The sequence below is a fragment of the Ranitomeya imitator genome, chromosome 1 (genome assembly GCF_032444005.1).
Source record: "Ranitomeya imitator isolate aRanImi1 chromosome 1, aRanImi1.pri, whole genome shotgun sequence".
NCBI classification, from domain to species: Eukaryota; Metazoa; Chordata; class Amphibia; order Anura; family Dendrobatidae; genus Ranitomeya; species Ranitomeya imitator.
The window spans coordinates 1,008,869,672-1,009,013,850 of record NC_091282.1 but is presented as its reverse complement, the minus strand read 5'-3'; positions in this window follow the sequence as shown (position 1 = coordinate 1,009,013,850).

Below are 144,179 nucleotides of genomic sequence, written 5' to 3'. Positions count from 1 at the left end.
AACATTAGTGTTTCTTACACCTGTTAGGAGGAGCATTTCAGGAATAAGCACACTAACGCCTTAGTACTTTTCTGCTTATCTTTATCTGTCAACCAAGATGAAGAGGGCAGGGAGTAAGGCACGTGGGCGTGGGCGCGGAGCAGGGAGAGGAGCAGGGAGAGGACGTGGTGATTCTGTGCCTGCTGCGGGCGCCGGTGACTCGTCGTCACTCAGTTTCAGCAGGGAACAGTCCTTCATGCGCAGCTTTGTCGGAGAGCGCCGTGCACCGCTGCTGCGTGAAGACCAAATTGAAGCCGTTGTCGGGTGGATGGCAGCTAACGCCTCGGCATCGACTTCAGTTAGTGCCACATCCTCACAGGCACAGACCACTGGAGAGCAGCCATCTGTCTCTTCACCACCTGCCAAATTGGCCAGGCAGTCAGAGAGCCCAGGACAGGAGCCGTCTCTACTTCTGTTCTCTGAATCTCTTGGCTTGGAAACAGGGGGCCAGTCAAGCAGCATTAGAGAAATGGAAGAAGAGGCAGTGTGCAGTGATGCCCAACAGCTTTGTCTCTCTGACTCTGAAGAGGCGGGTGGGCCAGTGCCTCCGGTGACCACAGCGCAGTACGCATCTGATGATGAAACTCAGGTGCCGCTTTCTGGTGCGTACTGTGCTGCCGAGACTACCCAGGAGGAGCAGTTGGTGGCAGAGGGTAGTGGAGATGATGAGGTCGTTGACCCATCGTGGCGTGAGGAACAGGAAGGTGGTGGGAGCAGCTCTGAGGAAGAGATTCCCCTTACAGGCCAAAGAGGGACAGGAGGTGGAAGACTGCGGAGCCTGTAGCCTCCACTTTGGCACCCGTTAGGAGCCTGTCTCTTTCCAAAGCCAAAAAGGGCGCTCCCAAGACTTGCAGTGCCTGGTCCTTTTTTGACACAGTTGCAGATGACATTTGTTTTGTCAAATGCAAGCTGTGTCATCAGAAAGTAAAAAGAGGGAAAAATGTCAGCAACCTCAATACCACAAATATGTGGAAACATGTGCGGACCAGGCACGCGGTGGAGTTACAGAAACAGACTGAAGATGTAGGCCAACCAACAGCGGCAGCTACCCCCTCTTCAGCTCGTGTTGCCTCTTCCTCCAGCTCACGCACAGCTGGTTTGGCTTCCTCCCAGGATCGCCATGGAAGAACCTCTGGCACTGTTGTCCAGAGACCTTGTGTAATTCCACCCACAGCACCACCTTCCCAGTCATCCTCACACTCCCAGTCTACTCTACAGCCATCGGTAGTACAGGCATGGGAGAAAAGGCGGGCATTCTCGGCCAACCACCCCCGAGCACAGGCTCTGAATGCAGGCATTGCCAAACTGTTGTCCCTGAAAATGCTCTCGTTCAGGCTGGTGGAGACTGACAGCTTCCGTGACTTGATGGCATTGGCAGTCCCACAGTACAAGGTGCTTCAGCAGGCAAGCTGGCCCTGCCATGCACAGGCATGTTGAGGGAAACATAAAACATGCGCTACTGAACGCCGTCAGTAGCAAGGTCCACCTCACCACCGATGCGTGGACCAGTCAGCATGGACAGGGGCGATACGTTTCCCTCACTGCCCATTGGGTTAATGTTGTTAAGTCAGGTACAGATCGTACGAGTGGCGCAGGACGTGTCCTGCCCACTCCAAGGATTGCAGGAATCCAGTCTGTACGCATTGACTCCTCCTCTTACACAGAATCAACTCTGCAGGAGCCGTCACAGTCCACCTCCACATGGACCCGTGAACGTTTACCTATGACCGACATGAGCACAGCCGTGGCCAAACGTCAGCAGGCCGTCTTGAAACTTGTTTCATTGGGGTATCGAAGCCACACAGCGCAGGAGCTCTGGAATGCCATCAAGCAGGAGAGCGATGTGTGGTTGCTGCCAGCGAATCTCCAGCCAGGCATGGTAGTGTGTGACAATGGCCGAAATCTGGTGGCAGCTTTGGCCCTTGGCAACCTCACTCACATCCCATGTCTGGCACATGTGCTCAATTTGGTTGTGCAGAGTTTTCTGAGGGACTATCCGGATCTTGATGCCCTGCTGCACAAGGTCCGCCTAGAGTGTGCTCACTTGCGGCGTTCCAGCTTGGCCAGATCCCACATTGCTGCTCTGCAGCGCCTATTCCGCCTTCCGGAACACCGCATCATATGTGACCTACCTACCCGGTGGAATTCCACGTTACATATGTTGGAGCGGTTGTGTGAGCAGCAGCAAGCAGTTATGGAGTACCAGCTGCATCAGGCGCAAAGAAGTCGCAGTCAGCGCCGATCAGACTTCACAACCACAGAGAGGGCCACTATGAAGGACGTCTGCCAGGTTTTGCGTCCTTTTGATTATTCCACGCGGATGGCAAGTGCAGATGATGCACTAGTCAGCATGACTGTCCCCCTTTTCTGCCTGCTTCAGCAAACTTTGCAAGGGTTAAGGGATGATGTTGTGGAAGAGGTGGAGGATATCTTCCCCTCGGGCTCTCGCTCATTTCCCTCCGCCTTCTTTAGACTGTGCGCCGTCAGCTGATCCCTAATAGCATGCCACGGCCGTGACACCGCACAGTCTGAAGAAGAGGGAAGGAGGGGAGTGAGAGTCGAGTATATGCACTGTGCATGCCCATGGATCCAAGGCCCGCAGTGGGATTACGTTAGACGAGACTGCGAGGTGGGATCTGGAGCAGCGTGGACGCACAGGCACTGACAGCCTGACACCAAATTATGTCAGAAGACAGGCAGCGCTAATTGGGCATGGCCAAGGGCTAACAGAACAGCGCAGGCTCCGTGACAGCTTAAAACAAAGCTGAGGAGGCAGCGCACGGCACCAAGGGGATAGGAATGACAGCTGTGCTGTGTCCCATTACGAAGGAAATTCGCGCCTCCGGGACGGTTGAACGGTATAAGGGGACACATTTTTAGTGTTTACTTCAGTGTTTGCAAGGAGCATAATTAAAAGAGCAACCTTTTCCTTTTGCATCCTTAGTGCTGCACAAGATGGCTCTTTCAGCTACAAACGTCTTGGGGGGGGTTAAAGGTTCCCTTTCAACTTGCTCCAATCAGGCTTCGGCCTACACTCTGTTCCTCTGCTCCTCCTGCTGACCCTGGGCTCTAACACCGCCAGTTGGTGCCTGGAAGTGCTGTGTGCACAGTTAACAGTCGCTCCTCTGTTATTGGGGTTCAGTAACGTCAGCTGATCCCCAGCTGTGTGTGCGGCAATACCTCCAATCTGCTCCTCCTGCTGTCCCTGGGCTCTAACACCGCCAGTTGGTGCCTGGAAGTGCTGTGTGCACAGTTATCAGTCGCTCCTCTGTTATTGGGGTTCAGTAACGTCAGCTGATCCCCAGCTGTGTGTGCGGCAATACCTCCAATCTGCTCCTCCTGCTGTCCCTGGGCTCTAACACCGCCAGTTGGTGCCTGGAAGTGCTGTCTGCACAGTCAACAGTCGCTCCTCTGTTATTGGGGTTCAGTAACGTCAGCTGATCCCCAGCTGTGTATCCGGCAACGTGTCATGCGACCGCCACGCTGGCACAACTAAAATGTAAGGGGACCTGTCCCCCCCCCCTATGCGTTTGTTACTGAAAGAGCCACCATGTGCAGCACTAATACTGCACAAGGGAAAGGTCGCTCTTGAAATTATGCTCCTTGCAAACACTGAACTACACACTCATGTAATGTGTCCCCTCACACCGTCCAACCGTCCCGGAGGTGGGACTTTCCTTTGTAATGTGACGCAGCACAGCCGTCATTGCTACCCCCTTGCCACCGTGCGCTGGCTCCTTAGCGTTGTTTGATTCCGTCATGGACCCTGCGCTGTTATGTTATCCCTTGGCCATGCACAGTTTGCGCTGCCCGTCCTCTGACATCATTTGTTGTCGTCCTGGCTGCGCCTGTGCGTCCACGCTGCCCGAAATCCCACCTCGCAGTGTCGTCTAATGTGATCCCACAGTGGGCCTGGTATCCATGGCCATGCGCAGTGCATATACTAGCCTCTCACTCCCCTTCTTCACGCTTCTTCAGACTAGGCGGCGTCAGCTGATCCCTAATAGCATGCCACGGCCGTGACGCCGCACAGTCTGAAGAAGCAGGAAGGAGGTGAGTGAGAGGCGATGATATGCACTGCGCATGCCCATGGATCCCTGGCCCGCAGTGGGACTACATTAGATGACACTGCAAGGTTGGATCTCGGGCAGCTTGGACGCACAGGCACTGCCAGCCTGACACCTACATGATGTCAGAAGACGGGCACCGCTAACTGTGCATGGCCAAGGGATAACATTACAGCGCGGGCTCCGTGACAGAACCAAACAACGTTGAGGAGGTGGCGCACGGCACCAAGGGGGTTGGAATGACGGCTTTGCTGTGTCACATTCCAAAGGAAAGTTCCACTTCTGGGACGGTTTGACAGTGTGAGGGGACACATTATATGAGTGTGTACTTCAGCGTTTGCAAGGAGCATAATTTTCGGAGCCACCATTTTCCATGTGCAGTATTACTGCTGTACAAGATGGCTCTTTCAGCAACAAATGCCTGGGGGGGGGGTTAAAGGTTCCCTTTCAACTTGCTCCACTGCAGGCTTCGGCCTACACTCTGCTCTTCTTTGATTCCCTGGGTTTCAACACTGTCAGTTGCCACCTGGAGGTGTTGTCTACACAGAAAAAACACTAGGTGATGTGTCAGTGGGGTTCAGCACCGCCAGCTGTTCCCCTGCTGTGTAGTCGGCAACGTGTCCAGCACAAGCCACGCTGGCACAACAGAACAAAAGCTGCCACCAGTGCAGGCTTCGGCCTACACTCTGCTCCTCTTCTCCTCCTGCTGACCCTGGGCTTAAACACCGCTAGTTTTTGCCCGGAAGTGCTAGCTGCACAGAGAAAAACACCAGCCAATGTGTTAGTGGGGTTCAGCAATGCCAGCTGTTCCCCTGCTGTGTAGCCGGCAACGTGACCTGCAAACGCCACGCAGGCACATGAACTGAAATTAAAGGGAACCTGGCCCCACCCCCCCAGGTGTTTCTATGTATAACAGCCACCTAGTACAGCAGTACTGCTGCATTTGTACAAGGTGGCTGATTTTTTACCCTTGCCCACGTCGAATTAAACACGTAAAATATGTGTCTCATTACAGACCATTACAATGTCCCTGAGGTGTGACTTTCCTTTTTAATGACACGCACCACCCCCCTTGGCAGCGCTGCCTGTCTTCTGACATCATTGGTTGGCTGCCTGTGCCTGTGCGTCCGCCCTGCCCGACAGAACCCCCCTCGTTTCATATATTTTGGCTGCGAGGGTGTGATTGATGGGCAAGTGCAGTGCATATGTTCGCCTGTCTTAACTCATCTCCTTCCGCCTTCTTCAGACTGTGCGGCCTCCTGGCCGTGGTAGGCGATAAGGGATCAGCTGAGGCCGCCCAGTCTGAAGCAGGTGTAAGGACATGTGTGAGCGGCAAACATATTTACTGCACAAGGCCACGAATCCCAGCCACGCAGTGTTATTTTTTGAAAACACACTGCGGGCCTGGGATTCATATCCATTGCTAACCGCAACGGCCAACATGAAATGAGGTGAGAAGACAGGCAGCGCTCACAGCGCATGGCCAAGGGATCACAATAGCGCAGACTCCTGTACAGCTAATAACAACGCTCAGGAATCTGCACCCAGCACCTAGGTGTAAATTTTGACACCTGTGCTGCGTCTCCTTAAAAAGACAAGTCACGCCTCCACTACTGTTTGACAGTTTAATGGGCTAAATAGTGTACGTGTTTTATTCAGCGTGTACAAGGAGCAAACTAAATAGAGCAACCTTTTACTTGTGCAGCATTAATGCTGCACAAGGTGTGGCTCTTGTACCTTGCAACACCTGAGGGGGGGTTAAAGGTTACCTTTGAAATTGGTTCAACTAGGCTTCGGCCTACACTCTGCTCCTCTCCTCATCCTGTTGACCCTTGGCTCTAACACCGCTAGTTTTTGCCCGGAAATGCGAGCTTCACAGAGAAAAACAACAGCCAATGTGTTAGTGGGGTTCAGCACCACCAGCTGTTCCCCTGCTGTGTAGCCGGCATCGTGTCCAGCACAAGCCACGCTGGCACAACTGACCAAAAGCTGCCACCAGTGCAGGCTTCGGCCTACACTTTGCTCCTCTCCTCCTCCTCCTGACCCTGGGCTCTAACACCGCCAGTTTTTGCCCTGACATGCGAGCTGCACAGAGAAAAACACCAGTCAATGTGTCAGTGGGGTTCAGCAACGCCAGCTGTTCCCCTGCTGTGTAGCTGGCAACGTGTCCTGCAAACGCCACGCAGGCACATGAACTGAAATTGAAGGAAACCTGCCCCCCCACCCCCAGGTGTTTCTATGTATAACAGCCACCTTGTACAGCAGTACTGCTGCATTTGTACAAGGTGGCTGACTTTTTCTCCTTGCCCACGTTTAATTAAACACGTACTAAATGTGTCTCATTGAGACCATTCCACTGTCCCTGAGGTATGACTTTCCTTTCTAATGATACGCAGCACCACCCTTGTTAGCGCTGCCCGTCTTTTGACATCATTGGTTAGCTGGCTGCGCCTGTGCGTCTGCCCTGCTCGAAACAACGCCCCTCGGTGTCTTATTTTTTTGGACAGCGAGGGTGTGATTGATGGGCATATGCAGTGCATGTGTTTGCCTGTGTTCACTCATCTCCTTCCGCCTTCTTCAGACTGGGTGGCCTCATGACCGCGGCATGCGATAAGGGATCAGATGAGGCCGCCCAGTCTGAAGCAGGTGTAAGGACATGTGTGAGCGGCAAACATATTTACTGCACAAGGCCACGAATCCCAGCCACGCAGTGTGATTTTTTGAAAACACACTGTGGGTCTGGGATTCATGTCCATCGCTAACCGCAACGGCCGACATGAAATGAGGTCAGAAGACAGGAAGCGCTCACAGCGCATGGCCAAGGGATAACTAGAGCGCAGACTCCTGTACAGCAAATAACAACGCTCAGGAAGCTGCGCCCATGCACCAAGGTGTTATTTTCGACACCTGGGCTGCTTTTCTTTAAAAAGACAAGTCACGCCTCCACTACTGTTTTACAGTAGAATGGGCTAAATAGTGTACGTGTTTTATTCAGCGTGTGCAAGGAGAAAAATTAAGAGAGCAACCTTTTACTTGTGCAGCATTAATGCTGCACGAGGTGTGGCTCTTGTACCTTGCAACACCTGAGGGGGGTTAAAGGTTACCTTTGAAATTGGTTCAACTAGGCTTCGGCCTACACTCTGCTCCTCTCCTCCTCCTGCTGACCCTGGGCTCTAACACCGCCAGTTTTTGCCCGGACGTGCTAGCTGCACAGAGAAAAACACCAGCCAATGTGTTAGTGGGGTTCAGCACCGCCAGCTGTTCCCCAGCTGTGTAGCCGGCAACGTGACCTGCAAACGCCACGCAGGCACAACAGAACAAAAGCTGCCACCAGTGCAGGCTTCGGCCTACACTCTGCTCCTCTCCTCCTCCTGCTGACCCTGGGCTCATAACACCGCCAGTTTTAGCCTGGAAGTGATAGCTGCACAGAGAAAAACACCAGCCAATGTGTTAGTGGGGTTCAGCAATGCCAGCTGTTCCCCTGCTGTGTAGCCGGCAACGTGACCTGCAAACGCCACGCAGGCACATGAACTGAAATTAAAGGGACCCTGCCACCCACCCCAAGCTGTTTCTATGTATAACAGCCACCTTGTACAGCAGTACTGCTGCATTTGTACAAGGTGGCTGACTTTGTCTACTTGCCCACGTTTAATTAAACACGTAAAAAATGTGTCTCATTACAGACCATTTCAATGTCCCTGAGGTGTGACTTTCCTTTTTAATGACACGCAGCACCCCCTTGTTAGCGCTGCCCGTCTTCTGACATCTTTGGTTGGCTGGCTGCGGCTGTGCGTCCGCCCTGCCTGAAACCACGCTCCTCGTTGTCTTACTTATTTTGACTGCGAGGGTGTGATTGATGGGCACGAGCAGTGGATATCTTCGCCTGTCTTTACTCATCTCCTTCCGCCTTCTTCAGAATGTGCGGCCTCATGGCAGCAGCATGCGAGAAGGGATCAGATGAGGCCGCCCAGTCTGATGCAGGTGTAAGGACATGAGGGACAGGCGACAAAATTTACTGCGCAAGGTCACGAATCCCAGCTCTGCAGTGTGACTTTATTAAAAGACACTGCGGGTCTGGGTTTCATGGCCATCGCTAACCGCACCGGCCAACATGAAATGAGGTGAGAAGACAGGCATCGCTCACAGCGCATGGCCAAGGGATAACAAGAGCGCAGACTCCTGTACAGCAAATAACAACGCTCAGGAATCTGCGCCCAGCACCTAGGTGTAAATTTGGACACCTGTGTTGCATCTCCTTAAAAAGACAAGTCACGCCTCCACTACTGTTTGACAGTATAATGGGCTAAATAGTGTACGTGTTTTATTCAGCGTGTACAAGGAGCAAACTAAATAGAGCAACCTTTTACTTGTGCAGCATAAATGCTGCACAAGGTGTGGCTCTTGTACCTTGCAACACCTGAGGGGGGGTTAAAGGTTACCTTTGAAATTGGTTCAACTAGGCTTCGGCCTACACTCTGCTCCTCTCCTCCTCCTGCTGACCCTGGGCTATAACACCGCCAGTTGTAGCCTGGAAGTGCTAGGTGCACAGAGAAAAACACCCGCCAATGTGTTAGTGGGGTTCAGCAACGCCAGCTGTTCCCCTGCTGTGTAGCCGGCAACGTGACCTGCAAACGCCACGCAGGCACAACAGAACAAAAGCTGCCACCAGTGCAGGCTTCGGCCTACACTCTGCTCCTCTCCTCCTCCTGCTGACCCTGGGCTCATAACACCGCCAGTTTTAGCCTGGAAGTGCTAGCTGCACAGAGAAAAACACCAGCCAATGTGTCAGTGGGGTTCAGCACCGCCAGCTGTTCCCCAGCTGTGTAGCCGGCAACGTGACCTGCAAACACCATGCAGGCACATGAACTGAAATTGAAGGGAGCCTGCCCCCCACCCCCAGGCGTTTCTATGTATAACAGCCACCTTGTTCAGCAGTACTGCTGCATTTGTACAAGGTGGCTGACTTTTTCTCCTTGCCCACGTGGAACTCAACACGTACAAAATGTGTCTCATTGAGACCATTCCACTGTCCCTGAGGTGTGACTTTCCTTTCTAATGATACGCAGCACCCCCCTTGGTAGCGCTTCCCGAATTTTGACATCATGGTTAGCTGGCTGCGCCTGTGCATCTGCCCTGCGTGAAACAACGCCCCTCGTTGTCTTATTTATTTTGTCAGCGAGGGTGTGGTTTATGGGCACGAGCAGTGCATATGTTCGCCTGTCGTCACTCATCTCCTTCCGCCTTCTTCAGACTGTGCGGCCTCATGGCCGCGGCATGCGAAAAGGGATTAGCAGAGGCCGCCCAGTCTGAAGCAGGTGTAAGGACGTGTGTGAGCGTCGAAAATATTTACTGCTCAAGGCCACGAATCCCAGCACCGCAGTGTGACTTTATGAAAAGGCACTGTGGGTCTGGGATTTATGGCCATCGTTAACCGCAGCGGCCAACATGAAATGAGGTCATAAGACGGGCAGCGCTAACAGGGCATTGCCAAGGGATAACACAAGAGCGCAGACTCCTGTACAGCAAAAAACAACGCTCAGGAAGCTGCGCCAAGCAAAAAGGCGTTATTTGGGACACCTATGCTGCGTCTCCTTAAAAATACAAGTCACGCCTCAACTACAGTTTGACTGTAGAATTGGCTAAATTGTGTACGTGTTGCATTCAGCGTGTGCAAGTAGAAAAATTAATAGAGCAACCTTTCACTTGTGCAGCATTAATGCTGCACAAGGTATGGCTCTTGTACTTTGTAACACCTGAGGGGGGGTTAAAGGTTACCTTTGAAATTGGTTCAACTAGGCTTCGGCCTACACTCTGCTCCTCTCCTCCTCCTGCGGCCCCTGGGCTATAACACCGCTAGTTTTTGCCCGGAAGTGCTAGCTGCACAGAGAAAAACACCAGCCAATGTGTTAGTGGGGTTCAGCACCGCCTGCTGTTCCCCCACTGTGTAGCCGGCAAAGTGTCCTGCAAACGCAACGCAGACACAAAGCTGACTCCAGTGCAGGCTTCGGCCTACACTCTGCTCCCCCTGCTTACCCTTTGCTCCAACACCGCTAGTTGGGGCTGAAGGAAGACAATCTTTGATAGGCAACGCATCCGGGTTCCAGCACCGCCAGCTGGTTCTCGGCAGTGTTTTTGTCACAGGTACTCCCTCGTGCCAAACCTGGTTTCAGCACCGTCAGCTGTTTCCGGGTTGTGTCAAGCTCACTGAGACGCCTCTGCTTGCCCCGTCGTGGTGCGGTCGGGTTAGCCAACTCCAGGGTGCCTCCAGTTTAGGAGCTTCCTATGTGGGCTGCGTGAACTGATAGTCAAGGCTGGTTCTGTAGTGCCAGTAGGCCCAGCTCCCCCTGTAGGACTGTTGGGGTTCGGTAACTGCGGCTGCCTCGCGGCCTAGCTGTTCTCTCCTCTCCTGTGGGCCTTGGGGTCCACCACCTGGTTCCAGCACCGTCAGCTGGTTCCGGGCCGAGCCTTTGGCTTAGGTGCCTCCTCCTGGGTATCCGAGTTCCGCCAACGTCAGGCGGTCCTTGGTAGTGCTTTTAAGCGCGGGCACCTACAGCTTAGTAACCGGGTTCCAGCACCGTCAGCTGGTCCTCGGTCGTGCCATTGGCTCTTGCACACTGGGGCAACGCATCTGGGTTCCAGCACCGCCAGCTGGTTCTCGGCAGTGTTTTTGTCACAGGTACTCCCTCGTGCCAAACCTGGTTCCAGCACCGTCAGCTGTTTCCAGGTAGTGTCAAGCTCACTGAGACACCTATGCTTGCCCCGTCGTGGTTCGGTCGGGTTAGCCAACTCCAGGGTGCCTCCAGTTAAGGAGCTTCCTATGTGGGCTGCGTGAACTGGTAGTCAAGGCTGGTTCTGTAGTGCCAGTAGGCCCAGCTCCCCCTGTAGGACTGTTGGGGTTCGGTAACTGCGGCTGCCTCGCGGCCTAGCTGTTCTCTCCTCTCCTGTGGGCCTTGGGGTCCACCACCTGGTTCCAGCACCGTCAGCTGGTTCCGGGCCGAGCCTTTGGCTTAGGTGCCTCCTCCTCCTTTGTATCCGAGTTCCGCCAACGTCAGGCGGTCCTTGGTAGTGCTTTTAAGCGCGGGCACCTACAGCTTAGTAACCGGGTTCCAGCACCGTCAGCTGGTCCTCGGTCGTGCCATTGGCTCTTGCACACTGGGGCAACGCATCTGGGTTCCAGCACCGCCAGCTGGTTCTCGGCAGTGTTTTTGTCACAGGTACTCCCTCGTGCCAAACCTGGTTCCAGCACCGTCAGCTGTTTTCGGGTAGTGTCAAGCTCACTGAGACGCCTATGCTTGCCCCGTCGTGGTGCGGTCGGGTTAGCCAACTCCAGGGTGCCTCCAGTTTAGGAGCTTCCTATGTGGGCTGCGTGAACTGGTAGTCAAGGCTGGTTCTGTAGTGCCAGTAGGCCCAGCTCCCCCTGTAGGACTGTTGGGGTTCGGTAACTGCGGCTGCCTCACGGCCTAGCTGTTCTCTCCTCTCCTGTGGGCCTTGGGGTCCACCACCTGGTTCCAGCACCGTCAGCTGGTTCTGGGCCGAGCCTTTGGCTTAGGTGCCTCCTCCTGGGTATCCGAGTTCCGCCAACGTCAGGCGGTCCTTGGTAGTGCTTTTAAGCGCGGGCACCTACAGCTTAGTAACCGGGTTCCAGCACCGTCAGCTGGTCCTCGGTCGTGCCATTGGCTCTTGCACACTGGGGCAACGCATCTGGGTTCCAGCACCGCCAGCTGGTTCTCGGCAGTGTTTTTGTCACAGGTACTCCCTCGTGCCAAACCTGGTTCCAGCACCGTCAGCTGTTTCCGGGTTGTGTCAAGCTTGCTGAGACGCCTATGCTTGCCCCGTCGTGGTGCGGTCGGGTTAGCCAACTCCAGGGTGCCTCCAGTTTAGGAGCTTCCTATGTGGGCTGCGTGAACTGGTAGTCAAGGCTGGTTCTGTAGTGCCAGTAGGCCCAGCTCCCCCTGTAGGACTGTTGGGGTTCGGTAACTGCAGCTGCCTCGCGGCCTAGCTGTTCTCTCCTCTCCTGTGGGCCTTCGGGTCCACCACCTGGTTCCAGCACCGTCAGCTGGTTCCGGGCCAAGCCTTTGGCTTAAGTGCCTCCTCCTGGGTATCCGAGTTCCGCCAACGTCAGGCGGTCCTTGGTAGTGCTTTTAAGCGCGGGCACCTACAGCTTAGTAACCGGGTTCCAGCACCGTCAGCTGGTCCTCGGTCGTGCCATTGGCTCTTGCACACTGGGGCAACGCATCTGGGTTCCAGCACCGCCAGCTGGTTCTCGGCAGTGTTTTTGTCACAGGTACTCCCTCGTGGCAAACCTGGTTCCAGCACCGTCAGCTGTTTCCGGGTAGTGTCAAGCTCACTGAGACGCCTATGCTTGCCCCGTCGTGGTGCGGTCGGGTTAGCCAACTCCAGGGTGCCTCCAGTTTAGGAGCTTCCTATGTGGGCTGCGTGAACTGGTAGTCAAGGCTGGTTCTGTAGTGCCAGTAGGCCCAGCTCCCCCTGTAGGACTATTGGGGTTTGGTAACTGCGGCTGCCTCACGGCCTAGCTGTTCTCTCCTCTCCTGTGGGCCTTGGGGTCCACCACCTGGTTCCAGCACAGTCAGCTGGTTCCGGGCCGAGCCTTTGGCTTAGGTGCCTCCTCCTGGGTATCCGAGTTCCGCCAACGTCAGGCGGTCCTTGGTAGTGCTTTTAAGCGCGGGCACCTACAGCTTAGTAACCGGGTTCCAGCACCGTCAGCTGGTCCTCGGTCGTGCCATTGGCTCTTGCACACTGGGGCAACGCATCTAGGTTCCAGCACCGCCAGCTGGTTCTCGGCAGTGTTTTTGTCACAGGTACTCCCTCGTGCCAAACCTGGTTCCAGCACCGTCAGCTGTTTCCGGGTAGTGTCAAGCTCACTGAGACGCCTATGCTTGCCCCGTCGTGGTGCGGTCGGGTTAGCCAACTCCAGGGTGCCTCCAGTTTAGGAGCTTCCTATGTGGGCTGCGTGAACTGGTAGTCAAGGCTGGTTCTGTAGTGCCAGTAGGCCCAGCTCCCCCTGTAGGACTGTTGGGGTTCGGTAACTGCGGCTGCCTCGCGGCCTAGCTGTTCTCTCCTCTCCTGTGGGCCTTGGGGTCCACCACCTGGTTCCAGCACCGTCAGCTGGTTCCGGGCCGAGCCTTTGGCTTAGGTGCCTCCTCCTGGGTATCCGAGTTCCGCCAACGTCAGGCGGTCCTTGGTAGTGCTTTTAAGCACGGGCACTGACAGCTTAGTAACCGGGTTCCAGCACCGTCAGCTGGTCCTCGGTCGTGCCATTGGCTCTTGCACACTGGGGCAACGCATCTGGGTTCCAGCACCGCCAGCTGGTTCTCGGCAGTGTTTTTGTCACAGGTACTCCCTCGTGCCAAACCTGGTTCCAGCACCGTCAGCTGTTTCCGGGTAGTGTCAAGCTCACTGAGACGCCTATGCTTGCCCCGTCGTGGTGCGGTCGGGTTAACCAACTCCAGGGTGCCTCCAGTTTAGGAGCTTCCTATGTGGGCTGCGTGAACTGGTAGTCAAGGCTGGTTCTGTAGTGCCAGTAGGCCCAGCTCCCCCTGTAGGACTGTTGGGGTTCGGTAACTGCGGCTGCCTCGCGGCCTAGCTGTTCTCTCCTCTCCTGTGGGCCTTGGGGTCCACCACCTGGTTCCAGCACCGTCAGCTGGTTCTGGGCCGAGCCTTTGGCTTAGGTGCCTCCTCCTGGGTATCCGAGTTCCGCCAACGTCAGGCGGTCCTTGGTAGTGCTTTTAAGCGCGGGCACCTACAGCTTAGTAACCGGGTTCCAGCACCGTCAGCTGGTCCTCGGTCGTGCCATTGGCTCTTGCACACTGGGGCAACGCATCTGGGTTCCAGCACCGCCAGCTGGTTCTCGGCAGTGTTTTTGTCACAGGTACTCCCTCGTGCCAAACCTGGTTCCAGCACCGTCAGCTGTTTCCGGGTTGTGTCAAGCTTGCTGAGACGCCTATGCTTGCCCCGTCGTGGTGCGGTCGGGTTAGCCAACTCCAGGGTGCCTCCAGTTTAGGAGCTTCCTATGTGGGCTGCGTGAACTGGTAGTCAAGGCTGGTTCTGTAGTGCCAGTAGGCCCAGCTCCCCCTGTAGGACTGTTGGGGTTCGGTAACTGCAGCTGCCTCGCGGCCTAGCTGTTCTCTCCTCTCCTGTGGGCCTTCGGGTCCACCACCTGGTTCCAGCACCGTCAGCTGGTTCCGGACCGAGCCTTTGGCTTAGGTGCCTCCTCCTGGGTATCCGAGTTCCGCCAACGTCAGGCGGTCCTTGGTAGTGCTTTTAAGCGCGGGCACCTACAGCTTAGTAACCGGGTTCCAGCACCGTCAGCTGGTCCTCGGTCGTGCCATTGGCTCTTGCACACTGGGGCAACGCATCTGGGTTCCAGCACCGCCAGCTGGTTCTCGGCAGTGTTTTTGTCACAGGTACTCCCTCGTGCCAAACCTGGTTCCAGCACCGTCAGTTGTTTCCGGGTTGTGTGAAGCTCACTGAGACGCCTATGCTTGCCCCGTCATGGTGCGGTCGGGTTAGCCAACTCCAGGGTGCCTCCAGTTTAGGAGCTTCCTATGTGGGCTGCGTGAACTGGTAGTCATGGCTGGTTCTGTAGTGCCAGTAGGCCCAGCTCCCCCTGTAGGACTGTTGGGGTTCGGTAACTGCGGCTGCCTCGCGGCCTAGCTGTTCTCTCCTCTCCTGTGGGCCTTGGGGTCCACCACCTGGTTCCAGCACCGTCAGCTGGTTCCGGGCCGAGCCTTTGGCTTAGGTGCCTCCTCCTGGGTATCCGAGTTCCGCCAACGTCAGGCGGTCCTTGGTAGTGCTTTTAAGCGCGGGCACCTACATCTTAGTAACCGGGTTCCAGCACCGTCAGCTGGTCCTCGGTCGTGGCATTGGCTCTTGCACACTGGGGCAACGCATCTGGATTCCAGCACCGCCAGCTGGTTCTCGGCAGTGTTTTTGTCACAGGTACTCCCTCGTGCCAAACCTGGTTCCAGCACCGTCAGCTGTTTCCGGGTTGTGTCAAGCTCACTGAGACGCCTATGCTTGCCCCGTCGTAGTGCGGTCGGGTTAGCCAACTCCAGGGTGCCTCCAGTTTAGGAGCTTCCTATGTGAGCTGCGTGAACTGGTAGTCAAGGCTGGTTCTGTAGTGCCAGTAGGCCCAGCTCCCCCTGTAGGACTGTTGGGGTTCGGTAACTGCGGCTGCCTCGCGGCCTAGCTGTTCTCTCCTCTCCTGTGGGCCTTGGGGTCCACCACCTGGTTCCAGCACCGTCAGCTGGTTCTCGGCAGTGTCTTTTGCTCTTGTACCTTCTGCTCCCCATCCTGGTTCCAGTACCGTCAGCTGGTTCCGGGCAGAGCCTTTGGCTTAGGTGCCTCCTTCTGGGTATCCAAGTTCCACCAACGTCAGGTGGTCCTTGGTAGTGCTTTCAGGCACTGGTACCTCCTGCTTAGTAACCGGGTTCCAGTAACGTCAGCTGGTCCTCGGTAGTTCCATTGGCTCTTGGATCTTCGGCTACCCATCCGGGTTCCAGTACCGTCAGCTGGTTCTCGGCAGTGTCTTTTGCTCTTGTACCTTCTGCTCCCCATCCTGGTTCCAGTACCGTCAGCTGGTTCCGGGCAGAGCCTTTGGCTTACGTGCCTCCTTCTGGGTATCCGAGTTCCGCCAACGTCAGGCGGTCCTTGGTAGTGCTTTTTAGCACGGGTACCTCCTGCTTAGTAACTGGGTTCCAGTAACGTCAGCTGGTCCTCGGTAGTTCCATAGGCTCTTGAACCTTCGGGTAGCCATCCGAGTTCCAGTTCCATCATCAGGTTCTTGGCATTTTCTCAGCCTTCTTGTACCTTCTGCTACATTTCCAAGTTGAAGACCCTAAAGTCGACGACCCGGAAGACCACCCCGATGACGACGATGACAACCCGGAAGACCACCCCGATGACGACGGCGGAGACGACGACGGCGGAGACGACGACGGCGGAGACGACGACGGCGGAGATGACGACACTGGAGACGACGACATGGAAGACCGAGAAGCAGAAGAACAAGAGGCTGCAGAACAAAGAGCAGAAGAACATTAAGCATAACACTTAATATCAGAGCAAAAGATATTATCTCAATTATATGCAGAAGAAGACTAAGCAGTGTATGGGGGTGAGTCCGTTCCTCCTCGTGGTGCCCCTGGATAAAGCCTGATGCTGCAGGCCAAACTGAACGCGGACAAATGTAACTTTTGTGACTGGCAGAACGGAAGGTGTAATCTTCCAACTTTTATAGATAACAACTATGGGGATGCCTGTCACAAATGAGAATATGATGAAGAAGTAGAATAGGAAGAATAATACAGTTGAATAAAATGAATATGTAGAATAGGAAGAATAATAATAGTTGAATAAAATGAATATGAAGAATGTAATAAAAAAAAAAAGGTAAAGGATGAAGAAGAAGATGAATAAGGTGAAGAAGAAGTTGATGTCAAAGATGCTGATAATGATGAAGATGAAAGTGTGGGAAAAGTAAAAAAAAAAAGAAGGGGAAGGTCGTGGAATAGTGAAACATCAATATCTGACAAAATAAAAAAAATATTTACATAGTCAATATCTTTGTCACTCCGAACGTCTTTAAAAAAACAAAAAAAAAACATGCTATTCTATTTGATTGGGCTAAACCTCTATGACTTTAATGTCTCCGCCACCTCCCCAAATACATCCTGCATTATTCTTAGTTGTTTTCCTTCATGTAGAATGAACCTACAAGGAAAGAAAGGGTTTATTTTAATTCCGATATTTTGGTCCCATTGACTTGCATTGGGATCGGGTATCGGTATCAGCGATATCCGATATTTTTTGAATATCGGCCGATCCTATCCGATACCGATACTTTCCGATATCAGAAGGTATCGCTCAACACTACTCGCGGTTACTCTGTGAAGCTAACAGAGTTGGTATATACCGCCATATAGAGCCGCCATTATTTAGCAGCAGGTGCTTTCCTGCACGGTGGCTCCCGGGTTGCGAACGCACCAATTCCATTTAATAAATTATATATTTGGTGCGTTCCGCCAACCCTAACAGTATACTAGCGCCAGGATCTGGCCAAGTAATGGCGGATGAACAGCGATTGCAGGGGTACATCCAGCTGCTGGAGTGCCGGTTGGCGTCTCTTGAGCGTGCAACCTCGGCGGTGGATGTTACCGCAATAGCTGTTCAGGCTGCTAGCGTGGCTGCAGCAGCTTTACCCACTGCCACCTCTGTTCCGACCCTATCTCACCTTCCTTTGCCTGAGAGATACTCTGGGGACAGTAAGTCCTGTAGGGGTTTCGTGAGCCAATGTGGTATACACCTCGAGCTTCTGGCTGCACGTTTCCCTACTGAGCGGGCAAAGGTGGGATTCATAATCTCTCTCCTGTCGGACAGAGCGTTGGAGTGGGCTACGCCGCTGTGGGAGCGCAACGATCATGTGGTGCGGAGTGTTCCTAGGTTTCTGGACACTCTGAAACAGGTCTTTTTAGGACCTCAAGTCACCCATGATACAGCGCTCCAACTGCTGGCTTTGACTCAGGGTTCAACCATGGTCAGCCATTTTGCTGTTCACTTCCGGACATTAGCGTCTGAGTTGGAATGGCCGGATAAAGCCCTCATTCCGGTATTTTGGAGGGGGCTGGCTGACCATGTGAAGGACGCTTTGGCCACAAGGGAGATTCCCGCCACACTGGAGGAGCTCATAGCCGTATCTACTCGTATTGACCTCCGTTTTAACGAGCGGAGGTTGGAGCGAGCCCAGTGTAGGCAGATTGTTTCGGCTGGCTCCCACCTTCGCCAAACCTTTGGAATCTCCAGTCCAGGCATCCGAGTCACATGAGGCCTTAGAGGTGACACGAGCGGGATCCAAGTCTCAGTCTGCCCGTGCACATAAGGTCCGTCATGTTTGCCAGCAGTCAGGACACCTTGCCTCCAAGGGTCCTCAGCGGTCGGGAAAATGTCAGCGTCTAGTGGCAGTTGGAGGAGGTACACTAGACACGGCGACGTTTGCCTCAAAGTTGTCCTTCAAGGGGACAATTACCATAGGCCCATCCACTCTTATGGTCGAGCTATGCGTGGATTCTGGGGCAGAGGGTTACTTTATGTCTTCCGCTTTTGCCCAGCGTCACGCAATACCCTTGGTGATGCTCACCAAGCCGGTAACCGTTCGAGTGGTAAATGGGTCAACACTACCTTCACAGATTACCCACCAAACCATTCCTTTCACGCTATCTGTGTCTCCATCACATCAGGAGATAATCTCCCTATTAGTCATTCCTGAGGGAATTGATGAGGTCCAGTTGGGGATACCATGGCTTCGCTACCATTCTCCTCATATTGAGTGGTCCTCTGGGAGAATTTTGGGTTGGAGTAAATCTTGCGAGGGTAGATGTCTGAGGGAGTGCGTTCAGGTTGCTACTACACAGGTACCCGCAGATCTTTCCTCTCTCCCCAAGCACTATTGGCCCTATGCAGACGTGTTCTCCAAAAGAGCTGCGGAGACCCTTCCGCCTCACCGCCCCTATGACTGTCCTATTGACCTCTTGCCTGGTGCTGAGCCTCCCCGGGGTCGAGTCTATCCGTTATCTCTCCCGGAGACGGAGGCAATGTCCCAGTACATCCAGGAGAATCTTGCAAGAGGATTCATTAGGAAGTCAGTGTCACCGGCAGGGGCAGGGTTCTTCTTCGTACAGAAGAAGACTGGAGACTTACGTCCATGCATAGACTACAGGGGTCTTAACGCCATCACCGTTAAGAACAAGTACCCACTACCCCTGATATCTGAGCTGTTTGATAGGCTACGGGGAGCGAGGGTATTTACAAAGTTAGATCTGCGGGGTGCTTACAACCTGATTCGCATCCGTGAGGGGGATAAATGGAAGACGGCTTTTAACACCAGGGATGGGCACTATGAATATCTGGTGATGCCCTTCGGGCTCTGTAATGCCCCAGCCGTTTTCCAAGACTTTGTGAACGACATCTTCCGGGATATGCTCACCACCTCGGTCGTAGTCTATCTGGATGATATTCTCATCTTCTCTCCAGATATTGACTCCCATCGGAGAGATGTTCGCAAAGTCTTCGACCTCTTACGGGCAAACTTCCTCTACGCCAAGTTGGAGAAGTGTGTGTTTGAGCAGGAGTCCTTGCCTTTCCTTGGTTATATCATCTCTGCCCAGGGTTTGGCTATGGATTCTGCCAAGCTACAGGCTGTAATGGACTGGCAGGAACCCCATTCTCTTAAAGCGGTGCAGCGCTTTATGGGGTTCATTAATTACTATCGTCGATTCATTCCACACTTCTCAACTTTGGTAGCTCCCTTGGTTGCCCTCACCAAGAAGGGAGCAAATCCCAAGTTGTGGTCAGAGGAGGTCTCCAAAGCCTTTCTCTCGATCAAGTCACACTTCGCTAGCGCTCCCATCCTACATCGCCCCGATGTTGATAAGCCATTTATCTTGGAGGTGGATGCCTCATCCGTTGGTGCTGGAGCAGTCCTTTTCCAAAAGGATGCTCAAGGTCGGAAGCATCCTTGCTTCTTCTTCTCCAAGACCTTCACACCAGCAGAGAGGAATTATTCCATCGGGGACAGGGAGTTGCTGGCCATGAAGTTGGCTTTTTCGGAGTGGAGACATCTCTTGGAGGGAGCTCGCTTTCCCTTCCAAGTCTTCACTGACCAAAAGAACTTGGTGTATCTGCAAACGGCCCAGCGGCTGAATTCTCGCCAGGCTAGATGGTCCCTGTTCTTCTCCCGGTTCCATTTTACTCTCCATTTCCTCTCCGGGGAGAAGAACGTTCGCGCTGACGCTCTTTCCCGCTCCGTGGTGTCATCGGAGGAGGAGGAGGAGGAGGAGCCTCGGCTTATTGTCCCTTCTGAGAGCCTGAGAACTGTAGCTCCGGTTTCGCTAGAGTCTGTGCCCCTGGGCAAGACTTTCATACCAGCTAACTTGCGACCGGAGGTTCTCTCTTGGGCTCACTCCTCCAGAGTGGGTGGGCATTTTGTGACCAAGAGGACATCTGAGCTTCTGGCGAGAAAATACTGGTGGCCGCATATGGCCCGAGATGTCAAGGACTATATTCAAGCATGCGTTTCTTGCGCCCAGAATCGGTCTCCTCGGCAACGGCCTGCTGGGTTGCTTTACCCTCTACCGGTGGCAGACAGGCCCTGGGAGATGGTCGGGATGGACTTTGTGGTGGGTCTACCCAAGTCGCGTGGCTGCTCCATTATTTGGGTTGTCACCGACCATTTCTCCAAGATGGTGCATTTGGTGCAGCTTCCTCGGTTACCCTCAGCACGGGCCTTGGCGGTGTTGTTCATTAAACACGTTTTCCGTTTGCATGGTATGCCTGATAAGATTGTCAGCGATCGGGGTCCCCAGTTCGCATCTCGGTTTTGGAGAGAGCTCTGCCGTTTACTCAGCATAGAGTTAAATCTCTCCTCTGCATACCATCCCGAGACGAATGGGTTGGTGGAGAGAACCAACCAGACTCTGGTGACATATTTGCGACATTTCGTCTCTGCTAGGCAGGATGACTGGGCATCTTTGCTACCTTGGGCGGAATTTGCCCTGAACAACGCCGTAGCCGATTCCACTGGTCAAACTCCTTTTCTCCTTAATTACGGCCAGCATCCGCGTGTCCCTGTGCCCATGCCCGTGTCATCCTCCGATTCTAGGGTGGCAGACTGGGCGGTGGAGGCACGTGACATCTGGGACCGCACACAGGATGCCATCCAGGCCTCCAAGGAGAGAATGAGGGTTTCGGCTGATACACACCGGCGCCCGGCTCTGGTCTTTGCTCCTGGCGACTTAGTGTGGCTCTCCGCCCATAACATCAGGCTGCGAGTTGAGTCCACTAAGTTTGCTCCTCGCTACATTGGCCCGCTTAAGGTTCTGAGACAGGTCAACCCTGTGGTCTACCGTTTGGCTATCCATCCACGCCTTGGTATCACCGATACTTTCCACGTTTCCCTCTTAAAGCCCGTTCATTTGTCCCGGTTTTCCGAGTCATCTGCTGGGACATCGGGTTCATCCACGGATGAGTTTGAGGTGAATGCTATTGTGGGGTGCAAGGTGGTACATGGCAAGAAATTTTATCTGGTGGACTGGAAGGGTCACGGCCCAGAGGATAGAACCTGGGAGCCAGTGGAGCACATTCGGGCTCCGCTGCTTATCGCAGCTTTTGAGCGTAGTGAGGCTCAAGGAGTGGGGGGCCCTGGGAGGGGGGGTAATGTTAGGAGTCGAGTTTCCTCTGCTGCACAGGGGGAATCTCGATCCGTGTCTGCTGCGGTCTCCAATTCGGTATCGGCCGCAGTGGGCTCTGCTCAGCGGAGACGTTGCTCCCAGCGTCTCGCTGGGGCTGATTCGGTGCATAGGGTCACTACTGCCTTTTCTGGCTTTCCTATGGTACCCTGCACTGATCTGCGGCGAGCGAGCCTCTCTGGGACTAAGTCCTTGTTTACTCACACTGAGCATGCCCAGGGCAGGGTCTCCCATTGGAGGTCGAGGGCCACATGTTCGGTCACATGCTCAGGTGCTGCAGTACATTCCATTGGTCCTTCTGGAAGGTCCTGAAAGGGCAAAACATGCTCAGGTACTGCAGCACTTTCCATTGGTCCTTCTGGAAGGTCCTGAAAGGGCAAAAACTTCAGTAGCAGCTTCCTGTGCTGCAACTATATAAACTGCGCATGACCGCACAGCCATGCGCTATAGTATCGTCTTATGCTATATGCTTTGCGCCAATGTGGTCATGTGTTTGAATGTGTTCAGGGACCCGGCTGAAATAAGCCCCTAGAATGCTGGCACCTCCGGCGAGGAGATTGTGTTTAAGTGTGTTCAGGGACCCGGCTGAAATAAGCCCCTAGAATGCTGACATCTCCGGCGAGGAGTTTTGTATGCATGCATGACCACTCACTGCTCACATCTGGGTAGTTGGCCTGTGCCTCTGTGAAAGTCTAACAGGGCACAGAGCTTTCCTCTCGCGGTTACTCTGTGAAGCTAACAGAGTTGGTATATACCGCCATATAGAGCCGCCATTATTTAGCAGCAGGTGCTTTCCTGCACGGTGGATCCCGGGTTGCGAACGCACCAATTCCATTTAATAAATTATATATTTGGTGCGTTCCGCCAACCCTATCACCCCCTTTGCATAGAACCAGTTTACTATGTTCTGGATTGCTGGAACTAGCAGGTTAGGATATTCCAATAGGAGTCACATCAGGTCGTGGTCGCAGGTTCTTCTGGAAAGATGGTGAAAGATAGCTTTGATATATGTGCATCATCTAGCGAATTAAATTATGCCCATAGTTAGGTTATGTTTGCACGCAGCAATTTTGCTGCAATTTTTTCTGCAGCCAAAACCCACTCTCTTGACAGTAAAATCACTGCTTTCAAAACAGGCTTTGTTTTTTGTGCATTTTTGGTGCATTCTTCCTGTAGTTTTTTGTTTTTTTCGCTGCATTTTTTTGGTGTGGATTATACGTGTGATTTGTTCACAGTACATGTTATAAGGGCAGTGTCACACGTCCAGATAATTCCGGTACCGGAAAAATCGGTACCGGAATTATCCGTGTCCGTGTGCCGCTGCATTTCTGTGGCACATCAGTGTAGCACACGTGCGACACACGTGTGCCACCCGTGTGCCCACTGGGTACCACACACACCGTGCTGGGTACCACACGCACCAGCATCTGGTGCTGAAGCCCTATTCATATCTTCCCTGCAGCAGCATTTGCTGTAGAGAAGATATGAATAATCGTGTTTAAAATAAAGCTCTATGTCCCCACCCCCCTCCCACCCCCTGTGCGCCCCCTGCTGGTGGTGGAGGTGGAGCCGCATATTCATGACTGTAATCGGTGGCCCCACGTGACCGCTGATACAGTAGAAGGTGCGGCCAGGACAGGAAGCAGCGCTAGCCAGCGAGGGAGCCGGGTGAGTATTTTAATAACAGCGGGGGGCGCACAGGGGGTGGGAGGGGGGTGGGGTCATACACGATTATTCATATCTTCTCTACAGCAAATGCTGCTGCAGAGAAGATATGAATGGCGGCTTCAGCACCAGTGGGGGGGACAGCGCTTAATGTAGCGCTGTCTCCTGCACGGCACACAGACTGCACACGGACAACGTCCATGTGCGGTACGTGTTTTACACGGACCCATTGACTTTAATGGGTCCGTGTAATCCGTGCGCTCCCACGAACACTGGCACACGGAGACACGGTCCGCAAAAAATCAATGACATCTGCACAGATGCATTGATTTCACTGTGTCTACATGTGTCAGTGGCTCCGGTACGTGAGGAAACTGTCACCTCACGTACTGGAGCCACTGACGTGTGAAACCGGCCTAAGATAGTTTTATTCACCAAAAACTCAGCAAAGAAAATTCTACAAATACACAGCAAAACATGTTTGCGGCATTTTTTTCTGCATTTTTGCACTTCCTAATTGCTTTTTGTAGGTGCGAAAATGCTGAAAAGAATGGCTGAAAGAACTAACATGCTGCAGATTTAAAAAACGCTGCAGCGCGCAAATTCAGTCAGAAAAAAAGGAGCAAGGCTATGTTCACACACTCAGCATTTGGTCAGTATTTTTCATCAGTATTTGTAAGCCAAAACCAGGAGTGGGTGATAATTACAGAAGTGGTGACGTGCTTCTATTAGGCCGGGGTCACACTACAGCGTAATACAGACAAGTGTTAAGAGATAAAAAAACACTAGGCCTAATGTTAATCTATGGGGCAGCTCCCATCATCCATTTTTTTCTCGTCAGTATTACACTTGTGAGTGAAATCTCAGCATGCGGCGATTGTCCGCGTATCTCAGCTAAGAAACGCCAATGCAAGCCTATGGGTGCGAGAAAAAATAGCACAGCACACAGACCATCAGCGTGACTTGCGAGAAAAAACTTGAGAAAAAAAAACGCATCCTGGCATTGCACACGGATGAGATACGGATCACCATTCTGAGAACATTTGTGCGATTCTCAGCAGACATAATCGGACAGATTTTTTATACATTGTGTGTGACCCCAGCCTTATACTTTTCCTCTGATTTTTCAACTCCTGATTTTGGCTTACCAATACTGAGGTAAAATACTGACCAAAAACCAAACGTGGCCTCATTGTGTGTATGAAAGTTATGAAATTGCAGCATTTGCTGGTATTGTAAAATGCAGCTTCTTTTCTGCAGAAAAGTTCCTTAGGCTATGTTTACTGCATGTGAACAGTTCCTTAGGCTGCAAAAATGCTACATGTAAACATAGCCTAAAGAACTGTTTACACATACTGACTAGCGGCATGGTATGACCGTCGATCAGCAGTGTGATACCGATTGCGGCAGTTTAAATGCCTATTCGCACAGGTAGATCATTTCACCCAACAAACATTTCGCTCATTCATTGGGTGATCGGCAGACTATTTACACGGCAAGACAAACAAAAAATGATGTTTTTAACCCCTTTCTACCATTGGATGCACTATTCCATCCATGTGACCCGGGCCCTAATTCCCATGGATGGAATAGTACGTCACATCAGCTCCCGGGAGTCAGCTGATTATCATAGCTAACACCGAGCGCCTCCTTCACTGCCTGTCAGATCGCTGATCTGACACAGTGCTCTGCAAAGTGTCAGATCAGCGATCTGACGTTATACAGTGATGTCCCACCCTGGGACAATGTAAAAAAGTTTTTAAAAAATGTTATACTGTGTAAAAATATTGTTTTAAAAATTCCTACTTATGTAAGTAAAAAAAAAACAATAAAAGTACACAAACTTAGTATCGCCATGGCCCGACCTATAAAACTGTCCCACTAGTCAACCCCTTCAGTGAACGCCGTAAAAAAAAGGCACAAAACAATCCTTTATCATCATACTGCCAAACAAAAAGTGGAATAACATGCGATCAAAAAGACAGATATAAATAAACATGGTACCGCTGAAAACATCATCTTGTCCTGCAAAAAACGAGCTGCCATACAGCATCATCCGTGAAAAATAAAAAAAGTTACAGCCCTGAGAATAAAGCGATGCAAAAATAATTATTTTTTATATAAAATAGTTTTTGTTGTATAAAAGCGGCAAAAAATAAAAAAAATAGATAAATGACATATCACTGTCATCGTACTGAGCCGAAGAATAAAACTGCTTTATCAATTTTACCACACGCGGAACGGTATAAACGCCCCACCCAAAAGAAATTCATGAATTGCTGGTTTTTGTTCATTCTGCCTCACAAAAGTCAGATTAAAAAGCGATCAAAAAATGTCATGTGCCCGAAAACGATAACATTAACCCCTTCATGACCTTGGGATTTTCCATTTTTCCGTGTTTGTTTTTCGCTCCCCTCTTCCCAGAGCCATAACTTTTTCATTTTTCCGTCAATATGGCCATATGAGAGCTTATTTTTTGCGGGACGAGTTGTGCTTTTAAACAAAATCATTGGTTTTACCATGACTTGTACTAGAAAATAAGAAAAAAATTCAAAGTGCGGTGAAATAGAAAAAAAGTGCATTCCCACACTTGTTTTTTGTTCGGCTTTTTTGCTAGGTTCACTAAATGATAAAACTGACCTGCCATTAATATTCTCTAGGTCATTACAAGTTCATAGACACCAAGCCTGTCGTTTTTTTTTAAATCTAAGTGGTGAAAAAAAAATCCTAACTTTGCTAAAAAAAAAAAATGCACCATTTTCCGATACCCACAGCATCTCCATTTTTTGAGATCTGGGGTCGGTTGAGGGCTTATTTTTTGTGCGCTGAGCTGACGTTTTTAGTGATACCATTTTGGTGCAGATAAGTTCTTTTGATCGACCGTTATTGCATTTTAATGCAATGCTGCGGCGACCAAAAAAATGTAATTTTGCGTTTCAAATCTTTCTCTCGCTACGCTGTTTAGCGATCAGGTTAATCCTTTTTTATTGATAGAACGGGCAATTCTGAACAAGGTGATACCAAATATGTGTATATTTGACTTTATTTTTATTGCTTTATTTTGAATGGGGCGAAAGGGAGATTTATTCTTTTACTTTTTCTTATTTATTTCTTATATTTTTAAACATTTTTTTTACTTTTGCCATGCTTCAATAGCCTCCATGGGAGGCTAGAAACTGGCATAGCCTGATTGGCTCTGCTACATAGCAGCGATCATCAGATCGCTCCTTTGTAGCTTAAAGGGACACTGTCACCTGAATTTGGAGGGAACAATCTTCAGCCATGGAGGCGGGGTTTTGGGGTTTTTGATTCACCCTTTCCTTACCCCCTGGCTGCATGCTGGCTGCAATATTGGATTGAAGTTCATTCTCTGTCCTCCGTAGTACATGTCTGCACAGTGCAATCTTGCCTTGCGCGGCCGGAAGCGGTAGTTAAATACTGCTGTCAGCGTTTGATGGTGGCATTTAAATAGTTAATAGTGGCGTGTGGATCGCGATTCCACTCGCCGCTATTGCGAGCACATGTCAACTATTGAAAACAGCTAACATGTTGCGGCTTTGATGTGGGCTCACTGCCGGAGCCCACATAAAAGCAGGGGATCTGACCTAGGATGTACTATCCCGTCTGAGGTCAGAAAGGGGTTAAAAACATCAACTCGTCCTGCAAAAAACAAGACCTCACATGACTCTATGGACCAAAATATGGACAAATTATAGCTCTGTGGGGGGGGGTTTCCACTGTTTAGGCACATCAGGGGCTCTCCAAATGTGACATGGCGTCTGATCACAATTCCAGCCAATTCTGCGTTGAAAAAGTCAAACGGCGCTCCTTCTCTTCCGAGCTCTCCCGTGTGCCCAAACAATTGTTTACCCCCGCATATGGGGTATCAGTGTACTCAGGAACAATTGCACAAAAACCTTTGGCATCCAATTTCTCCTGTTAACCTTGGGAAAATAAAAAATTGGGGCAAAAAATCATTTTTGTGAAAAAAATATGATTTTTTATTTTTACGCCTCTACATTATAAATTTCTGTGAAGCACTTGGGGGTTCAAAATGCTCACCACACATCTACATAAGTTCCTTAGGGGGTCTACTTTCTAAAATGGTGTCACGTATGGGGGGGTTTCCACTGTTTAGGCACATCAGGGGCTCTCCAAACGCAGGATGGCGTCCTATTTTAATTCCAGCCAATTTTGCATTGAAAAGTCAAATGGCGCTTCTTCCCTTCCGAGCTCTACCATGCGCCCAAACAGTGGTTTACCCCCACATATTTGGTATCAGCGTACTCATGACCAATTGTACAACAACTTTTGGGGTCCAATTTCTCCTGCTACCCTTGGTAAAATAAAACAAATTGTGTCTGAATTATTTTTTTGTGAAAAAAGTTAAATGTTCATTTTTTTTAGACATTCCAAAAATTCCTGTGAAGCACCTGAAGGGTTAATAAACTTCTTAAATATGTTTTTGAGCACCATGAGGGATGCAGTTTTTAGAATGGTGTCACTTTTGGGTATTTTCTGTAACCCTTGGTAAAATAAAACAAATTGGAGCTGAAGTAAATTTTTTGTGAAAAAAAGTTAAATGTTAATTTTTATTTAAACATTCCAAAAATTCCTGTGAAACACCTGAAGGGTTAATAAACTTCTTGATTGTGGTTTTGAGAACCTTGAGGGGTGCAGTTTTTAGAATGGTGTCACACTTGGGTATTTTCTATCATATAGACCCCTCAAAATGACTTCAAATGAGATGTGGTCCCTAAAATAAAATGGTGTTGTAAAAATGAGAAATTGCTGGTCAACTTTTAACCCCTCCCTAACAAAAAAAAATTTTGGTTCCAAAATTGTGCTGATGTAAAGTAGACATGTGGGAAATGTTACTTATTAAGTATTTTGTGTGACATATCTCTGTGATTTATTTGCATAAAAATTCAAAGTTGGAAAATTGCGAAATTTTAAAAATTTTCGCCATATTTCCGTTTTTTTCACAAATAAACGCAGGTATTATCAAAGAAATTTTACCACTATCATGAAGTACAATATGTCACGAGAAAACAGTGTCAGAATCACCGGGATCCGTTGAAGCGTTCCAGAGTTATAACCTCATAAAGGGACAGTGATCAGAATTGTAAAAATTGGCCCGGTCATTAACGTGCAAACCACCCTTGGGGGTAAAGGGGTTAAAGCTATGCACACACGCAATGTTTTGCAGCATTTTTTCTGCAGTCAAAACCTTCCCTCTTGGCAGTAAAAATGTTGTATATAGAATACAGCTATTTGCTGCATTTTGGCTTTGTCTTGTGTCGTATTGTTTTGGTTCAGATTACATGTATGATTTGTCTATAGCATACTTACATAAAGTTAGTTTTTTTTCACTCAAAACACAGCAAAAAGGCATCAAAAACCAGTTTGTTGCCTATTTGCAGCTTTTTTTAGCTTTCTCATTGTTTTCTATGGGCTAAAAAAAGCTACAAAAACTCTGCAATAATGTTAAAATGATCGACTTGAAAAACACTTTAGTGCTCAAACTCAATAAGGAAAACACAAGCATGCGCATGAGATTGCTGAAATCCCATAGCTTTTTTGCTGGTACTGTGGAATTCAGTTGCCTTTTTGCAGCAAAAAAGGGAACAAAAAACTGCAGAATATGAGGAGTGTGAACATAGCCATAAGGTTTTAATATTGCCGTTAATGCTTTTTTTGTTGTTGTTTTTTTTTATTCAACACAAGATGCAGAAACTTTATCGGTGTAGTACATTTTCACAGAAAAAGGTTTCAGGGTATGTGCACACGATGCGGATTTGTGTGCACATTTTTCTGCGCAGATTCTGAAAAATCTGCAGGTAAAACGCCCTGTGTTTTAACTGCAGATTTACCACGGATTTACTGTGGTCTTTGTGCGGTTTTCACATATGTTTTTACACCTGCAGATTACAATTATGGAACAGGTGTAAAACGCTGTGGAATCCGCACAAAGAATTGACATGCTGCAAAAAATAAACTGCAGCATTTCCGCGTGGTACTTTCCGCAGCATGTGCACTGTGGATTTTGTTTTCCCTATGTTTACATGTACAATGCATGGAAAACTGCTGTGAATCCGCAGCCAAATCCACATTGTGTGCACATACCCTCAGGCCGGTTTCACACGTCCAGATAATTTCAATGCCGTATAAAATCGGTACTGGAGTTATCCGTGTCCGTGTGCTCACGTGGCACATCAGTTTGGCACACGTGTGCCGCCCGTGTGCCCACTGGGTACCACACGCACCGTGCAGGAGACAGCGCTAAAGTTTAGCGCTGTCCCCTGCATCGTGCTGAATCCACGATTCATATCTTCCATGCAGCAGCGTTTGCTGCAGAGAAAATATGAATAATAGTGTTTAAAATAAAGATCTATGTGCCCCCTGCCCTCCCACCCCCTGTGCGCCCCCCTGCTGTTCTGAAAATACTCACCCGCCTCCCTCGTTGGCTGTCGCTGCTTCCTGGTCTGGCCGCATCTTCTCCTGTATGCGGTCACGTGGGGCCGCCGATTACAGTGATGAATATGTGGCTCCACCCCTATGGGAGGTGGAGCCGCATATTCATTACTGTAAATGAGCGGCCCCACGTGACCGCATACAGGAGAAGATGCGGCCAGACCAGGAAGCAGCGACAGCCAATGAGGGAGGCGGGTAATTATTTTTTGAGAATAGCGGGGGGGCGCACAGGGGGTGGGAGGGCAGGGGGCACATAGATCTTTATTTTAAACACTATTATTCATATTTTCTCTGCAGCAAACGCTGCTGCAGGGAAGATATGAATCGCGGTTTCAGCACCAGTGGGGGGGACAGCGCTTAATGTAGCGCTGTCCCCTGCACGGCACACGGACTGCACACGGACAGCGTGACTTTAATGAGTCCATGTAATACGTGCGATTTTTATGTGTCTACGTGTGTCAGTGTCTCCGGTACGTGAGGAAACTGTCACCTCACGTACCGGAGACACTGACGTGTGAAACAAGCCTCAGACAGTGCAGATTGCAAGTTTTACTTATGGTGTGGAACAGCAGCACTGAACTGTTTCTTTGGCCGGCATCACACTCAGCGTATGGAAATACGGTCCGTATTTGACATGCGTAATACGCTGAAATTATCCCAAAACAGTGATCCGTATGTCATCTGTAGGCAGGGTGTGGCGGCGTATTTTACGCATGTCATCCTCCATATGTAATCTGTATGGCATCCGTACAGCGAGATTTTCTCGCCGCCTTGCAAAATGGACATAAAATGGATCCATGGGCTCAAATATTCGTGAAAACATATATACAGTATATATATATATATATATATATATATATATATATATATGTAGATAGGAAAAAACGAGAGCAGCACAATCCTCACCGATGGGTGCCAAGCCTCCTGGATAGGACCATCCACTAGTCCAACCACGTAATATATCAAGCAAAAAAAGAAGGCAGCACTCCAACATCAGATAAAGGTGAAAAAAGGCTGTGAAGTTTATTTCAGACCCACATCTCGCGACGTTTCGGCTCGCACTGAGCCTTTCTCAAGCAATGGGTGGTAACAAGTTGTGTCCTTATATACAAACCATCCTCAATCATTTACATAATACATAGCCAAATATGTGTTTACAAATATTTATAATACATATACATTATATTTCCACAGTGCTCCAAGTGTTACCCTATATAAAGTGCATAGTGCTAAAGTGCTTTTTAATTTCTCTCCTTTCCCCCTGCCCACAAGTAATACTGCTTTTAGGGTTATTCATAGTTAATTAATGTACATAAAAGGATTCATAACCTCATATATTATTAATGTATGGCGCTTACCCTGCCGAATAGATGGAGTCACCTGGAGGACTAACATGCCGCTGATTTTCGGCGTTCTCTAGGATCCAGCGGCATGTTAGTCCTCCAGCGGCTGTGCTTTCACTTTCACTTTACGGCCGGCAGTCACTGAGTGCAGGAAGCAGACTGCAAGGGACCTGACGGACACCAGAATGTAAGTATGTGCTGTTTGTTTTTTTTTAGTTTAACGCTTGTAACCAGGGTAAACATCGGGTAACTAAGCGCGGTCCTGCGCTTAGTTACCCGATGTTTACCCTGGTTACCCAGGGACCTCGGCATCGTTGGTCGCTGGAGAGCTGTCTGTGTGACAGCTCCCCAGCGACCACACTACGATTTACCTACGATCACGGCCAGGTCATATCGATGGTCGTGATCGTAGGTAAATCGTATAGTGTGACGGTACCCTTAGAGAACCTTTTCTTGATATGCTAATTTATTGAGACAGGTTTTTTGGGTTATCAGGAGTTGTATGCCAAAATCATCAGTATTAAAACAATAAAAGACCTGACAAATTTCAGTTGGTGGATAATGAATCTATAATATATGAAAGTTTAATTGTAATCATTACATTATGGTAAATAATGAAATTTAACACTATATGCTAATTTTTTGAGAAGGACCTGTATATATATATATATATGTATATATATATATATATATACCCCTATACTATGTGTAGACATTTATTTTATCTTTTCTATTCTAACCTGTCAGTGTGAATTTACTGTACACCGCACTGAATTACCGGCTTTTCTCTAGAACACCGCTGCGTATTTCTCACAAGTCACAGTGATGGTCCGTGTGTAATCCGTATTTTTCTCACCCCATAGACTTTAATTGGCGGATTTTGTGCGCAATACGCTGTCAAACGCGGCATGCTGCAATTTTCTACGCCCGTAAAATACAGCTGAGAAATATACGCCAGATAGGAGCTGCCCCATAGAAAATCATTGGTCCGTGTGCAATGCATAGTTTTTGCGCCTCTCATACGTCCGTAGAACTCACTGTGTGACGCCGGCCTTATAGTTGCTATCTTTTGCGAAAGAATAGTGGACTTTTTTCTTGTTTATTTTATAATTGATAGTACCTGGAGTGTACGGCCAATGAAATTTTGACTAATTTTACATCATTTACATTGAACCATCTTACTCTTTTATAAGCTCCTTGATGAAGTGGTAAAACCAGAGTTTATGATGCTCTGGGAAGAATTTTATGGTCACCCAGGCAACAATGACATCAAAAGTTGAGGAAAAAGAGTTCTTTTCTATCTGTACTGTGGTCTTAGGGTCAGAAAAGTTGGCTGCTCCTTGAAATTGAGATTTTTCATAATATCTTGGGCAATAAAGTTTTAAGAATCCTTTCTTTTTATGGTTTCTTTGTTTTGGTGTTTGACAGCTGGAGAGTTGAATGAGAAATCAATAATGTGATGGTCAGACCATGTAACTGCATTTTCTGCTACATTTGAGCATTCCAACCCTATGTGGAAAATCAATTCCAGAGTGTGGCCCCCTGTTTTAGAGGCTGAGTGGACTGCTTCTGAGAAGCCTAACTTACAAACTATAACAGACAGTCATCTAGCCAAGTATTGAAATCTCTGTATGTATGATCAATATTTGGTATTTTAGGGTTCAACCTCCTGGGGGTTAGTAGATGAGCAAATTTTTTGTTTTTTCTGCTGAAAGTTGGGCTCCAGAGCAGCTGGTTGCATGAAGTGGGAACATTTTTTTATTTTTAAAATGGATTTGAATCAGATATATACTTCACTTAGCCTTCATTCCTGTCCCTTATGAGCAACACAGCATAATTTTTTGATAATGCAGCTTATAGTATATACTGTAGTGGAGGACCTGAACCTGAATTTTCAATGTTTCAGTTATTGCAGTATTCAGTCCAGTAATTATCCCCTTGACAACCACTAATATGCATTAAAACAGCGGCCACTAAGGGGGTAGCTGAGACCCTGGAGAAGACGATCAGGGCCGGATTTTCCCGTCCCTGATCACATGATCGCCATTTTTCAATGGATAACGGCAATCATGTAAAAAAAAGTGTGTCCTCTTTTAAAATAATTTCTCTCTCCTGACATAGTCAGTTGAAGATAAGCCCCCGATGTTACCTGAAAGAGGAGAAAAAGACATTAGATTATACTCACCCAGGGGCGGTCCCAGTGCTGGTCCGGTCGGATGGGCGTCTCTGGTCCGCTGCGGTGCCTCCCATCTTCATTCCAAGACATCCTCTTCTGATCTTCAGCCACGGCTCCGGCGCAGGCGTACTTCGTCTGCCCTGTTGAGGGCAGAACAAAGTACTGCAGTGCGCAGGCGCCGGAAAGGTCAGAGAGGCCCGGCGCCTGCGCACTGCAGTACTTTGCTCTGCCCTCAACAGGTCAGACAAAGTACGCCTGCGCCGGAGCCGTGGCTGAAGATCAGAAGAGGACGTCTTGGAATGAAGATGGGAGGCGCCGCAGCGGATCAGAGACACCCATCCGATGGACCAGCAGCGGGACCGCCCCTGGGTGAGTATAATCTAACATCTTTTTCTCCTCTTTCAGGTAACATCGGGGGCTTATCTACAGCATTACAGAATGCTGTAGATAAGCCCTTGATGCCGGTGGGCTTACCTCACCCGCGATTTTCAGGGTGACAGGTTCCCTTTAACATAATTATTAACATTTGCCAAATGCCAGAATAATGAGAGAATGTTTTAACACATTTTTATTACTTACTGCAAAGTCAAAAGTTTACATACACTAAGATTACTATGCCTTTAAACAATTTTGGACTACAATATGATGATATCATGTGTTTGGAAGCTTCTGATAGGTTTTTGGCAACATCTGAGTTAATTAGAGACACACCTGTGGATGTATTGTAATGCACACCTGAAACACACAGCTTCAATTGTGTAGCATCATGAGAAAGTCTCAAGAAATCAGCTAATATATCAGGAAGAGAATTTTGGACTTGCAGAAGTCTGGCTCATCCTTGGGTACAATTTCAAGATACCTGAAGGTGCCTTGTTCATTAGTACAAACAATTTTACACAAGTACAAACAAGATGGGAATGTCCAGCCATCATACCGCTCAGGAAGGAGACGGGTTCTTTGTCCCAGAGATGAACGTGCTTTGTTCTGACATGTGCCTATCAACCCCAGGACAAAAGCAAAAGACCTTGTGAAGATGATGGTGGAAGCTGGTAAGATTGTGTCAATATCCACAGTGAAATGATTACTGTATCAATATGGGCTGAAAGACAACTCTACCAGGAAGAAGCCATTACTCCAAAAGAAACATAAAAAAGCCAGATTAAGGTTTGCAAATGCACACAGGAGGACATACTTTAATTTTTGGAGACATATCCTGTGGTGTGATGAAATGTTAACAAAGTGGGTTAAGGATAACAAAGTCAATATTTTGGAGTGGCCATCACAAAGCCCTGATCTCAATCCTATTGAAAATGTATGGGCAAAGCTAAACAGCCAGGTACGAGAAAGGCTACCTCCAAACCTGGATCACAAGTTTTGTCAGGAGGAATGGGCCCAAATTTCGACCAACTGTTTTGAGAAGCTTGTGGAAGAATATCTCAAACATTTGACCCAAATCATTCAGTTTAAGGGCAATGGTACCAAATACTAATGAAATGTATGTAAACTTTTGACTTTGCAGTAACTAATAAAAATGCCTTAAAACATTCTCTCTCTTATTATTCTGGCATTTGGCAAATAATAATTATAGTAATCCTAACTGACCTAAAATGGGAAAGGTTAATTCTGATTTCATGTCAGATATTGAGAAAAACATGCATATGTGTCTTTTTATATAGTCTATGAAAACTTTTAATTTCAAATGTACATGTCAGAGGATAGAGAAATTATGTCCCCAAGCACCCCCTCATACCTCTGCGATCCCCCTTGGTCCTCCTTCTCCATCCTATGGTCATCTGCCTCCACTTCCTGATAAAAATGGCATAGCGCATGCGCAGTGCAGCCACTGAGATCTGCTGCCCAGCACCTGGCAGCAGCAGGGATTTTTCTTATTGGTGCCTTTTTATCGCTATGATAGACCCTATCGCAGTTATCAAAAGAGAATAATTACTAAATCATCCACCCTTGTGTCATCCTTTTAGTCATTTTTTTTCAATATAATTTTTATTTTTCATTTTTTGCCACTAGGGTTGGGCCTAGGGTTAGAGGTGGGCTAAGGGTTGGGGTTAGATTTGAGGTTGGGGTTAGGGTTTGGTATATTTTCAAAAGTAAAAAAAAACTATGACGAAATGACAACTAGTGTTGAGCGCAAGTGCTCGCTTCTCGAGTATGTATTGGATACTTGGGTATTTACAGAGTATCGTAAGTGCTCAAGTGACACGCTCGAGATCCCGCCCCACATGTTCTGCAGCTGTTAGTTAAAAAAAAAACAAGCGGGCATTGCCTACCATACATGGGCAATCCCCACATGTTTATTTTGGGTGCATAACAGACACAAAACATGCAGTGTGGGGATGCGAGCTAGTCACTCAAGCACCCACGATACTTGATGCATACTCGAGCACGCGATGCAAACTCAAGTAGTGAGTAATTGCACACAACACTAATGACGGCATATTCATTATGATGACCTAATGTTATCGAATTCTGTGTAGTACCTTTGGGTTAAAAATCCCTACTATACACCTAGATAAAATCCTTGAGGGGTATAGTTTCCCAAATGTGGTCAGTAGTGATGGGTGAGCATGCTCACCACTGCTCAAAACTCAAAAATTTGGATGCTTAATCATGTTCTGAGCAGTGCTGAGTATTGTATTATAGTTACGTGCTCAGGTCCTTAAACCATGAAGCACTGAGGCCCTGAGTCATGTTCACCAGATCGGAAGTGCATCACATCATGTGTCGATCCCATGTGGTAACATCACATTGGTAGTGATGTAGGCAGTGTGAAGCATGCCAGGGCTCTGGATCTGGAGATCAGTTGCTATGGTAGCAGGGGAAGCACAATCACGTGGGTAGTGACATACAGTGATGGGGCAAGTCAAAGAAGAGTGTGTAGCAGAGGGTGTTGCTATGGTTACAGGGATGCTTTCTTACTATTCGGCAGTTAACTGTAACTCTGTCAGAAAAATGCACCACTACTTCATTGACTTTCATTTTGCTCGGTACTCAAATCGAGCACCCGAGCATTCCAAAGTGCTGGATTTGAGCAACGAGTACTCGAGCAGTTTACTGCTCGCTTATCACCAGTGGTCAGTTGTGGGGTTTCTCCTGTTTGGGCACCTTAGGAGCCTTGCAAATGTGACATGCGTCTGCAATCTATTTAAAAAAAGTTTTTAAAATGGCCTCACTTTTGAGGCTTTGCCAATATATAGGCCCTTCAAAATCCATTTAAATCTGAGGTTCCTAAAGAAATAGGTTTTGTAAATTTGTTTAAAAAAATAAGAAATTGATGCTAAAGTTTGAACCCCTCTAACATCCTAACAAAAAAAGGTGTTTAAAAAATTATGCAGATGTAAAGTAGACAAATTGGAAATGTTCTTTATTTTGTCTGTGTGGTATAACTATCTGCTTTAAGGTCATAAAGATTTTATTCAAGCTTTTTGTATTTTCATAAATAAATGCAAATCATATCAACCAAAATTTACCACTAACATGAAGTAAAATATGTCCCGAAAAACATTATCAGAATCAGTGGAATCCACTGAAGCATTGCACAGTTATTAACATAAAGTGACACAGGTCAGATTTCAAAAATTTGGCTCGATCATTAAGGTCAAAATTAGGGGTTAATGTAAGCAAAAATAGATAAAGAAAACATACATAAATATACAGAACCTCTGTCAAGCAAATACAATATGCATCAAACTGGCTTATATAGATAAACTACATTAGTGTAATTGCAGAGATCAATCAGTCAATTAAGCTCAACCATATAATAACAAGCAGGGCAATATAAATACAGTGATGTGCTATCTACAAACATAGTAGTTGTATTATAAAAGTGCAAAGACACATGTAAGCAATACAAGAGTTATACAACAAAGTGCATAAATGATTTACAAATAAATACTACACCCGTGTAGTGTAGCATAAAATAAATAAATGTCTCACCAGTGTCTCTGAATATTCAATAAGAAAACACCGCCACTATTGGTGTCCTAAAGATCATACGAGCCGCATGCTCAATACCCTATTTTCAATACACATATTTATCAAACTATTTAGCACGATTATGGAAACCTTTCCTAGAAATGTCATTAAGTTATTTTGTTTGGTTTGTGCGCTTGCTCAGACAAACAGCCATTATCCTTTTGTGCAGCCTATTATTGTTGTACATTCCATAATCAGAGTTGCGTTACACACATGTGCAATTCAGTGCTTGGCGCCTCCAAACCCCTGGGATAACGCTGGTCTTGGATACACTCTCTAAGGTACTGCACATGTTCCTCTTACAATCTGTAGGGCACCAATGTTGGTGCTGTGTTCTTAATTTCTATGCAGAGCTGGATTTCTTTTATTGGTATGACACTTTTATTATTATACTACACCTATGATTACACAATTGTTAACTATTTACACATTTTATTTCATTTCAGCACTGGAGTGGTGTCATTAATCTAAATTTCCCGCCCCTAATCAGTCTCCAGCAGTTTGTGACCTGACGGATTTTCCAAGCGTTTGCTGTGCCATCCGGAAGTCATAATCCATTGTAAGTCTATGGGAGTCATAACAAGGCCACAACTAGACTCTCATAAACTTTCATTGAGAGCTTATGACCATTACCTCTGACTTTAAGTCAGTCAGAAGTTGTGGTCGCAAGATGGCGGCAAAGCACCGGAGCGGCATCGGGAAGAGTTGAAGATTGCAGCTGTTAATTATAAGTCTAAGGTCAGCAAACTTGGATTATTAGCATCACTTCAGCACTGAAAAAAATGCTAGAGTGGTACTTTAATTGACTGAGTGATCTGTGAAATTGTCATCGCTAGGCTTGATGATTCAATCCAGTGACCTCTGCTTCATGGTCAGTTCTTTTGTCTGCTGGGCTTTTACCCTTTTCTTCCCTGTCCTTAAGCTGATGATTCATCTTGCCTTTATTTTTCCTTTCTGGGTTTGATCCTCTTCAAGTTTTTCCCACTGTCCTGTTTTGGTTGCCCTATGTCATTCTGGGTTGGGCTATATATATTATTCCTTCACTAAACTTCCTTGCTGGCTATACTTCTTAGTGGATTAGTGCTAAGGAGTTCAAGCTCTTCAGCGAAGGGATTTTACCTGCAAGGCAAACACTGTTTGTATTTCTGCTATGTGTTCACTTTCCAAGCACCTTTCATTTCTGCTTAGTTAGGTTGTGGGAGGGTATTTTTCCTTCATTTATTATTCTTGCTAGTTCTCCTTATTTCCCCTCCGTGCACATGCTTTTAATTTCCTCACTATGGGTCCTCGCATCTTTGTGCACACTTTCCCTCTCCTGGTTAGCTGTGCATAGCAGCCTACCCTCTGGTTCCTCAGAAGGTACGAGAAACCCTTTGACAGTCTTTTAGGGAGCCAGATGGTGTTTTTAGCTGTGTTGCTAGGGACTGTCTAGTCTGTACAGGGACTAGTAGGGTGTGGGTACAGCTTCTTTGTTTTGTAGACTTTATTTTTACAGTTACTCGTGTATGAATAAGTTACGTACATAACAGAGTTATGATAATATAGCTATAAAAAACTGTTTGCTGCACTTTATGTTTGCTTGTGAAAAGTTCTGCCATTGTACGCATGGGCTATGAAATATTTTTGCCTTTTTTGCCTAAAAGGTTGACTGGAGTTCTGTCTATATTTTAGTGTTTTTTTATGTAGTCACTATCAGGTTGTTGTATTACATCCTGTGGGCTGGCACCACCCATTTATTTAATAGCCTTCACTTTTACTTTTTATAGATAGATAGATAGATAGATAGATAGATAGATAGATAGATAGATAGATAGATAGAGAAAGGCTTGATAAAGGCAAAGAAATCTGCCGAAACGTTGCTGCTAATGGATCAGTAAAGCCACGGTTTTTCATTTTGATTTTTTGAGTGCTGTATGTTTTTTTCTGATTTTCTACTTTGGAGGTTTGGACATCACCTTTACAGGTTTTATTGCACCCTTTTCTTTGGTAGTGCTGCCAAATTTTCTTTAATTAGATAGATAGATATAGAAAAAGAAAACAAAAAGCAGCACCAAAAGAAAACAAAGGGTGCAAAAAATCCTTCCAGGTATATACCGAACCTCATACTATAGTCCAGAAAATGAAGGCAGCACTCCAATAGGCAAAAAGAAAGTGAATATACATGGGCCAATAAATCACTTTCTTTTTTCGTATTGGAGTGCTGCCTTCATTTTTTTGGACTATAGATAGATAGATAGATAGATAGATAGATAGATAGATAGATAGATAGATAGATGCATCAATAGATAGCTTTAAAAGAAACTGACTGTAATGCCAGCTTACTTTTATGTCAATTAATTATATAAGTGTACGGTATAAATTGCATTTAAAGGTGGGGATTTACATTACATTCCTAGGCTGAAGACAGCAGACAAAATGTAAGTTCAATGCTCTCCCGTCATAAGTCTTTTGTAGAGCTAGTTTAGCAGAGGTTTTACCAAGATGAATTTCATCTAAGATATATATCCACTCCTGTAATTAGTGTTTAATTTCCAGATGGATTAACCTGAGTTCAATTAATTCATTAAAAGAAAGCTCTTAATATCAATAAGTTATATCCAGGTTAAACCACTCAGAATGCCATCAAGTTCAAGGGCAACTGCTTCTTGAATAAAATGATCAAGCTGACATTTACACATCAGGTCAATTGTGAAGAAGTTGTCTTGCATTTTTCTTTTCTTTTCAACAGTCTAGTGTCCATGGAATCTTTCTGCTTCTCTGTGCTATATCTTGAAATTCAATCTTTTTTTCTCTGGGAAATCGACTCTTCCCTTACTCCCACATTTAAAGTAAATTTCACAAGCTTAACCCTAGCATAAACTCAAAATCATCTGTTCCTTTCTTAATTTAATTGACTGACATCTTGTGTGAGGCTAAAGTTACACCCAATGATATTTGCCACAATCTAACAGACCAACTGTACTGTTAAAACCTCTGTAAATTAAGCTGGGATAGTTATTTAATATGTTAGAATATTTATATGAAGTTATTTTGCTAACGATTTAAACCACTATGACAGTAGACTGTATCAAAGAAGAAGTCCACTCTGTATAGGCTAGACATAATCTATTTCTAACCTCTTCATTTTCCTTGAGGAAACCTCTTCATTTTCCTTGTTCTTTATCAAAACATATTAAATTGGTCTTCTCATCATAGTAATTATTTGTACATCCCTCATAACGTGATTATTCAGATTCAACCTCCAGGACACCCACTGATTAACAGAATGAAGGGCTATGTTGCTAATTTTTACATAAAATGTATAAAATGTTAACCATAATATGGAAACATTTTTGTCATTCTAGCACAAGCCCACTTATTTCCAGTCTTCAAAAGGTCTAAAAAGAATGACAATAATAGAGAAATGAATCCAGCTCTCCCCTACTAAGACCACTGTGATCCTCGTCATGGGAGGAGGCCACTCCTGCTACATGTGGCACCACACAGATTCTATGGAAAAGCTCCTTCAGCCATGATTCCAGATAAAAAAAGAACAGTTCCTAAGTGTTTCAGACTGTAAGGCTACCTTCACACATCAGGTTTTTTCCATCAGGCTGGATCCGGAGTCGCGCCGGAGCGATTGATCCGGGTTAAATTGTGGAAAACTGATGAAACGGATCCGTTTTTCTGCCGGATCCGTCCAGCAAAACTGTTTCATCAGTTTTCCATCTGTTTTGTCCATTTTTTATCCGTTTTACGATTAATCCGGTTTTTAAAAACGCCCATGGGAGGCACCCAAACGTGATTGGCTACTGAAAACCTATATATACAGTGATCCTACAGCCCATCTTTGACAGGTTGTAGAGGAGCAAGTGCAGGTTGTAGAAATGAGCAAGTGGCTGGTGAAGATGGAAGGCATGATAGCAAACATTCTGAAAATTACTGTGGATTTTACTGTTGAGGCTATTCGTTTGAAAGCGATTGTTCCAGAGAAGGAGCGAGAGAGACAGCAGTGTGACATTTGTGGATTCACCCAATAACAGCACAGAGAATGATGCGTGGGGTTGGGCAGGGAGTGGAGGCGCAGATGATGTTGTTGGGAACTGGTATGGGGCAGGATGCTGGTACAGGACAGGATGCTAGTACGGGGTAGGATGCTGGTGCGGGGCAGGATGCTGGTATTGTATAGGAGGCCAAGGAGGGACAGTGGCTGGAGGGGGGGCAGGTGCGGGAGGAACTACCGGTTTGGGAGGAGGGGATTGGGAGCTAACATGCGCTAGAGCAAACTGGCACGCTTGCATTACATGCATCTGCTGATCAATAGATAGCTTATTCATGTGCTCGAGTACTGAGTGGAAAAAGATGTGGTTTGGAGATTTACTTGCATCTGAATGCATCCTATCCAGGCGTGTGTGCAACTCAAGAATACTGTTGCTGAGCAAATAAAAGCCTGCAGTCATTTGCTCAGACAAAAGTTTGAGACAGTTCTGGAAGGCTGCATTCAGATGCAAGAACTCAGGTGCATAGCTCTTTTCCTGACCCCTCTGGCGCTGTCGTCCAGAACCCACAGGTGTTCTAGAGGTGGCAGCATCAGAGGGGTGGGGTAAAGGAAAAGTTATATCCTCACCAGCAGGTTCAGTCGGCCACGATGCTCCAGCGCTGGTGGATGGGACGAAGGGATCAGATGTGAGGGAAAGCTGGTAAGGTGCAGATGGGCCAGGACTGTTGAAGTCTCCCTCAGTGGCGGGCTCCTGAGGGATCGCCCCAGAAGGGTTCAACTCTGCAGGCTCCTGAGTGCTACTGACGGTGCTGTGGAAAAAAGAAAAAAACATATAATTAATATATTGATATTGCTTGGCCCTGGCTAAAACCCCCCAAAAAACTTGTAAACATTTTTTATTAAATGGGATTGATAATATTTTCCTTCTGCTCACCATCATCGACCGGAGGAACTTGAGCATATTTATATCATCCTCCCGATCCACTCGGGGCCTGCATCTCTTTTTTGAATTCCTTCTTGAAGCGATCCCTGATTGACCGCCACTTCTTGACAACTCTCTCGCCTGAAAAGGGAAAGCACAAATTGGGTTACATCTAGCAACATAACTGAACTGTGAATATTTACGCACTTGAGGTCCTCCCAGCTGTCCACCAGTTAGTGGCATACTTGCTCCCAGAGTCGACCGGTCAAAACAACATCTGCATGGCGGCGGTCCCCCATGTTCCACAGTGGCTCCCGCTCTCAGATTAGATCGATGAGGAGGTTGATGTTTAGGCTGGCCTCCTCACCATCCGAGTCAGGAGCACGTTGTGAAGCCTGTTAAAAAAGACAAAAAACAAAGACATTAGACTAAAAAAAAACATAAAGTTGAAAAAAAAAAGGTACTTACTCGATTGTGACCGCCCCTGACACTCACACCGACGGCCCTGGGAGGCGCTTTGAGGACCTCTGGATCAAGCCCCAGAATCAGAAGACAATAAAAAAAGAAAAAACATTATGCACTTGGATGTAGGCTTATGTGTTGTGTGTACGGTGATGTCTGTAATAATCTATTTTATGTGTTGTGTGTACGGTGATGTCTGTAATAATCTGTTTTTGTGTTGTGTGTACTGTGATGTGTGTGTTGATGTGGTTCTATGATGCATGCAAGAAACTTACCAATTGCATGCCCGCTCCGGGTATCTCTCCACCCCATTCATCTCCTTCTGGAAGCACCTCTTCTACTACAGCTTCCGTTTATACAAAAAGTAGATATTAATATATATATATTATTATATATAATATTATATATAATATTATATTACATTATATTACGTGAACATCACCCAAAAAAAAATTCTTTACCTGACAACGCTGACGAGTGACGACACGAGGGAAGGCTCCCATAAGAAAACATGGCTACAACTGCCTGCTGTCAAGCTGTGGCTGGCTGGCAGCTGGAACGCTTTGGCTGGCTTGCTGGCTACTGGCAAACTGTGGCTGCCTGGCTGGCTGCTGGCTGGATGGCTGCTGGCTGGCTAGCTGCTGGCAGGTTCAGCTCTGGTGGCAGGTTTATCTCTGGTGGCAGGTTCAGCTCTGGTGGCAGGTTCAGCTCTGGTGGCAGGTTCAGCTCTTGTGGCAGGTTTAGCACCGGTGGCAGGTGTTTTGTCTTGGTGGCTGGCTGGTAAATGGATGAGAGGGGGCCTCACTGTCATTGTTTATATCTGTTTCCTGGGGGCTGGCCAAATGTATCTGAGCATGCTCAGTTTAAAAAATACAGATAGGGTGGCTGGATGCATCATTTTCCGAATCTGGTGCATTCCGGCGTCCACAGGTTTCCATTATAGCAATAAATGGAAATGCCGCATCCGACGCTTTCTGGTTTTTCACCGCAGACAAAAAACATTACTGTCTGCGTTTTCTCTAGACGCCAGAAAAACAGGATCTCGGGAGATGAGGTCTCAGAGCTGAAATCTTATCTCCTAAGATCTTGTTGCCGACATCTTCATCTGCACTCTTGCCGCCCCAGGCGGCCACTTTCCCGGAGTCCACCGCACAGGAAACCATGGAACTGCAGGGGGTTCTGGCCTTTCACAAAATGTCTGCAGAGCCCCCGCAGCACCAGAGACCCCTGCACAGCACTGAAGACCCTTGCAGTGGTGCCGAAGACCCCCGCAGTGGCACCGGAGACCCCAGCAGCGGCGCACAACACATTGGAACACCACCTCATCCCAGCCTGTGGCCTGCAGCTTCATCCCACTCCTCCATCCTGCTTCATCGTAGCCACCATCCCTGGTAAGCAATAAGATACATGAATTATTAGAAGCACCACCATTTTGTTTAACCCATTACTTGCCAAATTAGAAATTTTCATTTTACGGATTTTTCAGAAAAGGGCATCCCAATATTCAATTAAAAATGACAATGACATGATTTCCTATTTTGAAAACATTTATTTTACAAACACAACACAAAAAATTTGACCTAATTATAAAAATGATAAAATCTTAGTTGCTAGAAGCAAAAGATTAGGCGTCCCAAAAAAAAGGACATTGGTAGATAATGGGTTAAAAAAAAATAATTCTTAATTTTCTACTCAAAATTTGTGGTGCGTCTTATAATCAAAAAAATACAGCAATTCTGCAGATTATATATTTTTTTCTCATTATCCCATTCGACAATCAGGTTCATGCATTTTATATTTTGATAGATCAGACTTGAGAACAGAGCCTGTTAGAGGCAGATTATATCTGAATATCACAGCCATTATCTGCCAGATTCTGAGCCTGCATCAAAGACATGGAGACAGCATATGATATAATTCTAAGTCATATGTCGGCAAGGAGTGAAAAGGTAATTCGGTGCTGATAGATAACCTACAACTACTTGTCAAGTTCATAAAGGTAAAAATCTACCGTAATTCTATAATCTATATATTGTAAACCCACATATGCATGTAATGTAAATGCATTAAGTTCTCAGTACTTTGGAATAAGCCTGAAGATATGATAAATATTTTCAGTATTTTAGCGGAGTCCTTCTTCAGTTAGCATATTTTGTAATGTTCTTTTTAATTGCACATCTTGAAGTCAGGAAAACCATACATTACCAGCTGCAGCTTTTAATGTCTAGGCATTAAAGATACCATTTTTTTGTTATTAGCTCAAAAGCAATTCCCAAAAATATCAAATGGAGCCATAAATATGAATTAATAAGTACTAGGCAATGGTGAACATCATTTTGTAACCCTTCTGAGGATTTTTCCCTAATGCATGCTGAGACATACAGTATTCGGGCCAGTACTGTCAAGATAATAAACGCATCAGGTCACCTTATTTGTACCACTGGAATTATTAACTGAAATGTATGCATACAGAATGTCCTTGCATTTTATAAAATGAGCTGGCTCCGAGAAATCTGAAAACACTTGATTTTTATAGGCTAAAAGCTTTATCTGAACCATGTGCTACAGTTTTATTCATCTAATCAGATTGTTCTATGTGACCCTAGTCCAGGGGTGGGGAATCTTTTTTTCTACGAAGGGCCATTTGGATATGTATACCATCCTTCGGGGGCCGTACAAACTCCGCCCACAAAGTACATTCTGACTCTGGCACTGGTGTCAGTATGTAATCTTTCATTGCATGTCCTTCAGTGTTCAGCAGTGAACACTGTGTGTGTGCTAATAGAGCAAGAAGAAATTAATGAGCTTGTGGCAATCAAAATACACCTCCCTGCCCAAGTATGCGGTCCCTGAGCATCTGCTCGGGGGCCTGATAAAAGGTCATCGAGGGCCGTAAATGGCCCTGGGGCCTGAGGTTCCCCACCCCTGCCCTAGTCGATGGTCCAGGCAAGTAGTCTATAACCATGCAAAGTAAATGTACAAATTTTCTTACCATCAAGGATCGCTGGCTTGGCTTATGATTAGCCGGGCTGGCAGAAACGTGACGTCTCGAAAGTCCAGCTAATCATAAACTATTCCTGGAATCCCAGAGGGTAAGGAAATTCACACAGCTCCAGCCCATGGCCTGGGAGTACTGACCTGAACCAGGGATCGGGTTCGTGCAAACCAGTCCTCTAATCTCTACTGTCAATCTATCATAAATCCAAGGAATAGCAGTACTTCCATGTGGTTCAAAATAAAAGATTTACTCCATGCCGAAAGTACGCAACATGTTTGCTCCAACAGTCATGTGCTTTGGACATGGAACAAATCACTTTATTTTATTATGAATCACATGAAAGTGTCACTTTTTCATTTGAAATTTGTATCTTGTGGTCCAATAGTCAGTGGATCTGGAGGCTTGAAGTGTTACTCTCAAGTAAATCATGTTTTTGAGTAAGGGTACCGTCACACTATACGATTTACCTACTATCACGACCAGCGATATGACCTGGCCGTGATCGTAGATAAATCGTAGTGTGGTCGCTGGGGAGCTGTCACACAGACAGCTCTCCAGCGACCAACGATGCCGAGGTCCCTGGGTAACCAGGGTAAACATCGGGTAACTAAGCGCAGGACCGCGCTTAGTAACCCGATGTTTACCCTGGTTACAAGCATAAAACTAAAAAAAAAACAAACAGCACATACTTACATCTGGCGTCCGTCACGTCCCTTGCCGTCTGCTTCCCGCACTGTGACTGCCGGCCGTAAAGTGAAAGTGAAAGCACGTCACCGCTGTGCTCTGCTTTCACTTTACGGCCGGCAGTCACAGTGCGGGAAGCAGACGGCAAGGGACCTGATGGACACCAGAATGTAAGTATGTGCTGTTTGTTTTTTTTTAGTTTTACGCTTGTAACCAGGGTAAACATCGGGTTACTAAGCGCGGCCCTGCGCTTAGTTACCCGATGTTTACCCTGGTTACAAGCGAACGCATCGCTGGATCGCATCGCTAGATCGCTAGATCGGTGTCACACACACCGATCTAGCGATGACAGCGGGAGATCCAGCGATGAAATAAAGTTCCATACGATCTGCTACGACGTACGATTCTCAGCAGGATCCCTGATCGCTGCTGCGTGTCAGACACAGCGATATCGCAATGATATCGCTGGAACGTCACGAATCGTACCGTCGTAGCGATCGAAATGGTATAGTGTGACGGTACCCTAAGACAGTAAAAAAAGTAAACAGGTTTGCAATTGACTTGCAATTTCTATCTCCTGTCATTCTCTGACAATTACAAATTTTATCTTACATAGTGTGCAGTTTCCATGGAACTTGACCAGTAGTGCCAGACCTTGGAAGACAATACAAGGTAGTTACATTCTAGTTAGAGGAGTTAACTCTTTATATATCAGTCAGCACTCTCCAGTCTTTTGATTTCCATACTGCCGTTATCTGCTTACAACCATCTCTCCATTCCTTAAGGTACCTTCACACTCAGCAACTTTACAATGGGAACGAAAACGATCCTTGACGTTGCAGCGTCCTGGATAGCGATCTCGTTGTGTTTGACACGCAGCAGAGATCAGGATCCCGCTGTGCCATCGCTGGTCGGAGCTAGAAGTCCAGAACTTTATTTGGTCATCAGGTCGGCGTGCATCGCTGTGTTTGACATCAAAAGCAACGACGCCAGAAACGTTTTACATGGAGCTAACAACCAGCGAGAACGATAAGTGAGTCGCCGTTACGTCACTGGATCGCTCCTGCATCGCTCTGGAGCTGCTGTGTTTGACGTCTCTACAGCGACCTAAACAGCGATGCTGCAGCGATCGGCTCGTTGTCTATATCGCTGCAGCGTCGCTGAGTGTGACGGTTAGGGTTGAGCGACCTTGACCTTTTTAGAGTCGAGCCGTGTTTCGCGAAACCCGACTATCTTAGAAGTCGAGTCGAGTGGAATCGGCCGATTATCGCGAAAAGTCGGGTATCGCCCGAAACACGAAACCCAATGCAAGTCAATGGGGGAGCATAGTCGGCAGTGAGTGGAGGCCAGGAAAATACCTACACTGCCCATTTTAATGGCAAAAACATCCATTCTTGTTAAAGAAGCTTGTCAATCGTAATTTACCTTATAATAATTGGAAGGCATTTGAAATTGGGGTCATTTGGCTAAAGTTGTGGGGGGTAGGGCTGGTTCAAGTAATTAGTGGGCCCAGTAAATCTGGACCACGTCACGGCAGTGGAGCAGGGAGAGGTAAGTATTTCAACTTTGCAAGTGCTGTGATCCTGAGCAAGCAGGGGGGGCCCACTCGTTGGCATTGGCACTGGCACAGGGCCCCTCAAAGTACAGCGGTGTGTTTGCATGGCGGGGGCGCCTCCCACCGGCAGCAACACTTTTGCGTACTATGAGAGGCCCTGTGCCAGTGACGTCGCCAACTAGTATTCCTCCCCCTTACCTGATGAAGGAACCTGCACTTTCATCTGCACCTTCCTCTTTGTCCCCGTGTAAGGTGGTATGGTATGCGGGAAGAGGAACCTGACTTTCAGCAGGGTCACAATCTTGCTGTGTAGCGTGCACGGGGAATTTTGCGTTATGGGTCAATGTACCAGCAGACTCATCTATCACTGGCTGGGCAATGGGCAGGATGAGGAGGAAACACAGATATAGGCCCAAAGAATAAAGTTGGCTAAATGCAGTTCAAAATTGGTAACACAGGACTAACCAGGGGGCATTGCAGTGGAGGACAACTGGAATGAGAGGCTGACACAGAGAGTAGGCCAAAATCAGTAAGTAGTCGAAATGCAGTTCAAAATTGGCAACCGTAGTAAACAGGCGGCACAGCTTTGTTCAGTGGAGGAGAACAGCAAGGAGTGGCAGACACCGATAGTAGGCCCCAACCCAACTAGTAGGCCAAATGCAGTCTAACATTAACAACTACTTAACGAGAGCCTGAAAATGGAATTTCAGGACAGGAAACCAGGAGAACAGCAAGGAGTGGCAGACACCGATAGTAGGCCCCAAACCAACTAGTACGCCAAATGCAGTTGTTCCGTTTAACCACAATTTAATGAGAGCCTGAAGATAGAAGTTCAGGAAAGGCAACCTGGAGAACACCTTGGAGTGTAACACACCATCTCTCTACACCCCATACCCAATTTGTATGCCTAATGCAGCGTAGTTTCCAACAACTACTAAACGAGAGCCGGAAGATCGAAGCTCAGGAAAGGCAACCTGGAGAACACCTTGGAGTGGAACACACCATCTCTCTACACCCCATACCCAATTTGTAGGCCTAATGCAGTGTAGTTTCCAACAACTACTAAACGAGAGCATGAAGATCGAAGCATTGGCGAGGAAACCTGGGGAACACCTTGGAGTGGAACACACCATCTCTCTACACCCCATACCCAATTTGTAGGCCTAATGCAGCGTAGTTTCCAACAACTACTAAACGAGAGCATGAAGATCGAAGCATTGGCGAGGAAACCTGGGGAACACCTTGGAGTGGAACACACCATCTCTCTACACCCCATACTCAATTTGTAGGCCTAATGCAGCGTAGTTTCCAACAACTACTAAACGAGAGCCGGAAGATCGAAGCTCAGGAAAGGCAACCTGGAGAACACCTTGGAGTGGAACACACCATCTCTCTACACCCCATACCCAATTTGTAGGCCTAATGCTGTGTAGTTTCCAAGAACTACTAAACGAGAGCTGGAAGATCGAAGCTCAGGAAAGGCAACCTGGAGAACACCTTGGAGTGGAACACACCATCTCTCTACACCCCATACCCAATTTGCAGGCCTAATGCAGTGTAGTTTCCAACAACTACTAAACGAGAGCCGGATGATCGGAGCTCAGGAAAGGCAACCTGGAGAACACCTTCGAGTGGAACACACCATCTCTCTACACCCCATACCCAATTTGTAGGCCTAATGCAGTGTAGTTTCCAACAACTACTAAACGAGAGCCGGAAGATCGAAGCTCAGGAAAGGCAACCTGGAGAACACCTTGGAGTGGAACACACCATCTCTCTACACCCCATACCCAATTTGTAGGCCTAATGCAGTGTAGTTTCCAACAACTACTAAACGAGAGCCGGAAGATCGAAGCTCAGGAAAGGCAACCTGGAGAACACCTTGGAGTGGAACACACCATCTCTCTACACCCCATACCCAATTTGTAGGCCTAATGCAGTGTAGTTTCCAAGAACTACTAAACGAGAGCCGGAAGATCGAAGCTCAGGAAAGGCAACCTGGAGAACACCTTGGAGTGGAACGCACAATCTCTCTACACCCCATACCCAATTTGTAGGCCTAATGCAGTGTAGTTTCCAAGAACTACTAAACGAGAGCCGGAAGATCGGAGCTCAGGAAAGGTAACCTGGAGAACACCTTGGAGTGGAACACACCATCTCTCTACACCCCATACCCAATTTGTAGGCCTAATGCAGCGTAGTTTCCAACAACTACTAAACGAGAGCCGGAAGATCGAAGCTCAGGAAAGGCAACCTGGAGAACACCTTGGAGTGGAACACACCATCTCTCTACACCCCATACCCAATTTGTAGGCCTAATGCAGTGTAGTTTCCAACAACTACTAAACGAGAGCCGGAAGATCGAAGCTCAGGAAAGGCAACCTGGAGAACACCTTGGAGTGGAACACACCATCTCTCTACACCCCATACCCAATTTGTAGGCCTAATGCAGTGTAGTTTCCAAGAACTACTAAACGAGAGCTGGAAGATCGAAGCAATGGCGAGGAAACCTGGGGCACACCTTGGGGAGGCAGACACCGTTAGTAGGCCCTACCAAAGTTGTACCCCCAATGCAGTTTTAAAATTCCTAGAGGCTGAAAACAAGACTATTGACGCTCAGCTTTTTTCAAAGGAACACAGCTGAATTGAGTGGCGCAGACAGACACAGGTAGTAGGACTTAACCCAAAAATGTGGCTCACTGCAGCTTAAAAAAGTTACAGGGGTACACAAGCAGCAGTGCTCTGGGCAGTGGAGGACAATTTCAATAGTGGACCGCAGACAGACTTTGTACGCCTACTATTAAAAAAAGGATGCTCTATGCAATTAAAAATAGGTTCCAGGGGTCCACGGGCAGCAGTGGTGTGGTCAGTGGACGAGTATTGGAAGGAGGGACCGCAGACAGGCGTAGTAGGCCTAACATAACAAAATTAGGCTGTAGACACTGTAAAATTGGTTCCAGGGGTACACGGGCAGCAGTGGTGTGGTCAGCGGAGGAAAATTGGAATTAGGGACTGCAGACAGACTTTGTAGGCTGTCCCCTGTGGACCATGCATCCAACACATTAACCCAGTGCGCCGTAATGGACACGTAACTTTTTGTGGACATGCCTACTGGTCCATGCGTCTCTTGTCAGGTGCACCTTTCTACTGTTTGATTGCCTGAGTGCTATGACAATGCAGACTTTTTCATGCCGGTGGAGGGCTGGGATGGCTTTTCTCGCAAAAGAAATGTCGACTGGGTAGCTTGAACCGTTGCACAGCGTAGTTCATCTGGGCTTTCTAAATATAAAACAAAGAAAAAAAGGAGGCTACATGCACTTTCAGCTGGGTTCAAGGGGTACACGGCCAGCATTGGTCTGGTCAGTGGAGAACTATTGGAAGGAGTGACCGCAAACAGGCATCGAAGGCCTAACATAATAACACATTGCTGTTGGCAATTTTAAATTGGTTCCAGGGGAACACGGGCAGCAGTGGCCTGGTCAGTGTAGTAGTAGTAGAAAGAACGGACCGCAGACAGGCATCGAAGGCCTAAAATAAAAAAATTGGGCTGGCTGTAGGCAATTTTAAATTGGTTCCAGGGGTATACGGGCAGCAGTGGTGTGGTCAGTGGAGGCCTAGTGGAAGGAGTGACCGCAGACAGGCATCGAAGGCCTAACAATAATAACACATTGCTGTTGGCAATTTTAAATTGGTTCCAGGGGAACACGGGCAGCAGTGGCCTGGTCAGTGTAGTAGTAGTAGAAAGAACGGACCACAGACAGGCATCGAAGGCCTAAAATAAAAAAATTGGGCTGGCTGTAGGCAATTTTAAATTGGTTCCAGGGGTACACGGGCAGCAGTGGTGTGGTCAGTGGAGGCATATTGTAAGGAGTGACCGCAGACAGGCATCGAAGGCCTAAAATAATAACACATGGCTGTAGGCAATTTTAAATTGGTTCCAGGGGAACACGGGCAGCAGTGGCCTGGTCAGTGTAGTAGTAGTAGAAAGAACGGACCGCAGACAGGCATCGAAGGCCTAAAATAAAAAAATTGGGCTGGCTGTAGGCAATTTTAAATTGGTTCCAGGGGTATACGGGCAGCAGTGGTGTGGTCAGTGGAGGCCTAGTGGAAGGAGTGACCGCAGACAGGCATCGAAGGCCTAACAATAATAACACATTGCTGTTGGCAATTTTAAATTGGTTCCAGGGGAACACGGGCAGCAGTGGCCTGGTCAGTGTAGTAGTAGTAGAAAGAACGGACCGCAGACAGGCATCGAAGGCCTAAAATAAAAAAATTGGGCTGGCTGTAGGCAATTTTAAATTGGTTCCAGGGGTACACGGGCAGCAGTGGTGTGGTCAGTGGAGGCATATTGTAAGGAGTGACCGCAGACAGGCATCGAAGGCCTAAAATAATAACACATGGCTGTAGGCAATTTTAAATTGGTTCCAGGGGTACACGGGCTGCAGTGGCCTGGTCAGTGTAGTAGTAGTAGAAAGAACGGACCGCAGACAGGCATCGAAGGCCTAAAATAAAAAAATTGGGCTGGCTGTAGGCAATTTTAAATTGGTTCCAGGGGTACACGGGCAGCAGTGGTGTGGTCAGTGGAGGCATATTGTAAGGAGTGACCGCAGACAGGCATCAAAGGCCTAAAATAAAAAAATTGGGCTGGCTGTAGGCAATTTTAAATTGGTTCCAGGGGTACACAGGCAGCAGTGATGTGGTCAGTGGAGGCCTAGTGGAAGGAGTGACCGCAGACAGGCATCGAAGGCCTAAAATAAAAAAATTGGGCTGGCTGTAGGCAATTTTAAATTGGTTCCAGGGGTACACGGGCAGCAGTGGTGTGGTCAGTGGAGGCCTAGTGGAAGGAGTGACCGCAGACAGGCATCGAAGGCCTAAAATAAAAAAATTGGGCTGGCTGTAGGCAATTTTAAATTGGTTCTAGGGGTACACGGGCAGCAGTGGTGTGGTCAGTGGAGGCATATTGTAAGGAGTGACCGCAGACAGGCATCGAAGGCCTAAAATAATAACACATGGCTGTAGGCAATTTTAAATTGGTTCCAGGGGTACACGGGCAGCAGCAGTGGTGTGTTCAGTGGAGGCCTAGTGGAAGGAGTGACCGCAGACAGGCATCGAAGGCCTAAAATAAAAAAATTGGGCTGGCTGTAGGCAATTTTAAATTGGTTCCAGGGGTACACGGGCAGCAGTGGTGTGGTCAGTGGAGGCCTAGTGGAAGGAGTGACCGCAGACAGGCATCGAAGGCCTAAAATAATAACACATGGCTGTAGGCAATTTTAACCTCTTAATGACCACCAATACGTCTTTTAACTGACCTGAGATATAAGAGAATAGCCTCCCCATACAGGAGACAATCCAGCATCTGTCGGTTGTACACTATAGCTGACAACTTGCTGTACCAGCCACGATCAGTATTTGCACCATCTAAATCTGTTTAACCCCTTAGATGCTGCTGTCAATAGTGACTACATCATTATAAATGGTTAACAGAGTGTGGGGGCTTCTTCTTTGTCACAATTGGTGCCCTCAGATCATGATTTTGTTGTCCTGATGTTTGCCATGGCAATTCATGACCAAATAGTGGCCTTAGAGTCTGACGGCTGTAGTAATCTGTTTAGAAGTTAGAGACATTTAGGTGGTAAAAATACACATTTTCATTTCTGTCATACCACTTTGCATTAATTCCTGTAAAGCACCTGAAGGGTTAATAAACTACCTGACAGCAGTTTTCAATATGTTTAGGGGTGCTGTTTTTAAAATGGTATCACGTTTGTGGGTTTCCCAATATATGGGACCCCTAAAGTCACTTCAAACATGGATAAGTCCCTAAAAAAATAAATTTTGTAAATTTCTTTGAAAAAATGAAAAATTGCTGCTACATTTTTAAACCTCCTAAAATGCTAACAAAATAAAATAACATTTTACAAATGGTGCTGATGTAAAGCAGACATGTGGGAAATGTTATTTATTAATGGTTTGCTGTTGTATGACTATCTGGATTAAAGGGATAATCATTCAAATTTAGAAAATTGCTAATTTTTTAACATTTTTCTCAAATTTTTTATATTTTTTATAAATAAACACAAAAAATGTTGAACAAAATTTACCATTATCATAAAGTATAATGTGTCACGAAAAAACATTCTCAAAATCACTGGGATTTGTTGAAGCGTTGCAGAGTTATTACCACATAAAGTGACACTGGTCAGATTTCAAAAATTTGGCTCGGTCACTAAGGGGTTAAATTGGTTCCAGGGGTACACGGGCAGCAGTGGTGTGGTCAGTGGAGGCATAGTGGAAGGAGTGACCGCAGACAGGCTTCGAAGGCCTAACATAACAAAAATGTCAATACAATGGTATTGTCAGTGGCAGGCATTGAAGGATGTCAGCGCATAGACTAAACATTGGTGGAGCTGTGAGATAATTTTGCAAGTGGTAGAGCACTGTTTGAGCTGGGGGGGGGGAACTGTCTTGTGGCCGGCGGTACAGGCCCAGGGCCCCTCATATTACAACGGTGTGTCTGACGTTGTGTGCGCACCACCACCGCCAGAGACACTTTATTGTACTAGGAGGGACCCAGTGGCAGTGCCGTCGACCAAAAGCGGGCACACCCACCTCTTCAGACAAACAGCACTCTCACGGGTGCTGTCGCCAAGTGTCGATACCACGGCCCCGTGTGGGGAGTTTGGCCATTTAGTGAGGTGTAAACATGTCGTATGCTGGACAATCAGGTGCAGAAAATTACGAGATTGGAAAAGGCATTCAGAATAGTCCACAGGCAAGACCTTTTCATAGGAAAGCTAGGTGTCAGCCGGGCAAGGTGGGGCAAAAGATTTCGAAATCCAGTTGTGGTTCATTTTAATGAAGGTTAGATCATCTACATTTTGGGTAGCCAGACGAGTCCTTTTTTCTGTTAGTATTGAACCTGCAGCACTGAATACTCTTTCTGATAGGACACTAGCTGCCGGGCAAGCAAGCTCCTGCAATGCATATTCTGCCAATTCTGGCCAGGTGTCTAATTTTGATGCCCAGTAATCAAATGGGAATGACGGTTGAGGGAGAACATCGATAAGGGATGAAAAATAGTTTGTAACCATACTGGACAAATGTTGTCTCCTGTCACTTTGAATTGATGCTGCAGTACCTGTCCTGTCTGCGGTCATAGCAAAATCACTCCACAACCTGGTCAGAAAACCCCTCTGGCCAACGCCACTTCTGATTTCTGCCCCTCTAACTCCTCTGGTCTGCTGGCCCCTGCAGCTCGTGTGAGAACGATCACGGGCGCTGTGTGCAGGGAATGCCAGAAGCAAACGGTCAACAAGAGTTGATTGTTTGGTTGCTAATATTAGTTCCAAGTTCTCATGTGGCATTATATTTTGCAATTTGCCTTTATAGCGAGGATCAAGGAGGCAGGTCAACCAGTAATCGTCATCGTTCATCATTTTAGTTATGCGTGTGTCCCTTTTGAGGATACGTAAGGCATAATCCGCCATGTGGGCCAAAGTTCCAGTTCTCAAATCTGCGGTTGTGCTTGGTTGAGGGGCAGTTTCAGGCAAATCCACGTCACTTGTGTCCCTCCAAAAACCAGAACCCGGCCTTGCCGCGCCACCAATTTCCAGTGGCCCCGGAAAAGCTTCCTCATTAAAAATATAATCATCCCCATCATCCTCCTCGTCCTCCTCCTCCTCTTCGCCCACTAACTCGTCCTGTACACTGCCCTGGCCAGACAATGGCTGACTGTCATCAAGGCTTTCCTCTTCCTCAGCTGCAGACGCCTGATCCTTTATGTGCGTCAAACTTTGCATCAGCAGACGCATTAGGGGGATGCTCATGCTTATTATGGCGTTGTCTGCACTAACCAGCCGTGTGCATTCCTCAAAACACTGAAGGACTTGACACATGTCTTGAATCTTCGACCACTGCACACCTGACATCTCCATGTCTGCCATCCTACTGCCTGCCCGTGTATGTGTATCCTCCCACAAAAACATAACAGCCCGCCTCTGTTCGCACAGTCTCTGAAGCATGTGCAGTGTTGAGTTCCACCTTGTTGCAACGTCTATGATTAGGTGATGCTGGGGAAGGTTCAAAGAACGCTGATAGGTCTGCATACGGCTGGAGTGTACGGGCGAACGGCGGATATGTGAGCAAAGTCCACGCACTTTGAGGAGCAGGTCGGATAACCCCGGATAACTTTTCAGGAAGCACTGCACCACCAGGTTTAAGGTGTGAGCCAGGCAAGGAATGTGTTTCAGTTGGGAAAGGGAGATGGCAGCCATGAAATTCCTTCCGTTATCACTCACTACCTTGCCTGCCTCAAGATCTACAGTGCCCAGCCACGACTGCGTTTCTTTCTGCAAGAACTCGGACAGAACTTCCGCGGTGTGTCTGTTGTCGCCCAAACACTTTATAGCCAATACAGCCTGCTGACGTTTGCCAGTAGCTGCCCCATAATGGGAGACCTGGTGTGCAACAGTGGCAGCTGCGGATGGAGTGGTTGTGCGACTGCGGTCTGTGGACGAGCTCTCGCTTCTGCAGGAGGTCGAAGAGGAGGAGGAGGGGGTGCGAACGGCTACAGCCAATTGTTTCCTAGACCGTGGGCTAGGCAGAACTGTCCCAAACTTGCTGTCCCCTGTGGACCCTGCATCCACCACATTTACCCAGTGTGCCGTGATGGACACGTAACGTCCCTGGCCATGCCTACTGGTCCATGCATCTGTTGTCAGGTGCACCTTTGTGCTCACAGATTGCCTGAGTGCATGGACGATGCGCTCTTTAACATGCTGGTGGAGGGCTGGGATGGCTTTTCTGGAAAAAAAGTGTCGACTGGGTAGCTCGTAGCGTGGTACAGCGTAGTCCATCAGGGCTTTGAAAGCTTCGCTTTCAACTAACCGGTAGGGCATCATCTCTAACGAGATTAGTCTAGCTATGTGGGCGTTCAAACCCTGTGTACGCGGATGCGAGGCTAAGTACTTCCTTTTTCTAACCATAGTCTCATGTAGGGTGAGCTGGACTGGAGAGCTGGAGATCGTGGAACTAGCGGGGGTGCCGGTGGACATGGCAGACTGAGAGACGGTGGGAGATGGTATTGTTGCCGCCGGTGCCCTAGATGCAGTGTTTCCTACTATGAAACTGGTGATTCCCTGACCCTGACTGCTTTGGCCTGGCAAAGAAACCTGCACAGATACTGCAGGTGGTGCGGAAAATGGTGGCCCTACACTGCTGGAAGGGATGTTGCGTTGCTGACTAGCTTCATTGGCCGAGGGTGCTACAACCTTAAGGGACGTTTGGTAGATGCGGGATTTCCAGGACAGACAGACAGAAAAACCCTTAGACAATTATATATATAGATACTATGGCGCTTTCTTAGCACTCTATGGGGCTTTTCACCTGAACAATCTGATAATATTAACTACACAGTTCTCTATGGTACTATGTTAGGATCCGGCAGGGAGCTGTAGCGGCAGTACAGGTGAGTGTAAGCTTTGAGCACTTTTCAACCCCTTCCTTGCAGTATAAAGAATCCAGCAAAATAGTGGTTGGTGGCTCTTTGATGATTTTTTCTGAATTCCAAGCCTAAACAAATGGGTTCTGGAAAAATCACATTTTGGGGGGATATTTGTAATTAATTTGATACTTTACAAAATTATTTGATCATCACTACACATAGTATTTGCAGCTATAGTATAGGAAAACCTGACCAGCACCTCCTAAGTGTAAATAGGTGCAAGCTGCGATGACTGCATTATATATAAAAAGGAAACACAGCAGCACTCTGTATAAGCCAAGATAGATGTAAGCACTGAAAACATTATAGCTAGACTATGTTACTACTCAGTAAGATATACTTACAAAAAACGAAGGGTCATAGCTAAAAAAAATGGCCAATTCATGTGTGCCCATGAACCGCGGCACTCCATGATGGGTCTAATCCTACTGTACATGCCACTCTTGGAGGCGGACACCTGCGTCTGAGGGTCCACCTCCTGCAGACATTTACGCTTGAAATGATGCACGTGAAAGCACATATTCCTCTGTCGGCACCATTATAGTCTATGGCCCCATCAGCACATTTGAATGAATCTCATTTTGAGGGGGTTCTGACTTAAGCCTCAAAGGGACCAATAAGCGGATAGCAGAATGCAAAGTTCTGCACAAGTTCTGCAGTAGCACATTCAGCTATCAGTGGTTTGCTCTGGTGTCTACACTGCTATCACTATATATTTACACAAAGAGGTAACGAAGCATTTGAAATATGACAAGGCTCAGGAAAGTGATAGTCAGTGATGCTGGCTGTTGTGGGAATTGTTATTCTAAAGTACTGATAAGAGCAGCTACCGTCACTAGGGTTGAGCGAAACGGGTCGTTCATTTTCAAAAGTCGACGACTTTTGGCAAAGTCGGGTTTCATGAAACCCGATCCGACCCCTGTGCGGGGTCGGCCATGCGGTACGCGACTTTCGCGCCAAAGTCGCGTTTCAATGACGCGAAAAGCGCCATTTCTCAGCCAATGAAGGTAAACGCAGAGTGTGGGCAGCGTGATGACATAGGTCCTGGTCCCCACCATCTTAGAGAAGGGCATTGCAGTGATTGGCTTGCTGTCTGCGGTGTCACAGGGGCTATAAAGGGGCGTTCCCGCCGACCGCCATGTTACTGCTACTGATCTGAGCTTAGGGAGAGGTTGCTGCCGCTTCGTCAGAAGCAGGGATAGCGTTAGGCAGGGTCCATTAACCACCTTTGGTGTGCAGGGACAGTGGAAGCTACATTTTTTTTTTTCCCCTCAGCGCTGTAGCTCATTGGGCTGCCCTAGAAGGCTCCCTGATAGCTGCATTGCTGTGTGTACGCCGCTGTGCAAACCAACTGCTTTTTTCAAAGCACAAATCCTCTTGTTCCTTCCTTTCTGCACAGCTATCTTTTTTGTTTGTCCACACTTTTTATTTAATTTGTGCATCAGTCCACTCCTTATTGCTGCCTGCCATACCTGGCTGAGATTACTGCAGGGAGATAGTATTTGTTGGACACTCCCTGTTTTTTTTTTTTTTTTTTTTTTGTGGGAGATTAAGATTGACATTTCTGCTAGAGTGCCATCCCTGTGTGTGCCATCTCTCACTCAGTGGGCCATAGAAAGCATATTTATTTTTTTGCTTGATTTGGGTTATAAAATCTACCTGAAAAAATCACTACATCAATCAGTGGGAGAAAAATATTGGCCTCAGGGCTTGTGTGCCACTCTTGACTCCTGTGTGTGCCATCTCTCAGTCAGTGGGCCATAGAAAGCCTATTTATTTTTTTGCTTGATTTGGGTTCTAAAATCTACCTGAAAAAATCACTACATCAATCAGTGGGAGAAAAATATTGGCCTCAGGGCTTGTGTGCCACTCCTGACTCCTGTGTGCATCATCACTCAGTCAGTGGGCCATATAAAGCCCATTTTTTTTTTTTTTTTGCTTTATTTGGGTTCTAAATTCTACCTGAAAAAATCAATAAATCAATCAGTGGGAGATTAATATTGGCCTTTGGGCTTGTGTGCCAGTCCTAAGCGTGCCATCTCTCTCTCTCAGATAGTGGGCCATAGAAAGCCTATTTATTATTTTTTTTATTGGGTTTATAAATTTTCCCTGGAACAAAAAAAAAAAAAGTGGGAGATTAATATTGGCCTCTGGGCTTGTGTGCCAGTCCTGAGCGTGCCATCTCTCTCACAAATAGTGGGCCATAGAAAGCCTATTTATTTTTTTGCTTGATTTGGGTTCTAAAATCTACCTGAAAAAATCACTACATCAATCAGTGGGAGAAAAATATTGGCCTCAGGGCTTGTGTGCCACTCCTGACTCCTGTGTGCATCATCACTCACTCAGTGGGCCATAGAAAGCCCTTTTTTTTTTTTTTTGCTTTATTTGGGTTCTAAATTCTACCTGAAAAAATCAATAAATCAATCAGTGGGAGATTAATATTGGCCTTTGGGCTTGTGTGCCAGTCCTAAGCGTGCCATCTCTCTCTCTCAGATAGTGGGCCATAGAAAGCCTATTTATTATTTTTTTATTGGGTTTATAAATTTTCCCTGGAACAAAAAAAAAAAAGTGGGAGATTAATATTGGCCTCTGGGCTTGTGTGCCAGTCCTGAACGTGCCATCTCTCTCACAAATAGTGGGCCATAGAAAGCCTATTTATTTTTTTTTTTTTTGGTTTTATAAATTCTCCCTGAAAAAAAAAGGGAGATTAATATTGGCCTTTGGGCTTGTGTGCCATCTCTCTCTCTCTCAGATAGTGGGCCATAGAAAGCCTATTTATTATTTTTTTTATTGGGTTTATAAATTTTCCCTGAAAAAAAATAAAAAGTGGGAGATTAATATTGGCCTCTGGGCTTGTGTGCCAGTCCTGAGCGTGCCATCTCTCTCACAAATAGTGGGCCATAGAAAGCCTATTTATGTTTTTGGTTGATTTGGGTTCTAAATTCTACCTGAAAAAATCAATAAATCAATCAGTGGGAGATAAATATTGGCCTCTGGGCTTGTGTGCCACTCCTGACTCCTGTGTGCGTCATCTCTCACTCAGTGGGCCATAGAAAGCCTTTTTTTGTTTTATTTGTTTTCTAAATTCTCCCTGAAAAATCATTTTATTTTATTTGGTTTCTAAATTCTTCCTGAAAAAATCATTTTATTCTATTATTTTTTTTTCCTAAAGTCTCCCTGAAAAAACAAAAAAAAACAAATCAGTGCGAGATTAATATTGCCCTTTCTGCTTGTGTGCCAGTCTTGACTCCTGGGTGTGCCATCTCTCTCTCTCTCTCCAATTGTGGGCCATAGAAAGCCTATTTTTTTTAGCTTGATTTGGGTTCCAAAATCTACCTGAAAAAATCACTACATCAATCAGTGGGAGATAAATATTGGCCTCTGGGCTTGTGTGCCACTCCTGACTCCTGTGTGCGTCATCTCTCACTCAGTGGGCCATAGAAAGCCTTTTTTTGTTTTATTTGTTTTCTAAATTCTCTGTGAAAAAATCATTTTATTTTATTTGGTTTCTAAATTCTTCCTGAAAAAATCATTTTATTCTATTATTTTTTTTTCCTAAAGTCTCCCTGAAAAAAAAAAAAAACAAATCAGTAGGAGATTAATATTGCCCTTTCTGCTTGTGTGCCAGTCTTGACTCCTGGGTGTGCCATCTCTCTCTCTCTCTCTCCAATTGTGGGCCATAGAAAGCCTATTATTTTTTTAGTTTGATTTGGGTTCCAAAATCTACCTGAAAAAATCACTACATCAATCAGTGGGAGATAAATATTGGCCTCTGGGCTTGTGTGCCACTCCTGACTCCTGTGTGCGTCATCTCTCACTCAGTGGGCCATAGAAAGCCTTTTTTTGTTATATTTGTTTTCTAAATTCTCCCTGAAAAAATCATTTTATTTTATTTGGTTTCTAAATTCTTCCTGAAAAAATCATTTTATTCTATTATTTTGTTTTCCTAAAGTCTCCCTGAAAAAAAAAAAAATCAAATCAGTTTATAGTTTATCCACATGATATGCCTTAAAAACATTTGTAACCCCTACCTGAATCTAAAAGTGGGATCCCCATCCCACCTGATAAGTCAGACATTGACCATTGCATCCACCACGTCACAACTATTGCCTTCTTTTTTGAGTTACAGAAACAGTAGAGTAAGCAATCTACACGGTGGGCCATTTATATGGATAGACCTGGGTGGGCCATGCATATGGGTACACCTAAATAAAATGAGAATGGTTGGAGATATCAACTTCCTGTTTGTGACACATTAGCATATGGGAGGGGGAAACGTTTCAAGATGGGTGGTGACCATGGCGGCCATTTTGAAGTCAGCCATTTTGGATCCAACTTTATAAATGGCCCAGCCAGGTATATCCATATGCATGGCCCACCCTGTAGATTAACAGTTTATTTTAGAGGTAAGTATCTAGCAGACATTTTTGGAATATCCCTTGGAATAACATGTTTGCCGCACAATATCTGCCGCTTACACATTTTACCACTTGGGGTAACAGAAATTGTCCTCCTTATACCCTAAAAACTGAACATAAAACAAACAATGGGCTATCAGCAGTAATGTGATATTTTCAACATGAAGCATTGATAGAGAGAAAACAAATAAGATGCTTCACGGTGGGTTTTTTTCTTTCAACCTTTCCAAGATCTGCAGCAAAATTATTTTCATTCGCTGGCTCAAAGTATCTTTGTAAAATCTTTTTCTAAGCAATATATTTGCAGTGGTTTTATGGACATGATTGCACAAAAGAAATGAGAATTTGTATATTTATTCCTATTTATCAGAGCAGTAAAGCACACATTCCCTGAACATGTAATTAGGCGGCTCAACACTAATCCTAAAAACTGCAAGACAAAGGTAATTTGATTTACTCATGCTGACAACCAGTAATGCAGGAATAAAAAGACGTATATAAAAAAGACTGCGTAATATAATCAAAATCAAGGGGAATCAAAGTTTAAAAAAAGTAAAGCTTGCCAATCTGTGTCTTTTCAGAAGACGTCCATTTTGTTGCCTGCCCCAAATGGAAAGGTTGGGTGAAAAAAAAGAAAGCAATTTTCAGAATTTTTCCGTGAGTTCTGTCTATAGTGGATACCAACTGGAAAGAGTTCATTGCACACTCTGATTTTGAATGCAGGGTGATGATTTTATTTTCTTCACCGCAATGCAAGATTTATTTATTGATTTAATTATTTTACTTATATAGCGCCATTAATTCCACAGCGCTTTACAGACATGATCAATGTGCTTAGAATAATCTTATAGCAGCAGCATTGATGACTTTACAACCCTCCCGATTCTTTATTCAAATAATCACTTATGGAAAGTTATGTATCTATACAAAGGTTGCAGTGGAAATTTGCAGTGCTGATGTGGAAGAGAATATCTTCTATACATTGGAAGGATGGAGTGGGTATTGCGGTGTTGGGGTGGAAAACATTCCCCTACATACACTTCCACCTCTGTCCCGCAAGTGTCACTACCTTACCGCTTGCAACCTTCTTATGCATGGAAAGTAGAAAAAATTGGAGTCCAGCTCAACAGGACTGAATCTTCCTTTTTCTTTTTCTAAAAAAAAATTATAGTGCGTACAAAAGAAAAATGTGCATGGTCGACATGACCCAGTCGACGCGTTTCGACTGCACTAGGCAGTCTAATATTAATTATAATAATGTCACTTGAAAAGACAAAACATAGATTGCATTTTTAACTCAACCTCGATGATTTGTCTATTAAAGGGACTCTGTCACCTGAATTTGGTGGGACTGGTTTTGGGTCATATGGGCGGAGTTTTGGGGTGTTTGATTCACCCTTTCCTAACCCGCTGGCTGCATGCTGGCTGCAATATTGGATTGAAGTTCATTCTCTGTCCTCCATAGTACACGCCTGCGCAAAGCAATCTTGCCTTGCGCAGGCGTGTACTATGGAGGACAGAGAATGAACTTCAATCCAATATTGCAGCCAGCATGCAGCCAGCGGGTAAGGAAAGGGTGAATCAAACACCCGAAAACTCCGCCCATATGACCCAAAACCAGTCCCGCCAAATTCAGGTGACAGGTTCCCTTTAAGGCCACCATAACCATAACATCTCTAAACAATGTTCTTTCTAGATTCTCTGATATTTATGGGCAGCATGAGCCAATCGGCGACATAAGATGCAAATAGCAATAACGGTGAACTAATTTATAGATTTTCATTTATTACAGAACAAGACAGAACATTTGTCTCAACATGAAATCATACCGTAGTTTAATTGAAAGCTAGCAATATCCGTGATGAGTATCTATTTACAAAAAGTATATCTTGATGAAATAATTTCATAATAATCTACCCTTACAAAAAGCAAAAAATAAGATCTACATTCCTACTGGGCTACTTTTAATATTTCCATCCTGACAATAAATATCCTTGAAAGGCCAAATCAACTTCAGGAGCTATTTCTTTTCCATCTGAATAGAGATGTGGCCATTCACTAAGTAACTGAGGACATTCCACTATTTGCAATTGTAATTCCTATTATTATGATATAAAATATGCAGCTAGTCATCGGGCCGACAGCTCCAGAATCTGCTGCATTTTCATTTCTCATGAAGACAAAGCATGCTCATGAGAGATAAATTGCTGGGAAGGTCTGATATGTCACCTGCCCATTATCTTGTTGATCCTATTGAATATGTGGTTTCACTTCAATAAATGTTAATTTGAACAGATGACAGCAAGGAGTTAATGGAATGTCTATATATACCCTGAGCTCATGGCCAAGTGAATATTATCTATTGTCTGTATACATTATGCCATTCTTTCTTATTATCTGCACATAGAAGTGTAACATTTAATCAATTTCCATGAAAAGGGACCGAAAGCTATTATAGGGATTTGTGTCCGCAAACTAGCATCTGTCTCAATTTACTTGACTACTTGACTTCAAATGGACTTGAAATGTCACAAATGTATTTCTAAAGCAGTTTATAACCATTAGAGTAAATTGGGTAAGCAGCCCATGAGGCCCGAGTGTGGGACATCCAGCATTATTTCATTGCTCCATACTCATCTTATTCAACAGTGTGATCATTTTGTTTATCTGACCAGTTAGTGAGCCAACTGGACATGATGACACATGCTTGTCCCTTGCAGAGCTACCGTCCTAGGATGGGATCTGACAATGGAAACATCTGAATGGCGTTGTGTGTTCACTCTCTGCTCATATGGATTTTCTCTACATGCAATAGTTTCCTTTCTCAATTCAAAATATATTGGTTGATTGGTTGACTTCTTATGAAATCAATAAACACCAATAGCTCAATTATAAGCCTTCATCAAAGGTGCATAGCACTACATGTAATAATAAGTACAATTTAATATAAAAAAAAATCAGGGAAAACACAAATATAAAAATAGACAGCAACACATTCTAGAAGAGAAGGAATTTATACATAAAAAAAAAACATAATATGTAATCTAAAAGAAAGCAGGGGAGAGCACTGCTTTACTCACCTCTCCAATGCCCACCATGATGAGATGTGATCCCATCCTGGGGGATCTGAGCGTTGACCTGGATCTCCCAGCTATGATGGCCTGTTAGACTCAGTCAGCAGGTGATCTGACAATGTAAAACTAATAGGCCTCAAACATTGCAATACATGTGTATTGCAATGCATGAGACCTGCGATTAGAAAAATAAAAAATTAAGTCCAATTCAGGGACTAAACATTATTTTCATTGAATTTCAGCCATGCCACAAAATTACCTGGTTACATTATTTCCATGATCTATTTGGTAGTTCATGAGAAAGTGTTAACAAGGGCAAGGCAGCTGATATCACTTTGTTGTGCTGATTGAATTATGAGAGCAGACTGGTTGTTGCTATAAAAGGAGGGATGCTTGAAAGCATTCTCTTCCTGTGTTATTTGTGGTTATCTCTAAAGAAAAAAGTGCAGTCAGCAATAATATTACTGCTTGTAATGCTCCCCCTAAATAAGCCATTTAATGATCATCAAGGACTTCAACATGAGAGGTTCAATTGCTGTGAAGGAGGCTTCAAGGCATCCTAGTCCAGCAAGTTCCAGAACCATATCCTAAGGGTTTAGCTATGAGATCAGTTCAACACCAATGCAAGGCTGATGTCCAGAGAAGAAAAAGTGGGACCCACCATGATTCCCGAGTCATGCCAACAGTATAGCACACTGAGAACATTAATATGTGGCATTGCTATTCATCCAAGGGAGAGGGCTCACTCACAATTTTGTGTAAAATCTCTACGTTGCATATGAAATGGTAGCTAACTATCCTTCAAGAGCAACTTTTCCCAATGATGGTGCAATTTGGTGATAAACAATACTTTTTTCCTGCATGGTGGAGCACCATGTCACAAAGAGAAAGTGATAACACAGTGAAAGTTGGTGTTTATGGCCAGTAAACTCCCAGATGTCAATCCCATTGAGAATACCTGTGGTCAATCCTCAAAAACCATGTGGATAAACAAAACTATGGAATTTGTGATAAACTTCAAGCACTCACTGGGCAAGAATGGACAGCCGTCAGTCAGTATTTGGCTCAAAAGCAGATATCCAACATGCAAGGCATATTTCAGAAGCCTAGAAAAACAGGGATCAACACTGTAAATATTACTCTATCGATATATTTTACTGCCATACACTCATTTAAAAGAGCCTTAAACCTAAAACTAGTAAGAAAAATTGTTAATTGTATTTACAAATTACTCTCAAATCTATAGATTATGAAATATACTACTCATCGTGGGACCAGATCATGATGTGCTGCTATTAACAACTTAAAGAACAGTACGGTTAGCTTACCTCTTCTCCAAAAAGCCTGATCACAGTAAGCAATAGACTAAGTTTTAACCCCTTCAAGTCGCAGCCCTTTTTCGTTTTTGCGTTTTCATTTTTCACTTCCCTCCTTCCCAGAGCCATAACTTTTTTATTTTTCCGTCAATATGGTCATGTGAGGGCTTAGGCTAGGGTCCCATTGCGTTAGTGCAATCCGTTTAGCGCTAGCACTAGCGGGTTGCGCTAACGCAATGTTTTTAACGGGGCCGCGTCCCGGGGTCGCGGTAACGTCCCCGCTCTTGCAAGCAGCATCCGCGGCGCGCCAGGAAACACCGGCGCGTCGCTATCGCGTGCCGAACATGACACGCGCTAGTGCTGCGCGTTCCCATTGCCGTGAATGGGCGCGCTAACGGACGCGTTGCACGGCGTTAATTTCGCCGTGCAACGCTGTCCGTTAGCGCGTTCCCATTAACCTAGCCATATTTTTTGCGGGACGAGTTGTACTTTTGAACGACACCATTGGTTTTACCATGTCTTTTACTAGAAAACGGGAAAAAAATCCAAGTGCGGTGAAATTGCAAAAAAAGTGCAATCCCACACTTGTTTTTTGTTTGGCTTTTTTGCTAGGTTCATTAAATGCTAAAACTAACCTGCCATTGTGATTTTCTAGGTCATTACGAGTTCATAGACATCTAACATGTCTAGGTTATTTTTTATCCAAGTGGTGAAAAAAAATTCCAAACTTTGCTTAAAAAAAAAAAACAAAATGCCATTTTCCGATACCCGAAGCGTCTTCATTTTTCGTGATATGGGGTCGGGTGAGGGCTTATTTTTTGCGTGCCGAGCTGACGTTTTTAATGATACCATTTCGGTGCAGATGAGTTCTTTTGATCGCCCGTTATTGCATTTTAATGCAATGTCGCGGCGACCAAAAAAACGTAATTCTGGCGTTTCGGATTTTTTTCTCGCTACGCTGTTTAGCGATCAGGTTAATGCTTTTTTTATTGATAGATTGGGCGATTATGAACGCGGCGATACCAAATACGTGTAGGTTTTTTTTTTTTTAATTGTTTTATTTAGGATGGGGCAAAAGGGGGGTGATTTAAACTTTTATATTTTTTATATTTTTTTCATATTTTTAAAAACATTTTTTTTACTTGTGCCATGCTTCAATAGCCTCCATGGGAGGCAAGAAGCTCACATAGCCTGATCAGCTCTGCTACATAGCAGCGATCATCAGATCGCTGCTATGTAGCAGAAATGCAGGTGTGCTATAAGCGCCGACCACAGGGGGGTGCTCACAGCAGGCCTGCATCAGTAACCATAGAGGTCTCTAGGACCTCTATGGTTACCTCCCTGATGCATCGCCGACCCCCTATCATGTGACGGGGGTTGGCGATGACATCATTTCCAGCCGCCCGGCCGGAAGCGCCGGTTAAAAGCCGCTGTCTGCGTTTGACAGCAGCATTTACAGGTTAATAGCGGCGGGTGAATAGCGATAGCCCACATCAAAGGGGGAGACACGACATGCGCCGTTCTATTACTGCGCATGTCGTGAAAGGGTTAACATATAGTGTATGTGTCAAAAAAAGAGATTGACTGATTGTACATAAAGGCAGTTACAGGTCATAAGTTTGAGGTAATGACCTCAGCACTTACAACACTTCTTCAAACAATGACTTTATTTAGCTCAGACTTCCCCTGGCTTAATGTAACCCACTGTTCATCTACTTTACTTCTAATTATTTACATATAGACAACTTTTTATTATCCATGCCTCCAAAAATGTTGTTAAAATGGTGAATGTAGTAGAAATATCATTTTCATATGCCTATAGAACATAAAAGCCATACTACTGTATCCAACAATGTCAACCCCATGCTAGGTGGCCATAACAATGTCAGTTTCATTATTACCACAATACCCAATATGAAACACTGTGTGATGCACCATATATTCAATTCTTCCTCCTCCTGTAGAAAGAAATAACCTGAAAGTGGCCAATTATATTCTTCTTCTCATATACTTCATGCATCTGTGCCTGCATCTTGTATTGGAAATATAAATGGATCTGTCACAACTCACCATCACCAGATTTCACAATGCAGAACTCATACATTATTAAATATGTAACTTAAACCAAATGGAACAGTGGTACCTACTGAATCCATGTCAGAATGGCTGATTAATCTTGATATTAAAATGAGCATTTTGTGAGTCCATGTAAAGCGTAAGAAAGCTCATGAGTCCAAGTGTATTCAGCCTCCACTCACCAAGCCTGATTGTCAGCTGCAGCTTGTAGTGAGTAGTGTGAGATCTCCAGGGAGGAGGGTCATTGAGGAGCTGTCAAGACTTGGTTGGACAAGATTGAGTTTAATTTTCAGAAAAGATTATACAACCATTCTGACATGGGTTTACATGCGCGGTATACCAGTCCCATCAGGTTGAAAAATTCTAGTTATTAAGTAATACACTTTATATTGCTAAATCTGGTTACCAATCCGCTTTAAGCAATCGTACTATACTGGATATTCAGTCAAAATATTATCCATATTATCCATACACTAATGGTTTAGGGTTGTCTCCAATTCTCTTATGACTACTATAGACCTAGAGTTTTAGAGTAAAGAAAAGCAGGAACAGTTTATTGTTATGGGATCCATTACTTATATTATTAGTAGCATTAGTAGTACTATAAGCAATAAATATTCTGGATAGTTAGCATTTAATGTTAGAGATCATGAAGATATGAGCATAAGGACACAGATCACAGATTGCTTGGTCTCTGGAAGGCAGACATTCTGCACTGGCATTACTGAGCCATCAACCTCACTGACTTGTCTTTTTCATGGAAAAGGGCAGATGGTCAGCAATGGACCTATTGATTAGGGGTCATAGGGGAGGGGTAGCAATGTGACCATTGAATTCAAAACGTTTACTTGAATTTTCATGAAACTTCAGGGTTTTTTTTAATTCTTTTCCATTATTTGACATAAATCAGGGCTGCAGTATTTTAATATTTTTGGATTCGCAATGTTTTAAGCCATGAATGGGTATATATAAGAAAGATTTGTGACAAAATTGCGTTACCAACATGTAATGTGCTAAGGCAACACAATAACCGTCACACATGTCTGTTGCGCTTGATTTGCAAAAGAGAGAAGAGCAGATAATGTTTGCTTATATTTATTAAATAACACAACATATTGAGAATTGCTTTACACAGAGGGCTTCATTAAAGTGAACTTGTCATTCATGCTCAATTGCTTCCATCACTAGGGAGTCCAACCCACATACTGCTGCATAAGGCTGCCATTCAGGTTATTCCAGCTACATACAACACTTGTACCATCAAGCAAATTAGAAAAAAATATTCTGAATTGAAATATTGGTTTCCTATTAAAAAAAAGAAAATATATCAGTATGTTTACTTTAATACTACATTAGGTGGCATTTATAGTATGTCCACTTTTCCATTGCTAGATAAAGAACAACCGGATCCTATATGAGGTGGCTCATCATAAAAAAAAAAGGAATACAGAAAAAAACACATGTAAAGGGGTTGTCCACCACTCGGACAACCCTTTCTCAATCACTATATTTACCCCTTGTTAAATAAAAGCACTTATACTTACCTCTGGTGTGGGCGTCATTCCAGGGATGTCAGCAACTGCTCTCCCAGGGCTCATATGACATAATTATGTCACGCGATCCCAGCAGCCAAGCATCAGCACCTTAACTCTCTCTTCTTGGAAGAAGTGAAAGCTGCTCTCTGACTTCCTCTGGATGTCCGGTACATCTAAAGGAGGGAAGAGTGAAGCTGCCGCTGATTGTTTGCATGGCCCATTGCGACACAACAATGTCACACGGGCCCTGGGAAAGCAGAAGTCAATATTGCTTGAACAGCACCCGCACTGAAGGTGAATATAACTGTTAGTATTTTACAGGAGGGAAATAGAGTGATTGAGAAAGGGGGTTGTCCAGGTATTGGACAAAACCTTTAAGGGAGTAGTCTAAAACAAACACGATAAACGTGAAACTTCAATCTTCAGTGCTAAGGATCGTTGTCCTGCAAGACATATAAGGAAAAATAATGTATACACATTGAACCACACGGTTCTATGAATTGTACTTTGTAGAGATGAGGGAATAAATTCAAGTTGAATTGAATTCTATTGGGATATTACAAAAACTTGCAGATTTGTTCTATTTTGTTTTCTCACGGATTCAGAAAAATGCTGCTGGCTGACATTTTAGTTTGAACCATAACAGGCCATCGGAAAAGTTGAAAAGCAAAAAAAAACACTTGAACTCATCTCATTACTCACTTATCCTACCCTCCACTCCTCACTGTTACCTGTCTGGTGTTTGTTCTATCTTCTTATGCTCCTCGCTCTTCTCCTCTCCCCACTACATGGAATCTCATCAGTATCATCCGCCATCTCCTATCTCAGTAATGTAAGAATCTGTCTTCACTGAATGAATACAGATTTCACCTGTGAATTGAGAATTTTGAAAGTTAATAATCAGTCTAGGAGGAGAAAAAAGCCGATCTCTCTGATAAGATACGTTACCAAGTTTTTTATTTCTATGTGTACTATTCATGTATGAAATAAAAAATTAAAACAACGATTACACTTTAAGTCGAGCTGCATTTATTTATTCTGCAAAACTGTTTCCTAAAAAGTTGTATTCTTTGTCTGCTACTCTAGCGTTTACAGCACTTATATACAGTACAGCATATGGATATATACAGTTAGGGCCAGAAATATTTGGGCAGTGACACAAGTTTTGTTATTTTAGCTGTTTACAAAAACATGTTCAGAAATACAATTATATATATAATATGGGCTGAAAGTGCACACTCCCAGCTGCAATATGATAGTTTCCACATCCAAATCGGAGAAAGGGTTTAGGAATCATAGCTCTGTAATGCATAGCGTCCTCTTTTTCAAGGGACCAAAAGTAATTGGACAATGGACTCTAAGGGCTGCAATTAACTCTGAAGGCATCTCCCTCGTTAACCTGTAATCAATGAAGTAGTTAAAAGGTCAGGGGTGGATTCCAGGTGTGTGGTTTTGCATTTGGAAGCTGTTGCTGTGAGCAGACAACATGCGGTCAAAGGAACTCTCAATTGAGGTGAAGCAGAACATCCTGAGACTGAAAAAAAAGAAAAAATCCATCAGAGAGATAGCAGACATGCTTGGAGTAGCAAAATCAACAGTTGGGTACATTCTGAGAAAAAAGGAATTGACTGGTGAGCTTGGGAACTCAAAAAGGCCTGGGCGTCCACGGATGACAACAGTGGTGGATGATCGCCGCATACTTAATTTGGTGAAGAAGAACCCGTTCACAACATCAACTGAAGTCCAGAACACTCTCAGTGAAGTAGGTGTATCTGTCTCTAAGTCAACAGTAAAGAGAAGACTCCATGACAGTAAATACAAAGGGTTCACATGTAGATGCAAACCATTCATCAATACCAAAAATAGACAGGCCAGAGTTAAATTTGCAGAAAAACACCTCAAGAAGCCAGCTCAGTTCTGGAAAAGTATTCTATGGACAGATGAGACAAAGATCAACCTGTACCAGAATGATGGGAAGAAAAAAGTTTGGAGAAGAAAGGGAACGGCACATGATCCAAGGCACACCACATCCTCTGTAAAACATGGTGGAGGCAACGTGATGGCATGGGCATGCATGGCTTTCAATGGCACTGGGTCACTTGTGTTTATTGATGACATAAGAGCAGACAAGAGTAGCCGGATGAATTCTGAAGTGTACCGGGATATACTTTCAGCCCAGATTCAGCCAAATGCTGCAAAGTTGATTGGACGGCGCTTCATAGTACAGATGGACAATGACCCCAAGCATACAGCCAAAGCTACCCAGGAGTTCATGAGTGCCAAAAAGTGGAACATTCTGCAATGGCCAAGTCAATCTCCAGATCTAAACCCAATTGAGCATGCATTTCACTTGCTCAAATCCAGACTTAAGACGGAAAGACCCACAAACAAGCAAGACGTGAAAGCTGCGGCTGTAAAGGCCTGGCAAAGCATTAAGAAGGAGGAAACCCAGCGTTTGGTGATGTCCATGGGTTCCAGACTTAAGGCAGTGATTGCCTCCAAAGGATTTGCAACAAAATATTGAAAATAAAAATATTTTGTTTGGGTTATGTTTATTTGTCCAATTACTTTTGACCTCCTAAAATGTGGAGTGTTTGTAAAGAAATGTGTACAATTCCTACATTTTCTATCAGATATTTTTGTTCAACCCTTCAAATTAAACGTTACAATCTGCACTTGAATTCTGTTGTAGAGGTTTCATTTCAAATCCAATGTGGTGGCATGCAGAGCCCAACTCGCGAAAATTGTGTCACTGTCCAAATATTTCTGGCCCTAACTGTAAGTAATCACTTTTCCATCCTTACAGCTATAGCTCCTATAGGGTCCCCTATCATGTTCTCATATCAAAGCCTTTCTAGTAATCAATCATCCAAGGTTCATGGACAAAAATCCCTGACAATCAGAAGAAGGGAGATATAAAACAAAGCCCATTCATAATCTATATAATACATGATTATCCATAGTTATCCATAGTGGGGGAGACATTTTTTAAAGTTACTTTTTTAATGAAAAAGCATACACTCTATAAAGTCAACATGTCTGAAAATCTCCTATATATATTTAATAAAGCGTGCTCTAAAATGTAATCCTTAGTGGCCTACGTAGAAAAAAATGGAATAGAAAAAGTCGCATATGAAAGCAAATATATGTGAAAATCAGAAAATCGTCTCAGTCTGACAGATGCATTTTACACGCATGTGTCCAACTCTAATGTGGAAAAACAGACCCAGACTGTGACCAAATAACTTCACCACCACAGCCAACAATGTAGTCCAAAATATTGTCGATTGTAAACCATGTCATGATTTTCTACTCAAGCGTCCCCAGTCTTACTTTCGAGAAAATCTTACCTTTTATTTCCTCTTAACTGGTGATGTCACATAGAACAACCATAATAAAAATCTGTACGCTTTTTGATGAATGACGAATATTGATTTCTATCGTCTACTGCATACTATAAACTCGAGTAGAGACTATTTTACCTGAACACATACAATCAGTACAGTCAGATTTCTCTGCGTAGTCCACCGCTAATATAGAAAAGCAGCACATCCAACATTGCGAGCAGTTTTGTGACAGCAGGCACAGACAAAAAATTCTATGAAATATATCACAAAACACACCGAAGGCCACTGTGTCTCTGGAAATGGAGACGATTATTGTGACAGAGACTGAGTAAATATAATCAAAGCGGCAATAGCTTGAGAGCATAGCTGACAATATGATGCAGAGACAGACAAAAGCCGGCATTATACAATATATAAAGTGAATTATCCAACCCTACTAACTAATCTGTTAGTAATAAAACAACAGGTATGTAAATCATAGGAGAAAAGTCAAATCTAGATGTACATTATGATAATCAACAAATGTGTTAGTGATAAATTATTATATACATTTCACAAAACTTCCTACCTTGTTCTTCCATCCATTATTTGTGATAAATATTTAACAAATTAAGCTCTTTAATTTACAAAACCACTTTTCAGAAAACTAAGGGGGCGATTCTTCAAAATGTTTTCACCAGAAAACTGGTGTAAAACACTATGAAAAGGTGCAACATTTTTCTGCAACGTAGAGTTGCGAACAAATTTTACAACTTTTGGCATTTTCACACCAGTTCAAAGGAGTTTCAGCAAAATGAGTGGAGTTGTAGAGGGATTGGGTTGGGTGAGTGTCTATATCTGCTCAGCAAATTCAGCAAAATTGCCTGCGTTTCTTATTGCAGAAATGATATTCCACGCCCTAACTGAAGTATAATTTCTGGTAAGGTGCACGAATGTGAACGCCACTGAAAAGGTGTGCCAAATTCATTCCGTGGTGTGTGCCACTTAATGAGTGAGGTATCGTATACCAATAAGCGCTTCATTATGACTGGTGTGAACTTTACCAGTCTTAAGAAATTAATATCTAAATGTGCTGGTCCAGAATAAAAAAGACCCTGTTGGGCTATTCCCAGCATTTAAATTTATCATTCCATTCTTAGAGGACATTCAAGATCTATTTTTGAGATCAGTTATGAGCCCAGAGGTCAGACGCACACAGACCTGTAAGTTTTCACTTAACCTTCGGAAAGGTGATAACTTTATCTTCGGCAAATAACTCTTTCAATCATTAAAGAACGTGTCCCCTACTTGGCACTCTGTTATTTTTACCAAAAATAGATATAATACTGGGGTATAAATTGAGAATAAACAAAAATCTAAAAAATATCCCAAAAATATAACCTTTAATTTTTCTGGGTAAAATTACCCTTTACATAGGGTCAGGAGACAGTAACAACCTTATCACTATAGTCTTAACAATGTTAAGCAATACTAAAAAGGATAGAGAATATTATGGTGAGGGGGTGATCTCTCCCTACTCATCCTACCTCACAGCGGAGGTTGGCACCCTAAATTCAACATGGCGCCCCCGTTCACCGACGGCCCTCCCTTGAGACCTTAAAAGGGAACTTAACAGAGAAACACAACCACCAACACCAATTATTCCTTAAAGTGCAGTTGTGCTAAATGCTTAACCAAAAGCTGCATCAGTCTTTTGGGTGGTTCTCAAATATTTCAGGGTGTTTAATTTTCAAGCCCTGATACCTTATACACTAGGGGCTCATTTGTGCACAATAACAGTGACAGAGATAAATCAGAATAACAATAGCTATTTTCGTTGGTACTCCCCCTTTTGTTAACCTTTCATCTAATAATGCATAAGCAAGGATAGAGAGAGCAAAACAATATAGCATATATGTGCATTTTCAGTATGTCATAATTCTTAATGCACACAGCCCCTGGTTCTTCTAATCAAACTGATGCAGAGAAATAGTCATAGATTAACAGTAATCAAAGGAATAAGAATGTACTCATTCAAATAAATCGCCCATCCTGACGCATTTCCCCCAGGACAATAAACCGGGGTTCATCAGGGGAAGGAACAGGGCTTCTCCCAGCACGAGGCAGCTATAGTAAGCCGCGTCTCGCCGTGACCGCTTGCAATGAAGGGCTACACTTGTCCTACCGTATGCTTCCCTAAATACCTGTTGCTGCCATGAGTATCGTACACTCAGCCCGGAAGTGACGTATCGCTACTCCAAGCGCGTCACCATACTTCCGGTAAGTGAAGCGCACAAGTGTTCCACTCAGCAGACACTCCCACCATCAGGAGTGGTGCCGAGTGAACGCCGTGCATTCTGTCACATGATACTGGATATCCCGTAGCTGGAGCGCAGATTGCGCTCCAACATTGTATCTCTGCCGGACGTAGGTAAAATTGCATTTAATAACACTCAAATAGAGAGAATACCACCTCATATCTTAAATCATCCATATTATATTTAGATGAATCGTATCATTGGAAATTATGCTAATGGCAGGCTTAAAAATGGTGACACACCCGCATAGCCCTCCCATACAAGGATACATTCAATTTATAGTAAGTTCTATTATACACCATTGAATCAGTGGGGTTAAACTCTGAAAGAACCATTATTAGTCTTGTTTCCATTTTTCAGAGGAAACTATCTTGTGGTCTTCTAAAAGACCTATACAATAAGCCAGTGATTACCCATCATTTAGACCTTATCTTGAATGCAGACAATTCAAATAAAATTCGTAAAATTGAGTTGTTCATTTAGTCTCAGAGGGGACATGGATTCCAACAGGAAGATCCACCTAGTTTCACGTTGGAGTATTCTCCGATCCCAATCGCCAAAGCATGACAGATTGGGGAACAGTCTCTATAACCTGAAACAAGAACGACCCCAAGTCCCCCTGATGTTTCTCCACCATGTGATATGCCAAAGGGGTGTCACGTTTATGTTTTATGTCTCCCACGTGTTCGCCTTGTCATGATCAGCTGCAGCCGCAGAAGCAGCCCAGCCCATAGATGCCCCCAAGCCGACCAACCTCAGAAGGCGTTGGGCGTGTGTCCCCCAGGGATGAGATACGGACCTTTAAACCACAGAGGGGAACCCAGGCCTACCTGAACTAGGGGAGGGCAGAGACTGGGGTTCTGTGGCAGCTGAGCATGTGGACAAGGAAAGAGACACGTAGGACTTGATTACACCGCACAACTTCAGGTATAGAGAAAGTAAAGTTTACTAAAGTAAAGTCACACAGTACATAAACAAAACATTACGATGTCAGGCTCCCGATTCCACACCTCCAGAAGGGTACCACCCAGTGGACCCCAAGGCACCAATGGATCACCGAGGCACACCTAGGCAGGACATCAGGACCCAGGTGGGACATCAGGGTACACAAGGACATCAGGGTGCAGGTAAGACATCAGGATACAGACAGGACATCAGAACATCTGGACTCAGGAAAGACCTCAGGACATCAGGACACAGGCAGGGCATCAGGACACAGGAATACTGGATAGACACCTGGGACACTGGCGTGGCAGCCCAGGTCATTAGCTGGGACACTGGCGTGGCATCCCAGGTCATCAGTTACATCAGGACATCGAACACAGGAAGGACATCAGGGAACACGAGGTCATCAGGATGCAGGTAAGACATCAGGACACACGAGAACATCTGGACATCAGGGTCCATGAGGTCATCAGGACACAGGCAGGACATCAGGGTACAGACAGGACATCTGGACCCAGGGTCACTGGCAGACATCAGACAAGAGTTGTTCTGTTCTGGAAATCCGACACGACCTACAGGCACCACCAGTCATCAGGCTCCAAGCTCCAGGCAGCGGTCCTGCGGTTGTCAGGCTCCGGGCATCAGACCTAGGAAGGAACTGAAGCGGGATGGTGCAAGCACCACAATACTGGACGTGAGCCAGACGGGGTAAACACCGCATGGTAGTCAGAGCACAGAGTAGTAGATGCTCAGCAGAAACACCGGTTTCAAGATACTCAAAGTCACTGGGAGTGAGGGTCCAGATGCAGAGGGATTCCAGGAACATAATCACAGCAGATACAGTTCAGACAGATTCAGGTACAGGATCAAGGATTCGGGCCTGGATATACCGCCTCCAGGATTGGCACCAGAACAGGAGAAAACAGGAATCAAGGCAAGGACTTTGGTACCAAAACATAGACAGGAGAGGTACAGGAACACAAACACACATAGCAAAGTTCAGGAGATTTGTGAGTAGCTCAGGCCCTGCCCATAGGGCAGGGACACTTTATATAGGAGCTGCCCCTCAGCAATTGGCTGGGGACAGCATTTCAAGTACACACCCTAACCCTGATAAAAGCAGGGGAGGTGTGGCCACGCATGCCCTTAGCACACACAGAAACCATTACAGCACAATCAGTGCATGAACTGTGGCTTAGGGCACCAGGCTGAGACTGCACGAACTGACACACGTGGAAAGTCATGCACCAGCTGCAAATGACCTCACAACCGGTGGACAGCTTCAACAGCAGCAACCAGGGACCGCACATGAGGAAGATATGCAATAGAAAAGACCTAACCACCCATGTACAGCTGCGCAGCAGAGCAGGGAGCTGAGAAGGCTCCATCCAGTTAACAGCCAACAGTATCCCAGTTCAAACTGGGGGAAAAGAGTAAAGCATTAAAGCAAACATATGCATTGTCACGCCGAAAACCTGAAACAGACAGCACGGCCTGACACACCTATCCTGACTCTTAGTTGTCTTTTTGTTTTTCCAACATAGTTTAGTGGACAGCTACACATGCAAAGATAGACCACCCCTATTGAAGGAAGCATACGATATGACACATGTAGCCCTTTATTGCAAGCGGCCACGGCGAGACGCGGCTTACTATAGTTGCCTCATGCTGGGAGAGGCCCTGTTCCTTCCCCTGATGAATCCCGGTTTATTGTCCTGGGGCGGAAACGAGTCGGGATGGGTGATTTATTTGGATGAGTAAATTCTTATTCCTTTGATCACTGTTAATCTATGACTATTTCTCTGCATCAGTTTGATTAGAAGAACCAGGGGGTCTGGCGGGGGTGGCTGTCACCATCTGCAATATTTATGCTCCCAATAAAAAGCAACTAAAATGGACTCTTGCCACACTCAAAAAAATAAGAGACTTTAGGGAAGGTACACTCATCCTGGGTGGAGACCTCAATATGGCTCTCGAACCCTCCATTGATACAACAAAAAAGAAGAGTGCAATTTCTCTTAGGGATTTAGAGTGAAACAAGCTCTCCACTCACTGAACCTAGTAGATGTTTGGCACTACATGCATCCAACTAAACGAGATTTTACTTTCTTCTCCCATCCACACGGCTCCTACCATCGAATAGATTACGTATTTGTACCTAGATCTCTGCTTCTCAACATACAATAGGCGGACATAAACCCCTCCATATTTTCTGACCACTCGTATGTAATGGTAGAGTTAATTTTATCTAAACAATTTGCCCCAAACAGGTCCTGGCAGTTGAATGATTCTCTTCTAGATAACCCTACCACTAAATCTCGCATCGCTAAGGCCATTAAAACATACTTTGAATTAGGGTGGTTTCACACTTGCGTTTTTGTCTGCAACGTTTTTTTTCAAAAAAACGCATGCGTTTTTTTTTCCTATCTTTAACATTGAAAACGCATGCGTTTTTTTGTGTACGCGTTTGGTCGCGTTTTTTGACGCATGCGTTTTTTTACTGCATGCGTTCATTTTCTGAAATGCTACTTGTAGTATTTTTAGAAGCGTTTTTTGGACCAAAAAAAAACCGCATGCGTTTTCATGCGTTTTTTTGGGGTCAAAAAATACATTGGAGTCAATGGGGACGCATGCGTTTTTTGGTGCATGCGTTTTTTGCGGTAGAAAAAACGCATGCGTTTTTTTATTAAAAAACCAGAAAACACACTGATATGCCACCCCCCAACATAAAGGTGATAAAGGGAACCTAACCCTACCCCTAACCCTACCCCTAACCCTACCCCTAACCCTAAGGGATCCTAACCCTACCCCTAACCCTAAGGGATCCTAACCCTAACCCTACCCCTAACCCTAACCCTACCCCTAACCCTAACCCTAAGGGATCCTAACCCTAACCCTACCCCTAACCCTAACCCTACCCCTAACCCTAACCCTACCCCTAACCCTAAGGGATCCTAACCCTAACCCTAATCCCTTTATGGTTAGGGTTAGGGGTAGGGTTAGGGTTAGGATCCCTTAGGGTTAGGGGTAGTGTTAGGGTTAGGGGTAGGGTTAGGGTTAGGATCCCTTAGGGTTAGGGGTAGGGTTAGGGTTAGGATCCCTTAGGGTTAGGGTTAGGGGTAGGGTTAGGGGTAGGATCCCTTTAGGGTTAGGGTTAGGGTTATGATCCCTACCCCTACCCCTACCCCTACCCCTAACCCTAACTGTTTCTGTTTATAGTGGGTTTTTTACTTTTTTTTGATGATTGGCAGCTGTCACACATTTCTCAGCATGCATTTAAAAAACGCAAACGCATGTAAAAACGCATGTAAACGCATCAAAACGCCGCGTTTTTTTCACCACATGCAAAAACGCATGCGTCAAAAAAAGGCAGCGTTTACACGCGTTTACATGCGTTTTTTCACCATGCGTTTTTTACCGCAAAAACGCACCCCAAAAAACGCCAATGTGAAACCAGCCTTAAATAACAATGCCGAAACTTCACCCTTAATATTGTGGGAGGCTCACAAATCTGTGCTGCGGGGAGAGATTATATCCATAGCATCTTACCTGAATAAAACCAAAAATAAAGAATTGAATGTTCTACATGAAGAGATAAAGTGTTTAGAATCCCAACACAAGAGGACTTTGTTACCACAAATCCTCCAGGAGCTCTCAGCTAAAAGACAAAGATTGAGAGACATCTTCAGAGAACAGTAAGCGAAATTTTTCGCTTCATATAAAAATCGCATATTTGTACATGGGGATAAGGCCTCTAAATTAACTATGTCACTTATCAAAAAGAAACAGGCCCGCACATTCATCCACTCTATCAAAACTAAAGCAGGCCAAAAAAAACAAAACTACTCTCAGATTGAGAGAGAATTTCTAAACTACTATAAGTCCCTATACCAATTACGCCTTGCAGAGGGAGAAGGGGATAAAAACCAAAGAAAGCAAGATATTCAAACCTTCTTAAATAGCCTAAATCTCCCAACCCTATCTATATCTCAGCAAGAACAATTAACCAAGCCGTTCTCCCTGATGGAACTCCAGTCAGCCTTGTCGAAATGCCCCAAAGGAAGAGCCCCGGGTCCAGACGGCTTTACAGCACATTACTATAAATCTCATTCTGAAATTTTGCTTCCCCACCTGCTTAATATGTGCAACTCTCTTCAGAGGGGGGACACAGCCCCGCGCCAATTTCTGGAAGCCAGAATCTCACTGATATATAAGGAAGGGAAAGATCCAGAACAATGTGGCAGCTATAGGCCGATCTCAATGTTGAACACGGATCTAAAAATTTATGCGAGACTAATGGCGAACAGAATGGCTGTGGTGCTACCTCAGCTGATTTCCCTGTCTCAGTCTGGATTTGTGAAAGGGAGAGAGGGGAGGGACAATACGTACAAAGTCTTGCACCTTATGCAGTATGCAAAACATAAGAAAATACCAATTGCACTAATGGGCTTAGATGCAGAGAAGGCCTTCGATAGGGTGGACTGGACCTTTCTACAGGAAACATTACTAAAATTTGGGTTTCCCCCATCCTTGATATTGGCTATCATGGGAATGTATTCCGCACCCTCAGCTAGGATCAGAATCAATGGGTCGCTCACAGACTCATTTCAGATACTTAATGGCACAAGACAGGGCTGTCCGCTGTCGCCGCTACTCTTCGTACTCTCAATTGAGCCTCTGATACAGGCCATACAACAATGCATTGATATTGAAGGCCTTCATATTCAAGGCAACCACTTTAAGGTGGCGGCGTTGGCGGATGACCTATTGCTAATAATTTCAAAACCATTGAGAAGCATCCCAGCCATTATGAGCATTCTGGAGAGTTATGGCAAACTCTCCAATTTTAAAGTAAATGAATCCAAATCTGAGCTACTAAACATCGGATTACCTAACAATATAATCAACAGCCTTAAATCAACATTCCCCTTCCCTTGGAGGCCGAAAAGTTTAACATATTTAGGCATACAGTTATGTGCCTCGGATAAAGATTTTTTCACTCTTAATTACACTCGACTATTAGAAAGCACTACCACACTCATCCGCTCTTGGAAAGATACATTCCTATCTTGGATAGGCAGGAAAAACATTTTAAAATGCATAATTCTCCCAAAATTTGTCTACATTCTCCACATGCTTCCAATACACTTGCCGTGCTCCTATCTAGCTAAAGTTCATTCTTTATTTTTTAACTATATTTGGCAAAAGGGTAAATCACGCATTAACACCAAAACGCTTTCTCTTCCGAAAGACTTGGGAGGGATTGGAGCTCCAGACATATCAAAATACTACCAAGCAACTCACATCACAAGAACGATCCACTGGATCAGGAAATCAGAGGATAAACAATGGTTAAGCATTGAAGAAGCATTGTCCCCTATACCTCTACATTCATTACTATTAGGTCACATAGATGATTCGACTCCATCTATTGTTAGGACTGGCGGAACGCACCAAGAGAGATGATATAGATGCGTTCGCAGTCCAGGGTCCACCGTACAGGTGAAACCTGCTGCTAGGAAATGACAGACAATATGGCGGTATTCAAAAGAATACACGCGTGGGTTAAACCTCACCCAGCGTGAAGAAAGCGATCCTGTTGCATCACAGGACCGCGGTACCGCACATAGAGCGCGAGCAAGTGGTCAGCGAACTAAACCCCAACAGGGATTGTAGTCCGATTAGACCCTTGCTGGCACTACACCGCTACTGGGTGTGAATGGAACTATATAATTAAGGCACCGAAGTGCGAACTGTGCCGTGCTGGCAGGCACCACTAAGCACCCAGACGTGGGTCAGGAAGCGCACACTGGCGCGTGGCACCGCACTGGCGGTCACAGCAGTAGACGCTGACACGTGTGTGACACGTTGAGTGATAAGTCGGGCGCTAGATAGCAGCCATACTCCATACGCGAACAATCATACAATAGGGTAGGGGTATTTAAAGAACGACTTGCACTCACAACAAACACACGTATTAAATTGTACACTAGCGCATGGCCGTGCGGTCATGCGCAGTTTATATAATTGCAGGACAGGAAGCGGCCACAGAAACTTTGCCCTTCCAAGACCTGCCAAGAGGACCAATAGAATGCGCTGCAGAGTCTGAGCACATGACCCTCGATCTCCAATGGGAGATCTTGCCCTGGGCATGCTCAGTGTGCGCAGACAAGGACTTAGTCCCAGAGAAGTCCACTCGCTGCTGACCAGTATAGGCTTTACAGGCAGACGTTGGAGAAGCAGCAGTAACTCTTCTCACAGAGTCAGACTGAGCGAGACGCTGGGATCGACGTCCCTGCTGAGCAGGCTCCACTGCGGCTGGAGGAGAATGGGAGACCGCAGCGGAGACGGATCGAGATTCCCCCTGTGCAGCAGAGGAAACTCGACTCCTAACACCTATAATAAAAAATATCCACACCTCAGCTACTTTTAAAATATGGAGGAAAGTTGGCCCTACATTGTCGCCCTCCCTCTCACCATTAACCATGGTATCCGACCTTTTAGACACACTACCCAACTGTGCAGCCCATATCCCACTTGAACAATTGTTCGTGGATGGGGCACTACTTCCCTTACAAGATATGATTCAGACCACGGGACTTTCAGGTCTGACATTTTTACAACATGGCAAACTTTCTCATATCATTCGCCACCACCGCCAATCAACAGACCTCAGTAGGCCATTAACCCCTTATGAAACTCTATGTGCCAGTTCGAAAATGCCCACTAAGACTCTATCGATAATATACCAATCTTTACTTCAATCAGACACCTCAATTAAAAGAGCATATCTAGCTCAATGGGAAAAAGACCTAGCCATTTCCTTTTCAGATCCTCAAATCAAATATATATATAAAAACTCACATGGCCCCTCGACCTGCGTGCGCATCCAGGAAAACTCTTTTAAAATTATTTCCAGATGGTATCTAACCCCTAGTCAAATCAAGAAATGGTATCTTTCAACAAACTCTGACTGCTGGAGATGTGAGGCGGATGTAGGCAACTTCTTACATATGTGGTGGTCCTGCCCCTCCCTCACTTCCTTATGGAAGACAATAACCTCTATCATTCAAGAATTGCTAGGGGAGAACATTGTTTTAAAACCGGAAAATGTTTTCCTAAACCTACCACTATGGCCAGGAAACGAAAATGCTTCCAAAATGTCTCAATTCATCATGGCTGCGGGTAAATCCTTGATCCCCTCAAATTGGAACACTAAAGATATACCTACAACTAAGCAAATCTATCTCAAAATAGACCAATTGTACCGCATTGAGGAACTTGCAGCCAAAACTAATCACTCCTTAACCAAATTTCAAAATATTTGGAACCCCTGGACCCGATTCAGAACTCAGCCTACTTTCCATTCTGTGATATAATCATTATATAATCACACCTATCCCAATGTGTCTCTACTCCTTTTCCCCCACCCCATCCACCCTCCTCCCTTTCTTCCTCTTCCTCCTACTTCTACTTTCTCTTTACCTCCTTTTTTAGTTGATAATTAACTCAATAATTATTCTCTCTGCAAGTGAGTACGGTAATTGTTAATTGTTTGGTACTTGGTTTACTATTGACGTTATATCTACCACTGAGAAACTCATGGCAAGTTACTGTTGCTCAGTTTACTTGTAACATATTGAAGTACTCTTAATTGTTTATTGTTCATTATGATACTATTTCATACGCTCTTGAAATGTTTGTTATCTTATAAAAATTTTGCAATAAAAAGAACATTGAAAGAAGAAGAACCAGGGGGTGTGTGCATTAAGAATTATGACATACTGAAAATTCACATATATGCTATATTGTTTTGCTCTCTCTCTATCCTTGCTTATGCATTATTAGATGAAAGGTTAACAAAAGGGGGAGTATCAACTAAAATAGCTACTGTTATTCTGATTTATCTCTGTCTCTGTTATTGTTCTCCAATGAGCCCTTAGTGTATAAGGTATCAGGGCTTGAAAATTAAAAACCCTGAAATATTTGAGAACCACCCAAAATAGACTGATGCAGCTTTTGGTTAAGCACTTAGCACAACTGCACTTTAAGGAATAATTGGTGTTGGTATTTCTTTTTTAAGTTCCCCTTTAGGGTCTCAAGGAAGAGCCGTCGGTGAGTGGGGGCGCCATGTGAAACTTAGGGTGCCAACCTCCGCTGTGAGGTAGGGTGAGTAGGGAGAGAAGACCCCTTCATCATATTAGTCTCTATCCTTTTTAGTATTGTTTAGCATTGTAAAGACTATAGTGATAAGGTTGTTACTGTCTCATGACCCTATGTAAAGGGTATTTTTACCCAGAAAAATTAAAGGTTATATTTTAGGGGTATTTTTTTATTTTGGTTTACACTCTGCTCTGTTAGCCATAGTGGAGATTCATTGAAAATGACGAGTAATGCTACATAACCCTTGTAGTGGCTGTTGCTGGGAAAATGTGTAGGAGCTAAATCTACAAGGATTAATAGATCTCTATGGTGGCTTTTTTTAAACAAAGGGTTACCCAGCTGGGATACCCATTATAATTATTAAAATTTATAAGACTTATAAGACTTGATGCATAGAGAAATCATAGTCCCAAATACCAAGCTTAGCACAGCAGTTTGTCTGGTATCAGTCTGGACTGACGTTTTACGAACCAGGGCGATCTGTACCACACACATAGGAATACACTACCTCTATATTGTCCAGCTAAAACCTTTTGTTGCAATGCCGACCGACGTAATGGTAATGATGCAGAGTCAATTTAATGCTATGAAAGCAGATAACAGAGTGCAAAGAAGGGTATAACATTGGGCATACTCCCTGCTGGGATCAACATGGGTGGGATGAAGAAAAAAACTCTCAAAAACAAAAACCTTTTGTCTATTATTTCCTTGACTTATATGAATGTTTTAATGTATTTGTTTAATGTCTCTCACTTTGAATATAATTAAACACAAGGCATTGATGGAGCCATGTGCATGAAACGTCAGCTTGTCGAAATGACAGACTTATATACAGTATTGCCTAGTGATATGTACAGTATACACACAGGGCTTTATGCTCTTAAAAAGGATCTGTGACATATTTGAACTTTTTTGCGACATAAACATATAATGTTCTGACATTGGCAGTTAAGGCATGCTTATAAGTATAAGTCAGCTTCATATACAGTTAGGTCCATATATATTTGGACAGAGACAACATTTTTCTAATTTTGGTTATAGACATTACCACAATGAATTTTAAACAAAACAATTCAGATGCAGTTGAAGTTCAGACTTTCAGCTTTCATTTGAGGGTATCCACATTAAAATTCGATGAAGGGTTTAGGAGTTTCAGCTCCTTAACATGTGCCACCCTGTTTTTAAAGGGACCAAAAGTAATTGGACAATTGACTCCAAGGCTATTTCATGGACAGGTGTGGGCAATCCCTTCGTTATGTCATTCTCAATTAAGCAGATAAAAGGCCTGGAGTTGGTTTGAGGTGTGGTGCTTGCATTTGGAAGGTTTTGCTGTGAAGTAAACATGCGGTCAAAGGAGCTCTCCATGCAGGTGAAACAAGCCATCCTTACGCTGCGAAAACAGAAAAAACCCATCCGATAAATTGCTACAATATTAAGAGTGGCAAAATCTACAGTTTGGTACATCCTGAGAAAGAAAGAAAGCACTGGTGAACTCATCAATACAAAAAGACCTGGGCGCCCACGGAAGGCAACGGTGGTGGATGATCGCAGAATAATCTCCATGGTGAAGAGAAACCCCTTCACAACAGCCAACCAAGTGAACAACTCTCTCCAGGAGGTCGGCGCATCAATATCCAAATCTACCATAAAGAGAAGACTGCATGAAAGTAAATACAGAGGGTTCACTGCACGGTGCAAGCCACTCATAAGCATCAAGAATAAAAAGGCTAGACTGGACTTTGCTAAAAAAAATCTAAAAAAGCCAGCACAGTTCTGGAAGAACATTCTTTGGACAGATGAAACCAAGATCAACCTCTACCAGAATGATGGAAAGAGAAAATTATGGCAAAGGCGTGGTACAGCTCATGATTCAAAGCGTACCACATCATCTGTAAAACAATGTGGAGGCAGTGTGATGGCTTGGGCATGCATGGCTGCCAGTGGCACTGGGTCACTAGTGTTTATTGATGATGTGACACAGGACAGAAGCAGCCGAATGAATTCTGAGGTATTCAGAGCCATACTGTGTGCTCAGATCCAGCCAAATGCAGCCAAACTGATTGGTCGTCATTTCATACTACAGATGGACAATGACCCAAAACATAAAGCCAAAGCAACCCAGGAGTTTATTAAAGCAAAGAAGTGGAATATTTTTGAATGGCCAAGTCAGTCACCTGATCGCAACCCAATTGAGCATGCATTTCACTTGTTAAAGACTAAACTTCAGACAGAAAGGCCCACAAATAAACAGCAACTGAAAACCACCACAGTGAAGGCCTGGCAGAGCATCAAAAAGGAGGAAACACAGCGTCTGGTGATGTCCATGAGTTCAAGACTTCAGGCAGTCATTGCCAGCAAAGGGTATTCAACCAAGTACTAAAAATGAATATTTTATTTAAAATTATTGAATCTGTCCGATTACTTTTGGTCCGTTTTAAAACAGAGTGGCACATGTTAAGGAGCTGAAACTCCTAATTCCTTTCATCTAATTTTAATGTGGATACCCTCAAATGAAAGCTGAAAGTCTGAACTTCAACTGCATTTGAATTTTTTTGTTTAAAATTCATTGTGGTAATGTCTGTAACCAAAATTCTTACTTAGGTTCCATCGCATAGAGATACAGTGTATTGTGTTTGCATTTATTGTAAAAAAAATAGGGGAAGTGTAATATTTATGTGTGGTAGATATTTGTACATATTTGTCTAAGTAAAAGCTTTTGGGTTTTCTATATGGTTTTCTGCGCGGATTTATTTATTTATTTATTTATTTATTCAAAATTATAAAAATGTTGTCAATGTCCAAATATATATGGACCTAACTGTACTTGTTTCATTTTAGGTATTACTTTTTTGGGGGGCGGTCATCGTATATTTACTGGTGCTTACTAGTTGAACTCAAAGTAATGAAAATCCTTTGTTGTAATTTAATTCATCAATCATGGTTTTCAATCAACTCCTGGGGTGCTGAGATTGATAGAAGATGTGTTACAGTAACAGCTGGAATGCCACTGGATTTTAACTATTGGGTTTCTTCAGTAGCTGTAGACACAGCTGAAATAATATGCCATGGTGACTTGTTTCATTGGTGAAGTTGATGCTTCCTGACTTATGCCCTCTTTTATTATTGTACATTACTTGTCTTCCTCTATTGACTAGACCATAACAACTGTCTAGCTTGATAAAGTCTTCTAGGTTGATATCATCTACCTCCAGCCGTATTCTCATATTTGCACTTCTTACTGCAGAAGAAAGATTTTCATATGAAATGACTAAAAATTAGACCTGTAATGAAAAGTATTCCTCCTAGGGTACAAAACAATCAGACAACGTCCCATAATATCTGTCGAAACAATGAAAAGCGTATAAGAAATAGATGAACCAAACTCGTGAAAATTGATTTTGCCAGCTTTGCCAAATTTTTCCCCAAAAATTGATTTGTGGCAAATCGATTTGCTACAATTTGTAAATAATTCAACTGGCCTAAAAATGTCCGTGAAATGCTCTGTGGTCTCCTAGAACTATATTCAACTCATTTCTAGTGCATTAAAGCACACATAGTCTTAGATAAGCAGATGGTAGCTGGTCTTCACTGCTGTGCTCTCAGACACTTTGTCTACAGTTTGTTCAGATATTTGTGGCTTTTGCTCCCCATATTTGTTGCTAAGGTACAAGATGTGACTTCTTTTCACTTTCCAACTTCGCAACAAAATAACTGCTGCATTCCTTGTCTTTGCTTTTTTACAGGCTATTTACCAATACATCTCAATTAATCTAAAGGTATAGCACTTCCTCATCTGGCACAAGAATAATTAAATAACCTATGAAAAAAAAAATATTGTGCCGAAGATTAAATATGTCACAAAAATCATTTAAAAAGATACAGTTTATTGTATGAATTATTTAAGAACATGTATATGCAAAATAATTAAAGCAAACACCAAAACACAGAGACACATTTTAAAATAACTATATGATATGTACATGCATGTGCATGCATATAACCATATGTATGTATGTGGTAGGTGAGCTAATCATGGAAGTTTCTCAAGTACATGTGTATAAAGAAAGAACAATTGCAGGTGATTAAAAAAGTATGATCCTATAATAGTAGGTAAAGCATGTGCCAGTATGCATGTACATGAAACATTTCATAGAATTATTTAATTGATAAAGTAAAAAATATATACAAATATCCTAAAAGTATGTAATAATGGATATTAGTAGCAGTCAAGTAATATTTACATATACCCAAGGGAAAATAAAAAAGTAGTACTGAATTACAATAATCACCTCACCTACCACAAGACCATGTATTTCACCACTGATTCATCAGGCTACAGGCTACTATAGTCAATCTTGATTGGCTGTGCTATATAATGTGACAACACCGTGCACTGTGAGGGGTCTTAGGGAGCGGGCCGTCATGTAACCGCAAGTGTGTGATTTGCATACTTCCGACCACATTTTGACTAGACCGGCCTTGCTTAATATACTTGCAGTTTTTGGCCACACGGCATGACTCGGAATGGAAGGAGTGCTATTTAACTCTCAGAGAACAAACAAATAGAATAGTAGAATAGTTTGCGGACTCCATATACAGAGCCGAATTCCCCCTCAATTGACCTCATTTTGTAAAATACACCCCTCAGGGAATTTGTCTACAGATGCAGTGACGATTTTGACTTACTGAGTGTTTGCCAGAAGCAAGCAGCATTGAATGTTGCTTAGTAAAATTTGCAAATCTGCCACTGTTGTGTCCGAACATTGTAGTGCCCCTTATAGTATATCCAGCTCGTGCTTCTGGAGACATGCACCAGGAACGCCAAACTTGGGTACTAATTGCAGCTTAGGAACACTGTGAGGCTCAGAAGGGAAGAGGGTATTTGGATTTGGGAGCACAGAATTCACTAGACTTCTTCTGGAGAAGGAGCTATATTGTTTTTCCAGAGCCTTTATGCTACCAGTAACATGGAAGCCTACATTATTTCTATTGATAGAAGATGGACCTGAGTGGGGACTCACGTTTTTTGTGTATTAAGTTCAACCTCCTATTGGGAAAATTTTACAGAACATTTTGGATCAGATTTATCCTGTGCTCTATCCTGAGCATTTACATCAGCGTACACAGTGCCTCAATCGGCCTCATTATACAAAATCTTTAGTTGGAAGTTCTGTCGGAATCATGTATTTCAGAGATTTACATGTAAGAGCTCAGCGTAGAGTGCAGGATAAACGTTGTTTTCTGTTGTGAGTTCTGTTTTTGGGCTCCCTCTGGTGGTTACTGATGGTACTGGGTGACTTGTCTTTCCTGGGTTTCTGGGTTTCACCTGTTCCATCAGCATATGGGAGTTTCCTATTTAACCTGGCTTTGCTGGCATTTCCTCGCCAGTTAGCAATGTATCCAGTGTGTCTTGTTACCTCTGCTCCCTGCTCCTAGAACCTTCTGGACAAGCTAAGTTTGGATTTTCCTGTTTTGTGTTTTGCTTAATTTGGTTTTTAGTCCAGCCTGCAGATATGTGATTCTCTGCTGCTGGTTGCTCTAGTGGGCTGAAATTGCTTTTCATGTACCATGAGTTGGCACATGAGTTCAAGTAATTTCAGGATGGTTTTTTGAAGGGTTTTTCGCTGACCGCGCAGCTCACTTTTGTATCCTCTGCTATCTAGCTTTAGCGGGCCTCATTTTGCTGAAACTGTTTTCATACTACGTATGTGCTTTCCTCTCATTTCACCGTCATTATATGTGGGGGGCTGCTATTTGCTGTGGGGTATTTCTCTGGAGGCAAGAGAGGTCTGTGTTTCTTCTGATAGGGGAAGTTAGATCTTCGGCTGGAGCGAGACGTCTAGGATCATCGTAGGCACGTTCCCCGGCTACTTTTATTTGTGTGTTAGGTTCAGGGTCACGGTCAGCTCAGGTTCCATCGCCCTAGAGCTTGTTTGTATCTGTGCTTGTCCTTTTGTGATCCCCTGCCATTGGGATCATGACAGTATAACCGGCCCACAAAGTGTTAATTGTATTGGCTGAAGTAGGAGGATAAGTAGTCTGAGGAAGTTTTTTTTTTTTTTTTTCCCCTCAGAGTTTGCTGCCTAGCCTTATTGCAGCCTGGCTACTTCCTCCTCCTCTTAATCTTTGAATGGCTCCGATCTCAGCTGTTTATCATGGACGTCCAGAGTTTGGCTTCCAGCCTGAATAATCTTGCCACTAAGGTTCAAAATATACAGGATTTTGTTGTACATGCTCCTATGTCTGAACCTAGAATTCCTGTCCCAGAGTTTTTTTCTGGAGATAGATCTCGTTTTCTGAATTTTAGGAACAATTGCAAGTTGTTTCTTTCTTTGAAATCTCGCTCCTCTGGAGACCCTGCTCAGCAAGTCAAGATAATTATATCTTTCCTGCGGGGTGACCCTCAGGATTGGGCATTTGCATTGGCACCAGGGGACCCTGCGTTGCTTAATGCAGATGCGTTTTTTCTGGCATTGGGTTTGCTCTATGAGGAACCTAACCAAGAGATTCAGGCTGAAAAAGCTTTGTTGGCCCTCTCTCAGGGGCAAGATGAAGCAGAAATTTATTGTCAAAAATTTCGGAAGTGGTCGGTACTTACTCAGTGGAATGAGTGCGCTCTGGCTGCAAAGTTTAGAGATGGCCTTTCTGAGGCCATTAAAGATGTTATGGTGGGGTTCCCTGCGCCTGCTGGTCTGAATGAGTCTATGACTATGGCTGTTCAGATTGATCGGCGTTTACGGGAGCGCAAACCTGTGCATCATTTGGCGGTGTCGTCTGAACCGTCACCTGAGATAATGCAATGTGATAGAATTCAGTCCAGAAGTGAACGGCAAAAGTATAGGCGGAAAAAAGGGTTGTGCTTTTATTGTGGTGATTCAGCTCATGTTATATCAGCATGCTCTAAACGCACAAAAAAGGTTGATAAGTCTGTTGCCATTAGTACTTTACAGTCTAAGTTCATTCTGTCTGTGACTCTGATTTGTTCATTATCATCCATTTCCGTCGATGCCTATGTGGATTCAGGCGCTGCCCTGAGTCTTATGGATTGGTCATTTGCCAATCGCTGTGGGTTTAGTCTGGAGCCTCTGGAAGTCCCTATTCCTTTGAAGGGAATTGACTCTACACCTTTGGCTATGAATAAACCTCAGTACTGGACACAAGTGACCATGCGTATGACTCCCGTTCATCAGGAGGTGATTCGCTTCCTGGTACTGTATAATTTGCATGATGTTCTAGTACTTGGTCTGCCATGGTTACAAACTCATAATCCAGTCCTTGACTGGAAATCAGTGTCTGTGTTAAGCTGGGGTTGTCAGGGGGTTCATGATGATGCACCTCCGATTTCTATCGCTTCATCTACTCCTTCTGAGATTCCTGTGTTTTTGTCTGACTATCGGGATGTTTTTGAGGAGCCTAAGCTCAGTTCGCTTCCTCCTCACAGGGATTGCGATTGTGCTATAAATTTAATTCCGGGCAGTAAATTTCCTAAAGGTCGTTTGTTCAATCTGTCAGTGCCAGAGCATACTGCTATGCGGGATTATGTTAAGGAGTCCTTGGAAAAGGGACATATCCGTCCATCTTTGTCCCGTTTGGGAGCAGGTTTTTTTTTCGTGGCCAAGAAAGATGGTTCCTTGAGGCCTTGTATAGATTATCGTCTTTTGAATAAGATTACCGTAAAATATCAGTATCCTTTGCCATTGTTGACTGATTTGTTTGCTCGCATTAAGGGGGCTAAATGGTTCACTAAGATTGATCTTCGGGGTGCGTATAATCTTATACGAATAAAGCAAGGTGATGAGTGGAAAACTGCATTTAATACGCCTGAGGGCCATTTTGAGTATTTGGTAATGCCTTTTGGACTTTCTAATGCTCCTTCAGTCTTCCAGTCCTTTATGCACGATATTTTCCGTGAATATCTGGATAAATTTATGATTGTGTATTTGGATGATATTTTGTTTTTTTCTGATGACTGGGAGTCTCATGTTCAGCAGGTCAGGAAGGTGTTTCAGGTCCTGCGGGCCAATTCCTTGTTTGTAAAAGGCTCAAAGTGTCTCTTTGGAGTCCAGAAGATTTCTTTCTTGGGGTTTATTTTTTCCCCTTCTACTATTGAGATGGATCCCGTCAAGGTTCAGGCTATTTGTGACTGGACGCAGCCTACATCTCTTAAGAGTCTACAGAAGTTCTTGGGCTTTGCTAATTTCTATCGTCGTTTTATAACTAATTTTTCTAGTGTTGTTAAGCCTTTGACGGATTTGACTAAGAAGGGTGCTGATGTTGCTAATTGGTCTCCTGCGGCTGTGGAGGCCTTTCAGGAACTTAAGCGCCGGTTTTCTTCTGCTCCTGTGTTGCGTCAGCCAGATGTTTCGCTCCCTTTTCAGGTTGAGGTTGATGCTTCCGAGATTGGAGCGGGGGCGGTTTTGTCACAGAGAAGCTCCGATGGCTCAGTGATGAAGCCATGCGCGTTTTTTTCTAGAAAGTTTTCGCCGGCTGAGCGGAATTATGATGTTGGTAATCGGGAACTTTTGGCCATGAAGTGGGCATTTGAGGAGTGGCGTCATTGGCTAGAGGGTGCTAGACATCGTGTGGTGGTCTTGACTGATCACAAAAATTTGATTTACCTTGAGTTTGCCAGGTGTCTGAATCCTAGACAGGCTCGTTGGTCACTGTTTTTCTCTCGTTTCAATTTTGTGGTTTCATACCTGCCAGGTTCAAAGAATGTGAAGGCGGATGCTCTTTCTAGGAGTTTTGTGCCTGACTCCCTTGGAAATTCTGAGCCCTCTGGTATCCTTAGGGATGGGGTGATTTTGTCTGCTGTCTCCCCAGACTTGCGACGTGCTTTGCAGGAGTTTCAGGTGGCTAAACCTGATCGTTGTCCGCCTGAGAGACTGTTTGTTCCGGATAATTGGACCAGTAGAGTCATCTCCGAGGTCCATTCTTCTGCGTTGGCAGGTCATCCTGGAATATTTGGTACTAGAGACTTGGTGGCCAGGTCTTTTTGGTGGCCTTCCTTGTCGAGGGATGTGCGTTCTTTTGTGCAGTCTTGTGAGGTTTGTGCTCGGGCTAAGCCTTGCTGTTCTCGGGCCAGTGGATTGTTGTCACCTTTGCCTATCCCGAAGAGGCCTTGGACGCACATTTCCATGGACTTTATTTCGGATCTCCCTGTCTCTCAAAAAATGTCCGTCATCTGGGTTGTGTGTGATCGCTTTTCTAAAATGGTTCATCTGGTACCCTTGCCTAAGTTGCCTTCCTCCTCTGAGTTGGTCCCTCTGTTTTTTCAGAATGTGGTTCATTTGCATGGGATTCCTGAGAACATCGTTTCTGACAGGGGATCCCAGTTTGTGTCTAGATTTTGGCGGACTTTCTGTGCTAAGATGGGCATTGATTTGTCCTTTTCGTCTGCATTCCATCCTCAGACGAATGGCCAGACTGAACGAACTAATCAGACCTTGGAAACTTATTTAAGGTGTTTTGTTTCTGCTGATCAGGATGACTGGGTTACCTTTTTGCCGCTGGCCGAGTTTGCGCTTAATAATCGGGCTAGTTCTGCTACCTTGGTTTCTCCTTTCTTTTGTAATTCGGGGTTTCATCCTCGTTTTTCCTCTGGTCAGGTGGAACCTTCTGATTGTCCTGGAGTGGACATGGTGGTGGATAGGTTGCATCGGATTTGGAGTCATGTGGTGGACAATTTGAAGTTGTCCCAGGAGAAGGCTCAGCAGTTTGCTAATCGCCGTCGCCGCGTGGGTCCTCGACTTCTTGTTGGTGACTTGGTGTGGTTGTCTTCTCGTTTTGTTCCTATGAAGGTCTCTTCTCCTAAGTTCAAGCCTCGGTTCATCGGTCCCTATAGGATCTTGGAAATTCTTAACCCTGTGTCGTTTCGTTTGGATCTCCCGGCATCGTTTGCTATTCATAATGTGTTTCATCGGTCGTTGTTGCGGAAGTATGAGGTACCTGTTGTTCCTTCTCTTGAGCCTCCTGCTCCAGTGCTGGTGGAGGGAGAATTGGAGTATGTTGTGGAGAAGATCTTGGATTCTCGTGTTTCCAGACGGAAACTCCAGTATTTGGTCAAGTGGAAGGGTTATGGTCAGGAGGATAATTCTTGGGTGGTTGCCTCGGATGTTCATGCTGATGATTTGGTTCGCGCTTTTCATAGGGCTCATCCTGGTCGCCCTGGTGGTTCTCGTGAGGGTTCGGTGACCCCTCCTCAAGGGGGGGGTACTGTTGTGAGTTCTGTTTTTGGGCTCCCTCTGGTGGTTACTGATGGTACTGGGTGACTTGTCTTTCCTGGGTTTCTGGGTTTCACCTGTTCCATCAGCATATGGGAGTTTCCTATTTAACCTGGCTTTGCTGGCATTTCCTCGCCGGTTAGCAATGTATCCAGTGTGTCTTGTTACCTCTGCTCCCTGCTCCTAGAACCTTCTGGACAAGCTAAGTTTGGATTTTCCTGTTTTGTGTTTTGCTTAATTTGGTTTTTAGTCCAGCCTGCAGATATGTGATTCTCTGCTGCTGGTTGCTCTAGTGGGCTGAAATTGCTTTTCATGTACCATGAGTTGGCACATGAGTTCAAGTAATTTCAGGATGGTTTTTTGAAGGGTTTTTCGCTGACCGCGCAGTTCACTTTTGTATCCTCTGCTATCTAGCTTTAGCGGGCCTCATTTTGCTGAAACTGTTTTCATACTACGTATGTGCTTTCCTCTCATTTCACCGTCATTATATGTGGGGGGCTGCTATTTGCTGTGGGGTATTTCTCTGGAGGCAAGAGAGGTCTGTGTTTCTTCTGATAGGGGAAGTTAGATCTTCGGCTGGAGCGAGACGTCTAGGATCATCGTAGGCACGTTCCCCGGCTACTTTTATTTGTGTGTTAGGTTCAGGGTCGCGGTCAGCTCAGGTTCCATCGCCCTAGAGCTTGTTTGTATCTGTGCTTGTCCTTTTGTGATCCCCTGCCATTGGGATCATGACAGTTTTCTTGGTACCATTTTTGGTCATGCAACATTCTGATCACATACTATTCTGATTTTATGGAGGCAGAATTAACAAAAAACAGTAATTTAGGACATTTTTAAAAGTTGTTTATGTCATTCACCGCTAGTAGGATTGCTAGAGAGGCAAACTAGAACCCCAATACCCAAAACCGGAACCACAATAGACACACTCACAAGAAAGAAGCTGAAGGTTATACTATGGCCCTCTCAGTCCCTTGATCTGAATATCATTGAAAATCTGTGGCTAGACCTCAAAATAGCAGTGCATGCAATATGACCTAGAAATCTCATAGAACTAAAAGAATTTTCCAAGAAAGAATGGTTGAAAATGCCTCAGTAAATAATTGAAAGACTCTTGGCTGGCTACAGAAAGCATTTATTAGTAGTGATACTTTCAAAAGTGGGTACTAAAAAACTTTTGCTTCTGCCCATTATCTTTTTTGTATTTTTTAAAATGTAAAAGATAAAAAAATATAATTTTAGCCTAAATTACAAAGGAAATGTGTCATCTTTAACTTTACGCCTTTTAGAGGTCATTTCATCTTCAACCTTACTTAACTATTCACAGTAGCAGTAATTTTGACCAGGGGTGCCTAAACTTTGAAACATGCCACTGTTTATATATTTATTGGATTCACATATTTTCTTTTTTTGGTGATTTTTTTAAAATGTTTAAAATTAAAAAAAAAAATTATTTTACCTTGTCACAGAATGGGACATCAACCTTCCCTGATCTCTGATCTAAAACTCTGCAATGCTTTTGTATTGCAAGGCATTAGATCTTTGCAATGCACAGAGGGAGGAGGCCAGGGTGTCACCATGGGGACAATCAGCACATCGCAATCACATTATGCTGATCGAAGCAGAGTGCTCCCTCCCTCCCTCTGCTGTGCCGATCGATGTCACTGTCACTATTTACAGTGACATCAGGACTAAAAGCCTGTGATCAGTATTGGCACCGATAGTGGACATTACTGCAGACACCTGCTTTTGATTGCGCCGGTGCTCAGAGTGAGCCTGCGCGATTGTCACTCTGTACATGTACAGTGGTTTGCGGCAATGCACCTCCTGCAGCGGAGGATGTCGTGAAGGTGTTTAAATTTCATTTGCCAAGTGTGACCGCCCCCGGCACACTGCGATCAAACATAATCGCAGTGTTCCGGTGGCATAGGGAAGCATCACGCAGGGAGGGGGCTCAATGCGTGCTTCCCTGAGACCCTCGGAGCAACGCGATGTGATCGCGTTGCTCCGAGGGTCTCTTACCTCCTCCTCCCTGCAGACCCGAATCCAAAATGGCCACGGGGCTGCATCCGGGTCCTGCAGGAAGGTGACTTACCAGCGCCTGCTCACAGCAGGCGCTGGGAAGCCTCCCTGCTGTGCATGTCAGATCGCTGACAAAGTGTCAGATAAGCGATCTGTCACTTTACTGTGATGTCCCCACCTGGGGCAAGTAAAAAAAAAAAAATTACATGTGTGAAAAAAAAAAAATTCCTAAATGAATAATACTAAAAAAAAAATATTGTTCCAATAAATACATTCCTTTATCTAAATAAAAAAAACAATAAAAGTACACATATTTAGTATTGCCGGGTCCGTAACGACCCGACCTATAAAACTGTCCCGCTAGTTAACCCCTTCAGTAAACACCGTAAAAAAAAACCAAGGCAAAAAACAAAGCTTTATTATCATACCGCAGAACAAAAAGTGGAATAACACGTGATAAAAAAGACGGATATAAATAACCTTGGTATCGCTGAAAATGTCATCTTGTCTCGCAAAAAACGAGCCACCATACAGCATCATCAGCAAAAAAATAAAAAAGTTATAGACCTCAGAATAAAGCGATGCAAAAATAATTATTTTTTCCATAAAATAGTTTTCATCGTATAAAAGCGCCAAAACATAAAAAATGAGGTATCGCTGTAATCGTACTGACCTGAAGAATAAAACTGCTTTATCCATTTTACCAAACGCGGAACGGTATAAACGCTCCCCCTCCCCCCAAAGAAATTCATGAATAGCTGGTTTTTAGCCATTCTGCCTCACAAAAATCGGAATAAAAGTGATCAAAAAATGTCACGTGCCGGAAAATGTTACCAATAAAAACGTCAACTCGTCCTGCAAAAAAAACAAGACCTCACATGACCCTGTGGACCAAAATATGGAAAAATTATAGCTCTAAAAATGTGGTAACGCAAAAAATATTTTTTTTGCAATAAAAAGTGTCTTTTAGTTTGTGACGGCTGCCAATCATAAAAAATCTGCTAAAACCCCCCGCTATAAGTAGTAAATCAAATGCCGCTTCATCACCCCCTTAGTTAGGGAAAAATAAAAAAATTAAAAAAAATGTATTTATTTCCATTTTCCCATTAGGGTTAGGGCAAGGGTTAGGGCTAGGGTTAGGGCTTGGGTTTGGGTTGGGGCTAGGGTTAGGGCTACAGTTATGGTTGGGGCTACAGTTAGGGTTAGGGTTGGGGCTAAAGTTAGGGTTAAGGTTTGGATTACATTTACGGTTGGGAATAGGGTTTCAGTTAGAATTGGGGGGTTTCCACTGTTTAGGCACATCAGGGGCTCTTCAAACGCGACATGGCATCCGATCTCAATTCCAGCCAATTCTGCGTTGAAAAAGTAAAACAGTGCTCCTTCCCTTCCGAGCTCTCCTGTGCGCCCAAACAGGGGTTTACCCCAACATATTGGGTATCAGCGTACTCAGGACAAATTATGGAGTCCAATTTCTCCTATTACCATTGGGAAAATACAAAACTGGGGGATAAAATATAATTTTGGGGGAAAAGATTTTTTATTTTCACGGCTCTGCGTTATAAACTGTAATGAAACACTTGGGGGTTCAAAGTTCACACAACACATCTAGATAAGTTCCTTGGGGGGTTTAGCTTCCAATATGAGGTCACTTGTGGGGGGTTTCTACTGATTAGCTACATGAGGGGCTCTGCAAATGCAACGTGACGCCTGCAGACCAATCCATCTAAGTCTGCATTCCAAATGGCGCTCCTTCCCTTCCGAGCTCTGCCATGCGCCCAAATGGTGGTTCCTCCCACATATTGGGTATCAGCGTAATCAGAACAAATTGGACAACAACTTTTGAGGTTCAATTTCATACCCTTGGAAAAATACAAAACATGGGGCTAAATATAATTTTTGTGGAAAAAAAAGATTTTTTATTTTCACGGCTCTGCATTATAAACTGAAGTGAAACACTGGGGGGTTCAAAGTTCTCACAACACATCTAGATAAATTCCTTGGGGGGGTCTAGTTTCCAAAATGGGGTCACTTGTGGGGAGTTACTACTGTTTAGTTACATCAGGGGCTCTGCAAATGCAACGTGATGCCTGTAGACCAATCCATTTAAGTCTGCATTCCAAATGGCGCTCCTTCCCTTCCAAGCTTTGCCATGCGCCCAAACGGTGGTTCCTCTGCACATATTGGGGATCAGTCTACTCAGGACAAATTGTACAACCTTTGGGCTTCAATTTCAACTGGTACCCTTGGAAAAATATAAAACTGGGAGCTAAAAAATAATTTTTGTGTAAAAAAAAGATTTTTTATTTTCACGGCTCTGCGTTATAAACTGTAGTGAAACACCTGGGGATTCAAAGTTCTCACAACACATCTAGACAAGTTCTTTGGGGGGTCAAGTTTCCAATATGGGGTCACTTGTGGGGGATTTCTACTGTTCAGGTACATTAGGGGCTCTGCAAACGCAATGTGATGCCAGCAGACCATTCCATTCAAGTCTGCATTCCAAATGGCGCTCCTTCCCATCCGAGCTATCCCATGCGCCCAAACGGTGGTTCCCCCCACATATGGGGTATCGGCATACTCAGGACAAATTGGACAACAACTTTTGGGGTCCAATTTCTCCTGTTACCCTTGGGAAAATACAAAACTGGGGGCTAAAATATAATTTTTATGATAATTTTTTTTTTTTTTTTCACGGCTCTCCATTATAAACTGTAGTGAAACACTTGGGGGTTCAAAGCTCTCACAAGACATCTAGATGAGTTCCTTAGGGGGTCTACTTTCCAAAATGGTGCCAAATGTGGGGGGTTTCAATGTTTAGGCACATCAGTGGCTCTCCAAATGCAACATGGCGTCCCATCTCAATTCCTGTCAATTTTGCATTGAAAAGTCAAACGGCGCTCCTTCCTTTCCAAGCTCTGCCATGCACCCAAACAGTGGTTTACCCCCACATATGGGGTATGAGCGTACTCAAGACAAATTGTACAACAACTTTTATGGTCCAATTTCTTCTCTTACCCTTGGGAAAATAAAAAATTGGGGGCGAAAAATAATTTTTGTGAAAAAATATTTTATATTTTTACGGCTCTGCAATATAAACTTCTGTGAATCACTTAATGGGTCAAAGTGCTCACCACACATCTAGATAAGTTCCTTAGGAGGTCTACTTTCCAAAATTGTGTCACTTGTGGGGGATTTCAATGTTTAGGCACATCAGGGGCTCTCCAAATGCAACATGGCGTCCCATCTCAATTCCAGTCAATTTTGCATTGAAAAGTCAAACAGCGCTCCTTTCTTTCCGAGCTCTGCCATGCACCCAAACAGTGGTTTACCCCCACATATCAGGTATCATCGTACTCAGGACAAATTGAACAACAACTTTTGGGGTCAATTTTCTCCTGTTACCCTTGGTAAAATAAAACAAATTGGAGCTGAAGTAAATTTTGGGGGAAAAAAAGTTAAATCTTCATTTTTATTTAAACATTCCAAAAATTCCTGTGAAACACCTGAAGGGTTAATAAACTTTTTGAATGTGGTTTTGAGCACTTTGAGGGGTGAAGTTTTTAGAATGGTGTCACACTTGGTTATTTTCTATCATATAGACTAGGGTTGAGCGAAACGGGTCGTTCATTTTCAAAAGTCGCCGACTTTTGGCAAAGTCGGGTTTCATGAAACCCGATCCGACCCCTGTGCGGGGTCGGCCATGCGGTACGCGACTTTCGCGCCAAAGTCGCGTTTCAATGACGCGAAAAGCGCCATTTCTCAGCCAATGAAGGTAAACGCAGAGTGTGGGCAGCGTGATGACATAGGTCCTGGTCCCCACCATCTTAGAGAAGGGCATTGCAGTGATTGGCTTGCTGTCTGCGGCGTCACAGGGGCTATAAAGGGGAGTTCCCGCCGACCGCCATGTTACTGCTGCTGATCTGAGCTTAGGGAGAGGTTGCTGCCGCTTCGTCAGAAGCAGGGATAGCGTTAGGCAGGGTCCATTAACCACCAAACCGCTTGTGCTGTAGCGATTTCCACTGCCCAACACCACTTCGGTGTGCAGGGACAGTGGAAGCTACATTTTTTTTTTCCCCCTCAGCGCTGTAGCTCATTGGGCTGCCCTAGAAGGCTCCCTGATAGCTGCATTGCTGTGTGTACGCCGCTGTGCAAACCAACTGCTTTTTTCAAAGCACAAATCCTCTTGTTCCTTCCTTTCTGCACAGCTATCTTTTTGGTTTGTACACACTTTTTATTTAATTTGTGCATCAGTCCACTCCTTATTGCTGCCTGCCATACCTGGCTGAGATTACTGCAGGGAGATAGTAATTGAAGGACACTCCCTGTTTTTTTTTTTTTGTGGGAGATTAAGATTGACATTTCTGCTAGAGTGCCATCCCTGTCTGTGTCATCTCTCACTCAGTGGGCCATAGAAAGCCTATTTATTTTTTTGCTTGATTTGGGTTATAAAATCTACCTGAAAAAATCACTACATCAATCAGTGGGAGAAAAATATTGGCCTCAGGGCTTGTGTGCCACTCTTGACTCCTGTGTGCATCATCACTCACTCAGTGGGCCATAGAAAGCCTATTTATTTTTTTGCTTGATTTTGGTTCTAAAATCTACCTGAAAAAATCACTACATCAATCAGTGGGAGAAAAATATTGGCCTCAGGGCTTGTGTGCCACTCCTGACTCCTGTGTGCATCATCACTCACTCAGTGGGCCATAGAAAGCCCTTTTTTTTTTTTTTTTTGCTTTATTTGGGTTCTAAATTCTACCTGAAAAAATCAATAAATCAATCAGTGGGAGATTAATATTGGCCTTTGGGCTTGTGTGCCAGTCCTAAGCGTGCCATCTCTCTCTCTCAGATAGTGGGCCATAGAAAGCCTATTTATTTATTTTTTTTTTGTTTTATAAATTCTCCCTTAAAAAAAATAGGGAGATTAATATTGGCCTTTGGGCTTGTGTGCCAGTCCTAAGCGTGCCATCTCTCTCTGTCTCTCAGATAGTGGGCCATAGAAAGCCTATTTATTATTTTTTTTATTGGGTTTATAAATTTTCCCTGTAACAAAAAAAAAAAAGTGGGAGATAAATATTGGCCTCTGGGCTTGTGTGCCACTCCTGACTCCTGTGTGCGTCATCTCTCACTCAGTGGGCCATAGAAAGCCTTTTTTTGTTTTATTTGTTTTCTAAATTCTCCCTGAAAAAATCATTTTATTTTATTTGGTTTCTAAATTCTTCCTGAAAAAATCATTTTATTCTATTTTTTTTTTCCTAAAGTCTCCCTGAAAAAAAAAAAAAAAAAAACAAATCAGTGGGAGATTAATATTGCCCTTTCTGCTTGTGTGCCAGTCTTGACTCCTGGGTGTGCCATCTCTCTCTCTCTCTCCAATTGTGGGCCATAGAAAGCCTATTATTTTTTTTAGCTTGATTTGGGTTCCAAAATCTACCTGAAAAAATCACTACATCAATCAGTGGGAGATAAATATTGGCCTCTGGGCTTGTGTGCCACTCCTGACTCCTGTGTGCGTCATCTCTCACTCAGTGGGCCATAGAAAGCCTTTTTTTGTTTTATTTGTTTTCTGAATTCTCCCTGAAAAAAATCATTTTATTTTCTTTGGTTTCTAAATTCTTCCTGAAAAAATCATTTTATTCTATTTTTTGTTTTCCTAAAGTCTCCCTGAAAAAAAAACAAACAAATCAGTGGGAGATTAATATTGCCCTTTCTGCTTGTGTGCCAGTCTTGACTCCTGGGTGTGCCATCTCTCTCTCTCTCTCCAATTGTGGGCCATAGAAAGCCTATTATTTTTTTAGCTTGATTTGGGTTCCAAAATCTACCTGAAAAAATCACTACATCAATCAGTGGGAGATAAATATTGGCCTCTGGGCTTCTGTGCCACTCCTGACTCCTGTGTGCGTCATCTCTCACTCAGTGGGCCATAGAAAGCCTTTTTTTGTTTTATTTGTTTTCTAAATTCTCCCTGAAAAAATCATTTTATTTTATTTGGTTTCTAAATTCTTCCTGAAAAAATCATTTTATTCTATTTTTTTTTTTCCTAAAGTCTCCTTGAAAAAAAAAAAAAAAAAAAAATCAGTGGGAGATTAATATTGCCCTTTCTGCTTGTGTGCCAGTCTTGACTCCTGGGTGTGCCATCTCTCTCTCTCTCTCCAATTGTGGGCCATAGAAAGCCTATTATTTTTTTTAGCTTGATTTGGGTTCCAAAATCTACCTGAAAAAATCACTACATCAATCAGTGAAAGATAAATATTGGCCTCTGGGCTTGTGTGCCACTCCTGACTCCTGTGTGCGTCATCTCTCACTCAGTGGGCCATAGAAAGCCTTTTTTTGTTTTATTTGTTTTCTAAATTCTCCCTGAAAAAATCATTTTATTTTATTTGGTTTCTAAATTCTTCCTGAAAAAATCATTTTATTCTATTATTTTGTTTTCCTAAAGTCTCCCTTAAATGTGTGGCATCTCTCTCATTTGTTGCCACCAACAACAGAGTGTGTAACATTGTGCCTGATTTTCGTTGTGGTCTCACTCACCTGTAAAGGGGTAGCTAAATCATACTGAAGTTATAGCTCACCGTGTAATTTGTGTGACAGCAACAAATACCGTTAGTTTGTTTACGTTTTTAAAACAATGAGGAAGTATGGTGGAAGAGGTCGTGGCCGGGGGCGTTCATTGTCAGCTGGTAATAAGGGTAGTGGTAGTGGTGGAGCATCAGCTGGTCGTGGGAAAAAAAATATTGCACCTAAGTCTGGAGCTGTGGAGCCAGGTTCGTCGTCTGGCTACACAAGGCCTCGAACGCTCCCTTTTCTGGGAGTAGGAAAACCGCTTTTAAAGCCGGAGCAGCAAGAGCAAGTTTTGGCTTATCTTGCTGACTCAGCCTCTAGCTCTTTTGCCTCCTCTCGTGAAACTCGTAAATGTCAAAGCAGCGCGTCGTTAGTGGATGTTCACGGTCAGGGACAAGTCGCTTCCTTGTCCTCTTCAGCAAAAACAACAACAGAGAAGAATGCAGCAGGTGACACAACGGGTTACTCCATGGAGCTCTTTACACATACCGTCCCTGGCTTAGAAAGTGAAGCAGTTAACAGTCCATGCCCATTACAAGTTGAATCTGACATGGAGTGCACTGATGCACAGCCACAGCCAGACTACTATGCTGGTCCTTTGACTCAGACCACAACATTGCCCTCGCAGGGTGCTGATCAAGAATCAGACCCTGATGAGACTATGTTGCCCCATCATGAACACTATACCACCGACCGACACGGTGACACAGACGAAGTTGCACACGAGCTACAAGAAGAGGTAATAGATGACCCAGTTCTTGACCCCGATTGGCAGCCATTGGGGGAACAGGGTGCAGGCAGCAGCAGTTCTGAAGCGGAGGAGGAGGGGCCGCAGCAGGCATCAACATCGCAACAGGTTCCATCTGCCGGGCCCGTATCTTGCCCAATACGCGTGGCAAAGCCAAAACCTGTTGGAGGACAGCGTGGCCATCCGGTTAAAGCTCAGTCTGCAATGCCTGAAAAGGTATCCGATGCTAGAAAGAGTGCAGTCTGGCATTTTTTTAAACAACATCCAATTGATCAGCGCAAAGTCATCTGTCAAAAATGTTCAACTACCTTAAGCAGAGGACAGAATCTGAAAAGTCTCAATACAAGTTGCATGCATAGACATTTAACCACCATGCATTTGCAAGCCTGGACTAACTACCAAACGTCCCTTAAGGTTGTAGCACCCTCGGCCAATGAAGCTAGTCAGCAACGCAACATCCCTTCCGGCAGTGTAGGGCCACCATTTTCCGCACCACCTGCAGTATCTGTGCAGGTTTCTTTGCCAGGCCAAAGCAGTCAGGGTCAGGGAATCACCAGTTTCGTAGTAGGAAACACTGCATCTAGGGCACCGGTGGCAACAATACCATCTCCCACCGTCTCTCAGTCTGCCATGTCCACCGGCACCCCCGCTAGTTCCACGATCTCCAGCTCTCCAGTCCAGCTCACCCTACATGAGACTATGGTTAGAAAAAGGAAGTACTTAGCCTCGCATCAGCGTACACAGGGTTTGAACGCACACATAGCTAGACTAATCTCGTTAGAGATGATGCCCTACCGGTTAGTTGAAAGCGAAGCTTTCAAAGCCCTGATGGACTACGCTGTACCACGCTACGAGCTACCCAGTCGACACTTTTTTTCCAGAAAAGCCATCCCAGCCCTCCACCAGCATGTTAAAGAGCGCATCGTCCATGCACTCAGGCAATCTGTGAGCACAAAGGTGCACCTGACAACAGATGCATGGACCAGTAGGCATGGCCAGGGACGTTACGTGTCCATCACGGCACACTGGGTAAATGTGGTGGATGCAGGGTCCACAGGGGACAGCAAGTTTGGGACAGTTCTGCCTAGCCCACGGTCTAGGAAACAATTGGCTGTAGCCGTTCGCACCCCCTCCTCCTCCTCTTCGACCTCCTGCAGAAGCGAGAGCTCGTCCACAGACCGCAGTCGCACAACCACTCCATCCGCAGCTGCCACTGTTGCACACCAGGTCTCCCATTATGGGGCAGCTACTGGCAAACGTCAGCAGGCTGTATTGGCTATAAAGTGTTTGGGCGACAACAGACACACCGCGGAAGTTCTGTCCGAGTTCTTGCAGAAAGAAACGCAGTCGTGGCTGGGCACTGTAGATCTTGAGGCAGGCAAGGTAGTGAGTGATAACGGAAGGAATTTCATGGCTGCCATCTCCCTTTCCCAACTGAAACACATTCCTTGCCTGGCTCACACCTTAAACCTGGTGGTGCAGTGCTTCCTGAAAAGTTATCCGGGGTTATCCGACCTGCTCCTCAAAGTGCGTGGACTTTGCTCACATATCCGCCGTTCGCCCGTACACTCCAGCCGTATGCAGACCTATCAGCATTCTTTGAACCTTCCCCAGCATCGCCTAATCATAGACGTTGCAACAAGGTGGAACTCAACACTGCACATGCTTCAGAGACTGAGTGAACAGAGGCGGGCTGTTATGTTTTTGTGGGAGGATACACATACACGGGCAGGCAGTAGGATGGCAGACATGTAGTTGTCAGGTGTGCAGTGGTCGAAGATTCAAGACATGTGTCAAGTCCTTCAGTGTTTTGAGGAATGCACATGGCTGGTTAGTGCAGACAACGCCATAATAAGCATGAGCATCCCCCTAATGCATCTGCTGATGCAAAGTTTGACGCACATAAAGGATCAGGCGTCTGCAGCTGAGGAAGAGGAAAGCCTTGATGACAGTCAGCCATTGTCTGGCCAGGGCAGTGTACAGGATGAGGTAGCGGGCGAAGAGGAGGAGGAGGACGAGGAGGATGATGGGGATGATTATATTTTTAATGAGGAAGCTTTTCCGGGGCCACTGGAAATGGGTGGCGCGGCAAGGCCGGGTTCTGGTTTTTTGAGGGACACAAGTGACGTGGATTTGCCTGAAACTGCCCCTCAACCAAGCACAACCGCAGATTTGAGAACTGGAACTTTGGCCCACATGGCGGATTATGCCTTACGTATCCTCAAAAGGGACACACGCATAACTAAAATGATGAATGATGACGATTAGGGTTGAGCGAAACGGGTCGAAATTGTTCAAAAGTCGCCGACTTTTGGCAAGGTCGGGTTTCATGAAACCCGACCCGACCCCAGTGGGGGGTCGGCCATGAAGTCGGCGATCTTTTGAATCTGGAATCGGAATTCCAATCCCGATTCCCGATATGTTTAAGATATCGGGAATTGGTATCGGAATTCAGATTAAAGTGTAAAATATAGAATTAAAATAAAAAATATTGCAATACTTACCCTCTGACGCGCCCTGGTACTAACCGGCAGCCTTCCTCCTTCGAATCCGCGCTTCTAGGACCTTGCCGTGACGTCGCGGTGACGTCGCGGCTTGTGATTGGCCGCGCGGCCGCCCATGTGACCGCTCGCGCGGCCAATCACAAGCCGCGACGTCACCCGCGACGTCACCGAAGGTCCTGGAAGGGCTGATTCTTAGGAAGGAAGGCTGTCGGAAGGAAGCAGGGCGCTTCCGAGGGTGAGTATATACCTAATAGGAATATACTCACCCTCGGAAGCGCCCTGCTTCCTTCCGACAGCCTTCCTTCCTAAGAATCAGCCCTTCCAGGACCTTCGGTGACGTCGCGGGTGACGTCGCGGCTTGTGATTGGCCGCGCGAGCGGTCACATGGCCGGCTGCGCGGCCAATCACAAGCCGCGACGTCACCGCGACGTCACGGCAAGGTCCTAGAAGCGCGGATTCGAAGGAGGAAGGCTGCCGGTTAGTACCAGGGCGCGTCAGAGGGTAAGTATTGCAATATTTTTTATTTTAATTCTATATTTTACACTTAAATATGGATCCCAGGGCCTGAAGGAGAGTTTCCGCTCCTTCAGACTCTGGGAACCATGGAAATCCAATGCACTGCATTGGGTTTCGAGTTTCGGCCGACCCCGACCCCGACTTTTTTATAGGATCGGCCGATTTCACTCGACCCGACTTTTCCAAAAGTCGGGTTTCGTGAAACCCGACCCGATCCTATAAAAGTGAAGGTCGCTCAACCCTAATGACGATTACTGGTTGGCCTGCCTCCTTGATCCTCGCTATAAAGGCAAATTGCAAAATATAATGCCACATGAGAACTTGGAACTAATATTAGCAACCAAACAATCAACTCTTGTTGACCGTTTGCTTCTGGCATTCCCTGCACACAGCGCCCGTGATCGTTCTCACACGAGCTGCAGGGGCCAGCAGACCAGAGGAGTTAGAGGGGCAGAAATCAGAAGTGGCGTTGGCCAGAGGGGTTTTCTGACCAGGTTGTGGAGTGATTTTGCTATGACCGCAAACAGGACAGGTACTGCAGCATCAATTCAAAGTGACAGGAGACAACATTTGTCCAGTATGGTTACAAACTATTTTTCATCCCTTATCGATGTTCTCCCTCAACCGTCATTCCCATTTGATTACTGGGCATCAAAATTACACACCTGGCCAGAATTGGCAGAATATGCATTGCAGGAGCTTGCTTGCCCGGCAGCTAGTGTCCTATCAGAAAGAGTATTCAGTGCTGCAGGTTCAATACTAACAGAAAAAAGGACTCGTCTGGCTACCCAAAATGTAGATGATCTAACCTTCATTAAAATGAACCACAACTGGATTTCGAAATCTTTTGCCCCACCTTGCCCGGCTGACACCTAGCTTTCCTATGAAAAGGTCTTGCCTGTGGACTATTCTGAATGCCTTTTCCAATCTCGTAATTTTCTGCACCTGATTGTCCAGCATGCGACATGTTTACACCTCACTAAATGGCCAAACTCCCCACACGGGGCCGTGGTATCGACACTTGGCGACAGCACCCGTGAGAGTGCAGTTTGTCTGAAGAGGTGGGTGAGCCCGCTTTTGGTCGACGGCACTGCCACTGGGTGCCTCCTAGTACAATAAAGTGTCTCTGGCGGTGGTGGTGCGCACCCAACGTCAGACACACCGTTGAAATATGAGGGGCCCTGGGCCTGTACCGCCGGCCACAAGACAGTTTCCCCCCACCCTAGCTCAAACAGTGCTCTACCACTTGCAAAATTATCTCACAGCTCCACCAATGTTTAGTCTATGCGCTGACATCCTTCAATGCCTGCCACTGACAATACCATTGTATTGACATTTTTGTTATGTTAGGCCTTCGATGCCTGTCTGTGGTCACTCCTTCCACTAGGCCTCCACTGACCACACCACTGCTGCCCATGTACCCCTGTAACCAATTTAAAATTGCCTACAGCCATGTGTTATTATTTTAGGCCTTCGATGCCTGTCTGCGGTGACTCCTTCCACTAGGCCTCCACTGACCACACCACTGCTGCCCGTGTACCCCTGTAACCAATTTAAAATTGCCTACAGCCATGTGTTATTATTTTAGGCCTTCGATGCCTGTCTGCGGTGACTCCTTCCACTAGGCCTCCACTGACCACACCACAGCTACCCGTGTACCCCTGGAACCAATTTAAAATTGCCTACAGCCATGTGTTATTATTTTAGGCCTTCGATGCCTGTCTGCGGTGACTCCTTCCACTAGGCCTCCACTGACCACACCACTGCTGCCCGTGTACCCCTGGAACCAATTTAAAATTGCCTACAGCCATGTGTTATTATTTTAGGCCTTCGATGCCTGTCTGCGGTCACTCCTTCCACTAGGCCTCCACTGACCACACCACTGCTGCCCGTGTACCCCTGGAACCAATTTAAAATTGCCTACAGCCATGTGTTATTATTTTAGGCCTTCGATGCCTGTCTGCGGTCACTCCTTCCACTAGGCCTCCACTGACCACACCACTGCTGCCCGTGTACCCCTGTGACCAATTTAAAATTGCCTACAGCCATGTGTTATTATTTTAGGCCTTCGATGCCTGTCTGCGGTCACTCCTTCCACTAGGCCTCCACTGACCACACCACTGCTGCCCGTGTACCCCTGGAACCAATTTAAAATTGCCTACAGCCATGTGTTATTATTTTAGGCTTTCGATGCCTATCTGCGGTCCCTCCTTCCACTAGGCCTCCACTGACCACACCACTGCTGCCCATGTACCCCTGTAACCAATTTAAAATTGCCTACAGCCATGTGTTATTATTTTAGGCCTTCGATGCCTGTCTGTGGTCACTCCTTCCACTAGGCCTCCACTGACCACACCACTGCTGCCCGTGTACCCCTGGAACCAATTTAAAATTGCCTACAGCCATGTGTTATTATTTTAGGCCTTCGATGCCTGTCTGCGGTCACTCCTTCCACTAGGCCTCCACTGACCACACCACTGCTGCCCGTGTACCCCTGTAACCAATTTAAAATTGCCTACAGCCATGTGTTATTATTTTAGGCCTTCGATGCCTGTCTGCGGTCACTCCTTCCACTAGGCCTCCACTGACCACACCACTGCTGCCCGTGTACCCCTGTAACCAATTTAAAATTGCCTACAGCCATGTGTTATTATTTTAGGCCTTCGATGCCTGTCTGCGGTGACTCCTTCCACTAGGCCTCCACTGACCACACCACTGCTGCCTGTGTACCCCTGGAACCAATTTAAAATTGCCTACAGCCATGTGTTATTATTTTAGGCCTTCGATGCCTGTCTGCGGTCACTCCTTCCACTAGGCCTCCACTGACCACACCACTGCTGCCCGTGTACCCCTGGAACCAATTTAAAATTGCCTACAGCCATGTGTTATTATTTTAGGCCTTCGATGCCTGTCTGCGGTCACTCCTTCCACTAGGCCTCCACTGACCACACCACTGCTGCCCGTGTACCCCTGGAACCAACATCAGAAAATATATAAATAAGTATTTTGCTTATAAAAAAGAAAATACTGGAGAGATATCAAATGCAGACATTTTAACATTAAAAACAAACACATACAACAAAAATCTGGTACAGTACTAAAAATGGCCACCAGCTACAATAACTTTCTCCTGCAAGTAGTTAACTGAAAGGTTTTTTCAATTTTAAACACAGATATGGCATCCACTGAGTGTTGTCCTGTCGCGTCTTCTTTATATTATTGCCAAGAAGATGCAAAACAATGAAAATAATAAAATCATTATTTACCAAAAAAATAGAGTAAGTCAAAACCACATTGCAAATAAACATTCATTACAAATAAAGAAGCAGGGCGCGTCCGAGGGTGAGTATATACCTAATAAGAATATAATCACCCTCGGACGCGCCCTGCTTCTTTCCGACAGCCTTCCTTCCTAAGAATCAGCCCTTCCGTGGTGTAGAGAGAGGGTTTGTTACACTCCAAGGTGTTCCCCAGGTTGCCTTTCCTGAGCTTCGATCTTCCGGCTCTCGTTTAGTAGTTGTTGGAAACTACGCTGCATTGGGCCTACAAATTGGGTATGGGGTGTAGAGAGATGGTGTGTTCCACTCCAAGGTGTTCCCCAGGTTGCCTTTCCTGAGCTTCGATCTTCCAGCTCTCGTTTAGTAGTTGTTGGAAACTACGCTGCATTAGGCCTACAAATTGGGTATGGGGTGTAGAGAGATGGTGTGTTCCACTGTAGAGAGATGGTGTGTTCCACTCCAAGGTGTTCCCCAGGTTTCCTCTCCATTGCTTCGATCTTCTGGCTCTCGTTTAGTAGTTGTTGGAAACTACGCTGCATTAGGCCTACAAATTGGGTATGGGGTGTAGAGAGATGGTGTGTTACACTCCAAGGTGTTCCCCAGGTTTCCTCTCCATTGCTTCGATCTTCCGGCTCTCGTTTAGTAGTTGTTGGAAACTACGCTGCATTAGGCCTACAAATTGGGTATGGGGTGTAGAGAGATGGTGTGTTACACTCCAAGGTGTTCCCCAGGTTTCCTCTCCATTGCTTCGATCTTCCGGCTCTCGTTTAGTAGTTGTTGGAAACTACGCTACATTGGGCCTACAAATTGGGTATGGGGTGTAGAGAGATGGTGTGTTCCACTCCAAGGTGTTCTCCAGGTTGCCTTTCCTGAGCTTCGATCTTCCGGCTCTCGTTTAGTAGTTGTTGGAAACTACGCTGCATTAGGCCTACAAATTGGGTATGGGGTGTAGAGAGATGGTGTGTTACACTCCAAGGTGTTCCCCAGGTTTCCTCTCCATTGCTTCGATCTTCCGGCTCTCGTTTAGTAGTTGTTGGAAACTACGCTGCATTAGGCCTACAAATTGGGTATGGGGTGTAGAGAGATGGTGTGTTCCACTCCAAGGTGTTCCCCAGGTTTCCTCGCCAATGCTTCGATCATCATGCTCTCGTTTAGTAGTTGTTGGAAACTACGCTGCATTAGGCCTACAAATTGGGTATGGGGTGTAGAGAGATGGTGTGTTCCACTCCAAGGTGTTCTCCAGGTTGCCTTTCCTGAACTTCTATCTTCAGGCTCTCATTAAATTGTGGTTAAATGGAACAACTGCATTTGGCGTACTAGTTGGTTTGGGGCCTACTATCGGTGTCTGCCGCTCCTTGCTGTTCTCCTGGTTTCCTGTCCTGAAATTCCGTTTTCAGGCGCTCGTTAAGTAGTTGTTAATGTTAGACTGCATTTGGCCTACTAGTTGGGTTGGGGCCTACTATCGGTGTCTGCCACTCCTTGCTGTTCTCCTCCACTGAACAAAGCTGTGCCGCCTGTTTACTACTGTTGCCAATTTTGAACTGCATTTCGACTACTTACTGATTTGGGCCTACTCTCTGTGTCAGCCTCTCATTCCAGTTGTCCTCCACTGCAATGCCCCCTGCTTAGTCCTGTGTTACCAATTTTGAACTGCATTTAGCCCACTTTATTCTTTGGGTCTATATCTGTGTTTCCTCCTCATCCTGCCCATTGCCCAGCCAGTGATAGATGAGTCTGCTGGTACATTGACCCATAACGCAACATTTCCCGTGCACGCTACACTGCAAGATTGTGACCCTGCTGAAAGTCAGGTCCCCCTTCCCGCATACCATACCACCTTACACGGGGACAAACAGGAAGGTGCAGATGAAAGTGCAGGTTCCTTCATCAGGTGGGGGGAGGAATACTAGTTGGTGACGTCACTGGCACAGGGCCTCTCATGGTACGCAAAAGTGTTGCTGCCGGTGGGAGGCGCCCCCGCCGTGCAAACACACCGCTGTACTTTGAGGGGCCCTGTGCCAGTGCCAATGCCGAGTAGGCCCCCCCTGCTTGCTCAGGTTCACAGCACTTGCAAAGTTGAAATACTTACCTCTCCCTGCTCCACTGCCGTGACGTGGTCCAGATTTCCTGGGCCCACTAATTACTTGAACCAGCCCTACCCACCACAACTTTAGCCAAATGACCCCCAATTTCAAATGTCTTCCAATTATTATAAGGTAAATTACGCTTGACAAGCTTCATTAAGAAGAATGGATGGTTTTGACATTAAAATGGGCACTCTAGGTGTTTTCCTGGCCCCCACTCACTGCCGACTATGCTGCCCCATTGACTTGCATTGGGTTTCGTGTTTCGGTCGATCCCGACTTTACGTCATAATCGGCCGATTTCACTCGACCCGACTTTTGAGATAGTCGGGTTTCGCGAAACCCGGCTCGACTCTAAAAAGGTCAAGGTCGCTCAACTCTAATATAGACCCCTAAAAATGACTTCAAATGAGATGTGGTCCCTAAAAAAAATGGTGTTGTAAAAATGAGAAATTGCTGGTCAAATTTTAACCCTTATAACTCTCTAGCAAAAAAATTTTGGTTCCAAAATTGTGCTGATGTAAAGTAGACATGTGAGAAATGTTACTTATTAAGTATTTTGTGTGACATATCTCTGTGATTAATTGCATAAAACTTCAAATTTGGAAAATTGCAACATTTTCAAAATTTTTACCAAATTTCTGTTTTTTTTTCAAAAATAAACACAGGCAGTATCACAGAAATTTTACCACTATCATGAAGTACGATATGTCATGAGAAAACAATGTCAGAATCCCCGGGATCCATTGAAGTGTTCCAGAGTTATAACCTCATAAAGTGACAGTGGTTAGAATTGTAAAAATTGGCCCGGTCATTAACGTGCAAACCACCCTTGGGGTAAAAGGGGTTAAAAAAGAGATTTAAAAGAATCAGTCCCAGCACAGATCCCTTCGGTACACCACAGCTTACTATATCCTATTTAGAGAATTTAACATTTATGATGACTCTGTTTCCTGACTTTAAGCCAGTTCCTTACCAATCTGCAAATAGATGCCCCCAGTCAGTACTTCTGTAGCTTCAGTATGTGGTACAGTATCATATGCCTTTGTAAAATCAGGATAAATTGCATCAGCTGCATTACCAACATCCAGATTTTCACTTACCTCCTCATAGAAAGCGAACATGATTCTTTACTGTTAGGGCAGTGAGAATCTGGAATTGCTTGCCTGAGGAGGTGGTGATGGCGAACTCAGTCGAGGGGTTCAAGAGAGGCCTGGATGTCTTCCTGGAGCAGAACAATATTGTATCATACAATTATTAGGTTCTGTAGAAGGACGTAGATCTGGGGATTTATTATGATGGAATATAGGCTGAACTGGATGGACAAATGTCTTTTTTCGGCCTTACTAACTATGTTACTATATTACTTACTAACTATGTTACTATGTCGGTGAGACATGACATATCTTTCATGAATCCTTGCTGGTTGTCAGTTATTATATTATTCTCTGCAATATATTTCTGCAGGTCATCTCTTAAAATGCCTACAAAACCATCAACACTATTGATGCTATGTAACACCACTTCCTGAATCCCTGCATGGCTTCTCATCCCTCACCATTCAGGGACACTGACACACTCACCACCCCAGAGCTCCTGGTCCTATCTTTGTTGCACATGTTTCCTGGCTGCATGCTTAGGCCACACCCACAGGAGCTTCCTGATTATTTATGAGATGCTGCACACACTCCTAATGTGTCCCCAGCCTATTGCAGAGAGAGGCACTTGGTACTTAAGGCACCTACACCTATTGGGAGGTGAGCAACGTTTTCTTTCATTGTGTTTGTGCAACTGCTGAGTTGCCAGGTCCTGTAACTGACAACATGGGGTCTGAATACCCTGGCCTGAACCCTGAACCTGTGTGTGTAATTTTCTGAACTAGGACCAATCCCTGAACCTGCTTGTATTTAAGTCTGGATCTTTTCCTGGACTTCCTGTGTCTGAATCTCTACCTATCTCTAAAACTTGCAGTGTCTGAACCAGTACCTATCTCTATTCTGTTCTTGCTGCGCAACATTAGTGATTTGTGTGTACACTTGCTACTTGATTGTAAGTACCCTGTGTGATCTTAGCCCTGTCTGTCGTGTGTGTATTTGTTTTTGTCTTGTGTGAGATAGGAACTTTCTATACTTTATTTGTCTTTGTAATTGTTCTGTGCTAACCTAACCCTGTCTGTTCCATGAGAATGTACTCCTGTCTCTCCTGCAGTTCTCTGCTTGTTCACATCTGCAGTTCCCTGCTTGTCCGCCTCTGTGGTTCGTTGTCTGTTCAGTCTGATTGGGTCCTAACCGTTCCTGTATTCCAGTCATATCTGACAGTGACCCAGTTCTTCCTGAAGCTGTTCCTGCCCGTCCAATCCGAACTAGGTCTTACACCCACCAGCACGTTCATATCTTGTTGAGTTTCAACTGCATTGTGACCAAGGTCAGTCCTGGTGTAGTACCTGGTCACGCCTCCCCAGGCTCTCCAGAGATCGCGGTAGCATCAGTTGCTGTGGATCCCGAATCAGTCATGGGGAGGCACTTAGTCATGCTCCTCCAAGCTCTCCTCAATTCACAGCACAGTGGAACCACGATACGCTAACAGTCTGAGCGCGAGTGTAACATGTTAAACTTACCAGACTGTAATTGCCTGGATCCACCTTACCTTTCAAAAATCTCAGTACCACATTAACCATTCTCCAATCCTGTGGTACCAACCTTCTTACAACAGAGTCTAAGAAGATGAGGTACATCGGTCTGTCAATTATTGGGCTCAATTCCCTCAATATTAATGAATGCCCTCTGACTCAGGGGATTTGTCAATATTTATATTGCTCATATGCAGGTGTACTTCTTCTCGTGGTGAACTTTGATTTGGCCTTGTTGAATGATTCCTTAAACAGTCATTGGTGAACATGGAACAAAAGTGTCTGTTTAGTATCTCAGCCTTTTCTTTGTTCTCTATAATTATCTAATTATAATCTTTATAAAGACTGATGCCATCTGTTTCTTTCTTTTTTGCATTGATAAAGCTATAAAATTTGGGGGATTTATTTTAATGTCGCTGGCGATTTGATTATCTGTAGATAACTTTGTATTATAACTTACAGATTATTATTGTATTATAATCTTTGTATTCTTCATGAAAAAAAAAAACAGAAATGGAGTGTATTTTCCTAGAACTTTTCATTGTGCCATTCCCGTTATTCCTCCTAGAAATATATTGATAAACTGACAAGATAAAGTGATAAATTGACATCTGGGTGTAATCACATGAGGATGTGTCACTACTCACTGTGACTATGCGATCAGTGCTGTCATTGTCAGTTCCTTTATCATGAGCAATAGCAACACCCAGTTGTCAATTCAAATATTTAGGTGAAATAGCAAAGTAATTGCAAAATGAAGAGGACAAATTGCTACAGAATTGTCATTAAATGGGGAATAGACTTTTTTTTATGTAACAGACTTGCACTGACAATGCAATATGAAGATTTATGAAGAATATATAAAATGGGAAAGAAAATCTGCTGACAAATCCCTAATCAGATTAGTGATTATTTCTACTTACCAATTCTAATTTTAAATTAGCTGGAAATATTGAGAGCTGGAAGGAGTGGAAGGGAATGGTACTAGAATATGATGATGATAATAATAAAAATAATAATAATAACAACAATAATAAGCATATGTCCTATAAAACATGGTATTTTGCATCACATTGGCAGTTTATATATAGTGCATTGTATAATTTACACCAACTTGTCAGTCTCTGTTCCTTGCTTTGGTTTCCTCTATACAGACACGAACAATTACATTGGAATCTCATTCATTTACAATCCATTACAGATGTTTCCAATTGGATTGTTTGACCGTCATCGTTTTCCACATCTCTACCCATAATAATGCTTGATTATTGCCGAAAAACAATTGAAATGTGTTGCACAAAATGACCTCCAGATTTGTAGAAACAGATGCTCAGCAATTTGTCCAAAAAATCCCTTTCAGATGGTAACAGACTCTAGGGCCATAGAAATAGGATGCAAACCATTAGAGCCCCTTGCTTAATGACACATTGTAATGAAACATAACATTGTATTCAGCCTAATAAGACAGTATTGTTCAATAAAAAATACACTTCTGTTCAATGTTGGGCTTGGATAGAAAGCTGTGCATGTGTCCTTCCAGCTTTGTATCTGGACGTCAGGGAAAAGAAGAGAGCCGGGATTGATTTATGCTAATGAGGATTGCTGGATGCCTTGCACTGGCTGCAGGAGTTAATTGTATGAATGGTAATGAGACAGTGCAGGCGACAGATGCTCACGTGCCTTTACAATCCAAATCCCACCAACAAATTCCTTAGACAGGAACTTTGAGGGATGTTCTGGCACCCTGGAGATGGTGATAGGCTCAGCTTTGCTGCGTGCCACCTGCTTGATCTTTTGTTGAAGGAATGGACTATTATGAGACCAGAAATGTTTGCTTACTTTATGGCTCCATACACAGAAGATGAAAAAGTGGCAAAAGTGCATATTATCCCCCTAAAGAGTAACAAGCAGCCTTAATAATCCTTTATGAAGAAATCCCGTGGCTCCCTACTCCTATGTACACACCATGCATATTTATAAAAAATGGCTTTTGTAAATGAGGTCACTTTACGCATGTCTTTATACATAACTCCCTAATTAGGGCACAGTCACTCGTGTGCATTGTATGCCGGATGAATAGGAGAAATGTTGCATACACATGGGTGAATTTCATTATTACAACAGCCCTCATTTACAAACAAGCTGCCTATTATAATAAGTCATAGTAAACTGCTCCAATAGGTTACAGAAATTGATCTAGGGTTTGGAATGGCTCTGTCTTTACATATCACAAGAGGCCACACCTAAAGTTATGGGAATAGTATCGTACATTAACAAAAACTAATAGTTATAACATATAGATAAATGGATAGATAAGAGCGATACAGATAGAGCGATATAGATAGATACACAGATATTAAAAGATATAGACAGATACAATGAAGAAAGATGATAAAGAGATAGAAGATAGGTAGAATTATGTATTGAGATTGAAAAAGGGAGCCAGGTATCTAAAAAATATACAAAAAAGCAACATAAAAAAATCAGCCGAAAAACAACAGTGCTTACGTCTCCTAACCACCACTGTTCGCCAGTCACCTTCTTCGACAAGCAGTTGGCATACAGCACCATAATGTTAGTACCACATACGCTTTTGTTGGCGAGTAGTGGGTATTTTGTTTACTAGCATCTGCTGCTATATTAGTTACTTTATTTTAGAAAATTTCATAAATTTATGGATAATTGTGTTATATTTGTGATGAAAACCGTCATGGAAAGTTCCAATCTTTGAGTCTATGGACTTGGGTCACAACTAAGCAAATAAAGTAGCACTATGTAGCACTATAGCATGCAAATAGGAAATATGAAGATTGAATTGCATTACTGCACTAGAAAATACAAAAAATTCTGAATACTTAGCACATAAATTGGCCAATTCATATGTACCCAGCAGCCACGATAAGGCGACTCTCGTTGCTGGGACCTGCCTAATGTGCATCCTCTCTTAGACTAAAGTCTACATCTCTATGGTAAGAACCTGAAACACATGGGCTACTTGCACATTGAACAAGTCTGTAGGAACCTGTTCACACACCACCAAGAAACTTGAAGACACAAAAGAGCACAGCGAGGTCAAAAATACTCTGCTGTAAAAAAAAATCACAGTAATAAGCAAGTACTAGTCAAAAGATGGAAAAAACAGGGTATTTAGTTGATTTTTTTTGCAAAAAAATGTATACTAAGCTGCTCCACCAATTGTCAAGGTATACCCATATAGAGCAGTCCTATCTAATGTATATAATCCCATTCTAATGTATTTAAAAACCTGATCATCTGTATAGTACCTGTATAAGCAGGGTTCAAAGAGGAAATATCCATGTGGACATGCTGGATGGAACAGCTTTGATGCAAATGACCCATAAGGAGTGATGGACTCCCCAATCTTGTAGAAACAAGAGAACAATTATAGAACCAGAAACACATGGGCTACTTGCACATTGAACAAGTCTGTAGAAACCTGTTCACACACCACCAAGAAACTTGAAGACACAAAAGAGCACAGCGAGGTCAAAAATACTCTGTTGTAAAAAAAATCACTGCTCCACCAATCGTCAAGGTATACCCATATAGAGTAGTCCTAACTAATGTATATAATGCATATCTGATGTATTTAAACCTGATCATCTGTATAGTACCTGTATAAGCACTTGTTTCTACAAGATTGGGGAGTCCACCACTCCTTATGGGTCATTTGCATCAAAGCTGTTCCATCCAGCATGTCCATATGGATATTCCCTTTCTGAACCCTGCTTATACAGGTACTATACAGATGATCAGGTTTTTAAATACATCAGATAGGGATTATATACATTAGTTAGGACTGCTCTATATGGGTATACCTTGACGATTGGTGGAGCAGCTTAGTATACTTTTTTTGCAAAAAAAAAGTATCAGCTAAATACCCTGTTTTTTCCATCTTTTGACTAGCACTTGCTTATTACTGTGATTTTTTTTTTACAACAGAGCATTTTTGACCTCGCTGTGCTCTTTTGTGTCTTCAAATCTCTATGGTAAGGTAGGACCCGGGTGTAACGAAAATCCTGCTGATATTTGGGTCACAAATAAACCCTCTTTTTAGCTCAAAGGGCTCCAGTTTGAGAGGAATGAATCTCACAATTGTCTACCATAGGAGCTTGAATGCGATTTGTAGAAACTCAATCAGCATTTATTTTATTTGGCATGAATCTAAAGTGAACTGCTTGCCATTAAAATATATTTATTATGTACTTAGGTTTCCCTAGATCCCAAAGAATTATAAATGAAGAACTGAGAACATGTTAAAAACTAATAAAATATCATACTCACCTTCCCTCACCTCTAATCTGTCTAGGTGCCATAGCTCCTTTCCTGGTCCATTGATTGCTCCCAGTTCTGACTCCTAAACCTTTATCCTTCCAGCACCTGATCCTTTATTTGTTATCTTCAGTTTTGCAGTACTGAATTCTAGGCCTTTAGTCTCCCAGCGGTAGCTCTTAGGCCACATGCACACGTTGAGTATTTGGTGAATATTTCACCTCAGTATTTGTAAGCTAAAATCAAGAGAGGAACAGTCAAAGGAAAAGTATAATAGAAACATGTCACCACTTTTGCATTTTTCTGCCACTCCTGGTTTTGACTCACAAATACTGAGGCAAAAAACTCACCAAATATTCAACATATGCACAAGGCCTAAGTCTGCCAAAGGACTAGGCGGAGAACTGCAGAGGTAGGACAGGTGAAGAAAGTGATGAGGGTTTTTTTCTAACCCTTTCCTGGCCCTATTAAAAGTCCAGCAGAATGGTGGATTCAAGGTAATCAAATTGCAAAGGGTTTTTTTGTGAAGCAAGAAGCTTAATTCAGTTGGATCGCTAGCAAATCTATTTTCTTTTGTGAAATTTGCAGGTAATCCCATTCTCTTTGATTTACTCATCTCTTGCTCCATCAGGACATTCAGCAAGGAGTCATTTTATGTTTGCGTAGCATTTGAAAAAACGGTCCTTTCATTTACGGAAGTGTACGGTGCTGTATGTACATGATGTACTAGTAGGCACAGGATAGTCTGATACAGGATAGTACAAAGTCAAATTGCATCAATGTGTCCACTATGTTATGGTTCCATGAGGTCTGCTTCGATCAGCCATATCCTAAGATCGGTGAAGCACATGGCTTCAGCTCAGGGATTGCTTGAGTGCCCTGTTGTAGTCTGTTTAGGGGTCTCACTCAAGCCTCTTTCTGCACAAAGACAACTCCATGACCCCTTGTTTCTGCACGTGGAGCTCTCCTCCTTCAGACACAACAAAGACCCTCATGTCAAATGTGCACGGAGCTGCAGAAAGCAAACAACTTTCACTGCTGTGTAAAAGAGCCCATGGTCCTGAATCAGTTTATATAACTGGGGCACCTTGAAAAGCACTGTAACAAAAGTACCAAATGAATGGCATGCAAATGGGCACCCAGAAAGCAGAAAACAATAGTTCACAGAACACTTTCCTCTACCTAATGTCATTTTCTCGAAACATCTAAGCCTTGTATTAAAATCTCTACTCTCCAGAGGTGATCTGAAGTGAGCACCTTCTTCTCACAAGCTTGCTAAATTACTTTGAAGATGCATTGAACTTTTTTTTTCTCTATCTGAAGCTTCTTATATTCAAATCAATAATTTCTAAATGTGCCTGCCAGTTGCTGAAAAAAATAACCCATTTCACGTGGGTATATATTAATTTACACACCATTTTAAATATTTTAGTATGTGGCACTGAAACTATTTCTACCTATGAATAATTCATCCCACACACGGTGGAAAAGGCAATAACTGTTTCTTTCTTTCTTTTTTTTTTTAATACAAAAAAAAACTACCTTAACATTTGAAAGGGAATTTAAATAAACCAATTTTTCCAATTATTGTATGAAAGAAAGTGCTGGAAAATGTTTGGAGGAGGATTTTTTAGGGCTTTAATAAAAATTTGACCATGAAGTAACAAAATTAGATTATCTTTCAATCCTCTTCAGTCCATCTTTGACTCATTCATTTCCAGCTTTTGATGTTTGCGAAGCCTGAAGTGATATAATTATTGACATGAATGGTTTGGGGGCTTTTCAGCCAGATGGCTACAGACCAGTTGCTGGTAGAAGGTATGAGGAGACTGAGGATCAGGAGACATTGAAAGGATAGACAACTTGTAAAAACAGTATTATTCATGAGGAGAAATGTTCATCAGCCTGACCCAGTGCTAAATACATTCATTATAGGCATTTCCATTCTGCACAATTTGCCACACGGCGCTGGTTTGTGAAAGAGTGGAACAATGGTATATAAAATGCTTTAGAATTCTTGGAGGGAGGAGGACTCATGCTGGGCTTCAACTCGCCTCCTCAGAAAAAGGAAACTGCACTATAGTTTTACTTGGAAAAAAAATCCAGCAGAGAAACCTAAGGGAGGAAAATCAAAGAAACAGTCACTGCGTGAAAGTAGTAACAGGAATGAGATGTAGAAAGGTGAGAGTAAAATGTGTTCCATATACAATAAATAAGTGTGTGCAGCCAGGGAGAGAAATAAAACGATGCTGCTTAGAAGAAGGAAAGCTCAGGGAACGTAAAGGAAAAAAATATATACTTGTCAGAAATAATCTTGACGTGACATCGTAACGTTCCTCAGTCTGGGCTACATGGATAGATCAGAGGCAGGCTGGAAATGTGTCTGCAAACTTTGACAGAACAAAATATAGGCTGGGAAAGAAAACAAGGGGGGATCGAGAGAATGAGCAAAGAGTTGACTGAAAGAAGTGCAGAGGAAGGTACTAAGGTGGGGGAAAATGAGAGAATTTTATAAGGAGGATGATGTTGAGAGACTGGACATGGAGGGGTGCAAGCATACAGCCTTAAAAGTACAAGCAAGGGGAGAAATGAGGTGGATTGGAGGAAAGGAGGGGTTATGAGAGAAGAAAAGGAGGTGTAGAGTAAGGAAGGTTGAGCAAAGCTGGGTAAGATGAAGACATAGAGGAAAGCAGGAGGCCACTTCTGGGTGAAGATTGGGTGCAGTGATATTTATGGTAGAAGAGATGGGTTGTGAGGGAAGAGAAGGCATAAGAAGGACAAGGTAATACATGAGAGAAGAGAGAGGGTAATACATTGTAAGGTAAGAGTGGGTGTAAGAAATAATGAGGTATGAGAAAAGAGGAGGTGCTCTGTTGGATGAAGAGAGGCATATGGAAGCGAAGAAAGATGAATATGAAAATTTCAAGGTCTTTTGACGAAACTAGAAAACAATTTAATTTCAATGATGATTCAAAAGAAAATGTGGTAGAAGGTTGGTGATGAGAAAAGAGAGGAGAGGTCTCCACTTGTCAAAGAAGAGAGAGATTTGTAAAAAAAAAAAAAAAAAGTAGAACTGAGACTAAGGCATAATTTAAAGTAAAGAAAAAAGGAAAAGAAAGAGAAATATCAAAAAGCAGTCAAGGGGAGGGTTCAGAAGCAAATCAAAGAAATAAGAGAGTAAACTGGAGGAAAAAGAGAAGCGCTGATAAATATTATAATATAAATAAATTATCTTTATTTTTATATAGCGCTAACATATTCCACAGCACTTTACAGTTTGCACACATTATCATCGCTGTCCCCGTTGGGGCTCACAATCTAAATTCCCTATCAGTATGTCTTTGGAATGTGGGAGGAATCCGGAATGCCCAGAGGAAACCCACGCAAACACGGAGAGAACATACAAACTCTTTGCAGATGTTGTCCTTGGTGGGGTTTGAACCCAGGACTCCAGCGTGGCAAGGCTGCTGTGCTAGCCACTGAGCCACAGTGCTGCCATATGGATCCAGTGTATCTAGGACCATGGTCCTGGTAGATATTATTATTATTTATTGTTATAACACCATTTATTCCATGGCGCTTTACACAGGAGAAGGGGTATACATAATAAAAACAAGTACAGTAATCATGAGCAATACAAGTCAGTGACTGGTACAGGAGGAGACAGGAACTTGTCCGCAAGGGCTCACAGTATGCAAGTGGTGGGTGAGGATACAGTAGGTGAAGGAACCGTCATAGTAATGGTCTTGATATGTAAAGATGGACACAATCAAGGACCTTATAGGACCAAAATGTCTGACCATGATTTATAGTCATTGGCTTCCATATTAATTTCACAAGCTTCACGATACAGTTTCCCAACTGGGTTTGAAGCTAAAGGGAATTTACTGGCATTCACTGTCCCTGGGCATTGAGCCTCATGGATAAAAATTGTCATTAACAACCACATAAACTTTGAGAAATTGAGAGTTGTATTCAGCAGCAGCTGGGTACCTCTTGTGTAAAATTAAGAATTAAATTAAAAAAATACGTGGGCTCCCGTTTAGTTTTCATGCCCAGCAAAGGGAAAGCCCACAGCTGGGGGTTGATGTTACTAATCTGGGAAAAGGAGCAATATCCTAAAAGATTCCCAGGCTATTAACCCCTTAAGCCCCGAGGGTGGTTTGCACGTTAATGACCGGGCCAATTTTTACAATTCTGACCACTGTCCCTTTATGAGGTTATAACTCTGGAACGCTTCAACGGATCTTGGCGATTCTGACATTGTTTTCTCGTGACATATTGTACTTCATTTTAGTAGTAACATTTATTCGATATAACTTGCGTTTATTTGTGAAAAAAATGGAAATTTGGCGAAAATTTAGAAAATTTTGCAATTTTCCAACTTTAAATTTTTATGCCCTTAAATCACAGAGATATGTCACGCAAAATACTTAATAAGTAACATTTCCCACATGTCTACTTTACATCAGCACAATTTTGGAACCAAAATTTTTTTTTGTTAGGGAGTTATAAGGGTTAAAAGTTGACCAGCAATTTCTCATTTTTACAACACCATTTTTTTTTAGGGACCACATCTCATTTGATGTCATTTTGAGGGGTCTATATGATAGAAAATACCCAAGTGTGACACCATTCTAAAAACTGCACCCCTCAAGGTGCTCAAAACCACATTCAAGAAGTTTATTAACCCTTCAGGGGTTTCACAGGAATTTTTGGAATGTTTAAATAAAAATGAATATTTAACTTTTTTTCACACAAAATTTATTTCAGCTCCAATTTGTTTTATTTTACCAAGGGTAACAGGATAAAATGGATGCCAAACATTGTTGTACAATCTGTACTGAGTACGCTGATACCCCATATGTGGGGGTAAACCACTGTTTGGGCGCATGGCAGAGCTCGGAAGGAAAGGAGCGCCATTTGACTTTTAAATGCAAAATTGACAGGAATTGAGATGGGACGCCATGTTGCGTTTGGAGAGCCCCTCATGTGCCTAAACATTGAAACCCCCCACAAGTGACACCATTTTGGAAAGTAGACACCCTAAGGAACTTATCTAGATGTGTGGTGACCACTTTGACCCACCAATTGCTTCACAGAAGTTTATAATGCAGAGCCGTAAAAATAAAAAATCATATTTTTTCACAAAAATGATCTTTTCGCCCCCAATTTTTTATTTTCCCAAGAGTAAGAGAAGAAATTGGACCTCAAAAATTGTTGGCCAATTTGTCCTGAGTACGCTGATACCCCATATATGGGTGTAAACCATTGTTTGGGCGTATGGCAGAGCTCGGAAGGGAAGGAGCGCCATTTTACTTTTCAATGCAAAATTGACTGGAATTGAGATGGGATGCCATGTTGCGTTTGGAGAGCCCCTGATGTGCCTAAACATTGAAATCCCCACAAGTGACACCATTTTGGAAAGTAGACCCCTTAAGGAACTTATCTAGAGGTGTGGTGAGCACTTTGACCCAACAAGTGCTTCACAGAAGTTTATAATGCAGAGCCGTAAAAATAAAAAATCATATTTTTTCACAAAAATAATTTTTCGCCACCAATTTTTTATTTTCCCAAGGGTAAGAGAAGAAATTAGACCACAAAAGTTGTTGTGCAATTTGTCCTGAGTGCGACGATACCCCATATGTGGGGATAAACCACTGTTTGGGCGCATGGCAGAGCTCGGAAGGAAAGGAGCGCCATTTGACTTTTCAATGCAAAATTGACTGGAATTGAGATGGGACCCCATGTTGCGTTTGGAGAGCCCCTGATGTGCCTAAACATTGGAACCCCTCACAAGTGACACCATTTTGAAAAGTAGACCCCTTAAGGAACTTATCTAGATGTGTGGTGAGCACTTTGACCCAACAAGTGCTTCACAGAAGTTTATAATGCAGAGCCGTAAAAATAAAAAATCTTATTTTTTCACAAAAATGATCTTTTCGCCCCCAATTTTTTATTTTCCCAAGGGTAAGAGAAGCAATTAGACCACAAAAGTTGTTGTGCAATTTGTCCTGAGTACGATGATACCCCATATGTGGGGGTAAACCACTTTTTGGGTGCATAGCAGAGCTCGGAAGGGAAGGAGCGCCATTTGACTTTTCAATGCAAAATTGACTGGAATTAAGATGGGACGCCATGTTGGTTTGGAGAGCCCCTGATGTGCCTAAACATTAAAACCCCCCGCAAGTGACACCATTTTGGAAACTAGACCCCCTAAGGAACTTATCTAGATGTGTTTTGAGAGCTTTGAACCCCCAAGTGTTTCACTACAGTTTATAACGCAGAGCCGTTAAAACAATTTTTTTTTTTTTCGCAAAAATTATTTTTTAGCCCCCAGTCTTGTATTTTCACAAGGGTAACATAATAAATTGGACCCCAAAAGTTGTTGTCCAATTTGTCCTGAGTACGCTGATACCCCATATGTGGGGGGGAACTGTTATGTTTGCTAATGACAGGTGTTATGAAGGCAATCCAGAAACACAGTGTGCTTAGCGATCAGAGCGCACACAGTGATCTGACAAATACCCAAAAATACAAGAATGAGCTCTGAGACGTGGAAACTCTGTAGACTGCACACCTGATCCTATCCTAAACACAACTAAAAGCGGCTGTGGATTGCGCCTAACAACTACCTAGGCAACTCGGCACAGCCTAAGAAACTAGCTAGCCTGAAGATAGAAAAATAGGCCTGACTTGCCCCAGAGAAATTCCCCAAAGGAAAAGGCAGCCCCCCACATATAATGACTGTGAGTAAGATGAAAAGACAAAACGTAGGGATGAAATAGATTCAGCAAAGTGGGGCCCGATATTCTAGGACAGAGCGAGGACAGTAAAGCGAACTTTGCAGTCTACAAAAAACCCTAAAGCAAAACCACACAAAGGGGACAAAAAAAAATCCACCGTGCCGAACTAACGGCACGGCGGTACACCCTTTGCATCTCAGAGCTTCCAGCAAAACAAAAGACAAGCTGGACAGAAAAAAAGCAACAAAAAAGCAAAAAGCACTTAGCTATACAGAGCAGCAGGTCACAGGAACAATCAGGAGAAGCTCAGATCCAACACTGAAACATTGACAAGGAGCAAGGATAGCAGCATCAGGCGGAGTTAAGTAATGAAGCAGTTAACGAGCTCACCAGAACACCTGAGGGAGGAAGCTCAGAAGCTGCAGTACCACTTGTGACCACAGGAGTGAATTCAGCCACAGAATTCACAACAGTACCCCCCCCCCCTTGAGGAGGGGTCACCGAACCCTCACCAGAGCCCCCAGGCCGACCAGGATGAGCCGCATGAAAGGCACGAACAAGATCGGAAGCATGAACATCAGAGTCAAAAACCCAGGAATTATCTTCCTGAGCATAACCCTTCCATTTAACCAGATACTGGAGTTTCCGTCTAGAAACACGAGAATCCAAAATCTTCTCCACAATATACTCCAATTCCCCCTCCACCAAAACCGGGGCAGGAGGCTCAACAGATGGAACTATAGGTGCCACGTATCTCCGCAACAACGACCTATGGAATACATTATGTATGGAAAAGGAGTCTGGGAGGGTCAAACGAAAAGACACAGGATTGAGAACCTCAGAAATCCTATACGGACCAATAAAACGAGGTTTAAATTTAGGAGAGGAAACCTTCATAGGAATATGACGAGAAGATAACCAAACCAGATCCCCAACACGAAGTCGGGGACCCACACGGCGTCTGCGATTAGCGAAAAGTTGAGCTTTCTCCTGGGACAAGATCAAATTGTCCACTACCTGAGTCCAGATCTGCTGCAACCTATCCACCACAGAATCCACACCAGGACAGTCCGAAGACTCAACCTGTCCTGAAGAGAAACGAGGATGGAACCCAGAATTGCAAAAAAATGGAGAAACCAAGGTAGCCGAGCTGGCCCGATTATTAAGGGCGAACTCAGCCAACGGCAAAAAGGACACCCAATCATCCTGGTCTGCAGAAACAAAACATCTCAGATATGTTTCCAAGGTCTGATTGGTTCGTTCGGTCTGGCCATTAGTCTGAGGATGGAAAGCCGAGGAAAAGGATAGGTCAATGCCCATCCTACCACAAAAGGCTCGCCAAAACCTTGAAACAAACTGGGAAGCTCTGTCAGAAACAATATTCTCAGGAATGCCATGCAACCGAACCACATGCTGAAAGAACAAAGGTACCAAATCAGAGGAGGAAGGAAATTTAGCCAAGGGCACCAGATGGACCATTTTAGAAAAGCGATCACAGACCACCCAAATGACTGACATCTTTTGAGAAACGGGAAGGTCAGAAATGAAATCCATCGAAATATGTGTCCAAGGCCTCTTTGGGACCGGCAAGGGCAAAAGCAACCCACTGGCACGAGAACAGCAGGGCTTAGCCCTAGCACAAATCCCACAGGACTGCACAAAAGTACGTACATCCCGTGACAGAGATGGCCACCAGAAGGATCTAGCCACTAACTCTCTGGTACCAAAGATTCCAGGATGACCAGCCAACACCGAACAATGAAGTTCAGAGATAAGTTTATTAGTCCACCTATCAGGGACGAACAGTTTCTCTGCTGGACAACGATCAGGTTTATTCGCCTGAAATTTTTGCAGCACCCGCCGCAAATCAGGGGAGATGGCAAACACAATGACTCCTTCCTTGAGGATACCCGCTGGCTCAGATAAACCCGGAGAGTCGGGCACAAAACTCCTAGACAGAGCATCCGCCTTCACATTTTTAGAGCCCGGAAGGTACGAAATCACAAAGTCGAAGCGGGCAAAAAATAATGACCAACGGGCCTGTCTAGGATTCAAGCGCTTGGCAGACTCGAGATAAGTCAAGTTCTTATGATCAGTCAATACCACCACGCGATGCTTAGCTCCTTCAAGCCAATGACGCCACTCCTCGAATGCCCACTTCATGGCCAGCAACTCTCGATTGCCCACATCATAATTACGCTCAGCGGGCGAAAACTTCCTGGAAAAGAAAGCACATGGTTTCATCACTGAGCAATCAGAACCTCTCTGTGACAAAACCGCCCCTGCTCCAATCTCAGAAGCATCAACCTCGACCTGGAACGGAAGAGAAACATCTGGCTGACACAACACAGGGGCAGAACAAAAACGACGCTTCAACTCCTGAAAAGCTTCCACAGCAGCAGAAGACCAATTAACCAAATCAGCACCCTTCTTGGTCAAATCGGTCAATGGTTTGACAATGCTAGAAAAATTACAGATGAAGCGACGATAAAAATTAGCAAAGCCCAGGAACTTTTGCAGACTTTTCAGAGATGTCGGCTGAATCCAATCCTGGATGGCTTGGACCTTAACTGGATCCATCTCGATAGTAGAAGGGGTAAAGATGAACCCCAAAAATGAAACTTTCTGCACACCGAAGAGACACTTTGATCCCTTCACAAACAAAGAGTTAGCACGCAGGACCTGAAAAACCATTCTGACCTGCTTCACATGAGACTCCCAATCATCTGAGAAGATCAAAATGTCATCCAAGTAAACAATCAGGAATTTATCCAGATACTCACGGAAGATGTCATGCATAAAAGACTGAAACACAGATGGAGCATTGGCAAGTCCGAACGGCATCACTAGATACTCAAAATGACCCTCGGGCGTATTGAATGCAGTTTTCCATTCATCTCCTTGCCTGATTCTCACCAGATTATACGCACCACGAAGATCTATCTTAGTGAACCAACTAGCCCCCTTAATCCGAGCAAACAAGTCAGATAACAATGGCAAGGGATACTGAAATTTAACAGTGATCTTATTAAGAAGGCGGTAATCAATACACGGTCTCAGCGAACCATCCTTCTTGGCTACAAAGAAGAACCCTGCTCCCAGTGGTGATGACGATGGGCGAATATGTCCCTTCTCCAGGGATTCCTTCACATAACTGCGCATAGCGGCGTGTTCGGGCACGGACAAATTAAATAATCGACCTTTAGGGAATTTACTACCAGGAATCAAATTGATAGCACAATCACAATCCCTATGCGGAGGTAGAGCATCGGACTTGGGCTCTTCAAATACATCCTGATAATCAGACAAGAACTCTGGGACCTCAGAAGGGGTGGATGACGAAATCGACAAAAATGGAACATCACCATGTACCCCCTGACAACCCCAGCTGGATACCGACATGGAATTCCAATCCAATACTGGATTATGGGTTTGTAGCCATGGCAACCCCAACACGACCACATCATGCAGATTATGCAACACCAGAAAGCGAATAACTTCCTGATGTGCAGGAGCCATGCACATGGTCAGCTGGGCCCAGTATTGAGGTTTATTCTTGGCCAAAGGTGTAGCATCAATTCCTCTCAATGGAATAGGACACCGCAAAGGCTCCAAGAAAAACCCACAACGTTTAGCATAATCCAAATCCATCAGATTCAGGGCAGCGCCCGAATCCACAAACGCCATGACAGAAAACGACGACAAAGAGCATATCAAGGTAATGGACAGAAGGAATTTGGACTGTACAGTACCAATGACGGCAGACCTAGCGGACCGCTTAGTGCGCTTAGGACAATCAGAAATAGCATGAGTGGAATCACCACAGTAGAAACACAGACCATTCAGACGTCTGTATTCCTGCCGTTCAACTCTAGTCATAGTCCTATCGCACTGCATAGGCTCAGGTTTAACCTCAGGCAGTACCGCCAAATGGTGCACAGATTTACGCTCGCGCAAGCGTCGACCGATCTGTATGGCCAAAGACAAAGACTCATTCAAACCAGCAGGCATAGGAAATCCCACCATGACATCCTTAAGAGCCTCAGAGAGACCCTTTCTGAACAAAGCTGCCAGCGCAGATTCATTCCACTGAGTGAGTACTGACCATTTCCTAAATTTCTGACAATATACTTCTATATCATCCTGACCCTGGCACAAAGCCAGCAAATTTTTCTCAGCCTGATCCACTGAATTAGGCTCATCGTACAGCAATCCGAGCGCCAGGAAAAACGCATCGACACTACTCAATGCAGGGTCTCCTGGCACAAGAGAAAATGCCCAGTCTTGAGGGTCGCCGCGCAAAAAAGAAATAATAATCAAAACCTGTTGAATAGGATTACCAGAAGAATGAGGTTTCAAGGCCAGAAATAGCTTACAATTATTTTTGAAACTTAGAAACTTAGTTCTATCTCCAAAAAACAAATCAGGAATAGGAATTCTTGGTTCTAACATAGATTTCTGATCAATAGTATCTTGAATTTTTTGTACATTTATAACGAGATTATCCATTGAAGAGCACAGACCCTGAATATCCATGTCCACACCTGTGTCCAGAATCACCCAAATGTCTAGGGAAAAAAATAAAAAGTGAACACAGAGCAGAAAAAAAAAAAAATGATGTCAGAACTTTTTCTTTCCCTCTATTGAGAATCATTAGTTGGGCTCCTTGTACTGTTATGTTTGCTAATGACAGGTGTTATGAAGGCAATCCAGAAACACAGTGTGCTTAGCGATCAGAGCGCACACAGTGATCTGACAAATACCCAAAAATACAAGAACGAGCTCTGAGACGTGGAAACTCTGTAGACTGCACACCTGATCCTATCCTAAACACAACTAAAAGCGGCTGTGGATTGCGCCTAACAACTACCTAGGCAACTCGGCACAGCCTAAGAAACTAGCTAGCCTGAAGATAGAAAAATAGGCCTGACTTGCCCCAGAGAAATTCCCCAAAGGAAAAGGCAGCCCCCCACATATAATGACTGTGAGTAAGATGAAAAGACAAAACGTAGGGATGAAATAGATTCAGCAAAGTGGGGCCCGATATTCTAGGACAGAGCGAGGACAGTAAAGCGAACTTTGCAGTCTACAAAAAACCCTAAAGCAAAACCACGCAAAGGGGACAAAAAAAAACCCACCGTGCCGAACTAACTGCACGGCGGTACACCCTTTGCGTCTCAGAGCTTCCAGCAAAACAAAAGACAAGCTGGACAGAAAAAAAGCAACAAAAAAGCAAAAAGCACTAAGCTATACAGAGCAGCAGGTTACAGGAACAATCAGGAGAAGCTCAGATCCAACACTGAAACATTGACAAGGAGCAAGGATAGCAGCATCAGGCGGAGTTAAGTAATGAAGCAGTTAACGAGCTCACCAGAACACCTGAGGGAGGAAGCTCAGAAGCTGCAGTACCACTTGTGACCACAGGAGTGAATTCAGCCACAGAATTCACAACAGGGAACCACTGTTTGGGCACATGGCAGAGCTCGGAAGGGAAGGAGCGCCATTTGGAATGCAGACTTAGATGGATTGGTCTGCAGGAGTCACGTTGCATTTGCAGAGCCCCTGATGTACCCAAACAGTACAAACCCCCCACAAGTGACCCCATATTAGAAACTAGACCTCCCAAGGAACTTATCTAGATGTGTTGTGAGAACTTTGAACCCCTAAGTGTTTCACTACAGTTTATAACGCAGAGCCGTGAAAATAAAAATTCTTTTTTTTTTCACAAAAATGATTTTTTAGCCCCCAGCTTTGTATTTTTACAAGGGTAACAGAATAAATTGGACCCCAAAAGTTGTTGTTCAATTTGTCCTGAGTACGCTGATACCCCATATGTGGGGGGGAACCACTGTTTGGGCGCATGGCAGAACTCGGAAGGGAAGGAGCGCCATTTGGAATGCAGACTTAGATGGATTGGTCTGCAGGCGTCACGTTGCATTTGCAGAGCCCCTGATGTACCCAAACAGTAGAAACCACCCACAAGTGACCTCATATTGGAAACTAGACCTCCCACGAAACTTATCTAGATGTGTTGTGAAAACTTTGAACCCCCAAGTGTTTCACTACAGTTTACAACGCAGAGCCGTGAAAATAAAAAATCCTTTTTTTTCCCACAAAAATGATTTTTAGCCCCCCAAATTTTTATTTTCCCAAGGATAACAAGAGAACTTGGACCCAAAAAGTTGTTGTCCAATTTGTCTCGAGTACGATGATACCCCATATGTTGGGGTAAACCCCTGTTTGGGCACACGGGAGAGCTCGGAAGTGAAGGAGCACTGTTTTACTTTTTCAATGCAGAATTGGCTGGAATTGAGATCGGACGCCATGTCGCGTTTGGAGAGCCCCTGATGTGTCTAAACAGTGGAAACCCCCCCAAATATAAATGAAACCCTAATCCAAACGCACCCCTAACCCTAATACCAACTGTAACCCTAACCACACACCTAACCCTGACACATCCCTAATTCTAATCCCAACCCTAATCCCAACCGTAAATGTAATCCAAACCCTAACCCTAGCCCTAACCCTAGCCCTAACCCTAATGGGAAAATGGAAATAAATACATTTTTTTTAATTTTATTATTTTTCCCTAAAGCTAGGTTCACATTGCGTTAGGGAAATCCGTTTAGCACTAGCGGATTGCGCTAACGCAATGTCTTTTTAGGTGTCGTGTTTAGTGGTTGCGTTAACGTCCCCGGTCTGGAAGATCGGGGATCGGACCTCGGGCGCGCCGCGGACGCTGCAAGCAGCGTCTGAGGCGCGCCACAAAAGAATGGCACCTTGCTAGCGCGAGCCGAAAATGGCACGCTCTAGCGATGCGCTACACTCGAAAATCACATTGCTGTCAATGGTTGTGCTAACGGACCCGTTGCACGGCGTTAATTGTGACATTTTCGCCGTGCAACGCTGTCCGTTAGCGTTAACCCATTAACGCAATGTGAACCTAGCCTAACTAAGGGGGTGATGAAGGGGGGTTTGATTTACTTTTATAGCGTTTTTTATATCGGATTTTTATGATTGGCAGCCGTCACACACTAAAAGACGCTTTTTATAGCAAAAAAGTTTTTGCGTCTCCACATTTTGAGACCTATAATTTTTACATATTTTGGTCCACAGAGTCATGTGAGGTCTTGTTTTTTGCGGGACGAGTTGTCGTTTTTATCGGTTACATTTTCGGACATGTGATAGTTTTTGATCGCTTTTTATTCCGATTTTTTGTGAGGCAGAATGACCAAAAACCAGCTATTCATGAATTTCTTTTGGGGGAGGCGTTTATACCGTTCCGCGTTTGGTAAAATTGATGAAGCAGTTTTATTCTTCGGGTCAGTACGATTACAGCGATACCTCATTTATATCATTTTTTTATGTTTTGGCGCTTTTATACGATAAAAGCTATTTTATAGAAAAAATAATTATTTTGGCATCGCTTTATTCTGCGGACTATAGCTTTTTTATTTTTTTGGTTATGATGCTATATGGCGGCTCGTTTTTTGCGGGACAAGATGACGTTTTCAGAGGTACCATGGTTATTTATATCCGTCTTTTTGATCGCGTGTTATTCCACTTTTTGGTCAGCGTTATGATAATAAAGCGTTGTTTTTTGGCTCTTTTTTTTTTTTTTTTCTTACGGTGTTCACTGAAGGGGTTAACTAGTGGGCCAGTTTTATAGGACGGGTCGTTACGGACGCGGCGATACTAAATATGTGTACTTTTATTGTTCTTTTGTTTTTTTTATGTAAAGAAATGTATTTATGGGAATATTATTTTTTTTTTTCTGCTTTATTTAGGAATTTTTTTTTTTTTTTTTTTTTTACAAGTGTGGAAATTTTTTTTTTTACTTTTTCACTTTGTCCCGGGGGGGACAATACAGATCACCGATCTGACAGTGTGCACAGCACTCTGTTAGATCGGTGATCTGACATACAGCCGGGCAGGATTAGAGCTGCAGCTGCAGCCTGATCCTGACCCGGAAGTGCTCCCTGCAGGACCCGGATGCAGCCCGGCAGCCATTTTGGATCCGGGGACTGCAGGGAGAAGACGCTCGGTACACGGTGAGCACATCACCGTGCACCGATCGTCTCAGGGAAGCCCGCAGGGAGCCCCCTCCCTGCGCGATGCTTCCCTGCACCGCCGGCACACCGCGATCATCTTTTATCGCGGTGTGCCGGGGGTTAATGTGCCGGGAGCGGTCCGTGACCGCTCCTGGCACATAGTGCCGGATGTCAGCTGCGATAGGCAGCTGACACCCGGCCGCGATCGGCCGCGCTCCCCCCGTGAGCGCGGCCGATCGCATATGACGTACTATCCCGTCCCTGGGAATTAAGTCCCAGGTCACCTGGACGGGATAGTACGTCATATGGGATTAAGGGGTTAATAACAGCTCACAGCTGGTTACTCTCTAGTGGTGAGATTCTGGGGACCCCAGAAAAAAATGACAAAGGGTTCCCCTAAAAAAATCAAACCAGCAAAGACTAAACAGACAGCTGTGGGTTGATATTCATAGCTTGAGAAGGGGCCATGGATATTGCTCTACTCCCAGGCTATCAATATCAGCCCTTAGCCACCCCAGAAATTGCGCATCCATAAGATGTTAAGACTCGCTCTTCCAACTTGCCCTATAGGGTGGCAAGTGGGGTAATAGGGTTGGAGTTGATGTCATTTTTGTATTGTCAGCAGTAATGAAGAGGCATCTATAAGATGCCCACATTACTACCCCCATAGTAAGTTTTGAAATTAACACAGTAAGAATAAAATTGTTTATTTGAAATAAAACTCAAGCTTTTCCCAGGTGCAGGTACATGTCACATGGACACACGGATGGCACATGGATACCACGTGGATGTTCCACACAGACAGCAAATGGATACACAAATGTCACATGGACGTCACATACGTACAGACGGATGGCACACAGACATGGACCACGGAACTCTCCAGTACTGGTTCTTCCTGTACAGGAACCACCAGTATGTGTGAAGTTGGCCGAAGATAGGGCTGCCATGTTCTGACCCAGATTCTGAATATTATCTGCTGCGTTCAATCATCAAAGAACCACAAGTATAGAGTCAAGAGCCACAGGTCTCTGCTGAAGTATTAGTTGCCAAATACAGCAGTGCCAATTAAATATTATAAATGAGGCCACCAGAAATGCTGCTTCCCGTGTAGTATCATGTAAACCCAGTCAAGGTTATAGACATCCCTTCACATAGCAGAAAGCAGAGAAGCTGTGGATAATGCGGCAGTGCTCCACGCTGGGTTTTATTTAAGTTTGTTACATGATAACATTCCCCGGTAAACCTCCCGCTGTGTGACGAAGCCATAGAAGAATGACTCCTCATCTGCTGTGCCGCTATCACTTCTACATTGCACTTTCGGATTTCTCAAGGAAAAAAAAGCACTTACTAGATAAGCTACGTCTGCTAATATGTCTTGTAGCTGAAGCATTGCTTAATGAAAGCTCACAATGAGCACTTTCTGCCACCATAGGCAGGTAAATTAAGGAGGGTGACAAGTGAGGCAAGGGACACTTTTAGCAAAAATCTTGTCATTTGCCTGCAATTTTCCATGCATTGATCAAGCCCAATTTAACCACATTACTTCCATCGCTGATGCACATGATTGTCATACAGCCGCTGTAGCCATTTATTAAGGTGCTCAAAAGATATAGGCGTTGAGTGCTCACTTGGAAGCCGTGAAGTGTGTCTATTCTCATTCTGTGACACAATATGCCTTTGTTTTCTTTTTCTTTATGTGACATTGCTCTGGGGGAAGTGCACTGCAGCCTTTTAACTTCATCTATTCCTTTCCATCTGCATTAGGCGTCTTCTGGAGGTCAGTACCCAGTTTCACTCTGTGGGATAACACAAGGAATCCCTCCCCCCCATGTGTCACAACAATTCTGAAAGCAGAAAAAATAAGAGACAATCTCATTCTCATTTTTTTCTCATATGTATAAATATGTATATATATATATATATATATATATATATATATATATATATATATATATATATATATAGATATATATATATAGATATATATATATATATTCACAGTACAGACCAAAAGTTTGGACACACCTTCTCATTTAAAGATTTTTCTGTATTTTCAAGACTATGAAAATTGAAAATTCACACTGAAGGCATCAAAACTGTGAATTAACACATGTGGAATTATATACTTACCAAAAAAGTGTGAAACAACTGAAAAAAATGTCTTATATTCTAGGTTCTTCAAAGTAGCCACCTTTTGCTTTGATGACTGCTTTGCACACTCTTGGCATTCTCAATTTTTATAGTCATGAAAATACAGAAATATATATATATATATATATATATATATATATATATATATATATATATACACAGTTAGGTCCATATATATTTGGACAGAAACAACATTTTGCTAATTTTGGTTATAGACATTACCACAATGAATTTTAAACAAAACAATTCAGATTCAGTTGAAGTTCAGACTTTCAGCTTTCATTTGAGGGTATCCACATTAAAATTGGATGAAGGGTTTAGGAGTTTCAGCTCCTTAACATGTGCCACCCTGTTTTTAAAGGGACCAAAAGTAATTGGACAATTGACTCCAAGGCTATTTCATGGACAGGTGTGGGCAATCCCTTCGTTATGTCATTCTCAATTAAGCAGGTAAAAGGCCTGGAGTTGATTTGAGGTGTGGTGCTTGCATTTGGAAGGTTTTGCTGTGAAGTAAACATGCGGTCAAAGGAGCTCTCCATGCAGGTGAAACAAGCCATCCTTAAGCTGCGAAAACAGAAAAAAAAAACATCAGAGAAATTGCTACAATATTAGGAGTGACAAAATCTAAAGTTTGGTACATCCTGAGAAAGAAAGAAAGCACTGGTGAACTCATCAATGCAAAAAGACCTGGGTGCCCACGGAAGACAACAGTGATGGATGATCGCAGAATAATCTCCATGGTGAAGAGAAACCCCTTCACAACAGCCAACCAAGTGAACAACACTCTCCAGGAGGTTGGCGTATCAATATCCAAATCTACCATAAAGAGAAGACTGCATGAAAGTAAATACAGAGGGTTCACTGCACAGTGCAAGCCACTCATAAGCATCAAGAATAAAAAGGCTAGACTGGACTTTGCTAAAAAACATCTAAAAAAGCCAGCACAGTTCTGGAAGAACATTCTTTGGACAGATGAAACCAAGATCAACCTCTACCAGAATGATGGAAAGAGAAAAATATGGTGAAGGCGTGGTACAGCTCATGATCCAAAGCATACCACATCGTCTGTAAAACACGGCGGAGACAGTGTGATGGCGCGGGCATGCATGGCTGCCAGTGGCACTGGGTCACTAGTGTTTATTGATGATGTGACACAGGACAGAAGCAGCCGAATGAATTCTGAGGTATTCAGAGACATACTGTGTGCTCAGATCCAGCCAAATGCAGCCAAACTGATTGGTCGTCATTTCATACTACAGATGGACAATGACCCAAAACATAAAGCCAAAGCAACCCAGGAGTTTATTAAAACAAAGAAGTGGAATATTCTTGAATGGCCAAGTCAGTCACCTGATCTCAACCCAATTGAGCATGAATTTCACTTATTAAAGACTAAACTTCAGACAGAAAGGCCCACAAACAAACAGCAACTGAAAACCACCACAGTGAAGGCCTGGCAGAGCATCAAAAAGGAGGAAACACAGCGTCTGGTGATGTCCATGAGTTCAAGACTTCAGGCAGTCATTGCCAACAAAGGGTTTTCAACCAAGTACTAAAAATTAACATTTTATTTAAAATTATTGAATCTGTCCAATTACTTTTGGTCCTTTTAAAAACAGGGTGGCACATATTAAGGAGCTGAAACTCCTAAACCCTTCATCCAATTTTAATGTGGATACCCTCAAATGAAAGCTGAAAGTCTGAACTTCAACTGAATCTGAATTGTTTTGTTTAAAATTCATTGTGGTAATGTCTATAACCAAAATTAGAAAAATGTTGCCTCTGTCCAAATATATATGGACCTAACTGTATATATATATATATATATATATATATATATATATATATATATATATATATTAGATGGTGGCCCGATTCTAACGTATCGGATATTCTAGTATATGTAGGTAGTATATTGCACAGGCTACGTACTATATTGCAGAGTGACGTAGTATAAAACCCAACCGACGTAGTATTTAACAGAGCTACGTAGAATGTAACACAGCGTACGTAGTATATAGCAGAGCTACATAGTATATAACACAGCCACGTAGTATATAACATAGCCACGTAGTGTATTGCACAGGCACGTAGTATATTGGTCAGCCATGTAGTATATAGCAGAGCCACGTAGTATATAACATAGCCACATAGTATATCATAGTATATGGCACTGCCACGTAGTATATAACAGAGCCACGTAGTATATTGCACAGTCAACATAGTATATAACAGAACCGACACAGCCACATAGTATATTGCACAGCTACGTAGTATATAGCACAGAGCACGTAGTATATTGGACAGTCACGCTGTATATTGCACAGTCACGTTGTATATTGCCCAGTTACATAGCACAGAGATGTAGTATATAACAGAGCCCACACAGTATGTAACACAGCCCACGTAGTATATAGCAATGTGGGCACTATATGTGTGGCTAAAAAAGACTTAAAATAAAAAATAAACATATACTCACCTTCCGAAGGCCCCATGAAGTCCTGGCGACTGTGTGCGGTGCACGCGGTAGCTTCCAGTCCCAGGGTTGGTATGAGCGAAGGACCTGTGATGACATTGCGGTCACATGGCCGTGACGTCATGGCAGGTCCTTCTCGCATAGCATCCTTGGCACCGGAACCTGCCGCTTGCACTGCCGAGGACAGCAGGCGACGTCGGAAGGAGAGAATAACCTTTTTTTAAATTATTATTATTTGTAACATTAGATCGTTTTACTATTGATGCTGGGATCCATATTCATGTGTAAAATAAAGAATAAAAATAAAAAATATTGATATACTTACCCTCGGACGGGCCCTGGTTGTAATCGCTGCAACCGCCATGATTCCCTTCCTAAGAATGAGCGCGTAAAGGACCTTCGATGATGTCGCGGCTTGTGATTGGTCGCATGACCGCTCATGTGACCGCTCACGTGACCAATCACAAGCCGCGACGTCATCGAAGGTCCTTCGCGCGCTCATTCTTAGGAACAGAAGCATGGTGGTTGCAGCGGTTACAACCAGGGCGCGTCCGAGGGTAAGTATATCAATATTTTTTATTTTTATTCTTTATTTTACACATCAATCTTCATCCCAATACCGATTCCCGATATCGCAAAAATATCGGAACTCGGTATCGGAATTCCGATACCGCAAATATCGGCCGATACCCGATACTTGCGGTATCGGAATGCTCAACACTAGTGTACGGAGATGATGTCATTGATCCACATTGGGCAACTTGTAAAACTTGATGTGGATTTTAACATAGAGCAAGGGTTCTGCCCATATATTGTTCTTGCACAGTGGCCCTTTTCTGACTGTGTCCGCCACTGGGCTCCAGGGTAAGGAAGCATGTACCGGGATATTTGGGACAGGCGTTTAACACTTCTTTTATATGAAATATGATTAATCAGTCCAGAGCACCTATTGTTATTTAATTTTTCTGCACCCGTTACTATATTTCTGTGAAGAGCTGAGTCTCTTTGCCTTGTTTCCAGTGAATGGACTTTGGCCACAGTTCTTCCATTAAGACTAATTCTAGTCAGATGTTTCCAAACTGAGATGGGTAGATGGGTGTAGCTATATCCCGCTGGTTGTTGTCAGTTCTGATCTAATGTCATTAGGAAATAACTTCAGCAAAGGGAGCAACAGGAAGTCCTTGAAGTAATGGTTTGGCTTTCCTAGAACTCTGATGTCAACATCACCAAGTCTGTGTGGGAGTACAACAAGCCTACATCTACAGAAGACCTGTGGTTAGTTCAACAAGATATTTTGATTAATCTTACTGCTGAGTTGCCGCTAAAAATGAGTACAAGTGTACCGAGAAGAAATGATGCTTTGATGAGATTTTGAAAGCAAAGAGTGATCAAATATTGATTTGATTTAGATTTCTCTTTTATTCACTCACTTTGCTTTCTGACAATGAATAAAAATAAACTATTAATACTTCTATTTTGGAAAGAAATCTTACTTGCATTACTTAATTGTATGCACACTTTTTCTCAAAGTCCACAGAGGCTGCAACACCATCAAGCAAGAGGCACCACTAACCAAACAACACCATGAAGACCAAGGATAACTCGAAACAAGTCAGGGACAAAGTTATTGAGAAGTATAAGTCAGGGTTGGGTTATAAAAAATATTTCACTCTCTGATGATCTCTCGGCGCACCATCAAATCCATTATGATCAAATGGAAAGAACATGGTTCCACAACAAACCTGCCAAGAGAGGGCCACCCACCAAAACTCTGAGCCCGGGCAAGGAAAACATAAATCAGAGAGGCAGCACAGAGACTAATGGTAACCCTGAAGGAGATGCAGAGACTAAAGGTAACCCTGAAGGAGATGCAGAGACTAAAGGTAACCCTGAAGGAGATGCAGAGACTAAAGGTAATCCTGAAGGAGATGCAGAGACTAAAGGTAACCCTGAAGGAGATGTAGGGTTCCCAAGCAGAGACAGGGGTATCTGTCCATATGACCACAATAAACCATACACTCCATAGAGGTGGCCTTTATGGAAGAGTGTGCAGAAAAAAGCCTTTACTTATACACAAAAACTGTAAGGCTTGTTAGGACTTTGTCAAAAGACGTGGGAGATTCTTGAAATGTATGGAGCAATGTGCTGTGGTCAGATGAGACTAAAATTGAACTTTTTTGCCGCCATGGTAAATGCCATGTCTGGCGCCAAGCCAACACAGCTCATCACCCCAAGAACACCATCCCCACAGTGAAACATGGTGGTGGCGGAATCATGCTGTGGGGATCTTTTTTCTGTATCAGGGACAGGAAAAATGGTCCAAGTCGAGAGGAAGATGGATGGTGCGAAATACAGGAATATTCTTGAGCAAATCCTGCTTTAGTGTGAGACTGGGATGGAAGTTTACCTTCCAGCAAGGCAATGACTCAAAGCATACTGCTAAAGCAAGACTAGTGGTTTAACCCTCTGTCAGGTGCAGCTGATCTGACAGGCATAGCTCAATTAGCTTTGTTTCTCTCACCTTTCCAAATTATTAGAAAATCTCCTGTCTTCCAGTTATTTCCTGTCTTTACATGGTCTTTGAAACCTGATTTCACAGTGTTACATCAGACCTTCTGGAGAGCAGATCTAACCTTTGCGGCTTCTCAGGCTCACTGCACCTGATTTCATTTCACATTTGAAGGTTATCATTTTCTCTTTTTTTATTTAGCTTGTTTTATGAATAAATAATGCAAAGTTTGTGAAAATAAGTAGGATGTTCTTAGAAAAAAGAGGCTGGCCTCTAAGGCACAATTCTCTCTCTCTTGCTTTAGATTCTCTGCTGAAATGGCCAGTAAAAAGTATAATACAGATGAACAAGATACAGATAACACCTATTATTTGGGCAAAAACAACAACTGGGCAATAAAAACAACTAAGTGGAGCAAGAAGCCACTTACAGCCTTAGCCGAAACACTAAGCACATGTGGGTGGTACCAATTCACAAGTGATTTACCTCGGCAATCAACTGGAACCACTGTGTAGAAGAATTTACCTGAAAACATTGGGTAATGAACTGGTGAGTGGAGAGCTACACCAAAGAAGAAGAGTGGAATCCCCTCATGTCTGCAAGTCTGGCTGAAAAGATTTCATCCCAAAGATGATCATGAAAAATCACCACCTCCCAAAAGAGGTAGGCGCACCACCTTTACCATTGAACCTTGTGCCAGAAGTGCCAGAAGTGTGTCAAATTATGAATGCAAGGAATATCGCAACGTGATCTGCCTGTCCCATGCAAATATGATCTGCCAGCCTTTCTTCTCTAAATGTAACTGTGTTTCTTCTGCTGAACACGTAACAACTGAATCTGAGTGAACAGTAACCAAGTAGCATCTAAGTGCATTACCATTAAGCATTTTTTCCCTAATTTTAATGTTTAGTAATAGTTGAAAACTGGAGGCTATTTGCCGGTAGTTGAGAAATTTGTAACTTTTTGTTTTAATATTTTTATGGTTATTAAATTTTTTTTTGCGTGTGATTTTGTTTACTCTCTTTTATTAATACATTCATGTGAAGGTTACTGATTACTTTTAGTGTCCTGAAATTGAAATAATTAGATATTATAGGTAGTGTTATAATCTGTACCTGTCAGGCGCATTGCATCTGAACTCAGGGGTGTCAGAGGTGAACCTAACGGAGGGTTAACCCCTTAGTGACAGAGCCACTGACCACTGTCACTTTATGAGGTTATAACTCTGGAACGCTTTAACGGATCCCGCTGATTCTGAGAATGTTTTTTCGTGACATATTGTACTTCATGATAGTGGTAACATTGCTTTGATATTACTTGTGATTATTTATGAAAAAAACAGAAATATGGAGAAAATTTTTAACATTTTGCAATTTTCAAACTTTGTATTTTATGCCTTTAAATCAGAGAGATATGTCACGAAAAATAGTTAATAAATAACATTTCCCACATGTCTACTTTACATCAGCACAATTTTGGAAACATTTTTTTTTGTTAGGGAGTTATAAAGGTTAAAAGTTGACCAGCAATTTCTCATTTTTACAACACCATTTTTTTTAGGGACCACATCACATTTGAAGTCATTTTGAGGGGTCTATATGATAGAAAATAACCAAGTGTGACACCATTCTAAAAACTGCACAACTCAAGGTACTCAAAACCACATTCAAGAAGTTCATTAACCCTTCACATGCTTCACAGGAACTGAAGCAATGTGGAAGGAAAAAATGAACATTTAACTTTTTTTTGCAAACATTTTACTTCAGAACCATTTTTATTTATTTTCACAAGTGTAAAAACAGAAATTAAACAATAAATTATGTTGTGCAATTTCTCCTGAATACTCCGATACCACATATGAGGGGGTAAACCACTGTTTCGGCGCACCGCAGAGCTTGGAAGTGAAGGAGCGCCGTTTGACTTTTTCAATGCAATGGAATTGAAATTGGATGCCATGTCACGTTTAGAGAGCCCCTGATGTGCCTAAACAGTGGAAACCCCTCACAAGTGACACCATTTCGGAAACTAGACCCCTAAAGGAACTTATCTAGATGTGTGGTGAGCACTTTAAACCCCCAGGTGCTTCACAGAAGTTTATAACGTAGAGCCGTGAAAATAAAAAATAGAATTTTTTCTACGAAAATGATCTTTTCGCCCACAAATTCTTATTTTCACAAGGGTAGCGGGAGAAATTAGACCATAAAAGTTGTTGTGCAATTTCTCCTGAGTACGTCAATACTCCATATGTGGGGGTAAACCACTGTTTGGGCGCACCGCAAAGCTTGGAAGAGAAGGAGTGCCATTTTACTTTTCAATGTAGAATTGGCTGGAATTGAGATCGGACACCATGTTGCGTTTGGAGAGCCCCTGATGTGCCTCAACAGTGGAAACCCCTCACAAGTGACACCATTTCTGAAACTAGACCCCTTAAGGAACTTATTCAGATGTGTGGTGAGCACTTTAAACATCCCAGGTGCTTCACAGAAGTTTATAACGTAGAGCCGTGAAAATAAAGAATAGCATTTTTTCTACAAAAATTAATTTTGGCCCCAAATTTTTATTTTCACAAGGGTAACAGGAGAAATTAGACAACAAATGTTGTTGTGCAATTTCTCAAGAGTACGTCAATATCCCATATGTGGGGGTAAACCACTGTTTGGGTGCACGGCAGAGCTCGGAAGGGAAGGAGCGCCGTTTTGGAATGCAGACTGAGATAGAATGGTCTGTGGGCGTCATGTTGCGTTTGCAGAGCCCCTGATGTACCTAAACAGTAGAAAAACCCCACAAGTGACCCCATTTTGGAAACTAGACCCTGCAGGGAACTTATTTAGATGTGTGGTGAGAACTTTGAATGCCCAAGTGCTTCACAGAAGTTTATAATGCAGAGTCGTGAAAATAAAAAAATATTTTTTTTTCCACAAAAAAGATTTGTAGCCCCCACGTTTTTATTTTCACAAGGGTAACAGGAGAAATTGGATCACTAATGTTATTGTCCAATTTATCCCGAGTCCGCTGATGCCCCATATGTGGGGGTAAACCACTGTTTGGGCGCACGGCAGAGCTCGGAAGGGAAGGAGCGCCGTTTTGGAATGCAGACTTTGAT